At 46.0% G+C, this 139,321-nt stretch overlaps 2 protein-coding genes, 2 non-coding genes and 2 pseudogenes across 4 annotated transcripts; 1 reads left to right on the top strand and 5 right to left on the bottom strand.

The window, feature by feature from the left end:
- Nucleotides 1-2,481: 2,481 nt before the first annotated feature.
- Nucleotides 2,482-4,665, bottom strand: LOC128592145 (kit ligand-like; annotated as a pseudogene).
- Nucleotides 4,666-39,063: 34,398 nt separating this feature from the next.
- Nucleotides 39,064-117,982, bottom strand: RAB7A (RAB7A, member RAS oncogene family). The gene is made up of 6 exons (XM_053599359.1): nt 117,750-117,982; nt 58,192-58,252; nt 55,436-55,562; nt 46,261-46,479; nt 45,250-45,378; nt 39,064-40,528 (listed from the first exon to the last, which is right to left on the bottom strand). The coding sequence occupies exons 2-6, from the start codon at nt 58,242-58,244 to the stop codon at nt 40,433-40,435; spliced, it is 624 nt and encodes a 207-aa protein (XP_053455334.1). The 5' UTR covers nt 58,245-58,252; nt 117,750-117,982; the 3' UTR covers nt 39,064-40,432.
- Nucleotides 62,867-62,973, bottom strand: LOC128592883 (U6 spliceosomal RNA). The gene has a single exon (XR_008382095.1). It is a non-coding gene; the product is annotated as a U6 spliceosomal RNA (small nuclear RNA).
- On the top strand, nt 81,420-81,560 carry LOC128593094 (uncharacterized; annotated as a pseudogene).
- Nucleotides 117,983-134,174: 16,192 nt separating the features above from the next.
- Nucleotides 134,175-134,588, bottom strand: LOC128591687 (60S ribosomal protein L23a-like). The gene has a single exon (XM_053599361.1). The coding sequence runs from the start codon at nt 134,586-134,588 to the stop codon at nt 134,175-134,177; it is 414 nt and encodes a 137-aa protein (XP_053455336.1).
- Nucleotides 134,589-135,104: 516 nt separating this feature from the next.
- On the bottom strand, nt 135,105-135,228 carry LOC128593058 (U4atac minor spliceosomal RNA). The gene has a single exon (XR_008382235.1). It is a non-coding gene; the product is annotated as a U4atac minor spliceosomal RNA (small nuclear RNA).
- Between the last annotated feature and the right edge of the window lie 4,093 nt (nt 135,229-139,321).

Here is a 139,321-nt window from a genome sequence, read left to right as displayed (position 1 = left end):
GCACATTAAACAGCATTTTCATAGGCCCAAGTAATTTGAAACCATTGGTTAAATAATCCAACCGTCAGACTGAGAAGTTGTCTTCTCAATTTACACACGACCTACATACGTCACTCAAATTAATCTACGTCTGTTTGTTTCAAAACAGTCAATGCCGTATACTGAGACAGCCCTTTCAGCAATTAAACAGGTCTCTGGTTTTATTACTAATCAGTTGTACCATGGGATATCAGAGGGACTGAACAAAGTAATGCAGCTTCCCAAAGCACCTGGGTCGTATCTTAGAGAGATGACTAGTGTTTAAGGAACCACAGCACGTTATCTGGGCTCTTTGGTACAAAAAAAGAATAAAGGCCACTTGCTGGAGTTGATTTGGATTATCTTCAACATAAGTTAAAATCCAAGTACTCTAGAAATTCTTGAACTTTTGAAATTAAAGGAAAGCTAGCAGTCGGTTTTTCATGCCCTTTTGTATCAGTTCATTGAAAATGGTCATCTGTGGTTGTAGCGCATGGCAAGGGTATTATCACAAAGATTAAGTTAGAATGGAAAGCTGTGACTTCCTTTAGGTGTACATCACTGACATATGTTAGAAGAACCTTCAAATCCGGGCGGCGCCTATGGCTCAGTGAGCAGGGCGCCGGCCCCATATACTGAGGGTGAGGGGTTCGAACCCGGCCCCGGCCAAACTGCAACCAAAAAATAGCCGGGCGTTGTGGCGGGCGCCTGTAGTCCCAGCTACTCGGGAGGCTGAGGCAGGAGAATCGCCGAAGCCCAGGAGTTGGAGGTTGCTGTGAGCTGTGTAACGCCATGGCACTCTACCGAGGGTGATAAAGAGAAACTCTGTCTCTATAAAAAAAAAAAAAAAAGAACCTTCAAATCAAACCATAAAAAGTCATTTTTTAGTCAGATGTTCCCTTCACTATTAAAAAAATGGCAAGGGGGCAGCGCCTGTGGCTCAATGAGTAGGGCGCCGGTCCCATATGCCGGAGGTGGTGGGTTCAAACCCAGCCCTGGCCAAAAAAAACTTACAAAAAAAATGGCAAGGGATATTCACATAACATCTTATAAGATCTAGTTTAAAAGTACAATGTCCATCTTAGGAATTCCTGCCAAATTTACCCTTAATATGACAAATGCTGTCACACATTTATTTTATTTTTTTAAGTTTAATAATGTTCTTTTTTTTTTAAATCATAGCTGTGTACATTAATGCAATCATGGGGCACCATACACTAGTTTCACAGACTGTTGTCACACATTTTAAACAGCAGACTGACATGCATAACTACATAAAGCTTTCTTTTTATTTTTAATTCACAAACCTTAATAATGTAGAGTGCATGATTTTAAATAAATGGTTCTTTTAAACAGATAATGGTGATTATACTATAAATAACTAAGGTTTCCTGATTCCTTGCGTTCTTGTAAAAAAGCCAAGTAATCTAGTTTTTTTAACATCCTTATTAGCTTGTGGGTGTGGTTTTCTTTTTAATTTTTTTTATTTTTAATTTCAGTGTGCTTGTTCATTCTTCTTTGTTTGAAGTACTCCTTTTTTGTTGATTTTCTTCTTTCTCCTGCAGTGCTGGCTGTTTTTGACGTCGTTAGTAGAGACGGGGTCTTACTCTGGCTCACTGTTGTTACATACTGGTCTCGAACCTCTGAGCTCAGGCAATCCACCCGCCTTGGCCTCCCACAGCGCTGGGACTACAGGCGTGAAGTGGGTGTGGTTTTCTAACCTTAGATACTAAATATCATAATTTATTTTTATTCTCTCCTATGGTAGAAATTGAAAATGGGACCATCTTACATTTAGCATTTTCTCCTAAGTCCCTTTACATAGCTCTGCAATAGTTTTAGAATATAAACATGTCATATTTTGCAAACATGACTTATACACTCTATAGGGGTCAAGGCACAGGGATACCTTCCCAGGGGTGCCAAATGTTCTCCTCAGCACACTGTCCTGCTGGTCAGCGTTCATAGCGTCTTCCTGCCATGACTTTTTGGAGAAGGCATAAATCAGTACTGGCTCCCCCGCATGGATAGAACCGGGCAGCCATGTCCATTTGTCTGGCAGGACATGGGTGAGCATGGTTTACATCAGGAAGAGATCAAGTTCAGACCACATCGTTAATCAGCAACTACAATGCTGTCACTTTGCTAACTCCAATCACTTAGTTCCCACTGCTTTCAATGCCACAGAATGGCTGCTGTTACTGAGTTTTAAAATATTTTTTAGATCTCCTTGAGAAAAATTATTACCCCCCCTTCCCTACTATCCAGGCTGAAATCAACTTGCAGAAACCGAGATAACTACGAACTTCAGGTTGTAGTGAAGAGTAAAAGTTAGGTAGTTTTTCAGCATCTAGACATTTCTGGAGCCATGCAAGAGGTGCGTGCACTCTGAGACACGGTGCTTTCTCCTCCAACATCAGTTGCGTGTTCTACATGATACCACAAATCCCCCAGGTCCTTAAAATAGTCTTGTTCCATGCAAGTTCTTATAGATGATTAATTAAACCAGTTTCACAGTAAGTCACTCTGTTCCAATTTCTGAATCATCCACATAAAGTCATGAGTAGCAAGGACAGATAAAGATGTGGTCTGTCACTCCAGACAGAATACGAATTTGTTTAAAGCTGCTGCTTCTCACATTTATGAAGCAAACATGAACTTTTACCATCCGATGTACGAAAGTAACAGCGTTGATACAAGCCACAGTTACACTTCTTGAAACTTTTTCTTGTAACATACTTATCTCATTATCCTCTTCATTAATCTGTATATTTTCAACTGCCCTGGAAAGATTTGGCTGTTTCTTCTTCCAGTATCAAGCTCCAAAAGCAAAGCCAATTAGGAGAGAGAAGAAAGCTGGCAGGTGCTGTGGCCGCCCATTGTAGGCTCCAGTCTCCAGTGGGATTTAGAGCCTTCCCATTGCTGCTACTGCTGTCATTTCTAAGGGAGCTGGCTGCAACAGGGGGTAACATAATGGTTTTGTGACACTGACTCTGGAATCTTTTTCAGGACTTAATGTTGAAGAAATCACACAATCACTAGTTTCAGATGCCACCATAAAGTCCTTGAAGGCATCAATGGATCTATTAAAAATTCTAAAGAATTCTTCAGGAGTAAAGAGCCTAGGTTTTGGGCTCTTAGATGATTTCTTTACATTCTTAGATGAGTTTTCTTTTTCTTTATTTTTTTTTTTGTAGAGACAGAGTCTCACTTTATGGCCCTCGGTAGAGTGCCATGGCCTCACACAGCTCACAGCAACCTCCAACTCCTGCGCTTAAGCGATTCTCTTGCCTCAGCCTCCTGAGTAGCTGGGGCTACAGGCGCCCGCCACAGCGCCCGGCTATTTTTTGGTTGCAGTTTGGCCCGGGCCAGGTTTGAACCCGCCACCCTCGGTATATGGGGCCGGCGCCTTACTGACTGAGCCACAGGCGCCGCCCTTAGATGAGTTTTCTTTCACGCACTCCATGAGGTCGTCCACTATGCTCACAAGCTTGTCTATGATAGAATAATTACTCAAGCCTTCAGAAATATTGGAAAACTTGTCCAGAAGATCAGTCAAACTGTCTGACAATTGTACTACCATCTCACTTATCCAACAATGACTAGGCAAAACGTCCATCCCGGGAACATATTTGAGGGTAATCATGTAGTCTTTTGGAAGATTTGCCACCAATTTTGTGACGTCTTTTACATTATTAGTCACACGATTCCCGCAGATCCCTTTGGTCTTGACGAGAGGATTAAATAGAAGCAATTGAAGATAAATGCAAGTGATAATCCAAGTTTGTGTCTTCTTCATAAGGAAAGGCAGCGCTGCGATCCAGCCCAGGCAGCGGTGTGGCGACTCGGTTTAGCTGTTCTGGAGCTCCAGCATATTGCACGAGCAGCGGCGGCAGATAGTCCATGCATTGCGTAGCCCGTGCACAGAGCTCTCTCCACTGCCGGCGCTTTCAGGGGCCAGTGGGCAGTCTTTCTCCAAGCCAAAGAATCCTCTACTTGGGAAAGCTAAGACCAGAGCGAGACACTCAGGGAGGAGAAGCCATCTCTAATGATTTTAGGGCACAGGACTGTGTGGTGTTCCATGGAAGGGGTACAGGCAGGGAACAATCTCTTGAGGCCCCAGTATGCCAAAGCCATCGAGGGGTGAGGCAGGACAGGGCGCTGGGTCCTGGGGAGAAGGAAGAGCACATATGCAGGTAGAGCTGGGGCCCCGAAAAGGGGTGCTGAGTGGGCACATGGTGGCCTTGGGCCTAAGCAGGTCCTCTGGGTGAAGCTGGTACTGCCTCCTCTTCACCTCATGCCTGTCAGCGGGACAGACCCCATTTAGTCCTCCTGACAGGTGAGTAAACCCTGGAGATGAGGACATTGAGGCTGAGTGGGAAGGCTGAGTGGATGGAGGGTCTTTTTCTTGGGGAAAAGGGAAGAGGGTGGTGTTTAGGGGCATAGGGCCAGAAAGAAAAGAGTCTGGGCTTCCAGGGCAGTGGGTACAGGAGAGAAGAGGGCAGAGAGATGTCAGCCCAGGTCCCCTTAAAGAAGGATGGTCCCACTCTCAAGAAGAACCCCACACTGAGGGGACTGTCTGCCAAGGGACAGGAAAAAGGAAAACCTTGGGGGCCTAGACCTCAGCCCAGTGATGAAAGACCTGTCCAAATTACCAAAAAGGGAGGTGGAATGGATTTCTGAAAGTATCACTGAGCTGAACCTAGGAGGTAGCCCTGCGGAGCGTGAAGGGTCTTGCAGAAACTTGCTGCTTCCAGGCAGGGCTGCAGGAAGGAGGAGTGGCCAGGTATGGGTGCCGAGGCCCAGTGAGGAGTGTGCCCAAGAACAAGAGCCACCCAAGGATAAGCAGAGGGCACTGGGGAGAGGAATGTGGTGACCATAGTTGGGCTAGACCACAGTGCATAGAGATGGGATGGACAGGGAAACTCAGGAACCTAGGTGGAGGGAGGCAGCTAGGTGATTGGCCAAAAGGGCCTTGAGCTGGGCCAACGTGGAGTAAAGGACAACGCCCCTGAGGGAGCCCAGGCATGGGCAGCAAGCCTGGGCTTCCCTCAGACTAAAATTTGTCCAGCCACTCCAGGGAGTGACATCGCTAGAGATGTAAATGTGGAGCTGGCCGCAGCAGCAGGCTGGGTCAGGGACATACTCCCTAGGGTCACCCATGGAGGGAAAGGGAGGATGTGCTACTGGAAACCAAAGAACGGTCAGAGAGGAGGAACAAGGGGACCCAAGTGTGGCCTGTGTCATGGAAGCTAGAGAGTTTTAACAGAGCTGGGCTGGTCCACCGAGGTAGGATCACTTGAGCCCATGAGTTTGAGGTTGCTGTGAGAGTTATGATGGGGAGACTAAGTCAGACTCCATCTCAAAACAAACAAACATACAAAGCCCCAGGTAATTTCAGAAAAAAATGTAGTCCAGACTTCAGATATTCTTTTAAATGATCTGAAGATGTGGTCTGGGGAGGTAGGGGAGTAGCATCTTGCCCCAGGCCAGGGGCCTCCCAGCACCTGGTCAATTAGGAGGGAAGGTTCTCAAGCCCTGGAGGAGTCTGGTCTTGACTGGGGGAGAATAGAAATCACTGGCACCTATAGGGGGGGAAGGTGTGTCCCAGGCTGTCAAGGAGGAAGTAAGACATGATTCAGATTCCAGGCCAGCCTTGGTGAGCTGGTCCTTGGCCTGTGAGCTGATGAGTGCTTTTCCCCAGAGTAGGGCTGTGGATGGACCATGGCTCAGGAAGACTAATTCTAGGCTTTGAGAGTTAGCAAGGACCACTGGCCTCATTATACAGATGAGGAAACAGACCTGGGGAGGGACGAGCAGGATTCAGGCAGGGGTCCTGCCAGCCTTTAGGGCTTCCTCAAACCCTACACTCCTGGTAGCCCCCTCCCCCATCACCCTGACAAGGAAACCACAAGTGGGCAAAGCCCTATCTAGTCAACGAAAAATGGCAAAATATGAAAAAAGGAACATCTGGAAGTGGCCAGGGCCTAGCAGAGACCAAGGCAGGGCCATGTGCCCACCACCTGAATAGCCCCCATCCCCTAGGCTTGGCTAGTCTGGAGGAAACCCTGGGCCTGTGAGCCCATGAAGTTCCTAGGTGTGAGGTCTGGAAAGGCTCATTGCAGGCCCCTCCCTAGGTGATCCTGTCCAGTCCTGGGGCTCCAAACACCATCCATATGCTGATGGCGCTCGCTCCTCTCTTGGGGGCTAACTCCTGCGCCACCAACACCCTGCCTGGTTTGTGTGTGGCTAACACAGAACCTGCTCCTCCCAGCTCACACAGGGGTCTAGCCAGTGGCAGATGCTGCCCTGATTTCTCCCCCTCCGCCCCCGCCCCCATCCAGCCCATGGCTTCCTATCATCTACCCCCAATGCCTCCACCTCATCCAAGTCCCAGACCCAACCCGCCCATCTTTCCCCTGTGGCCTCTGCTTCTCTCACACAGCTCCTGACACAAGTCTGACCTGGTGAGTCCTGGCTCTGCTAAAAGGCCTCCAACAGCTTCTCCTCAGACTTGGGATGAAGTCTGCACCAGCCCTTGGCAGCCAGCATGGGTAGGCCCTTGACCTGGCTCTCCTGTGCTCTGGTGCTCAGCCACACTGGCCTTTTTGTTCCTCACACATACCCAGAGGGCTCCCACCTCAGGACCTTTGGACTTGCTGTCCTGGCAGCCCTGTTGGACTCCTCCACAGAGTTCCTACTGGAACACCCAGCTTGATTTTCTTCATAGCACTTATCATCATCAGACCCATTTGGCCTGTTGCCACATGTGCTGGGAGCTCTTTAGGAGCTGGTCTGGGGCGGCCTTGTCCTTGGTCTAACACGTCAGCCAAGAGTGGCTCCCAACACAGGCTCACTTGCAGCAGCAGTGACAACAGGGAGGGCTGGGAGTCAGGAGCCCCTGGCTTGCTTGGACAGACCCTGACTCTCCGACACCCTCCATACACCCTGCGCCCAGTGCCCAGTCTGTTTCCAGTTTGTAAAGGGGGCTGGATATGTGGAGTTTGGATGATCCTGCCAGCTTTGACAGTCTGATTCAGCTTTGACAATATGAAAATTTAGCCTGGCTAGGGGAGGAGAGGTGGCCCCAGGTGGTGAATATGAGGACAGGCCTGGGCAGGCAGGATTGAGATCCCAACCCTGGGCTTTGAGTGGGCTCCTGTGCCCCTGGGGCCTCATTGTTATCTGGAAAAGGGGTCTACGCAGAGAGCACCTTGGAGGGTTTCTGAAAGCCTAGGGGGAGCCCAGTGTGGGTGGGGCTGAAAGGTGCAGCCAGTCACGAGCTCCTCTGGGAGCAGGGAGGAGGGGACAGGATTTGGGGGAGTAGGGAGGTCAAGGTTTGGCCTGAGGGTCCCTGATGCAAAAGGACAGTCAGCCTGGGGCCAGGCTGCGGGGGTCAGGTGGGGGGAGGGGAATAACAGGGCCATAGAGTCTGCCTCCCCCAAGGTGTTTTAATCAAGGGGTGAGCTACCTAAATCTATTCTGGGAAGAGAGGGGTGATGCCCAGGTTTGGAACTAAAATGTAAATAGGAGGGCATTAAGTGTTTTTCACCATTTAAGGGGAGACAAAAGGAAATTCACCAGACATAACTATGGAGAAGTTGCCTTTAAGATGCAAATGTGTATTGTGAAGCCCTGAATGAGGGGCATTGTTAGGGGCCAGGCCCCTCTTCCCTACCATGACTGGGCAGTGACCTCTGAGGGGCCCTTGGTCTAAGGAAACCTAGGTGCTCAGGCTGGAGGTCAAAGGATCTGACAAGGATGCTGAGCTAGAGAGGATACAAGATGTGGGACTGAGATAAAACAGTTCCTGGGGGCCACCTTGGAGACAGCCAGATGGCTCCAAGGTGCTTGCGAGAGTTGGAGAGCGACAGGGCCTGGGCCTGGGTCCACAGCAAGGCTGCAGATCTTGTGTGAATGGGACGAGGGGCTCGTCCTCAACTGCCCGCAGCCCAGGCAAAGCAGGAGCCCCCCACAGGATACTGACACACCAAGTGTGCGTGTTTTAAAGAGTGGACTTTAAGTAGCCCTAATGGAAAACCAGACCCCTGCTGGATTTTACACCTGCATTGTTGCAGGCCCTGACAACTATGTTCCGCCTCAAGCTAGGGCTCTACCCCGGGACCCTGAGGACAGTAGGTGCTGAGTAAGAATCCCCAACCTAGGATTGTTTGGCCTGGAAAACTGAGAGGTGTTGGAGACTTGGGGATTTTAACCTGTCACCTGAAGGGACCTCCCTCTGCTGGTTCTCCAGGAGCACGTAGGGGCAGGGCATAGGCTTTGCTGGGCCAGCTGTAAGTCTGGCTTTCTCAGCTTTTAATACAATTCTTTAAAGCATGGTTCCTCTTTTCTTAGTAATTCATGGTATAAAACCTGAATGGTATAGAAATATGAATAGTGAAAACAGAGCCTCCGCCTGGTCCTCCAGCCTGCCTACGTGTACAACCATAGTGCATGGTGGCCTAGCAGCACGAGGCCTGTTGGAAAAGTAGCCTTTATTTCTTCAAGTAGGCTGCTCCACACACCATTCTGCATTGTGCTTCTGTTCACTTAACACATAACTCCAGACATCCAGGCCAGTAAACCCAGATAGAACTTGTTTCATTTGGGAATAGGTGTATAGTGGCCCCTGGTGGGCTTTTCCAAAGTTCATACCATCAGGCCCCCTTTGGTGGCTGGCTGTGCTGTTACATTGGAGCAATGACCTTTGTGAACAAAGTGTAAAAACACCTGCAGGATTCAATCTTAAAAGTCAAGTTTCTCGAGTGGTACCTGTGGCCAAAGGAGTAGGGCACCAGCCCCATATGCCAGAGGTGGTGGGTTCAAACCCAGCCCCCCAGCAAAAACTGCAAAAAAAAAGTGGAGTTTCTCTGTTAAAAGAGAATTTTGCTTCTTGATGGCATATGGACAGACTGCCCTCAAGGCAACTTAGTTTCCTCCCAGTGTCCTTGACCCTTTCACATCAGTCTACTTTTGTCCCCAAGGCCCCAAATCAGTCACTGTCATCAGGATCCAAACTCTCAGTGACCTTCCTACCCCCCAACCTCCCAGTGGGCAGTGGGCTCTGTCCCATTGCAGTGCAGTTTCCACCCAGCTTTGCTGGGACTTAGCAAGGACTGGCATAGTGACCCCGTGCCCCTCACAGCCTGGCTCCTGCTTGTGTTTCTCATCTCACCTCCCATTCTTCATTCCCAACAGAAGTCCCAACCTCTAGCCAGTCTGTTGCCATGCCGAGGGGCTGTCCCGGGCCTGCTGGGCCTTCAAGTTCAGTTGGAGACTGGCCTGCTTCACCACAGGCCTCTGGGCCGTGCACCCGCTCTCAGGGCACTAAGGCCTACCTACCCTGTTGGCCCTCAGCTCAGCTCAGGCTTCTATTTCCTATGTGCTGGCCCCAGCCCAAGTGCTGCCCACAGCCCAGTTTCGGCTTTCAAAAAGTTTTGATCAGGAGTGAGGGGAGAAAAGGCCAAATGAGAAAATGACTTCTGTTGGCCCCTCCAACTCTAGCCTCGACTTATGTCTGCACTAGCAAAGCTGCCCCCTATTTTTACCCTTGGGTGGGAACAGTGACAAGAGAAACTCTTAGAAGATTTCTGTTATGAAGCCATGCTGAGGCCCGGGAAGGCTGAATGAGGACAGGAGGGGCTAGCTTGGGCCAGCTTTGAGACCAAAGCCTTCTCAGGGGTTTTCCTTGTACTATGCGGGCAAGAATCTCCTCAGTAAAAATACTGAGTCTTCCCTCCCAACCCCCACTGATGCCAGTTTTAAACCTGAGAGGGCCCTGTTGGCCCTGCCTGAGCTCCCCAGGGACCTCTCAGAGTTTGTCCCCTCTGGAAGTGCTGGCCCTAGGGAAGAAGCTTTCCCCGAGTGTGGCTTCCACTGTCATTGGCCAAGACCAGTGTTTCTGGCCTCTGACCTGTGGTAGAGCTTGACATCTCTTCTCCAGGAGTCTGGGCATGAGGCCCAGGAAGATGGGATAGGGTTGAAAGACCACAGTGGAAGGGGCTCCGGGCACCAGGGCAAAAACCACAAACAGAGAAACCATCTTCCAGTGTCTGCTTGGGCCCACGTGCAGGCAGGGCATCCTCAGCTTGTTTACCTCCCTTTGTTACCAGCAGCCACCTTTTGGGTGGGACACTCCTCCTGGGAGAAACTGAAAGCCCTGGGGGGCTGGGAGCAGGACTGAGCCTGGACAGGTAACCTGGATGTGGCCCAGAGAGCAAAGTCGGGCAGCGGAGGATTCTAGCTCCACTGTCCAGGTGAAGAAACTGAGGCTTAAGAGAGATTGTGTAACATCCCCCATTGTATGGGCCAAGAAAAGATGGCAGAGCATTTGCTGTTTATCCCATTTACTTTCAAGTAGCCCCTTGCCCGCACCAGACACTTCCCAGTATTTTGCTTTGGACCAGTTATCACTTTGTCTCTCCCAACTAGAGCAAGGATCTTGTCGTGCACCCCTCCCCCCCCAATAGCTATACAGAGCCTGGCACATAGTAGGCCCTCAATAAATATTTGTGGAATGAATGAGGTGGGATTCAATCTGGATGGAGGTCTCACTTGGGAGCATTTGGAGTGCCAGTGCACAGGTTCCCCTCACACAGCCCCTGTCTGGGGCCTCCAGGGCTGCCTGGCCGGGATAGTGGAAAGCCTCTTGCCACTCTTAGCAAGACTCATGGACTTATTTTCTTGTCCAATCTGGAGGATCCTGAACTCCCCAATCTCGATTCCCTAATCGAGAATAGGTTAACAGCTGCCCTAGATAGTTTCCAAATCAGATTCTGCTCCTAATGCCATCGTGGTGAGAGGGAACAGGGCATCATAGTTACATTGGGTGGGGAGTAGCCAAAGAGTTTGCCACTTCAGGTGGCATCAGGAGCCTCTTGCCCACAGCACCATCTTTACTCCCCTGGTCTGTGCCCACCCCTTTCCCCTTTCTGGGCCCAGCCACCTCCCCCTTTTCCCTGCCCACTCCGCTCAGAGGCAGCCAAGGCACCTTTCCCCTGGGAGATGGAGCCTGTTGCTCCTCTGCTCACACCCTAGGCTTCCAGCCCTTGCTGACCTCTTCGACTTTATCTCCCACCCCCCCAGCCTGACCCCCTATCTCCTCCATCACCATTCCTAACCCTGTCATCCTGCTTCCTTCCTTTTCTCAACGTTTTTGCAAGCTAAATCATCTTCTACTTGTTACTATCTGTCCCTCTGCTCCTCACACTTTGTTTTGTACAACATCAAATGATGAAAATCTGGAAACTGGATAATCTAACTCCTGGGCCCTAGTCAGGACTCAGGTTTATATTGTGAAACAGGGGGAAGCAAACTCCTTAATCAGATAATTCTTGGGAGGTGGCCCTCAAGCATGAGCCCAAGCCATCTCAGGGCAAATGGCAGGGGCCTGAGAGCCTGCCGAGCCCACCCGTGTCCCCCACCTCACTTTCCGTGAAGAAGCGGAGGTCCAGAGAAGAGGTGGCTGCGGGCACTTGGATTATACTCCAAGTCTAATTCCCAGTCCAGTGCTCCTGCCCCCACCGGACACCTTCCTCTCCCCAGGGAGTCACATGCCAGGGAAAAACAGATCAAGGAGAGAGACTCCAGGAGGGGTGCAAGGCTGAAACGCGCCATCTGGGTGCAGATGATGGCCATCGCACGGTTGTCTCTCGGGCAACGGGCCCCAGAACCACGCCTGGCGGTTTGCCCAAGAAGCTGGGACCGTTGGGCCTCAAAAAGCACACGAAAGGGACCCCGCACCCTCCTGAAATCTAAACTGGATCCTCCCGCTCTACTCTTTCTGTCCCCTTGTAGGCTGTGAAGCCCCTGGGTATTCCTGTTGCCAGATCTTCAGAGGCCAAGGACGCGCTCAGAGCCCCAGGTGCTTCTTCCCAGCACACTCCAAATAAAATCCAAACCCTTCCCGCCCGGTCATCCTCATTCTTCTCCCCACCCCCACCCCCGCCCCGCAGCCCTTTCCCATCCCGGACAGCCCGCCTGGGCACTGCTGCCCTCTCTCTTTGGACTTTCACAGGCCGTATCTGTCCCTTCTTGCCAATCAAGTTAGTGTCACCTCCTCCGAGAGGCCCTCCCTGAACACCCCATCTGAAGTAGGGCTGCCTCCATCTCCCACCATCTTGTTTCCATGTTTTTCCCTCACAGCACTTATCACTACTTGTTTTTTTTGCATTATATCCTAGTCTCTCTAGCCCGAGGTCAGCGTGTCCGCTTTGTGGGTTACAGAATCGCCTGTACGTGACACACAGTAGATGCTCAATACACTTGTTTGAATGCCGGAACTACAAGGCCCGCAGGGAGCGCACCTGCCCGCTGCCCCTAACGGGCGCACTCTTCAACCCCGGGGCCCCCACGGACCCACGAGGCTGCTGAGTCCACAGCGCTTGTGTCTACAGCTCAGGACGCCCAGGGGCCCAAGAGACAGGAGCGTCCCCCAGGGAAGGCTGGACCCTTCAGAGGATAGACTGTCCCTTAGAAGAAACGACAGCTTCCCAGTGACTGCCTTTTCCAGCAGCCCGAAGCCCTGCCCTCCCAGCCGAATAGAAGCGGACAACCGCGGCATACTCCACAACTTTGGCCACTGGGACGCAGGCGCAGTGGGGCGGCAGTTGGGCGTTGGGCACGCCCCGCCCCCGTACGGCCCCGCCCCCGTACGGCCCCGCCCCGTCTCCGTGGAGACCGAGCCCACCCAACCAGGGCCTCTGCAGCTGCGGCGGCGGGTCCTGCGCCTGCGGCTCCGCCCCGCGCGTGGCGCGTGCGCACCAACAAACACCCGCCACCCGGGCTAGGAAAGCGCGGGAGGCGCTCTCAACGTGCGCGTTCTTGGGCATGGTTCCCTGCAGAGGCTGTCTGTAGGGCTGCGGAGGGGAGGACACCGGGAGCTGGGCCCAATGCTAACTGTCCTGCACGAGGGTCCTCTACAAGCGTCCTAAATGTTTATGTGAGGTGGAACTGAAGCCAGACCCCCTAGACACTGCTGTGAAGCAGGCTCTGAAAAGAGCTTGTTGGAAAAGGAGCTCCCCGCCAAGGCCCAGGGAAGGCATTCCTGCTTTGGGGGCTGCCTCCCTCCCATAGGTCAGGGCCAGGCCATCCGAGAAGCTTGGAGAGGCTGACCACACTTTGCTTTCAGCCTGGGAGGCTGAAAAACATTCCAGAGTCACCTGTGTGGTTCGTTCCTGCCTCGGACTAGGCCACGTCTAAGCCTGCCAGGGAATCAGACTGCTGGTCTCCTCACAGGACCCCTGGCACAGATTTTCATATGTCCAGAGTCCCGAGAAAAGACCCAAAGGGTTAAGAAGTATCTGCATACTGAGGCTGAGGCAAGCCTACATGGACGCTGGCTTCTAGGCTGCCCCCGATACCACCCAGCAGAGCTGGCTCCCAGAGTGACCTTTTAGCTGGTCCCACCGAGCACAGGGTGAAGGCACCAATCCCAATGTGCCTTAAAGGCCTGTGCAGTAGCACTTGCCGGCCTCCATCGGTGGAATCCAAACAGTCCCTGTGTTAATGCTGGGCTCTGTGACTGGAATTTCCTGCTTGAGTGATCACAAAACCATCAGGGGTGTATTGGGTAGAACCACCACACTCCACACCTGCGTCTGGGATGCTTTTCTATTGAAAAGCATTTGTAATTTAACATCTTTCTCCCAGGGTTCACACACTTACAAGCCTACCTGGCAGGGCTGATGATGCAAATGGGTTAGGGGGCATGGGAGGGGCTCGTGCCAAGAGGGTGCTGCCCAGCAGAATGTGGGCCAGGGGCTGCAAGACATTTTGAAGAGAGGCAGGAAATCAACGTTTCTTATGTTATTTATTTACTTTGTGACAGGGCCTCATTCTGTCACCCTGGGAAGAGTGCCATGTTGTTGCAGGAAAATGGCAAATTAAAACTAACAGAGAGGGCGGCGCCTGTGGCTCAGAGGAGTAGGGCACCGGCCCCATATGCCAAAGGTGGTGGGTTCAAGCCCAGCCCTGGCCAAAAAATAAATAAATAAATAAACAAAAAAACTAACAGATGCTTATACCAACAATATAGAGGAAGGAACTTTGAATAGCGGGTGAGAACTCAAATGCCTCAAAGTATAAAATGCTGAGTTCTGGGCAACAGTTTTTTTCCAAACTCTTTCATACCTTTTTTTTCCTTCAGTTCAGTATCGGCTACATAGTTACGGCTATAGATGTTAGAAAACAGGGTATTGTTATTAGTTACAGAGTCTTTTTTTTTTTTAAGGTTATTTTAGCTCAATGTAAAGTTCTTATTTTTGGAGGAGGAGTTCTTCTGCGGCTGTCTGCACTTTCTCCGGATCTATAAGAAGTGTAAGATTTATTTCTCCTTCCTCAGTCCCCCCTTTGAGACACCATCAATCAGGAATGGGGGTCTCATTCATCATTGGTATCCATGGCTACTTGATAATATTGTTGAGCCGTGAACACTTTGCCTGTGTTCTCTTTTATGACAATTGCAGAGACTATGCTTTTGAGAAATTGACAAAGGTAATAGGCAAGGCAAAAGCAAACATTCTCCAATTATAAAAAGAAAACTTATCATCATAGTTTTAAGTCCTCAGTTTAGAAAACCATTCACTGGCTGAGTACAGTGGCTCATGCGTGTAACCCCAACACTCTGGGAAGCTGAGGCAGGTGAATCGCCTGAGCTCACTTCAAGACCAGCCTGAGCCAGAGCAAGACCTCCTCTCTAAAAATAGCTGGGCATCATGGTGGGTAACTGTAGTCCCAGCTACTCGGGAGGCTGAGGAAAGAGAATCTCTTGAGCCCAAGAGTTTGAGGTTGCTATGAGCTATGATGCCACCCCACTCTACTGAGGGTGACAAAGTGAGACTCTGTCTCAAAAAAAAAATTCATAGCCGGGTGTTGTGGCAGGCGCCTGTAGTCCCAGCTACTGGGGAGGCTGAGGCAAGAGAATCGCCTAAACCCAGGAGTTGGAGGTTGCTGTGAGCTGTGACACCACAGCACTCTACAGAGGGTGATAAAGTGAAACTGTCTCTAAAAAACAAACAAACAAAAAAATTAACCGAATAAAGAATCTGTATTAAATTCATTCTTCACTTGTATAGGTACATGAGCTATTTTACTCTTTTTTTTTTTTTTTTTTTTTAGAGACAGAGTCTCACTTCATGGCCCTCAGTAGAGTGCTGTGGCATCACACAGCTCACAGCAACCTCCAACTCCTGGGCTGAAGCGATTCTCTTGCCTCAGCCTCCCGAGCAGCTGGGACCACAGGCGCCCGCCACAACGCCCAGCTATTTTTTTTTTTTTTTTTGGTTTGCAGTTCAGCCGGGGCTGGGTTTGAACCCGCCACCCTCGGTATATGGGGTCGGTGCCTTACCAACTGAGCCACAGGCGCCGCCCACTCTTTTTTTTTTTTTTTTAGATAGAGTCTCACTATGTCACCCTTGGTAGACATATCACTGTACTGAGGACAACATAATGAGACTCTATCTCAAAAAAATAAAAAATACAGGGTGGCATCTGTGGCTCAGTGGGTAGGGCCCAGCCCCATACACTGAGAGTGGCATGTTCAAACCCAGCCCCGGCCAAACTGCAACAAAATAGCTGGGCGTTGTGGCAGGCGCCTGTAGTTCCAGCTACCCCGGAGGCTGAGCAAGAGAATCACCTAAACCCAAGAGCTGGAGGTTGCTGTGAGCTGTGACGTCATAGGACTCTACTGAGGGCGACAATGTGAGACTCTGTCTCAAAAAAAAAAAAAATGTGGACATTTTACCTTTACTTAATTCCAGAGCCCTGGTGAGTGCTATAATTTCTGTCTTTTGGGCAGATGTCCCAGGTGGGAGTCCTTGAGCTTCTATTATTTCATTACTATGACGGAAGAAGACATCTATAAAACTGCTACCATCCACAAATAGAGTTCAATCGATTTTGTCTTAAAATTAGATTGTCAGCTTCTGGTACAAGTAGAGCTCTGGCTGCTAGACCTCTTAGGGCGGCCAGCCTCTACGCACTCCATCTAATTGTTTAGACAAGTATGTAACAGGGGAGCCCAAGACCCCAGGGTCTGTGTTAAAACTCCCACAAAAAACTGGCGTCTTTTTTCTCTCTGATACATACAAAGTGAAAGGTTTTGTCAAGTCCGGGAGGCCAAGTGCTGGTGCATTAGCTTTTCTTTAATGTCTCAGAATGCTTTTTCAGGGGGCAATTAGACTACACTAGGGGTTCCTTATCATTTGTGGCTTCACACAAGGGCTTAGCAAGCACAGCAAAATTCAGGATCCATAGGTGACGGAAGCCGGCTGCCCCTTAAAATTCTTGCAACTTCCGCCTGGCCTTGGAAACAGGCAGGTTACAAATCAACTACTTTCTCTCCAGGCCCGAGCTCCTCTGGCCTTTTGTTGCGGTGAATCCCAGATATTGTTGGCATAACTGTGCCTTTGTTAAGACCAAATTCCACCACTGAGAGATCACCAGATACACATGCAAAAAACAAAGGAGTGACTTTATTCAAGCATGCTCGGGCCGTACCTCTGGCAGAACTCTGCTCAGAGGGGATGACCCCAAGGTAGAAATGATGGTGGGCCGCGGTGCATCTTACAAGGATATATGTGAAACTTAGTAAATGTAGAATGTAAGTGTCTTAGCCCAATAACTGAAAAACGCCAGGAATGCTATGTCAACCAGTGTGATGAAAATGTGTCAAATGGTTTATGAAGCTAGTGTGTGATGCCCCATGATCATATCGATGTACACAGCTATGATTTAATAAAAAAAAAAAGAAAGAAAGAAATGATGGTGGGTTTTATACTCTTTGGCGTGATGCATTTTGGGTTGCAACAAAATGTGGGGGAAATTTCCTGGGAGAAACAGGGACAAAGTTGGGGGGTTGGTGGATGCAGGGACGGAGGTAACTTAGGAGGTTTAGGATTGGCTGGCTCTATCCAGGACTGACCCCGCCCGGAGGCTGTGAGACTCGGGAGGGCGCCCTCCCTGGTTGTGGCTGGGGCACCAGGGCCAACTCTCACCCAGGTGGCGGCCACTGAGAATCTCTCAGCCCCTGGTGAAAGACTGACTCTGCCCCCCACCTTCCTCACCCTGCTAACTAGCCTTTTTAGCTTCTCTCTCTCTTATATCCCCTATGTCTCCCATTGCCCTTAACATCTCTGGGTGGGAGTTAGTTAACACTGCAGTGTTGCAGTCAAAACCCTCTCTTTCCAGCATTAAAGAGTTACTACAAAGTTTGTTAAAAACTATTTTTTCTGGGGTGGCGCCTGTGGCTTAGTGAGTAGGGCGTCGTTCCCATGTACCGAGGGTGGCGGGTTCAAACCCAGCTCAGGCTGAACTGCAACCAAAAAATAGCCGGGCGTTGTGGCGGGCGCCTGTAGTCCCAGCTGTTCAGGAGGCTGAGGCAGGAGAATCGCTGAAGCCCAAGAGCTAGAGGTTGCTGTGAGTCCTGTGATATCATGGCACTCTACTGAAGGCGGTAAAGCACTCTACAAAAACAAACAAACAAAAAAACAACTATTTTGTCTGGCTGCAAACAAAAACAAAAACATAGTGGTTGCTATGTTACAAGTAGTTTTGAGATAAGGTGCGCAGAAGACCCAAGGTCAATTGCTTATTTAGAACTAGAGAAAAAAAAAATGGTCTTTTTAAACTGTAGCCGCTTTCCCCCACCTCTTCTGCCCCACTGCAGGGTTAGGATTCGCCACAGGGCCCTTCACCTTCTTTCTGAAAATTTTATATTTACAGTTCTCTACAAACCAACATATCAGTTCCTTGAGCACATCCTTTCCTAGTCTCATGGCCTAATAGTAAATCGTCCACATATTGAAGTAAGGAACACTCTAACTGTTGTGCAGGAACAGTTGACTGGTCACTGGCCAGTGCTTCCCCAAAGATTATGGGGGAGATTTTGAATCCTTGTGGCAACCGAGTCCAGGTATGTTGACAAACGACTCTGTTTTGGGAAGCTTCCCACTAGAAGACAAACAGGGATGGTGCCTGTGGCTCAAGGAGTAGGGCGCCAGCCCCATATGCTGGAGGTGGCGGGTTCAAACATGTCCCTGGCTAAAAAACTGCAAATAAATAAATAAAACATGAGATTCGAAGATAAACAAGTTCTGACTTACTGGAGCCACTCAGATAGTAAATAAAGCATCTTTCAAATCTAACAAGTGAACCAAGCAACCTCTGCTGCTACCAGGCTAAGAAGGGTTTGGCACTGTTGGGTGCAAAGTTACAGTAGCTTGATTACCTAGTCTCAAGTCCAGCACAGGGACTTGTAAGCCTTGAGGCTGAGAGTTTGAAGTTTAGGGTGAACCAATGTTGGTCTTACGCTTTCTTTGCCCAAGGCTTTCTTCCTCTGTGAAAACTGGAGACCTGAACAGTGAACTTCAGGTACACATAACTGAGTTTTAGCCTTGAAAACTTTGTACCCATAATCAGCGAGAAAGTTTAATAGAGCTTGGGTAGCTTTGTGACATTCCTCTGCTTCTGGCACTTCCAAAAGAATGTCATCTACATACTGAATAAGAGTTGCTGTAGGATATGAAAAATGACTCAAGTCTTTGGCTGGGGCTTGTCCAAACAAGTGAGGGCTGTCCCTAAATCCCTGGGTAGCCCACACTTCTGGGTTAATTTCTGTCTCTAATAAGAAAAGGCATAGTATAGGTTCCTGTCCCATATTCATATAAATGGTTGTTCCCACTTTGGTTGGTATGTCCCTTCCCAAAAGGGGAGCAGGACTTTCAGGCATGATTAGGAAGGCATGAGAGGCCAGTTACCCCAATTGCAGCTTAAAGACTGAGGGAAAAATTTGGTAACTGGCTTTCCAGACACCCCCTGTATAGTTACAGTTTGGGGGGATAAAAGACCAAGGTTAGAGAGGAGAATAAAAAAGGTTGTTCCAGTGTCCGGAAGAAATTCTGTCTCCTGTCCCTCCACTATGAGGCAAACTCAGGGCTCCTGAGGGGTGATGACACAAGCTGGAGCCATGAGAATCTGCCCCGGGCACCCTCAATCCAGTTTGGGTGCTGATGGGATCACTGTCCCAGGAGGTCTTTGCCTCTGAGGACAGGCCACCCTCCAGTGGTCATCCTTACACTCTGGACAGGGGCCAGGTGTCTTACCCAGCCGGTGGTGCTGCTGGGGGCAGTCCTTCCTGAAGTGGCCAGTCTGACCACATTGGAAGCACTTGTTCTCAGCTCCTCTGGCTTCCCTCTGCCCTGAATGGTGCCTGTTTGTTGGAGTGCCATTACTAGAGCTGTCATTCTTTTTTTATCCCTTCTCTCTTTTTCCTTCTCTTCCTCCTGATCTTGATTATAAAAGACCACAGTGGCCGTTTTAAGAAGATTCTCCAGGTTATGATCTGGGCCTAGAGCCAATATCTGGAGTTTTCTTCAAATGTCTGGGGCTGCCTGAGTGATAAATTTATCTTTTAAAATAATTTGGCCCTAAAATAATAATAATAATAATTTGGCCCTCTAAGGGGTCGGGTGTTAACTGGGTGTTTTCTCATCACCTCCCTAAGCCGTTCAAGAAAGGCTGAGGGACTCTCATTCTGTTCCTGGTAAAGGGTAGACAATTTAGAATAGTTCATAGTTTTTTTTCTTGGATCAATGTAAACCATTTAGGATACATGTTAGAAAATGTTTACACCAGGGCCAGAGGGTTGACGTCTGTTAACAACATATTGTCAGAGGTCTACAGGTGCTCTGCCCTGAGGAGAAGACACAGTCGTTACTTCATACTGAGTAAACTGAGTGAATGCTTGAAGATATTCTTCTATCAACTCTGTTCCCCTGTGGCTACTTTCGTCTTTGTGACCTGCTCGGAAACTAGTCACTGTTTAGAAGAAGAGATTTATTACACAGGTGATTGCACTGATATGATAAATATTTCCTTTCAAGTTAAATTTCAGCTGATAGATAATAGATTAAGTGTGTACATGACTGGAAGAGTATAAAACCAAAATTTGGAATAAAGATTTTCGCTACATGCCATTTCAACTCAAAAAAAAAAAAAAAAGAAAAAGAAAATGTTTACGCCACCAGTCACCTTGTTTCTCAGGGTCCCATTCGGGATCCTCAAAGGAAACTGCCTGTCTTCCCGTGGGGTGTCTGTCCCTTTCCTCAGGAGACATACCGCCATCAGTATTGGACAGGAACCACAAATCAGCCCACTTTCTAGCTTCATCTAAGACTTCATTTTTTTTATTTTTAATTTTTTTATAAGACTTCATTTTTCTCATTAAAAGTTAGTTTGATCTTGGGCGGCGCCTGTGGCTCAGTCGGTAGGGCGCCGGCCCCATATACCAAGGGTGGTGGGTTCAAACCTGGCCCCGGCCGAACTGCAACAAAAGATATAGCCGGGCGTTGTGGCGGGCGCCTGTAGTCCCGGCTGCTTGGGAGGCTGAGGCGAGAGAATCGCTTAGGCCCAGGAGTTGGAGGTTGCTGTGAGCTGTGTGATGCCATGGCACTCTACCGAGGGCCATAAAGTGAGACTCTGTCTCTACAAAAAAAAAAAAAAAAAGTTAGTTTGATCTAGTAGTAACATTCCATCTCTCCAAGAGAGGTCATAACTTTATCCTAAGCCCTGGAGAACATCTGTATACATATCTGGGTGATCAGAAAACTTGCCGAAATTAACCTTAATTTGCTTTAAATCTGCCAGAGAAAATGGAGTGTCTACTCACGCACTTCCCCTGTCACCACGCACAGTCTCCACCAAGGGACACAAAGAAGGATATGCCTTCTGGGGGTCCCAGTAGGACCAGAAAAAACTCTGGGGAACAGCCTCTCTCCTGGGGTTTTCTGAACACATGAAGGAAGGTGTGGGAGAAGTAGATGGTGGGTTTGGACTAAATGGTGACAGAGTCTCCCTCAGGAATCCCTGACCACTTGGGGAAGTTACTACAGCCAGGAGAGCTGAATCTATCTGACAGGTTTTACATGGTTGGGGGTTGTCTCTGAGGAAAAAGAAAGCTTGCACATAGGGCATTTCAGACCACTTTCCTTCTTGTTTACAAAAAATATCTAACTGAAAAATGGTGTCATAATTTAGAGTACCCTCTGGGGGCCATTGTTCACCAGTGGAGAGTTGATACTGAGGCCAGGCCTGGGTGCAGAAGAAAACCAGACATTCTTTTTTCAGTATCTGGGGATCTACATGACCCAACATAGCCCAGCGGAGTGTTCCTGCAGCACAGGCCAAAATATCAGGTATCCGGGAGCCTGGTCCCACCTGATAACAGCTCTCTTGGCAAGAGAATGTTACTTGGGTGTTCTCAGAGAGAGAACATTACCCATCTGTGGGAAAGAACAAACGTCCAGCATATTAATCAATCCCACCCTGTAATCCTGGGCTGTCAAAGCATCCTCTGACTAACCCAAGAAGCCTCTGGGCCAAACAAAAGGAAGAGTCCTTCCAATGCTTGGGGAAGAATCCCTGAGGAGAGTGGCCTCCTCAGCCCCTGCACTTGTCTGGAATTAGCCACTCTTACCAGTGTGGCGCTTAGTGCCTGCTGGTTCTCCTGTGCTTGTTACTTGCCAGCAGCACAGCCCAAGAAATCGGGTATCAGGGAGCCTGGTCCCACCTGATGCCCCTTTCTATGCCTGCCCCAGAGTATTAAAGTGGGGATGGCCCCATCCTGGAGAAAACAGCTCTGCAGGGTTTGCACATTAAACATTTCATTATTTCTACAAGCTTCTTCTAAATTCCCAGTAACAAAGGAAAATAGGCTTTTTATCACAAGCAGTTCTTAAATGCTGTGTTTTCAACCTCCCTTTCTTTCCCAAAAAGTTGTAAGGGCAACAATAATTAACTCAGGTTTGAGAGACACTTTAAAATTTGCATTATAACCAGCTACAACTAGGCTAAGTCTTAGAGAAACCCAGAATGACTTTGAACTCTTCCATTTACGCCAATAGACTAGGAAAAAAAATCAAATAGCCGGGGTCACTTTTCCTGCCTTTCTTCATTTTCAGTAGACTGGACCGTAGCTGAGGGTTTAGGGCCAGTCTTGCCTTGGGGAGTTGCCCCCAGGCTTTCATTCATAGGTCCTGGTCACCCAGAGAAGCCATAAAGAGGACTTATTTTGCTCTTTGTTTGGAGCCAGCTTCTTGGCCTCTGTTAACATAATTCAGCTTTTTCTCAAATATACAGGGAGCCAATTGAATTTAATCCTGCAATGAAAGGCAGCAAGACCTTCTGACACACCTACAGCATCCGAAGCACACTTATAACATCTGAAAAATACCAGAAAGAGCCCGTACAAACTTAACTGGTATATAAAGCAATCCTTTACCAACGTTCAAACCAAGCATGTAAACTACAAGGAGAGAGAGAGGCAGAAGAGGTCTATAGAGAGAAATAGGAAAAGTTCGGGACCATGGAAGAGGAGAGAAGACAGAGCTGGGGAGCATGATTTTCCGAAGGCCCTCCCAGGCCGTGGGGTAGGGACCGTTGCTAGGTGCCCCAGGACCTCTGGGAGTTACTTCCATTTGTTCAGCTCTCAAGCCTTCTGACATTCCCTTCCACTCCTTTCTTTTGGAGCCCAGGGGAATTAGAAAGTTCGTTCCCCAACAGCCTCTCACCTGTGACCTGGAGGTCAGCAGTCACACTATGCACATTTACCGACCGACGGGCATCAAAATTATTAGTTTCGGGTGGCGCCTGTGGCTCAAGGAGTAGGGCGCCAGTCCCATATGCCGGAGGTGGTGGGTTCAAACCCAGCCCTGGCCAAAAAAAAAAAAACCAAAACCAAAATTATTAGTTTCCATTATTATAGCTATAGAGAAAAGCAGGATAGAGGTAAGTGGTCCCGTTGCTTACCACAAATATTCAATCTCAGATGACAAGCCCCCAAATATGATACTGGAATGTCTCTTCAGTAGGTCCTTGGTCTCTGGGATTCGAAGAATGAACCCACAGACCACAGATCAGTGGGAAGATAGGATTTTTATTAGAAATTAGAAAAGAATACAGAAGAAGTAAAAAGCACCAGAGCTTCTGGAAGGAGGAAAGAACTGAAGAACTCCCTCGGGAGTCTCCATGTGGGCTCTTTTATCTAGGGGTCTTAAGTCTAGAGGATTATACATGGCTGGCAGTTGGAACTTTATGGTCTTTGTCCCCGAGAAGGAATTAGGGTGTGTGCTCCTACCCAAGGTGGAACCACCCAAAAACCATCACAGGCTGCTTTGTTCGTGATCTTATCAGAGCCCAGAGGGTGTGTGGCAAAGAAGGCAGTCTGCTTGTATCTGGAGATGGGGGTCTGACCTCTGAGCTCACCTGGGCCTACAGAATGGGGGGCTCCCTGTCTAGCCCTGAGTGGTAGATTCCTGTCTCACTAGGATTATAGGTGTGAGCCACCACACTGGCCAACACTTTTACGTTCAATACTGACTGAAGAATCCTCAAAGGTCGCCTGCCCCCCCACCCCCCACAGATAGTCTCCAAATCACTGAAGCTTATTTATCTGCTGAGATCCAGACTCAGGTAGAACAAGTTTCCTTTCCTGCCCTCTCTGTAAGGCCAGGGGTGTGAACAGACTCAAGAAGACGATATTCCCCCTCTCAAACTCATTTAAATTCCAAGAGGGATTTACCTTCTCCATCCATTCTTCCTACCGATGGACTTTTGTGGCCCGTCACTTGCCCCCTCCCATAATCCTTTTTATCTGAAAGGCATGTAAGTATCTAAACCCAGTTTGCAAGTTGAATCTTCACGTTCTGGGGGCACCTGTGTACACATATAAAGTTTAAAAGTGTGGGCGGAACCTGTGGCTCAAGGAGTAGGGCACCGGCCCCAGATACTGGAGGTGGCGGGTTCAAACCCAGCCCTGGCCAAAAACTGCAAAAAGATAAAGATGAAAAAAATAAAGAAACTCGGCCGGTGTCTGTGGCTCAGTGGGCAGGACGCCGGCCCCATATACCGAGGGTGGTGGGTTCAAACCCGACCCCAGCTAAACTGCAACAAAAAAATAGCCGGGTGTTGTGGTGGACACCTGTAGTCCCAGCTACTTAGGAGGCTGAGGCAAGAGAACCACCTAAGCCCAGAAGTTGGAGGTTGCTGTGAGCTGTGTGACGCCACGGCACTCTACTGTTGTGCCCAGATCTCGAAATCTCCCACAAAGACCACCAGGGAGCCAAGTCTGATGCAAAAGCAAAAGGGCCATTTATTGCAAGTTAGAGCTTGGGCTCCCAGGGACTCTGCTACAACGGATCCGAGCCAGGAGCCCTGAGCTCTGGAACAGGGGTATTTTTATAGTATAGCACAGCAAAGTAGGTGTATACAAGTTAAACAAAGGGACTGCTTCTGGATTGCCACTGGTCCTGCCATATGGCCCACTCCAGAAGGCAGTTTCTGATTGGACGCTGATGACTCAAGATGGAAAACCAGCGATTCACAGTGACTCATCAGTTTTGAACAAAATGGCTGAACCCTTAAGATGGCGTTGGTCTGGTTCTCTCACTACCAACAGCGATAAAGAAAGAAAACCACAGGCAAGCTTGGTGCCCGTAGCTCAGTGGTTAGGGTGCTGGCCACATACAAGAGTTGGAGTTTGCTGTGAGCTGTGACACTACTGCACTCTATTGAGGGCGATGGAATTGAGACTCTGTCTCAAAAAAAAAAAGTTAAAAAGTGTAAGATATGGTCACGATTTGTGTGGGTCAGTTTCAAAGTTAATCCAAAGTCACTTCAAGGGGAACAGGTCATGATTATCATTAGTGTAAAGACAAGATTAGGGTCAAAGAGAAGTTTAAGGTCAAGCTGAACACTGACTTTGTTCCACATGCCAGCCTAAGGTTAAGGTCAGTCTCAATGTGAAGTTCAATGTTGCCTTAATCATTACTATGATATTTAGTGTTAAATTCAGGTCAAAGGTCAAGCCCAAAATTAGGACAGCTCATGATAATGAATATGACATTCACAGGGTTAGAGGCTGGATTAGGGTCAAGGTTAGGGTCAGTTTCAAGGCTAAGATCTAAGTTCAAGGTCACTTTAAAGCCAAGGGAAGTCAAGGTTACATTCATAGTGCAAGTTTAGTTTAACTGCAATTAATTTACTTATTTATTTTGAGACAGGGTCTCACTTTTTCGCCCTCGGTAGAGTTCCATGGCATCATGCTCACAGAAACCTCTAACTCTTGGGCTTAAGTGATCCTCTTGCCTCAGCCTCCTGAGTAGCTGGGACTATATGCACCTGCCACAACTACTGGCTATTTTTTTTGTTTTGTCACCAGTTTAACGGCGAATTTAAAAATAGGAGACAAAGTCAGGGTCAAGATGAGGAGTTTCAGGGTCAAGATCACTGGGTCTGGTGGAAGACCATAGTCTAGATCAAATTCAAAGGATGGGACGTGGACAGGACAATGGTTTGGTTTACGAGGGTGGTCAGAATGAGAGTTTCAAGGTCAGGATCAAGATTAATGTTGAGAAAGGATACCTGGGAAGGGTGAGGTCTAGGAGAACAGGTTTTCTCAAGGAGACCACAAGGATACACCTGCACCGTGGTGACTCAGCTCTTGGGAACTTGTAAACTTAACTTCCTAGGACTTGGAAATTTCCATTTCGGTGAAATCCTGTAATTCTGTGGGGGCTGGAATAGCATCTCCCACTTGATTCAAATTGGCCAGTGAAAAGGTACCTGTGGGTTGGAACTTTTTGACTGGAGATAAAAAGGGAAAGACCAAGCCAGTTGGGGAGTGCGGCCATTTGGAATTTTTCTATGCCCTAAACTCCTGGCTGGTGAATAAAGCTCTTTCTCTTTTTTTTTTTTTGCAGTTTTGACCAGGTACCGCCACCTCTGGTATATGGGGCTGGTGCCCTACTCCCTTGAGCCACAGGTGCTGCCCAAGCCCTTCCTCTTATAAAGTTGGTGTTTGAGTGCTCTTTCTTTCCATTGGGCCTCGTTTTCCTGCAACATTTTTGGTTCCCTGACCAGGAAGTAAGACCACCTGAGGATAGAAAGCCAAGATGCACCTGGTAGTTGCCACCAATCCTCTGGACACCCACGTGGGTACTGCTGACTGGCCTGAATGACGTGAACCACTGAGCATGCCAGGGAGGTAGTTTGGCCTCCCTTTGTGGACACCTGGACTGGGCAGAGAAAGGACCCCCTCAGCGGGTCTTCAAGAAGTCAAACACTTGGAGGAACTGGCCTGCAGGAACAGGTACCTACACAGGGACACATCTAAGGCAAGGTATGATCGATCTGGGGTTCCCACCAGTTAGGTAGAAGTGGGGGTCTGATCAACCTCTGGGTGTTAGATCACTGGCAGGTCTGGTAAGAGGTGTATGAGAGTTTGTGGATGTGGTGTGACTGAGAGAACTCCAAACTGGGGTTGGAGCTCCCCTCACAGGGCCTAGGGGAGTGTTGGTCTGCCTCCTGTGGCTAAGTGGCAGCTCGAGTGGGACATTGAGGCTTCCCAGGTTAAGAAATGAGTTGGTACAATGAGACTCTGTCTCTACAAAAAAAAAAAAAAAAAAAGAAATGGGTTGGGATTGTATGCATGTGAGTGCTTAGAGACTGACTAAGATGGGTAACAATAGGTGGGCTTTCTTGCCCCCCACTTCTTCCCTGCTCCAATTTTGCCCCCTGGCTATTCTGAGAGATACTGGAAGTTCCAGATTTTCTTTCTGTCTCAAATACAGATCTGGTCTTTGGCGGCCACATGGCCATGTGAAACTTAGAGGGAAAATGAAAAAACATCAGAAAGGATGACTGTGTTGTGGTATTGTTACTGGAATTTCTTGGGTGAGTCCTTGGTTTCTTTCCGGGATTGGAGAATTGAACCCACAGGCTACAGATCAGTGATAAAATGGGATTTTGTTGGACAGAGGGACATGCAGAGAGTGTGGAGAGCATCAGAGCTACTGGCAGTGGGGAGGAGGCCCAAGTCAGAGGTCTCCTGCATGGGTCCTTTATCTAGAGGTAAAAAATTGGCCCTGAGAGATATTTTGGCCAGGACTTGGTAGATGGAAAAATACCTTTACAAACTGAATAGGTATTCTAGCAAATGAATGAATGCAGTTCCTCACCTTGGGTGAGGTTATTAGGTCTTTTCGTTTTTTTTTTTTTTAATCTGGGGAGGGGATAAAAGTATATGCTCCCTACTCAGGATGGGGCCATTCAAAATATTTTGGGCTGCTTTGTTCATGACCTTGCAAGAGCTCAGAGGGTGTGGCCTGCAATGTGTTTGTCCCTAGAGGTGAAAGTCTGCGTTCTGAGCTCACCTAAGCTTGAAAATTGGGGGTTTCTGGTCTAGCTCTGAGTGGGAAAATCCTGTATCAATGTTATATTTCACAAAATGTCTCATTTGTAAAATGTAATAACTTGGTTGTTTAAATTGCTGGCGAAACTGAGTTTTTGTCAAAGAATAAGATTCTTGCCTTTTAAACCTTCTAATTATCAGTTTAGCCAAGCGAATAATTAACTTCATAGTAAACTGTGATCCTGTTTTGTGAAAAGTTAGTTTTTGAGAGTAATTAGACAGAAAGGAAAATAGCATTGTGTAAGGAAAGAATCTTGTGTGATAAATTTTGTCCTGAAACAGAATGGTTGTTTAAGAAAGTGAAAGATAGGGCAAAAGTTAAAGAAAGTTTAGAATGTTTGTAACTGTGCAGATTAAATGAAGCTCATGAAAGGGAATCTGTGAAGGAGTTTACATGTGATACAGTTGACTATGTATTTCCTTTAAAATCTTTGGCTTGTAATCTTATTTGAACAAATGTTTTAAGCCTTTGATATTTGACAGTTTTCCAAAATCAAAACTCTAAATTTGGGGCTCAGTGACCGTAGCACAGTGGTTGTGGCGCCAGTCACATGCACTGAGGCTGATGGTTTGAACACAGCCTGGGCCAGCTAAACAAAAATGACAACTGCAAAAAAACAACAACAACCCCCCCAAACTCTAAATTTGGTCTTTTTGAAATATTAAGACCACTGAAGTCTGAGGAAAACAAATTAGGCTTATTTGGTTTCTGAAAAATGTATAGGAAACATTGTCAAATATGAAATGGTGATTAATTTTGTGTGGGTTATGGTTATATGTATATCATAATATTATAAAATATTGGTCTGTCTTAATGTATATTGTCAGTAATAATTTTAATTCATCTAAAAAAAGTGTTTGTAACTTTGAATCCAAAGTTTGTCCTAAAAAAGAATTTTTTTTTTTAGAAACAGTCTCACTTTGTTGTCCTTGGTAGAGAGTGCCATGGCATCACAGCACAGAGCTACCTCCAGCTCTGGGGCTTAGGCAATTCTCTTGCCTCAGCCTCCTGAGTAGCTGGGACTACAGGAACCCACCACAAAGCCCGGCTATTTTTTTGTTGCAGTTTGGTCAGGGCTGAGTTTGAAACTGCCACCCTTGGTATATGGGGCTGGTGCCCTACTCACTGAGCCACAGGCTCCACCCAAAAATAATTTTTTTTTTATGAGACAGAGTGTCACTATGTCATCCTTGGTAGAGTGCCATGGCATCACAGCTCACAGCAACCTCCAACTCTTCGGCTTAAGTGATTCTCTTGCCTCAGCCTCCCAAGTAGCTGGGATTATAGGTGCCCACCACAACACCCGGCTATTTTTTGGTTGTAGTTGTCATTTTTGTTTGGCAGGCCTGGGCTAGGTTTGAACCCACCAGTTCTGGTGTCTGTGGCTGGCGCCCTAGCTGCTGAGCTACATGTGCCAAGCCTAAAAAAAAATATTAAGAGAGGCTGACAAATTCTCTTGAATTCAAATTCCTGATGTCTTTGAAAATTAAATACCTTCAGACTAAAAGCAAACTTGTATAACTTTAATTAGAAAGTTAACATGTTTATGAGTTTTGGTAACCTAACTTCAAACAGAACAGAAATCAGTTATGTGGAACTGGGCTGGTTTGTTACAGCTTTTTGTTTGAAATATTGCTGATTCTCTCTGTGTTCTGTTTTCCAGAAGACAAGAAAACCATTTTCTGTCTTTTTAACTATTTGTAGCTTTTCAAGCAATGTATGTACTTATGGGAAGATTTGAAACATGTATTTTTTTCTCTCTCCTTGTTTTCTCTGGAATTTGAAAGCCATTTGTAAATATTCTTAATTTCTGACAATACAGTTATTTGTGTTCAGTAAGAATCTGTTTTGCTCTATAGGACATGATGAAGGCACTGGTTATTTTACCAAGGATTTGACTGGAATAGCATTTCCAGAGGTATCCAGACTGCATTAAGGGATTAAGGTTGACTTAATAAGGCCAATAAGAAACCCCTTTGGAAAAACTAGCCAGATACCTTTCCTGATCTGTGCTAAGCAACGAAGGTCGTTTTTTGACAGGTCTGGAAATCGAAATGTGCTTGGGGACCTCAAGAGAAGAGGAAGTTACCCAATGCATACAGGTATCTAATGGCACAGATGAAACCTGGGCTTGTGGAAGGCTTTCAAGTCTAACCTGAGATTCCTTATAAAATGTTCCAGCAAAGCCAATTTTAAAGGGAAGGAAAGTCTAGATGGCTAATAATTATTCTTGCTGTGTTAGGCCTAGTGGGCCTAGCATAAGACAGAAAGGTGTAAGGCCTAGGCTATAATGGAAAAATGCCAGTTAACTCCTGGCAAATTTCCAGACTGCAAGCTTTCAAAAAAAAAAAAAAGAAGAAGAAGAAGAAGAAGAAGAATTCTAGTTCACTCCCAAGATAGATGGGAAAGTACTAATTCATTTCTTGCTTCTAGTTCACTCCAAGTTTCTTGCTTATCTAACTCCCTGGAGAAATCAAGGAGAGAGAAAAAAATACAGAGAAAAAAACAAAAAGAGACCAGGAGGTACCAACTATTCCTGGACTGACTTTTAAACAATACCAGGTGGGGAAAATACTGAAACTAAGATGTATGGGAAAATATTAAAACAAAGATGTGTGATGTATAACTAGCGCCTGTGGCTCAGTGAGTAGGGCGCTGGCCCCATATGCCGAGGGTGGCGGGTTCAAAGCCAGCCCCGGCCAAACTGCAACAACAACAACAAAAAAAAATAGCCGGGCGTTGTGGCGGGCGCCTGTAGTCCCAGCTACTCGGGAGGCTGAGGCAAGAGAATCGCGTAAGCCCAAGTTAGAGGTTGCTGTGAGCTGTGTGACGCCACGGCACTCTACCGAGGGCGGTACAGTGAGACTCTGTCTCTACAAAAAAAAAAAAACAAAAACAAAAAAAAACAATACCAGGTGGGGAAAATACTGAAACTAAGATGTATGGGAAAATATTAAAACAAAGATGTGTGATGTATAACTAATTAACTGCAAAATTCTGCTTCTGTACAATGCTTGCTACCCTACCCAGATGCACCTGGACAGCCTGCGTGCCAACCAGGATGCAGATCAAGCCTTAAAAACTCGACCCCTTAAGCACTTGGGGCTGCTTTCAGAAACCCCATGTTGGGACACTGAGGCAGTCGCTGGCCAGTTCTTTCTCTTTTTCCATTTAATAAGATTTAATTTCTTGTACATGCTCAAATAAACTGCAAAATTCAGGTAAAAATATTTAATTTTCAAAACAACAGACTGAAAGAGATACTGAAACCCTAGGATTAACCATCTTTTTTTTTTTTGTAGAGACAGAGTCTCACTTTATGGCCCTTGGTAGAGTGCCGTAGCCTCACACAGCTCACAGCAACCTCCAACTCCTGGGCTTAGGCGATTCTCTTGCCTCAGCCTCCCGAGTAGCTGGGACTACAGGCGCCCGCCACAACGCCTGGCTATTTTTTGGTTGCAGTTTGGCCGGGGCCGGGTTTGAACCCGCCACCCTCGGTATATGGGGCCGGCGCCTTACCGACTGAGCCACAGGCGCCGCCCGGATTAACCATCTTTTATGTTGCTCCTGTATTTATTATCATTTGTTTTGTCACTGGACTCTTCCACATTTCTAAGGAAATTTCTGCTCCAATGCTGTGTTACATCATGTTGCAGATGACAAAATAGGGTGGGAGTTGTCCCAACTTGTTTACTTAAATAGCAAAATTCTTATTCTTAAACCTATTAAATAGCAATAAATGTGTGGCCAATGTCATTCATGAGACTAGATCCTGAAGCTAGTAAACTTTTAAAAAGAAATGTGAAAATACCAAAAAGAAGAAGAAGAATATCTATAATAACTACATCTGCAATCATCCCTCTGCTACCTAGAACCTTGACTACCCTTTCCAAAAAGAGGGAAGAATCTTCCTGAGACTTTTACTTGGGCAGAAGCTGCCAGACTTGGCCCTGCTGGCAAGTTTAGCCTGAGCTTGCTCTTCTTCATCTCGCAAAACTTCCTTATACAAGGATGGGAAGAAAGTGGGATCACTTCCAATGACCTTGCAGAAAAACTCCAGGACTTTTTTCTTGCCGGTTTTAGCATGAGCCCTTGGGCCCCACCGGAATTCATAGCTTGGAGGATCACTGTTGGGCACTTGCTGGTACTCTAGGTATTTTTCCTGCACCAAATCTCTGGTGATAAACTTCCTAGGCTCCCCACAGAGGAAATCTTTCTTTTCAGCATACACTCCAATCATATTCAGCACTTCCCATATCTTCTCCTCAAGAGCATGGTTGCCTTCCATGAAGATCATGCCCAGGATAAGAATCAGAAGGTCGGTTTTGGGAATGCCCTGGTCATCACTCAACCTTCCATTGTAGGTGAGATCCAGTATTTTGCCAAGGACATAGGAGTGGCTGATGGGGTCTACTTCCTTCACGTCAATGCCGAAGACCACCTCCATGCATTCACAGGCTTTCATGAAGATCCAAGGGAAGTGGTCCTTGTGCTTTTTGATGACACTCTTCAGCATTTCTGCCTTTGTGAGGGATTCCTTTCTTGTGTACTTGACACTCAGGAACTTCACCAACTCAGCCACATTCTTCTCTAGCATGTTATTGAGTAAGGAATCAGGATTTTGCAGGAACTGTGAGACATCTGGTTTCTTCTTTCCCTGGCTGCTGGAACCCTCTTCAGATTGGCGCATGGAGTGGCTTTGACAGGAGTGGTACTCTTGCAAGTACCTGGTGTTGCAGGAGCAGACACCTTCTCCTAGGTGCCTGGGATCAGAGCAGAGGAGCAGGCTGTGGCTTCCACCTTCTCAAAGGCAGGAACTTATGAACCCACCAGGCCTTGTGCCTTTCCTTGGGCCTCAAGGTCTTGGTCAGTTTTGCAGTGCTCACTCTCTTGGATACAAGGCATCATGACTGGAATCAGAGAAGCCAGCAGAAGCATGGGCAAGAGATGGGTGATGGGGCCAATGGGTCTTAAAATCTGGCAGGGACTGGGACTCTTCCCTCTGTCAGACAGATGCCAGCTGAGCGGACTCCAGCCCCTCAAAGGAAGCGGCACCAAGGGAAGGTCCGGATGAAAACTGAAGCCTCTCAGCCTCTTGCCAGCTCTATAATAAAAGGACTCCTCTTTAAATTTAACTTGTTTGGCAGTGTGATCTTAATGGAACTCCTGGGCACAACAGCTGCACTTTATTCAAATAATCAGACCCAATATACTGAAAGTACAGTTTATTTTGGCAACTAGGTTAGTACTGCCATAATTTATCTTTTTAGTAAAGAGAGAAATTGGAGAGAGAAAAAATAGTTCAAGGAAAAAAGGGGCAGTGGGGGCAGCACCTGTGGCTCAGTGGGTAGGTGCCGACCCATATACTGAGGGTGGAGCAGATTTGAACCCAGCCCTAGCCTGCTAAAACAGCAATGACAATTGCAACAAAAAATAGCCAGGCACTGTGACAGGTGCTTGTAGTCCCAGCTACTTGGGAGGCTGAGGCAAGAGAATCACTTAAGCCCAAGAGTTGAAGGTTGCTGTGAGCTGTGATGCTACAGCACTCTACGAAAGAGAGACAAAGTGAGACTCTGTCTCAACAAAAAAGTGGGGGGGAGGCTGTGGTCCACCCGTATTAAATCCCAGCCTTGTCTGTAATGTCAGCTCATAAAATGAGACATAACTGTTTTACTAAACTGATCTGTTAAATGGGACTAAGAGACTGACTAAAGAGTATAGAATTATATACAGTAGGTATATTTGTTCTGAAGCCTTAAGACTCAACAAAGGTCACCCGTTGGCTACACTGGAAAAATTTGTGCAATATTAAATGTCATCTGCTGTGTCTAAATACCTCAGGAAAAATTAGGACCTGAAGGAGAATTTCCCAGCAAATGGTGTAACTGTAACACTGCACCCTACTGTGCCTAATCCGTACACTCTGCTGAGTCTGCTGCCAGCAGAAGCCAAGTGGCCCACTTGCCTGGACTTAAAAGATGCCTTTTTCAGTATAAGGCTGGCTCTGGGAAGCCAAAGGGTGTTTGCTTTCCAGTGGGAGAGACCAGACAAGGAAACTGCGATCTAGTACACATGGACCAGGTTGCCACAGGGGTTCAAAACACTCACAATTTTTGGAGAAGCACTGGCCCATGATCTCCAGAAATTTCCGACTGAGGAATTAGGGTGTGTGCTGCTCCAGTACATCGATAACCTCTTCTTAGGGCACCCTACCCTGGAGGGCTGCACCCAAGGCACGGACTGTCTTTTACTACATCTAGAGGTATGTGGCTACAAAGTATCAAAATGGAAGGCCCAGATTTGCCAGCGACAAGCACATTATCAAGGATTTGTTATCAAGCACGGGGAGAGGAATCTACGCATGGAACGGAGGCAAGTTACTAATTGCCTCCTCACCCCCAAAAGCCGAAAGCAAGTTCAGAAATTCTTTTTTTTTTTTTAGAGACAGAGTCTCACTTTGTCACCCTCAGTAGAGTGCCATGGCATCACAGCTCATAGCAACCTCCAGTTCTTGGGATTAGGTGTTTCTCTTGCCTCAGCCACCCAAGTAGCTGGGACTACAGGCACTCACCACAATATCTGGCTATTTTTTTGTTGCAGTTTGGCTAGGGCTGGGTTCAAACCCACCACCCTCGGTATATGGGGCTGCTGCCCTACTAACTGAGCCACAGGCGCTGCCCCAAGTTTGGAAATTTTTAGGTGTGATAGGCTTCTGCTGCCTTTGGATTCTCAACTTCGCCGTGTTGGCCAAGCCCTTGTACGAGGCAACTAAAGGAGAGGAGAGAGAGCCCTTAGAATGGGGAGGAGAAAAGGAACGTGCCTTCTCCCAGCTAAAGATGAGGCTGATAAATGCACCTGCACTGGGACTACCAGACTTGGCCAAGCCCTTCACTCTATATGTCTCAGAGAGAGAAAAGATGTCTGTAGGTGTGTTAACCCAGCTTGGTCCTAGCCAAGGCCTGTAGCTTACCTCTCTAAGCAGTTGGATGGAGTGGCATAAAGATGGCCACCCTGCTTACAGGCTCTAGCCACTACTACTGTCCTTGTGCAAGAAGCTGATAAGCTGACTCTAGGGCAGGATCTCAGAGCCAAAGTACCCCACTCTGTGATCACTTTAATGAATACAAAGGGACATTTCTGGCTCTCTAATACAAGATTAACTAAGTACCAAAGCTTAATGTGTGACAATCCATGCATAACAGTAGAAGTATGTAATACCAGGAACCCAGCCACACTCCTTCCAGTCAGTGGAAGAGAGACTGAGCATGACGGAATGGAAGTTATAAATAATGTGTATTCTAACAGACCTGACTGTGTGACCAGCCTTGGACAGATGCAGACCGGGATGTGTATGTTATGTGAGGGCGTAAGATGAGCGGCAGTCTGGGTATGCAGTGGTCGTCTTAACAGAGACTATAGGGGCTAAGCCCCTACCCCAAGGAATGTCGGCTCAGAAGGCTGAGTTAATTGCCTTGACTCGAGCCTTAGAACTAATCAAGGGAAAAGTGCGAATATCTACACAGGCTCTGAGTAAGCTTTTCTGACTCTCCAAGTGCACAGGGCATTGTGCAAGGAAAAGGGACTATTAAATTCAGCAGGAAAGGGCATTAAGTATCAGCAAGAGATACTTTGGTTGCTAGAGGATGTATGGAAACCCTGGAAGGTGACAGTGATGCACTGTTGTGGACATCAAGGAGACACTTTCACCATCACTAAAGGGAGCACTAGGGTCAGTACTGAGGTAAAAAGGGCTGCATCCAAATCGTACCAGGTGTCGCCAGTGGCTCCCCTCATCCCATGGGTTCCAGAGCTCTCACCTATCTACTCCTGGGAAGAGAATGAATGGCTGGCAGTGGAGAAGAGCCAGGAAATGGAGGGAGGATGGACATAAAGATACCAAATGGATGAGTAGAAGTCCCCCAGCTTCTAGGAGCTACGCACCGTGGTTGCAGCCATGCACGAGCACTCATCTGGGACAGGAGTCTTTGGTGAAGTTTCTGGGCCAGTACTTCTACATCTCCCACCTGGAAGCCCTGGTCAAAACCGTTAGTCAATGGTGGGTCACCTGCAGCCATTCGACGAGCACCAAAGACCGACAGTACCCGCAGGAATCCAGTCGTATGGAGCAACGCCCTTTGAGGACTTCCAGGTAGATGTTACTGAAATGCCCAGGTGTAAAGGGAACAAGTGCTTGCTGGTGACAGTCAGCACATACTTGGAATATGTTGAAGAGGGCTCCTGAAGTAATAAAAGTGTTGCTCAGGGAAATGTTTTAGATGGCCACTCTGGTTTAAATTTGACAATGGACTAGCCTTCGCAACAGAAATAGTATAAACAATAGCTAAAGGTTTGGATATCACCAGGAAACTGTATGTGACATATAGGCCTCAAAGCTTGGGGAGCGTAGAGTGCATGAACAGGGCCATAAGATCAGGAGTCTGTAAACTCTGCTAGGAAGCAAAGCTTACTTGGAGACAGGGCTTGCCACTGGTGTTGTTCAAAGAGGCCTCCACCAATCCTCTGCAATTTAGTAGGGACTCCTAAAAGCACTGGGAGAGATTGAATTGAATAGACAAAAACCCTAGAAAGAGTAGCAAGGAAGATCTCCACTGTGGTAATTGACTGTGTTCTGTGTAGTCTTTCATGTCTGTACAGCCTTTCTCTCTGGAGGATCAAGGGGACCATGTCTAGGTCCGGGATCAGAACCTGGTCTCCCTCAAACCAAGGTAATAAGGACTTTATGCCATCATCCTGACCACACGCACGGCAGCGAAGGTGGAAGGAATCCTCACCTGGAGTCATCACAGCTGGTTGAATAGAGCTTCACTGCCCCGTGGGAAGTAAAGGTAACTTTTAAGATGGTCAACACGCCCTGCTCCAGCCACATACTGGGAGCTGGCCGGTCAATGCACGGCTGAAGCCCGAGGAAACTCCTCGAGGGACTTGTCTTAATTGGACTTTGGGAAAAGGGGAGAAGGGATGTGACACAGGGAAATGTGAAAACTTGTATGTAAATTAGCCCACCACCATGGTACAATTAAGGCCTGGGTAGAGAACCCAAGAGGAGTCACGGTCCCTGAAATCTGGGTGCTGATCCAGACCAGGGAAATAGAAAAGCCCAGCCAGGTGGCTGTGAAGTTTGCTGCCTGTAGCGCCATGCAACGGTGCAGCAGAAGGAACTGGGAAAGAAACTATAGATCAGAAATACTTCTGTGCCTTAGATTTTATAGAAAAGTAAAGGTGAATGTGAAAAGTGATTAATATTGGCACCTGCAGAGGCAAGCTGATATTGAGACCCCCAATTAAACTATATATGGAGTCTCGAAGGGGGGAATGAGAGGGGATACCTGAGGAGGGCGAGGTCCAGGAGAACAGGTCTTCTCAAGGAGACCACCAGGATACACCTGCAGGGTCCTCTCCATGGTGACTCAGCTCTTGGGAATTTGTAAAATTAACTTTCTGGAACTTGGAAATTTCCAAGTTCTGTGAAATCCTGTAGTTCTGTAGGGGCTGGAATACCATCTCGTGCTTGATTCAAACTAGCCAACGAGAAGGGTATCTGTGGGGTGGAATTTTTTGACTGTTGATAAAAAGGAAAAGACCAAGTAGTTGGGGAGCGCAGCCATTTGGAATTCTTCTACGCCATAAGCTCCCAGCTGGTGAATAAAGCTTTCCTCTTATAAACGTGGCGTTTGGGTGCTCTTTCTCTCCCTTGTCTCGTCTTCCTGCAGCAATGTGACATCCACGAGTCACGATGAGTAAGAGTCAGGTTCAGAGTCAAGGCTGGTTTTTTTTTTGAGACAGAGCCTCAAGTTGTCACCTTGGGTAGAGTGCTGTGGCATCACAGCTCACAGCAACCTCAAACTCTTGGGCTTAACCAATTCTCCTGTCTCAGCCTCCCAAGTAGCTGGGAGTACAGGCGCCCGCCACAACAGGCAGCTACTTTTTGCTTGCAGTTGTCATTGTAGTTTGGCAGACCCGGGCTGGATTTGAACCCACTAGCTCTGGTGTATGTGGCTGGCACCTTAGCTGCTTGTGGTAGGTGCCGAGCCAAGGTTGGGTTTATGTTCAAGTCAGATAAGGGGCAAAGTCAAGGACCTTTCAGCTGGTCCTTGGCTGAGCATCATGGCCTGGAAGAGTGTAAATGCAGCAATATACCTGCACCTGAAGCTGAAAGAATGAGTCTGATCCATGGTCAGGAAGACGGATACTCCATCAATGCAAGCAAGTTCTCTCAAGTCATTCGATTCATGTAACTCATAAATTGCATGCTACCTTTTTTTTTTTTTTTTGAGACCAAGTCTCACTATGTTACCCTCGGTAGAGTGCCATGGTGTCACAGCTCACAGCAAATTCAAACTTTTGGGCTTAAGCGATTTTCTTCCTTCAGCCTCCCAAGTAGCTGGGACTACAGGTGCCCACCACAATGCCCAGCTATTTTCATTTTTTTTTTTTTGAGACACAGTCTCCTTATGTCACCCTCAGTAGAGTGCTGTGGTGTGAGCCCACAGCAATCTCAAACTTTTGGGTTTAAGTGATTCTCCTGCCTCAGCCTCCAGCGGAACCGGGGGCTACAGGTGCCCGCCACCAGCTATTTTTGTTGTAGTTGTTGTGTACAGATTTGAACCCACCAGCCCCAGGGCATGTGGCCGGTGCCCTAACCACTGAGGAATGGGCACCGAGCCCAAGACACTCTATTAATCCAGATTTCCGTTTCAGTCATTACTTCTTATGATGAACACAGTGTATGATGGTACAATTTAGGGTTATGATTTGGAGGTGGGTCAGATTCAAAGTCATTTAAATGGTGATAATGTTCAAGATGTCCATTAGCTACCAGGTGAGGGTGAATGAAGATCAGGGTCACAGTCAGGTGAAGGTTGAAATTGGGATATAATATGGCAAGGACAAGGGTTGAAATCAGGGTCAATACAAAGATTACATTCATTTCAAGGCAAGCATGTTAGTATCTGGATAATCATCAGTTTTAGGATGAGGGTCCACGTCAACATCACATTCAAGGTGCGGGATCAAAGAACACCATCACTGCAACAGCAGCCTGATTTGCACGGCTGAGTATCACACAGGGGCCCACCAAGCTGGAGAGAACTCTGCTCCTTTGGTGATGTAACCCCAAAGTCCAGCACAGAATATGGACCAGAGAAGACTTAAGCTACACAGCACCAGCCAGGATGGAGCTGTGGCTGATCTCCCACAGTGCAGCCTCTGAGCTTCTACATTAAATGCTATTTTTAACATACAAAGTCTGTCCCAGGCGGAGGTATGAGGATGGAAAGGAACAGGAGCTTGAGAAGTGCAACGCAGGAAAGTGTAGCAAGGTAGAAGTTTTGAGTCAGTGAGGCACTTCTGGGCAGCCTGAACTTTCCTACTGGCTGATTTTCTACTGTTTTATAAAATTGCTTCAAGCTGGCATTCATTCAATTCAGTTCCAGCTGGGGCTCAGGTGTGTTGGACTACACAACCTATCTCCCTCTCCTACAAGCACTGCAGAATTGTATCTAAATGTTAGCAACTAGGTCAACTAGGAGTTTGCAGACGCTTCTCTAAAGAAACAAAACTTTCCCCATTCAGGGTCCCCAACCCTTAACACTATTATTAGAAACAAGCCCTCCTAAACACAGAGAGGTACTACAGAATTACAAGTGAGAGGGCCTTTCAGCCTCAAAGTACCACATGTTTATGGAGGGATTGGCCATAACTAGCTAGTGTGGTCTCCACTGAGCTGAGGCTCTGGAAGAAGTGGAAAAAAAAAAAAAAAAAGACAGGGTGAAGGCAAATGATCTTTGTTCTTGTTAAATTTTATTGGCATCACGTTCATCTCTTTACAGAAGAACTCAGCCCACACCCTAGAATGTGGACTTTTGGAAAAAGGGGAAGTGCTCCAGTAAGCAAGCGACAATGCGGGGCAGATCCTGGGAGGGAGCAGAACCGCTAGGGGTCCAACCAAAGGACAGTTAATGAATGACGGGGACTGTCGGGAGATGGGCAGGGAAAGGAGAAAAAGGTCTCTAACCTAAAGACACCACAACCCTGAAAGGAGCGCCTTCTAGAACAAAGGTAAAAATCACTAGGACAAATCCGTTAGGGTTTTTCTTTCCCTCTTGTAGTAGGATGCTGATCTAATAGGGGAGTTTTGAAATGTGGAGCAGGGAAAAAAGAAAATGAGAATTTTAATTTCTGAAATAACAGCCATTTATCCATTGCACACAGCACTGTATTATGCAAATCAACCTTTTGGAAAATTTAGACACAGAAGGGAACTAGACAGAAATTTCCCCCTGGAGAGATGAAAAGCTTTTTGGCTCTTAAGTCTTTGATAAAAGGCGTACATAATTCTCGTGTCTACTGTACAGAATACTGCCGCTAGCGGGATTTCCAATTCTGGGTTACTAACACTCTGCAATCCAGACAGGGTTCAACCCTCCATCTTACACGCCTGCATTACAGGACTTCAACACATAATCCAAGAATTTCTTACACTAATTTATACATTTTTAATTGGTTGCATATATTAACATGTACTATAAGATTCTTTTCTAAGAAGCATTACATAATACATGGATACTGTAAAAAGATCTGATTAGTTAAAAGTAACAAGCATTAACAGATACATACAAAACTCAGCCTGACCAGACTGGGCGTGAGCCTGTAATGAAGCGTGGGGGCACCAGCCTTCTCAAGGAGCAGCCTTCAATGGGGGGGCTGGGAGAGGGTAAAAAGACCACAAGACCGTTAAAAAAATCAGATAACTAATTAGACACAGATTAACTGTAAACAGTTCTCTCTCTCTCTCTCTCTCCAGTGGACAAAAAGAATAAGCTTCCAATGCCGACTCCACATCAGAACGGTTTCTACAGCAGGCCTGTGCTGCTGCCACACACAGGGCTCATGTAGTGAGTGGGCAGACCCCAAGGAGCCATCACAGGCACAAGCTGGAGTTTGCTTGCGTCAGATGTGTGTGTGTGTGTGTGTGTGTGTTTATGTATGAGAGATGTGTGGGGTGAGACTGTGTTTGGTGGGGTTTCTTTTGGCAGCTGGATGTGAGAGATCACTTTACGTTTTGTTTAAAAGAGGAGAGGGGCTTGTGTTGAAGGCCTAAGTGTGTTCTCTGTTTGGGAAGGACTCTGTGCTCTGCTCTCGCTGCCCCTTCAGCAACTGCAGCTTTCTGCTGAGGCCTTGGCCCGGTCGTTCTTGTCCAGTTTGATAGGTTCAGGGAACTCATTGTACAGCTCCACCTCCGTTTCCTGCACAGGGAGAGAGAAAGGCCGGTTACTCAGGGCACAGTGGGCTTCAGTCTTCCCTTCTGGCTTCTCCAGCCCAGAAGGAGGGCACTTCTGCCTGGGCACAGTGGGCAGGGAGCTGAAAAAGGGGGTGCTCTGGCAGGAGGTGCTTAGACCTGAAGGAGTGAGCAAGGAGGCAGATTTTGTGACAACCCCAGGCCATGTGAGGAGAGGTGGGGCCAGGAGGAGCAGTTGTGACAGAAGCTGACTGGTCATGATCAGATTCCCCAGCTCCCAACTCCTCCTTCTGGACCAGTGATCTACTCTAATTTTTTTTTTTGAGACAGAGCCTCAAGCTGTCACCCTGGGTAGAGTGCCATGGCATCACAGCTCACAGCAACCTCCAACTCCTAGGTTCAAGCGATTCTCCTGTCTCAGCCTCCCAAGTAGCTGGGACTATAGGCGCCCACCACAACGCTTGGCTATTTTTTGGTTGCAGCTGTCATTGTTGTTTAGCGGCCCGGGCTGGAATCGACCCACCAGTTCAGGTATATGTGGCCTTAGCTGCTTGAGCACAGGTGCCAAGCTCTAGTCTGTTTTCTTTTTCTTCCAAAGGTTTAGGCAAGAAACATAGCTGTGGATCAACTTTATCACCACATGTGGTGAGAAATCAGAGTAAATGGCCCAGGGCATTTTGGTGGGACTTTTGCTGTATCATCTTGTTTCCAGTGAGGAACAGCCTTCTACTTTCGGATATAGGAAAACAATTTGTCACTTAAACATAGAGCACCTGTGTGCTAAGAAGTGTTTCTAAGCTTTAAAGGTAAAGGAGAAACTATTTCTATTCATTAAAAGTTATCTAGGAAATATTATTCCATTCACAAAAGCTACAAAAGTATAAAAGCCTCTAGGAATATGTATTTTTTAAAATAGCAGCTTTAGGGCGGCGCCTGTGGCTCAAGGAGTAGGGCGCCAGTCCCATATGCCGGAGGTGGTGGGTTCAAACCCAGCCCCAGCCAAAAAAAAACCACAAAAAAAAAAATAAATAAATAAATAAAAAAAAAATAAAATAGCAGCTTTACTGAGGTTCAACTCACAAACTATTAAGTGCAATTCAGTGTTTTTAGTATATTCGAAGTTGAGCAACCAACACAACCATCTAAGTTTGAGGCATTCTGCTCAGCCCGAGTGAAGCCCGTCCCATTCGTGGCCCTCGCCCCTGCCGTCCACACCCCCAAGCCCCAGTGAGAACGTGTCTGCTTTCTGTCCCCACGGTCTTGCCAATTATTCTGGATGTCTCATTTAAGTGGAATCCCAGAGTATGGGGTCACCTCTCACTGGCTTCTTCCACTTAACCTCCGTGTTGCAGCACGTATTAGTACTTCAATAAACCACCTTTTGTTTGTTACTCATCAGCTGACAGACATTTGGGCTGTTTTACTTCTTGGCTACTATGAATAGTGACATTTTACATTCCCATCAGTACCCAGGAACATGTTAATGAGACCGAGGAGTCAGTTACAAATCAATTATAAAATCTTACCGAAGGATATGATAAAATAAGACCTAAATTGTTATCGTTCCTCCAAAGTCCACATGTTGAAGCCCTAAACCCCAGTGTTGCTGTTTTTGGAGTAAGGTAGCAATTAAGGTTGAATAAAGCCATAAGGGTGGGGCACTGATCTGACAGGGTTAGTGTCCTTATTATAAGACATATCACAGATGTGAGTTCTCTGTGCCACAGAGGAAGGTACGTGAGGACCCGGACAACACCTGGACAAAAGACAGAAGGTTCTAGACCAGCAAGATAGCCCTTATCAGAAGTTAAATTTGCCAATAACTTCATCATGGACTTTTAGCCTCCAGAACTGTGAGAAAATGCCTATTGGCTAAGCCCCGCGGTCTGTGATGTTTCGTTATGGCAGCTTGTGTAGACAAGGTAATAAAATTCCAATAGAAACTTCAGAAGAGTTTATTTGGGGCAGGGATGAGAAAGGTAAAAGGTAAAATTGAAACAAAATTATTACTTACGATAGAAAAGCTCTCATATCTCATATATATATATATTTATATATATATATATATATAAATGTTTTTTTTTTCCTTTTATTGGACACAGAGTCCTGGGTAGAGTGCTGTGGCATCGTCATAACTCACAGTAACTTCCAATTCTTGGGCTCAAGTGATCCTCTTGCCTCAGTTTTTCTACTTTTAGTAGAGACAAGGTCTTAATTTTTGCTCAGGCTGGTCTCAAACTCCTGAGCTCAAGCAATCCACCTGCCTGGCCCCCCAGGGTGCTAGGATTACAGTGTGAGCCACCTCACCTGACCAAAAAGCCCTAAAATACACATTTTACAAAATATTTACAAGATACTCTCTATGTGTTGGGTCCCTCTTTGTAAAATTCTGTAATGCATATTTTGTAAATACAGGTATGTTTATGTACAATTTCCCGCCTTCCCTATATATGGTGACTTTAGGGACACTCTGTAAGTCCAGGTTCCTGGATGAGCAGAACCTGCCATGTCCTTTCCAGCCACTTGCATCACTGAGTACTCCCTGCACTGTCCCAGGCACCCTCAGCCCTCACATGATGGCCTCCAACCTCCTGACCCGTGGCCCCCAACACAGCTGCTGCATCAACACAGCCTTTCAACTTGCACAGGCAAGGCTGTATCTGATCTCAGCAAAGATGAACCAGAACTCCAGGGACTGCATTCCTGGAATTAAGTTTTCCTACATTTTCTTTCTTTCTTTTTTTTTAAAAGACAGAGTCTTGGGCGGTGCCTGTGGCTCAGTGGGTAGGGCGCCGGCCTCACATACGGAGGGGGCAGGTTCAAACTCAGCCCCAGCCAAACTGCAACAAAAAAATAGCTGGGCGTTGTGGTGGGCGCCTGTAGTCCCAGCTACTCGGGAAGCTGAGGCAAGAGAATCGCCTAGGCCCAAGAGCTAAAGGTTGCTGTGAGCTGTGACACCATCGCACTCTACCGAGTGTGACAAAGTAAGATTCTAGTAGTAAGTCTCTACAAAAAAAAAAAAAAAGAGAGAGACAGAGGCCTACTTTGTCACCCTTGGTAGAGTGCCGTGGCATCACAGTTCACAGCAGCAACCTCCAGCTCTTGGGGCTAGGCGATTCTCTTGCCTCAGCCTCCTCAGTAGCTGGGACTACAGGCACCCGCCACAATACCAGGCTATTGTTGGGTTATAGTTGTCATTGGTTTTGGCAGGCCCGGGCTGGATTTGAACCCACCAGCTCTGGAGTATGTGGCTGGCACCCTAACCACTGAGCTACAGGCCCCAGCCTAGAATTTTTTTTTTTTTTTGAGACAGAGTCTCAAGTTGTTGCCCTCAGTAGAGTGCCATGGCGTCAGCTCATAGCACCTCCAAACTCTTGGGCTTAAGTGATTCTCTTGCCTCAGCCTCCCAAGTAGCTGGGACTACAAGTGCCTGGTTACAATACCTGGCTATTTTTAGAGATAGGGTCTCGCCCTAGCTCAGGCTGGTCTCGAACTCATGCGCTCAGGCAACCTACCTGCCTCAGCCTCCCAGAGTGCTAGGATACAGGCCTGAGCCACCAAATTCTTTATGTCACCCTCAGTGGAGTGCCGTGGTGTCACAGCTCACAGTAACCTCAAACTCTTGGGCTTAAGTGATTCTCTTGCCCCAGCCTCCTGAATAGCTGGGACTATAGGTGCCCACCACAATGCCTGGCCATTTTTTTGTTGCTGTTGTTGCAGGTGTTGTTGTTGTTTAGCTGGCCCAGGCTGGGTTTTAACCCACCACCCTTGGTGCACATGGCAGGCGCCGTAACCACTGTGCTACAGGTGCCGAGCCCGAATTTCTAGAATCTTAAGCAAAATATGCAATAACCTTCTCAGATAAACATATAGGTTCCTCTGGCTATACAGAAGAGTCACCCAGGCCAGACTTGTTGCCTCATGCCTGTAATCCTAGCACTCTGGAAGGCCCAGACAGGTGGACTGCCTAAGTTCATAGCTCAAGACAGCCTGAGCAAGAGACAGACCTCATCTCTTCTTTTTTTTTTTTTTTGAGACAGAGTCTCAAGTTGTTGCCCTCAGTAGAGTGCCATGGCGTCAGCTCATAGCACCTCCACACTCTTGGGCTTAAGTGATTCTCTTGCCTCAGCCTCCCAAGTAGCTGGGACTACAAGCGCCTGCCACAACCCCCAGCTATTTTTTGGTTGCAGCTGTCATTGTTGATTAGCAGGTCTGGGCCGGGCTCGAATCCACCAGCCTTGGTGTTATGTGGCCAGTGCCCTACTCACTGAGCTATAGGCGCCGAACTGAGACCTCATCTCTTAAAAAAAACAAAAACCTTGGTGCGTGCCACACCTTCTGGGGGCAAGACATGATTGCAAGAGGGACTTTACCTAACAAATGCAATCAGTGTAACCTGGCTTAAGGTACCCTCAATGAATCCCCAACAATAAAAAAAAAATAAATAAAGAAAAAAAAAAAAAAGCTGGGCTTTGTGGCAGGTGCCTGTAGTCCCACCTACTTGGGCGGCTGAGGCAAGAGGATTGCTTGTGCCCAGGGTTGCTGTGAGCTGTGATGCCATGGCACTCTACCAAGGGTGACAAAGTAACACACTGTCTCAAAAACCAAAAAACCTCCCCCAAACAAAGAGCTACCCAGACACAAAGTTAAGGACAAGAGGCCAGGCAGTGGCAGGGTCACTGGCCAGGTATCACCCGACGGAAGCCAAGACAGCTGCCAGAGACCCACCTGTTTAAGTGCGTTCCGTGCAATTGTCTGAAACGCCTGCTCCACGTTGATGGCCTCCTTGGCACTGGTCTCGAAGTAGGGAATGTTGTTTTTGCTGTAGCACCAGGCCTGTGCCCGTTTTGTGGCCACCTGGAAGAAGCAGGGCACACGTGTGCTCAGAACAGCAACAGCCAGCGGTGACCCCGCCTGCCCAGGAAGGATCACAGCCCTGGCCTACAGGTGGCCCAGCCGGGGAAACAAGGCTCGGAGAAAGGAGGAGACACGCCCAAGGTCACCCTGCTCTCACAGCCATCTCTGCCCATATCCCGTATCTTCTGACGTTTAGCTACACGTGAAGCAGTTTGTGAAGGGAATAAAATGGCAGCCCGCAAAGAAATGAAACCTCTCTCCTGGGCCCTGAGGGCTTGTCTTAGGCCTGCGGCCCCCGTCTCCCCTGCTGCCCCTGTTCTACCTCCTGAGCCTCACACACCAGTGCAACCGTCTGCAGCTTTCACCAACACTCCTGCCACGCGCACATCCTCCTCTCCTTCCCCAGCCCTTGCCCACTTTTAGCAAAGAGTCAAGGATGTAATCACTTAGGAAGGGGAGAAAAAAAGATCAGCGGTCAGAAATATACCTAGCTGTGAGTAATGACAGAGGCTATGCTTCTGATAGGCACACTGAAACTGCACAACGAGTCTACTCAAAGCTCAAAGCAAACTTCTGCACACCTGGAGGCACCGAAGAGCAATGAAAATGAACAAATTTAATTCCCTCCTTCAAAGTACAGAAAGAGAACTGAGGTTCAGAGACCATGGCCTAAAGTCATAGCCTGCTGGGACAGCACAGGGACTTAAACCAGGTCACCTGGGCGCTGGTCTTCAAAGGCAGCTGGTCTGAAAGGCTAGTCCAGGGTAACAAACACACCCACCACACCTCCAGGCCACCCTGAGCTCCGCAGAAAACCCTTCTAATTCACAAGCACCCGAGGAGCAGGTGTCAGCGGTGACTCTCCCCACCTTCAGCACTTACTTGTCTGTTTTCGAGGTCAATCTTGTTTCCCAACACAACAAAGGGAAAGTTTTCAGGATCCCGGGGACTGGCTTGGATCAGAAACTCATCTCTCCAGCTATCCAGGGTTTTGAATGTGTTGGGGGCAGTCACGTCAAATACCAGAACACAGCAGTCTGCCCCTCTGTAGAAGGCCACGCCAAGAGACTGGAACCTTTCTTGTCCTGCTGTGTCCCAGATCTATGAGAGACAAAGTATTTATTCCTTGGGGGATGCTGGGCAGAGCACCAGAAATATGTGTGTGTGTTGGGGTAGGGCGAGGGACGATGCCAGAGGAAATGGGCTGGATTGCAGGGCCACCCACAAAGGTAAGTGACTACAAAATTAGGGAAGCATTTCAGCACCAGAGGACCCAGAACAACCCTGACAGACAGCGTGTGTGTCTATGAGGAAGTGACACTGAGTCCACTCTGTGGGGGTGCTGGAAAGTTTTTATATCTTAATCCAGGTAATGGTCACATGGGTAGACATATATGTAAAATAAAAGCTGCAATATTCTACAACTTCCTGACAGCAACAGAAAGAAGTGATTATTCAATGAATAGTTCAGTCCATGCATTTTAGTATTAGGTAAAGTTCACCTAAACAAAAAGATGAGTACATTTTACTTATAACGTTGACAAAAAGCCAAAACAAATAAAAACCTTAACAGAAAAAGACCAAGAGGAAGATGATAGTCCACACACAATGAAGGTTGAAGCTCACAGACCATCATCCCATCATTCTTGGCCATGTCTGGGGGTTTAAGAGCAAGGCTCGATTCCTCACTGCTCTAGATGCCACGAGCTCACAGATCATTCTAGTCATCTCTGTGGTGGGAGTTTTCTGGAGCTGAAATCTCCTAGCACACACCCCTATCCACGATTGCCCATGTCCCCCTCTTGGTCCCATAAATCACCATGGCATTCTCTCCAGCAGTGATGGAGAGGGGTGACAAAGGCCAGAGTGACCACTGTGGGATTTACTGCTGCCCAGGACACAGAGAAATGAGCTCATGGCTCAGCGCCCATAGCACAGTGGTTACAGCCAGCCACATGCACTGAGGCTGAAGGGTTTGAATTCAGCCCAGGTCAGCTAAACAAGAGTGACAACGAATAGCCGGGTGTTGTGGCGGGCGCCTGTAGTCCCAGCTACCTGGGAGGCTGAGGCAAGAGAATCGCTTAAACCCAGGAGTTTGAGGTTGCTGTGAGCTGCAATGTTAAAGCGCTCTACCGAAAGCAACATCATGAGACTCTGTCTCAAAAAAAAAAAAAATTCTGCCAATTTCCCCTTGTTATAAATAACTCAGCAAGAAACATTAATGCTGAGGGTGCCCCGAAAATGTACACACATTTTAAGAAAGAAAAAAACTGTATCAAAATTGTAACACTCAAGTCACATTTGACTTCTACGATTATAGAGGTGATCAAAGGTGACTTGTGTTCACCTTTTGTTATTGGTATATGCTGAATATTACAATTTTAATAGTCTTTTTCTTTCTTAAAGTATGTATACATTTTGTAGTATACAAAGTATTTTTTGTATTTCTTTTTTTCTGCAGTTTCTGACCAGGGCTGGGTTTGAACCCACCACCTCTGGCATACGGGGCCGGAGCCCTACTCCTTTGAGTCACAGGTGCTGCCCATGTTTTTTGTATTTCAAATGTCTTCTGCATAGTTACTCTAAGGTGGAACCAGATTGTTATACACTAAGGCACCAAAATAATGAATTAGAAAGTTGAAAATTTTCTAGTAAGTTTCCAAAATTAATTTAACTTTGAATTTACAGAAGTACAAACCAAAAAAACATTTCAGGTCCATTCGTGATAATGATTTTTAAAATTTTTTATTATATTCTTATCTATCTATCCAAATATTCTGAGGTGGCAAAAATTAACTCTGCCATTTTATTTATTTATTTATTTAGAGACAGAGTGTCACTTTATCACCCTCGGTAGAGGGCTGTGGTGTCACAGCTCACAGCAACCTCTAACTCCTGGGCTTAGGCAATTCTCCTGCCTCAGCCTCCAGAGTAGCTGGGACTACAGGCACCTGCCACAACGCCTGGCTATTTTTTGTTGCAGTTTGGCCGGGGCTGGGCTCCAACCTGTGGGGCTCCTCCTCCATATACCCTCGGTATATTGGGCTGGTGCCCTACCCACTGAGCTACAGGCACTGCCCAACTCTGCCATTTTAATCAATTTTTTTCCCAATGTTTTTGAGACAAGAGTCTTAACCCTGTTGTCCTGGGGTAGAGTGCTGAGCCGTCATAGCTCACAGCAATATCAGACTCCTGGGTTCCAGAAATCCTCTCACTTTGGCCTCCCAGAGTGCTAGAATTATTTATAAGTGCAAGCCACCACTGCCCACCTGGCCTGAAACTTGATTTTCTGACATCAAGCCATTGGCCACTGAGGTTTCTTCTGAGAGCCACTGCCCACTGGCCTTTTTTCCTTCTTTAAGACACAGTCTAGGCTGAGTATGATGGATCAGCCTTGAAATCCTAGCACTCTGGGAGGTTAGGGAGGAAGGATCCCTTGAGTTCTAAGTTCAAGACCAGTCTGAACAAGAGCCAAGAACCTGTCTCTACTACAAAAAAATTAGCCAGGTGTCATGGTACCTATAGTCCCACCTACTCGGGAGGCTGAGGCAGGAGGAATGCCTGAGCCTAGGAGTTAGAGGTTGCTGTGAGCTAAGAAGATGGCAGTGTACTCCACCCAGGGTGAGAAATGTTGTCTGGGTTACAGTATGGTAGCATCACTGTAGCTCACTGCAATCTCGAAACTCCTGGGCTTGGCTTGGCGTCCGTAGCTTAGTCCTTAGGACGCTGGCCACGTACACCAGGTTCAAACCCAGCCAGGGCCTGCTAAACCACAATGACAACTGCAACAAAAAAAAGGGCTGCACATTGTGGTGGGCGCCTATAGTCCCAGCTAGCAGGGAGGCTGAGGCAACAGAATCGCTTAAGCCCAAGAGTTTGAGGTTGCTGTGATGCCACAGTACTCTACAGAGGGCAACAAAGTGAGACTGTCTCAAAAAACAAAAAGAAACTGGGCTCAAGTGATCCTCCTGTCTCAGCCTCATGAGTTGCTGGGACTATAGACTTGGGCTACCACATCCAGTTAGTATTTTTATTTTTTGTAGTTACTGGATCTCACTATAATGTTTAGGCTGATCCCAAACTTCTGGCTTCAAGTGACCCTATCCCTTGGCTTCCCAAAGTCATAGGATTACAGGTGTAAGCCACTATGATTAGCCTATTATCTTTCATCTATTCTTTCTCTCTCTCTCTTTTTTTTTTTTTGAGAGTGAGTTTCAAGTTGTTGCCCTTGGTAGAGTGCCATGGCGTCACAGCTCACAGCAACCTCCAACTCCTGGGCTTAGGCAATTCGATTGCCTCAGCCTCCCAAGTAGCTGGGGCTATAGGTGCCCGCCACAATGCCCAGCTATTTTTTGTTGCAGTTTGGCCAGGGCCAGGTTCGAACCTGCCACCTTCAGTATATAGGGCCAGCGCCCTAACCACCAAGCCACAGGCGCCACCCACATCTATTCTCTCTTTACTCCTTCTAAGACTGATTAAAAGCAGTCCAAACTTCTAATCAAATCTTTTTTTTTTTGAGTTGTCATTATTGTTTACCAACCAGGCTGGGTTCAAACCCGTCAGCCCGGTGTACATGGCCAGCACCCTAACCCGGGCTATTTTTTTTTTTTTGAAACAGAGCCTGAATCTGTCACCCTGGGTAGAGTGATATAACATCACAGCTCACAGCAACCTCCAACTCCTGGGCTCAAGAGATTCTCCTGCCTCTGCCTCCTAAGTAGCTGGGACTACAGGCACCCATCACAGTGCCCAGCTATTTTTTGGTTCCAGCCGTCATTGTTGTTTGGCAGGCTCAGGCTGGATTCGAACCAGCCAGCTCAGGGGTATGTGGCTGATGCCTTAGCCGCTTGAGTCACAGGCGCTGAGCCTTCTCAACAATTCTTATTTTACCTCTTTCATATTTTCCTGTCATTTTTCTGTCTTCCAGTCCTTTTCTAGTTTAGCCAATCTATTGCTAAAACTATGTCTAAATTTGAAAATTTTGATTATTGTCCTTTATTTTTGTAGGTTCTAATATTTGTTTATTCTCCCCAAATCTATGTTGACTGTTTAGTGCCTTCTCTGCAGATAAAAGACTGTTTTTCTATAAAGCCATTTTTGAGGTATGATTGGTATACGAGAGCTGCACATACTTACTGTCCACAACTTGATGTGTTTGGAAAGTACACACTGTAAATCCACTACTACAATTTAGGCCATAACTCTATTAAAGTTTTTTCCTATCTTCCTTTTTTTGTTTTGGAGACAGAGCCTCAAGCTGTCGCCCTGGGTAGAGTGCCGTGGCATCACAGTTCACAGCAACCTCCAACTCCTGGGCTCAAGCAATTCTCCTGCCTCTGCCTCCCAAGTAGCTGGGACTATAGGCACCCGCCACAATGCCTGGCTATCTTTTGGTTGCGGCTGTCATTGTTGTTTGGTGGGCCAGGGCTGGATTTGAACCCGCCAGCTCAGGTGTATGTGGCTGGCGCCTTAGCTGCTTGAGCCACAGGCGCCAAGCCTTTTTCCTATCTTCTTATTTTTTGTGACAATAACACTTATATATGATTCCTAAAATAAGGATACACTTAAAATAAGATCTTCTTTGCAAATTGTTTTTTTAAACTAGAGATGGGCTCTTGCCATGCTGTCCAGGCTGGCCATAACCTCCTGCCTTCAAGCAATCCATCCACCACAAGCTCCCAAAGTGCTGGGATTCAGATGTGAGCCATCACACCCAGCAGCAAATCGTTAAGTATACAGTACAGTATCGCTAACTACAGCACTGGACTGTACGGTTCTCTAGGGTTTATCTATCTCATATAACTGAAACTCTCTATCCCACTTACTTCTATAAACATAGAAAGCATTCCAGAATTACCAGGGAGGCTTCCCACTAGCTCTTTCTTGTGATGCCTTGTTTTCCTATTTTGGTTTTCTTTCACTGCGAGCTGTTAAAAACTCGTGGGGATTCCTCTACATCTATTTAGAAGATGCCTGCCTCCCAAGGTGATGATTTTTTTTTTAAGAGACAGTCTCACTTTGTTGCCCTCGGTAGTGTACTGAGGTGTCACAGCTCACAGCAACCTCCAGCTCTTGGGCTTAAGCGATTCTCTTGCCTCAGCTTCCCGAGTAGCTGGGACTACAAGCGTCTGCCACAACGCCCGGCTAGTTTTTTGTTGCAGTTTGGCTGGGGTCGGGTTTGAACCTGACACTCTCAGTATATGGGGTCGGTGCCTTACTCACTGAGACATAGGCGCCGCCCTGATTTTCATTTACTTCTATTCTTTGGCTGCAAAGGCACAAGGGCCAGGGTTTTGCTTCCACCTCCTAGGACATTGTCTTTTTCCACTCTTTCTACACTCTGTCTGCTCAATGCCCTGTGGTTCTTGAGACGGGTTTGCCCCAAGCAGTGCATCACTTCACGGCCCGCTTGGTGGTGCATGTGGGGCTGTGTTACAATGGTCTCTGACCCAGCAGGGGCTGGGCACTGACTACTGAATCCCTCAGCCTAAATGGCTATCAAAACCACATTTGAGCCCTAAAGCTCCATTTCTCCTGGAACAGGCCAGTATCTTCAGGTGGGATGGTCCTTTACCCTAAATTCCTGAAGTCATTCCATTCCCTTCTGTAGAGGCCTCGTGAGTCTATCTTTTCTCTCTCGTGGCTGTCACGATTTTGCTTCTTGGTCTTCTGGAATTCTAAGTCTTCTTTCAGGAATGTGACCACTCTGACAGTTTACAGCCTTCTTCAGCTGTGTTCATTCAGTTTATTTCAATGCTATTTTCCACTTCTTCAAGTTGAGTTTTCCACATCCTCATTTTTTACAAAGTCCTTTTCCGCTATGGTTTCTATTCCTTTTCAAAACACCTCTAGTTATTGTGAACATTTCTTCTGGTAAATATTTCCTCACATGACAATGAGCTCATTTTCTCTCCGAGGTTATAAGTGTCCCTATAGAGTGGTCTCATCTTTGTTTTTGTCAGGAGTAACATAACAGTCGCTTATGCGAAACTCTTGACGACAAAGATTTCTGTAGCACAAAGAGTATAAAGTCCACACATGGACAGTGGACTGAGATTCTGCAACACAGAGGGAAGCCCCAAACCTACTCTTCAGACGCAAGCTGCGCCACTTCCTTGGTCTGGGGTTTCCGCCTGTCCTCACCCTCCCCTGGTTCTGGGGGTGTGTATGTTACGCATCAGGGGTCTCAGCTCTGCTTCTCCAACTCTGGGTGATTAGCACAACTCTCTTCTCTGTTATAAACTCCCACTCCCCATGGCAGGAGCCCCTGAACTGACCACAAGCTTCATTTCTGTAATGTGGAAATTTCCTTCTCTCTCAAGCTAGGGCTTTACTTAAACTCTAGTTACATTTGGAAGATCTCTAGGAGCCTTGAAGTGGATAGATCTATAGGTGAGTCAGGGAGGAGAGATCATATTAGCTCTATCCTAGAAGAGTCAATCAATTAAATGTACAGAGTCCTGATGCTTTAGGAAAAGGCCACAGCTTAAGGTCAACATACGTAAAAACTTCCACCTTTAACACGTATCAGTCCCACATTTCAGCAAGCCCTACTATTTGCCAGATGTTCAGTAGGACAACGATGGCCTAAAAATTGTATTTGGCTCTGGAGGCACATAGGAAGAAACTGCCGTGGAGGGACAAATTTCAAAGACAGCATCTGAGCTAAGAGTTGGATTTCAGGATTGTTATAGATACAAAAAAAGGGCCTTGCTGGAAGCAGGTTAAGACAGCTTTGTTAGAGTAACAGGTAATTTGGAAAGTGTGGAAGGACAAAACAGAGTAATAGCTGCTTCCACCATCTTTCCATGCTCTCATAATGATGCCATCAATGGCTTGACTGATACTCAAGACATCAACAACTGGGCTGGGCATGGTGGCTGTAACCCCAGCACTCTGGAAGGCCGAGGCGGGTGGACTGCCTGAGTTCAGGAGTTCAAGATCAGCCTGAGAAGAGTGGGAGGCTGAGACAAGAGAATCACTTGTGTCCAAAAATTTGAGGTTGCTGTGAGCTATGATGACACAGAACTCCACCAAGGGAGACAAATGAGACTGTCTTAAAAAAAAAAAAGGCTTGGGGTGGTGCCTGTGGCTCAAAGGAGTAGGGCACTGGCCCCATATGCCAGAGGTGGTGGGTTTAAACCCAGCCCCGGCCAAAAAAACAAACAAACAAAAAAACAAAAAAGGCATCAACAATGCTGACCATTAGGCCAGGCTCCAGAGTCATGGTCCAGTGTCTACCTATGACCATGAAACACAGTCACACTGGCAAATTTGGAATCACTGATGATCACAGACCTGGGAAAACTACTGTGGACCTCACAAGAGAGTTAAACTTAATTGTGGAGTGATTGATTAGCTTCAGACCGACACATGCAGCTCAGAGATCCAGAAAAGTGACAGAATAGTCTGTTCCCATATCACCTGTTTGGTCTCACTGTGCTGACCTCAGCTAGCCTCTCGGATCCTGAAGAAGCAAGGCAGAAAGCACACAGGAAGAAGATCCTGGGATTCTTTTTTTAGGGATGTAATGAATACATACGAACAAAATGCCTCAGGAAAAAAAGTGAATAATACCTTACAGCTGGAATGTAAAAGCTTTCATCAAAGGGTCATACAAAGGAATCTGTATCTTAACCTAACTGTTGAAAGGGAAACTCTTAAAAGATTAAAGTGATACATGAAAAAAACAGATTGGTTAAATAGAGGCACAGCTTTTGGGGTAATCGATAGGACAGATTAAAAGAAATCAGGAAGCCCGGGTGTGGCAGCTCCTGCCTGTAATCCCAGCACTCCGAGGCCAAGGAGAGTGGATCACTTGAGCTTAGGAGTTTGAGACCAGCCTGAGCAAAAGAAAGACCCCTGTTTCTACTAAAGATAGAAAAACTAGCCAAGTGTTGAGGTAGGTGCCTATAGTACCAGTTACTGGGGAGGCTGAGGCAACAGGATCGCTTTGGCCCAAGAGTTTAAGGTTGCTGTGAGCAATGACACCACAGAACTCTACCCACAGAGACAGAGTGAGACTCTTGTCTCCAAAAAAACAAAAACAAACAGACAAAAAAGGCAGGAAAATAAACTACTTTAACATTAGACTGTTATAAGAATCTTGGTGAGGCTCGGTGCCCGTAGCACAGTGGTTACGGCCCCAGCCACATACACTGAAGGTGGGGGATCTGAACCCGGCCCGGGCCAGCTAACCAACAATGACAAGCGCAACAGAAAATAGCCAGGTATTGAGACAGGCGCCTGTAGTCCCAGCTACTTGGGAGGCTGAGGCAAGAGAATCGCTTAAGCCCAGGAGTTGGAGATTGCTGTGAGCTGTGACACATTGGCACTCTACCCAGGGCGACATAGTGAGACTCTGTCTTAAAAAAAAAAAAAAAAAAAAAAAAAAAAAAAAAATCTAGGTGAGACACAAAGATTTCTGACCTAACATCTGACAACGATGTTAAGATAGATATCTTGGAAACATAAGATAGGGACCTATAGATTGCCAAATTTGGTAAAAACCAAAACCCAAAATAAGTAATCATAAAAATCAGGAGTCCAGTTAAATTTGGATTCCACAAAAACTATGAGAAAAATGTTAATATTCTTTATCATGCAACATGTGAGACATGCTTACACTAAAAAATTATCACTGTGGGCAGCACCTGTGACTCAGTGGGCAGGGCCCCATATACTGAGGGTGGCAGGTTCAAATCCAGCCCCTGTCAAACTGCAACAACACAACAAAAAAAAATAGCTGGGCATTGTGGCGGGCACTTCTATCCCAGCTATTCACGAGGTTGAGGCAGGAGAATTGCCTAAGTCCAGGAATTGGAGGTTACTATGAGCTGCGATGCCACAGCATTCTACCGACGACAAAGTGAGATTCTTGTCTCTTAAAAAAAAATATTATTCACTGTATACCTGAAATTTACATTTAACTGTGCGTCCTGTATTTTACCTGGCAATCCAACCTGTCACCAATTACTCTTGAATATGATAATAGGATTTGAAGACAAAGGCCTAGGCATGGAGGAGGCCTTATCAGCCCTGTTGGGCGCCTGCTTACCTGCATCGTGACTAGTCTGTCATCCACCATCACCTCCTTGGTGAGAAAGTCTGCTCCTATTGTGGCTTTGTACTGATTACTGAATTTCTTGTTGACGTACTGGTTCATGAGCGATGTCTTGCCAACCCTGAAATTTCAGAAAAAACACAAATATAAGTCAAATAGGAAGGCCTAAAACTAGCCCCAGCACCTGCGACTTTACAGGCATACGCCTGACTGGAAAGTGAGCATTGACCTGCCTCCGACTTCCCAGCATCACTCAGGGGGCAGTTTTTGGCTTTTTCTTGGGATAAAAACACAGGGTACACATGTAGGCCACAGGCTGGAAAGCTGCTTATATGTTTGACACAGGGATTTCAGATGGTAGAACCTAGAATTGATTTTTTACCCTACCAGAAGGTTGCCAGCGAACACACTCCTCCTAAAAGAAGGTTCAGTAACAAGATCGCTCCACTATTCCAAAAATATCACAGCAGTCTCGGTGTCTCTCCAGTTAGTGGCGGCTGTTCAGTTTGAAGAAGTAATTCCAGGCAGGAGCCATTGGCTTCAAGTAGACACATGCTGCTTAGTCAACTTGTTGCTTTAAAGTTTAAAATTGGAAGTAAAAAAAGCACCAATATGTCACCAAAGCAGAATCTACCTCAAAGTATGCTCCTCCAGAGACGTTTTCCAGTAAGAAAACTCAACAAGAGACAGTGTGAGATTTTTTTATATGTGATGAGGTTAAGACAATCTAAACAATGCAAAAGCCTTTCTCATACCAGTAACATCACCTTCCTTCCTAAGGTGGTGTTTTCCAACCCAGATCATCAGAACCAAAATTTCAAGGGGAAGGTTGGGGATATCTGTAATCGAAGGAGGCCTGTTCTTTTCAGGCAAGCTTGGGAAGGCAGGCCTGAAGTAGCACCTTTCAATAGAGGGTGGGGGAAGGGTACACACCCAGGCCCTAAAGGCTAGTCTGGGGCTGGGTAAAGCTCAGGTGGAAAGGTTCCTCACACGATTCAAAGAAGCCAGTCAAGACAGAAAAATCACTGGCTTTTTTTTTTTTTAAGACAGAGCCTCAACCTGTCGCACTGGGTAGAGTGCCATGGCATCACAGCTCACAGCAACCTCAAACTCTTGGGCTTAAGTGATTCTCTTGCCTCAGCTTCCCAAGTAGCTCGGACTATAGGCACCTACCACAACAGCCCAGCTATTTTTTGGTTGCAGCCGTCATTTTGGTGGGCCCGGGCTGAATTTGACCCCACCAGCTTTGGTGTATGTGGCTGGTGCCTTAGCCGCTTGAGCTACAGGCACTGAGCCTTTTTTTTTTTTTTTTAAAGACAGAGTCTTACTATGTTGCCCTCACTAGAGTGCCGTAGCATCCCAGCTCACAGCTACCTCAAACTCTTGGACTGAAGCGATTCTCTTGCCTCAGCCTTCCAAGTAGCTGGGACTACAGGTGCCCACCACAATGCCCAGCTATTTTTTTATTGTTGTTGTGGTTGTCATCACTGTTATTTAGCTAGCCCGGGCTGGGTTTGAACCCGACAGCCTCAGTTTATGTGGCTGGCACCGTAACCACTGTGCTTCGAGCGCCAAGCCAATCACTGGCTTTTTAAAGAAAGGTGAGGGAACTTTGGAATAAAGACGTACACACCTGCATTTACTGCTTTTTTTTTAATTGCATTTTTTTGAGACAGTCTCACTTGGTCACCCTCGGTAGAGTGCCGTGGTATCTTAGCTCACAGCAACCTCAAACTCTTGCTTCAGCCTCTCCAGTAGCTGGGATTACAGGTACCTGCCACAATGCCTGGCTATTTTTTAGAGACAGAGTCTTGCCTTGATCAAGACTTGCCTTGGTCTCAAACTCATGAGCTCAGGCAATCTACCCGCCTCAGCCTCCCAGGTGCTGGGATTACAGGTGTGAGCCCCCACACCCGGCTGCATTTACTGTTGTTATTTATTTATTTATTTATTTTTGAGACAGAGTCTCACTTTGTCATTCTTGGTAGAGTGCTGTGGCGTCACAGCTTACAGCAACATCAAACTCTGGGGCTTAAGCGATTCTCTTGCCTCAGCCTCCCAAACTGGGACTACAGGTGCCTGCCACAATACCCAGCTATTTTTTTGTTGCAGCCGTTTAGCTGGCCTGGGTTGGGTTCAAACCTGCCACCCTCAGTGTATGTGGCTGGTGCCGTAACCATTATGCTACGGGCTCCGAGTCTGTTGTTGTTATTTGTAAGAATATTTAAGTCTCCAAAGAGTCAACTTTCATGGGTTACTTCAGATGCCAAGTCTGGAAAGCTCCCTACAAACTCTCCTGAGTTAGCTACTTGGCTGGTGGCAGCTGTTTCACACACAGGCCTGAAAATCAGAACAGCAGGGTACTGTACAGGGCACTCCCAAGTCTCAGCAGCCACATAAGCGGAACTTGGGGCCGTGTACACCGTGGCTACCAGGTGAGACTTGGGAGTACATTGTACAGTATCCTGCTGTGCCAGCTTGCAGAAAAGAGGTGCCATGAACATGACCATCACTAATTCAGTTGAAACAGCCATCTCTTCTCCCTCAAAATCATAATAAAAACCAGGAAATAACAGATTACAAAATGAGAGATGATTTAGATTTCTGCCATGACCCAATTTGCAGGGAGAACCTGAGGGCCCAGGCAGCCACCATGAGAGTGGGAAGTGACAGCGTGGAAGGGGTGGGCTCTGTGTAGGCGAGGCTTAGCGCGGAGATGATCTGTCAGCTCAAATTCACGCAACACTTACCCAGAATCTCCCAGGATGATAACCTTCAGCAATACTTTCTTCCTAGAGGTCATCCTTCAAACTAAAGGAGGAAAGGAGACGTCATGTGAGCGTGACGGAAATACCAAGGCAAAACCCCTTTGGCGCTGCTCTCTAAGCAGCTCCAAGAGCACTGGGACGGGAGCCTTCCTCCTCGTGCTTCCTACCACCCAGGGGCCCTGGACATTATGAACATTATTAGTCATTGTAATTCTGGACCCAAGAGCAAGGCAAGGCGGGACGGTCCTGCCATCCTGCTCTGTGAGGCAGAAAATCACACCTTAGGTGGGAGCTGGATCAGTTTGTGGGATTGGCAATTTGGATTCCTGCTCTAAACTTAACACCTGGGTCCTTGTATCATTCAGGTTGCTCCAACTAAGTATCACTTTCTCACAGAGGGGACTTTTTTTTTTTTTTTGAGACAGAGTTTCACTATGTCGCCCCCAGTAGAGATCTGTGGCATCACAGCTCACAGCAACCTCAAACTCTTGTGCTTAAGCAGTTCCCTTGGCTCAGCCTCCCAAGTAGCTGGGACTACAGGAGGCCATCACAACACCCAGCTATTTTGTTATTGCAGTTGTCATTGTTGTCTTAGCTGGCCCATGCTGGGTTCCAACCCGCCAGCCTTGGTGTATGTAGCCGGCGCCCTACTCACTCAGCTATGAGTGACGCCTCAAGCGATTCTCTTGCCTTAGCCTCCCAGGTAGCTGGGACTACAGATGCCCGCCACAACGCCTGGCTATTTTTGTTGATGTAGTTGTCACTGTTGTTTAGCAGGCCCAGACCAGGTTCAAACCCAGCAGCCCTGGAGTATGTGGCCAACACCCTAAGCACTGAGCTGCTGGTGCTGAGCCAGAGGTGACCACTTTATCTGAAGTAACATACCCTCTATCCTGTTCCTCTGCTTCGTTTGTCTTCACAGCACTCTACTACGTGACATTTTTACATACTGTATTTGTCTATCTTTTCCCTTTTCTAATAATCTCCATCAAGACAGTTTTATTCTCCACTGTATGCCCAGTGCCAATTAAATGTTGCACTAGTGTGTGAATGCCAACCTGACTTTATACCTCTAGCTGATCACCTTCTCCCAGAAAAGCTTTCGGGCAGCCTTCTCTACTCATATCCAAACAATACATAAGGTGCCTAATCTTTGCTCGACTCCCTTCTAGCACTTGCCACACAATGGTCTATTTACTCCACACCATGGTCTATTTCTTATCAAGACTGGGCTGCTGTCTTAATTACCTCTCACTCCTCAAAGCCTGGCTCTGACCTTCAGAAAAACTATTTCATCTTTAGGCACTGAGCTGCTTGGGCGCTAATGCTGACAGTCCTGCCTGCTGTAGGAGTGACTTAAGCATACAGATATGAACCCAGACTACTTGGATTTCTATTTTCACTTTGCACCTTATTAATTAGCTGCATGCTCTCCAGAAAGTCATTCAATTTATCTGCTGGGAAAAGGAGACAGAGATGATAGTTTATATGTCCTCAGAATAAAATGCTCAGGACAGTGACTAGAACACAGTAAGTGGTTAGTAAATGTTGGCTGCTATCATTTTACTGTGTGCCAGGTACAGAGAGGAACAAACAGAACGAGAGCCAGCAGGTGATGAGAGAAGCAGCAAGTCACGGCACCTGGGCAAGGGGATCAAGCTACACCCCCATTTCCAGATACCTGGCTGCCAAGTGCTCTTTCTAAACAGGTGGTCACGGCAGCAAAGACCACAAACTAAAAGGAAATATCAGACCTTACAACTGTCCCACAGGGCACAATTAGACAGTGAGTCTCGTGTTCCTGAAAGTGACTGTCTCCCATGGCTCTAAGGACACTGCCAGAACAGGAGCAGACTAGAGGACAGTTTACTGGGCACATCCCCCCGGCCCCACGACCTGCATCAAGGGTCAAGCTATCTCACTGCCCAAAGCCTCATGCTCATGTTTGGCTGCCCATGAAGACAGTGTATCTCATCCAGCATTCATCTAGAAAGGTCCTACTCGTGCTAGTGAGGGGGCAGTATGAGCTGCATTTCTTTTTTCTTTTCTTTCTTTTTTTTTTTTTTTTTTGTTGCAGTTTGGCCGGGGCCGTGTTTGAACCCGCCACCCTCGGTATAAGGGGCTGGCACCTTCACTGAGCCACAGGCGCCTCCCTATGAGCTGCATTTTTTTTTTTTTTTTTGTAGAGACAGAGTCTCACTGTACCGCCCTGGGTAGAGTGCCGTGGCGTCACACGGCTCACAGCAACCTCTAACTCTTGGGCTTACGCGATTCTCTTGCCTCAGCCTCCCGAGCAGCTGGGACCACAGGCACCCGCCACAACGCCCGGCCATTTTTCTGTTGCAGTTTGGCCGGGGCTGGGTCCGAACCCGCCACCCTCGGCATATGGGGCCAGCGCTCTACTCACTGAGCCACAGGCGCTGCCCTATGAGCTGCATTTCTAAAGGCCTGTTTCCTTCAGTCTCTCAACACATGTAGGATTTTCTTTTTTAAGTCAGCATCAAGGAGAGGTATATCCCCAATCATCCATTACTGCAGCCCCCAGCTCCCGGGGCCATCAACTGGGTACTGGTCCTTGGCCTTCTAGGGACTGCACAACACCACCACCTGAGTTCTGCCTCCTGTCCCCTCTCCCCCAAACCTCCTGCCCCATTCATGCAAGAATTGTCTTCGGTGAAACAGGTTCCTGGTACCAAAAAGGTCCGGGGCCTTGGTGGCCAGTTAGGAAACCAGGCCACACAGCAAGTGGAGCAAGAGAAGCTTCATTTGTATTCACAGCCCTTCCCATTGCACAGCCTACGCTCTTCCTACTGAGCTCTGCCTCCCTGTCCCACTTCCCCCTCCCGTGTCCCCATGGAAAAATTGTATCCCACAAAACCAGTCCCTGGTGCCAAAAAGGCTGGGGCTGCTGAATTCCATCATACAGTAGGGCTCTAGTAGAGCCCCACTATCCCCTACTCAACACCAAGGGAAAGAATTTGGTCTGTAAAATCTGGATTCAGTCAAAAGACCACACTCAAAAGTCCAAAAGCCCACATGTGTCCCCGAGACCACAGGTTTCCCACCATTTAATGTCTGATAACACATTCCAGGCTAGAGAATAGTTTATGACAGTTAGGGCAAGTTTCAAATCCAAAAAAGAGCAAATTAATAAAAGGGACAAAAAGACAATGAAAAGTTTTATAAAGATATTCTTGGAATATATTAAGAAAGTCACTGATTTTGAGAATGGGAAAAGGGAATTTGTTTAACTTGGTTTGTTAATAAATTTCACTGATGTACCAATTTTATTCCCCGTCATAGTAACCTCAGAAACTGCCTAATAACAATGCCCTGAAACCAACTAAATCCCCACCACAGCAGGCGCACATCCTCAGCTTGTATTGTAATTTGGTATTTTGTTCGTCCCACATTATTATTTATCTCTGTCTTAATGTCTAATATTTCTCTGAGTGAATCTAGCATTTAAGTAGCCATTCCTGCCCTTTATTTAATATACAAGAAGGGGAAAGAAATGCTGTAAAGAACATCTCTGAACTTCTATTTGTGAGACTATTTCCTTAATATACAGCAACACCTGTTAGGGGAGAGGGGTGGGAAGATCTCCCTAGATTCCGAGTCACAAGACTACCAGAGGTCACACCTGGCACCAGTCTGCCGAGGAGGACTGAGACAGGACACAGCTGGCAGACAGGGCAGTAGCAGGCGGTCAGCAGCAGGGCTCCTTCAACAGACCACAGAGCAGATGGCTCGAGTACAGGGAGACTGTGGGCTGAAAGCCCTGACTTAGAACCCTCATTCCTGGGGGAGCAACAGCTCTCTGACAGCTCCTTAGGCTGTTTGTACAGACGTATCCAGCAGAGTCACTGTGCTCTGTGAAGTCCAAGCATGGTGGTAATCACAGCCCCTTCCCAAATAGATGGAATTTATTAACCAGGGACATTTCATCATAACAAACACTGCTCAGCAAAAGCAACGTTTATCTCTGGTTCTCGGGGAAAATACCTAGAGAGTTACAGTCAAAATCTCACACAGCAGAAAAGGGTTCTTTCTGCTAACTGCAACCCACAAGTACTGTTTAGGAATAAGGTTATTGAGCCAAAAGCATGAATGTTTTCATGATTTTTGCTAATTCCCAATTTATACAGCAATCTTTTTTTTTTTTTTTTTTGCATTTAAATGTTTATTTCAGCTCAATTCACAATTTTCAAGCCACGGAATCAGTCTAAGTTCCCATCAACCCATGATGGATCAATTAACTGTAATATATGTATATTGTGGAATATTACTCAGCCATAAAAATGGAGACTTTACAGCCTTTTTATTTACCTGGATGGAGTTGAACCACATTCTTCTTAGTAAAGTCTCACAAGAATGGAAAAGCAATTATCCAATGTACGCAATACTAATATGAAGCCACTAGATAAACAATCACATGCCCACATGAGAGAATAATAGAATTATATTCAAGTGTGGAGGAAGGGAAAAGGGAAAGGGGAGAAGGGGTTACCTTTCACCTACTGTGCACAACGTAATGGTATACGGCACACCCCTTGGGTGAAGAGCTCAACTATGACTTGAACTTTACTTGGAAATGCAAACAGTGTAGCTTAATCCTTCATACTCTCATACTAATCTGAAATAAAAATAACTTTTTTTTTTAATGGAACACTTCACGAATTTGCATGTCATCCTTGCACAGGGACCATGCTAATCTTCTCTGTATCGTTCCAATTTTAGTACATGTGCTGCCAAACCGAGCACAGAAAAATAACTTTTTTTAAAAAAAGGAAAATTTTCAACTGAATGAAAACGAAAACACATGAACATATATGTAGTGTAGTTATAGACAATCATTTGAAAAGAAATTTATAATACAAATGCCTTTATCAAAAAAAACCCCCTCAAATGAATAAATTAAACCCCCACCTGAAGAGGCAAGAAAGGGGAAAGCAAACAAAGTAAAACAAGAAGGGATATTATAAATATCAGAGAGTAAATCAATAAAATACAAAACAGACAAAAAATCAGAATATAAATGAGACTAAGAACTGGTTACAACATTCATTACCGATTTTCAAAAACAACAATGTAACTTCTTATATGACTATAAATAAAAGAGAATTTCTTCAACTTGCTTAAGGTTGCCCCTAAAACATTAGAGCTAATGTTTTACTTATGATGAAAGATCAAATAATTTCCTGCTATGATCAAGAATAAAGCTATGGGTGGCGCCTGTGGCTCAAGACGTAGGGTGCCGGTCCCATATGCCGGAGGTGGCGGGTTCAAACCCAGCCCTGGCCAAAAACCACAAAAAAAAAGAATAAAGCTAGAGGGTGGCGCCTGTGGCTCAAAGGAGTAGGGCACCGGCTCCATATGCCAGAGGTGGCGGGTTCAAATCCAGTAGCCCCGGCCAAAAATTGAGAACTTCGGACTTAAGAAGTAATGGTGAGATCCCATTTATTTTTTTCTTTTTTTGCCTTAAATATTACATCCAAACTTGGGGTTGAAGACCTAGTGTCTCAGAAACTCCAATGGACAAGACAGAAGTGTAGTCTTGGGTGGCAGCAGAACAGCAGATCTCCTCAGTGTCACTCACTCCACAGACCCAGGGTTTGTCTACCACAGGGCAAGGGTACATGTGCTATCTCTGAGACAGTTAAAACAAACCTTCAGACAAGAATGCAATCAGCCATCACTTTTTTTTTTGAGACAAAGTCTCACTTTCTTGCCCCCAGTAGAGTGCCGTAGCATCACAGCAACCTCAAACTCAGGCTTAAGTGATTTTCTTGTCTCAAGTCTCCCGTGTAGCTGGTACTACAGGGTGCCTACCACAAGGCCCAGTTGTTTTTTGTTTGTTTGTTTGTTTTTTTTTAATAATAGCCATCTTTATTTGTAAAAATCTAGATATAAAATGTATTCTTTCAGTCTTTCCGGGACCCAGTTTTTTTTTTAGAGAAGGGGTCTCACTCTTGATCAGGCTGGTCTCGAATTCCTGAGCTTAAGCAATCCACCGGCCTCGGCCTCCCAGTGTGCTGGGATTACAGGAGTGAGCCGCTGTGTGTGGCCCACAGCAATCACTATTGCAACGGCCACCACGAGTATAGAACCTAAATAAGGAAAATTATAATTTTACTGAGACAAAAAGTAATTTGGATAAATGAAGAGACAGGGAGTACGGAGCCTTAATGTAAAGATATGAATTCTCCTCTATTTAAACAATTCCAAGGATGGAGGAGAGTTTGATGGAATAATTCCAACTTTATTTATAAAAATGTACAAGAAATCCCGCTACTTCCTCTCCCATCATAATTACAAGGGACTTGTCCTAACAGTCTTAGAAAGAAAGTTTGTCACCAAAACACATGGTTAACAGTGTGGGGGCAGAATAGGACTAACGAGGTCAATGAAAGAGACTCTAGAAATAAGTAATTTTGACAAATAGAGCATCATAAAATTCACTGACAAAAAGATAAACAATTCACTAAATGACAAAAGGCAGAAAAATTTTGATGAGAATTAAGAACCTTTTGTCTTCCAGAGATTCCCAAAGGCATAAAGATTTAAATGCAAAAATGGCTATGCATGAAGTTGTATCTGCTAATACAAATATTAGCAAGTGTTTCTAGATGGCAGGATTACAAATGTTTTGTTTCCTTATACTTACCGTAATTTTTAGAGAAGTATGTTACCTTTACATTCAAGAAGTTACCTCCATTTTGAAGGAAAATATTAATCTGTTGATTTTTTCAAATATATTTTCTGATTACAAAAATCTTCCTTGTTGGCTCAGCGCCCATAGTACAGTGGTCACGGTGCCGCCACATACACCAAGACTGGTGGGTTCGAACCCAGCCTGGGCCAGCTAAACAATAATGACAACTGTAACAACAACAACAAAAATAGCTGGGTGTTGTGGTAGGCACCTGTAGTCCCACCTACTTGGCAGGGGGAAGCAAAAGAATCACTTAAGTCCAAGAGTTGCAGGTTGCTGTGAGCTGTGATGCTACAGCACTCTACCAAGGGTGATAGTGAGACTTTGTCTCAAAAAAAAAAAACAAATAAAAAAAAAAACTTCCTTGTTCATCGTGTAAGATAAGTTACACCCGAATGCAGATTTTCATCTTCACTTTCATTTTTATTTATTATTTATTTTTGTTGTTGTTGCAGTTTTGGCCGGGGCTGGGTTCGAACCCACCACCCTCAGTATATGTGACCGGCGCCTTACTCCCTGACCCACAGGCGCTGCCCACTTTCATTTTTAAAATGCTAGCTAAACATTTACGAGTTATTACAGATGGTGCTCAAACAGCTGTTTGATAGACGTATATAGAACCCTCCATCCCAAAGATAAAGAATATAAATTCTTCTCATCGCCCCATGGAACATTCTCCAAAACTGATCATATTCTAAGACACAAAGCAAACGTCAACAGAATCAAAAGAATTGAAATTTTACTTTGCATCTTCTCAGACCACAAGGCACTAAAAGTGGAACTCAATTCCAACACAAACGTTCAACCTCACAAAGGCATGGAAATTAAACAACCTTATGCTGAATGACAGTGGGTGCGTGAAGAAATAAAAAAGGAAATCATTAACTTTCTTGAGCATAACAACAAAGAAGACACAAGTTACCAAAACCTGTGGGATACAGCAAAAGCAGTCCTGAGATGAAAATTTATCACTTTAGAAGCCTACATTCGAAAAACAGAAAGAGAGCTCGTCAACAAACTCACAAGCCATCTTACAGAATTGGAAAAAGAAGAACAATCTAGGTCTAAACCCAGCAGAAGAAAAGAAATATCCAAAATTAAATCAGAGATAAATAAAATTGAAAACAAAAGAAAAATTCAGAAAATTAATGAAACAAGGAGTTGGTTTTTTGAAAAAAGGCCAAACTAGAAATGAAAAAGTAAAATCTCTCGTAACCTCAATCAGAAATGATAAAGGGGTAATAATAACTGATGCCACAGAGATACAAGAGATTATCTCTGAATACTACCAGACTCTATGCCCAGAAATTTGAATGTGAAGGAAATGGATCAATATTTGGAATCACACCCTCTCCCTAGACTTAGCCCAGATGAAACAGACCTCCTGAACAGACCAATTTCAAGCCCTGAGATCAAAGAAACAAAAAATCTCCCAACAAAAAAATGCCCTAGTCTGGATGGCTTCACACCAGAATTCTATCAAACCTTCAAAGAAGAGCTTATTCCTATATTACAGAAATTATTCCAAAAAATTGAGGAGGAAGGAATCTTCCCCAACATGTTTTATGAAGCAAACATCACCCTGATACCAAAACCAGGAAAAGACCCACCTAAAAAGGAGAATTTCAGACCAATTCACTAATGAATATATATGCAAAAATTCTCAACAAAATCCTAGCCAATAGATTACAGTTTATCATCAAAAAGTCATATATCATGATCAAGTAGGTTTCATCCCAGGGAAGGGTGGTTTAATATATGTAAATCCACAAACGTTATTTCACCACATCAACAGAAGCAAATACAAGGCCTATATGATCCTCTCAATAGATGCAGAAAAAGCATTTGATAAAATCCAGCATCCTTTTCTAATTAGAACACTGAAGAGTATAGGCATAGGTGGCACACAGCTAATATTTTACAGAATGGAGTTAAACTGAAAGCTTTTCCACTTAGAACTAGAACCAGACAAGGTTGTCCTCTGTCACCTTTACTATTCAACATAGTGCTGGAAGTTCTAACCTATAGAATTAGGCAAGACAAGAAAATAAAGGGCATCCAAATGGGAGCAGAGGAGGTCAAACTCTCCCTCTTTGCTGACAATATGATCTTATACTCAGAGAATCCCAAAGACTCAACCACAAGACTCCTGGAAGTCATCAAAAAATACAGTAATGTCTCAGGATACAAAATCAATGTCCTCAAGTCAGTAGCCTTTGTATACGCCAACAAAAGCCAAGATGAGAGGTTAATTAAGGACACAACTCCCTTCACCACAGCCCCAAAGGAAATGAAATACTTAGGAATATACCTAACAAAAGAGGTGAAGGACCTCTATGAAGAAAATTATGAAACTCTAAGAAAAGAAATAGCAGAGGATATCAACAAATGGAAGAGCATACCATGCTCATGGCTGGGAAGAATCAACATTGTTAAAATGTCTATACTTCCCAGAGAATCTACCGATTCAACGCCGTCCCTATTAAAATACCAACATCCTATTTTCAAGACTTGGAAAAAATGATTCTGCATTTTGTATGGAACCAGAAAATACCCTGTATAGCTAAGGCAGTTCTTAGTAATAAAAACAAAGCCAGGGGTATCACCATACCAGATTTTAGGCTGTACTACAAGGCCATAGTGGTCAAGACAGCATGGTACTGGCACAAAAATAGAGACATAGACATGTGGAATCGAATGTTAACCAGGAAAAGAAACCAACAACTTACAACCACCTGATCTTCGATAAACCTAACAAGAATGTCCACTGGGGGAAAGACTCCCTATTCGATAAATGGTGCTGGGAGAACTGGATAAAACTGAAAAAGACTGAAACTGGACCCACATCTTTCTCTACTCACAAAAATTGATTCAAGATGAATAAAGGACTTAAATTTAAGGCATGAAATAATAAAAATCCTCAAAGAAAGCATAGAAAAAATACTGGAAGATATCGGCCTGGGGAAAGACTTTATGAAGAAGATGCCATGGCAATTGCAACAACAGCAATAATAAACAACTGGGATTTAATTAAACCAAAAGCTTCTGTACAGCTAAGGGTTTTTTTTTTTGTGTGGTTTATGGCGGGGGCTGGATTTGAACCTGCCACCTCTGGCATATGGGACCAGAGCCCTACTCCTTGAGCCACAGGCACCGCCCCTAAGGGTTTTTTTTTTTTTTTTTTTTTTTAGAGACAGAGTCTTACTTTGTCACCCTTGGTAGAGTGCCGTGGAGTCACAGCTCACAGCAACCTCCAGCTCTTGGGCTTAGGCGATTCTCTTGCCTCAGACTCCTGAGTTAGCTGGGACCATAGGCACCCACCACAACGCCTGGCTATTTTTTGGTTGTTGTTGCAGCTTGGCGGGGCCTGGGTTCAAACCCGCCACCCCATATGGGGCCAGCACCCTATTCACTGAGCCACAGGTGCCGCCCAGCTAAGGAGGTTTTTAACAACCGAAGAAAATAGACAACCTACCCAATGGGAAAGGATATTTGCATATTTTGAATGAGACAGAAACTTAATAACTAGGATCTATAAAGAACTTAATCCACATGAAAAAAACCAACAACCCATACATCAATGGGGGAGACAGATGAACAGAACTTTCTCTAAAGAAGACAGACAAATGGCTAGCAAACATATGAAAAAATGCTCATCATCCCTAATTATTAGAGAAATGCAAATTAAAACCACCCTGAGAGATCATCTAACCCCAGCAAGAATGGCCCGTATCACAAAATCTCAAAACTGCAGATGCTGGCGTGGATGTAGAGAGAAAGGAGTATTTTTACACTGCTGGTGGGACTGCAAACTAATATAACCTTTCTGGAAGGAAGTATGGAGAAACCTCAAAGCACTCAACCTAGACCTCCCATTTGATCCTGCAATCCCATTACTGGGCATCTAGCCAGAAGGAAAAAAAATTTTTTTATTATAAAGACACTTGTACTAGACTGTTTATTGAAGTTCAGTTTACAATCGCCAAAATGTGGAAACAGCCTAAATGCCTCTCAACCCAGGAATGGACTGGCAAGCTTCCATATGTATACCATGGAATACTATTCAGCCATTAAAAAAAATGGAGATTTTGCAGCATTTGTTATTAACCTGGAGTGGAACACATTATTCTTAGTGAAGCATCAAAGGAATGGAGAAGCACGAATCCTGTGTATTCAACTTTGATATGAGGACAATTAATGACAATTAATGACATGGTGGGGGGTAGGGGAAGGGGAGAGCAGATAGAGAGAGAAAGAGGGAGGGGGGTGGGGGAAAGGAAAAGAAAATAGTGACTAATTCTCACATAAGTTGGATTTAATTTTGACCAAAGTACATTATTTGAACAGTAATTTTTAATTCAACTTGTAATATGTTGTTTAGGATATTGCATCCTCATTTATAAGTGAAATATGTTTGTAATTTCCCTTTAGAATAATATATTTTCCAATTAAAAAAATAAAAATAAAAAAAAGTCTCCTCTGGCAAATGAGGCACATACTTAATTTACAGGTTGTGCCCAATACAAACTTGTCACGATGGCACTAGATATTTTAACAAATGCTAAGGGTTCAATAAAGTAGAGATAGTTAAATCGATTAATGTCCTACCTATAATTCATTAACATGTTTACTTGTTTGGTGTTTCCAGCTACTGACAATTCTACCTCCTGGAAGGAAGCTCTGCTAGTATCAGGGTGTATATATTTATACATTTTCAGTTCCTTCAAATGGTTGAGATTATACTGTACATAATTTTACATCTTGTTTTCCTACCTTAAGTACCACCTTCCCATGTTATAACATTAAGGTTGCATGATATTCAGCATATGGATAATCCCAAACCTTCCTTTGCCATTAAGCATGCTATTGTTTACATTTATGATGAGATGAACCTGTGTAAACTAGTTACTGGTTGTCAAGCTGAACAGCAGTGACTGTTGTTTATAGAGATTGTTGTCAGACTCTTTTTAACTCCCAAACAAAATTAGGGCCTAACTAGCGTAAGAGTGCAGTCCATGAAACAGCAAGAAATAACTACTACTTGTGCCAGGCTTGGTAGTATAGAATATGCTTGTGCCAGGCATGTAGTATAGATTTGACTGAAGCAACTCATTAATCCTCACAATAAAGATTATACAATAGATACTAGAAATTCCCACTTAAGGCGGGCATGGTGGCTCACACCTGTAATCCTAACACTCTGGGAGGCTAAGGAGGGAGGATCCCTTGAGTTCAAGACTCTGAGACCAGCCTGAGCAAGAGTAAGACCCCATCTCTGCTAAAAATAGAAAAATTAGCTGGGTGTGGTGGTGCGCCCCTGTAGAGTCCCAGCTACTTGGGAGGCTAAGGTAGGAATATCGCTTAAACCAGGGAGTTTGAGGTTGCTGCGAGCTACTGATGCCACAGCAATTGAGAGAGAGAGAGAGAGAGAGAGAAAGAGCGCGCTCGCGAGCAAGAGGTAGTTAATAAGTTACTAAATGGAACAACAGACTATCAGTTTATTTACTAAGATGATTACATGAAATTCTTGCAGCACACAAATTATATATTCTCTATGTATTTTAAGTCATATAAATGTCGTCATCGGAGAAGAGAAAAGGGACAACCTTATAGAACTGCATAGGCAGAAATGGAGCTCTGTTACAGGATCGTGACTAAAGAACAGAGTTTCTTTGCGATGGCAGCAGAAGAGGACACAGTCTTGTAGGTGGCCGTCTTTCAGTTCTAGACTGGCTGTGGGCGGTATGGTCAAAAGGAGAGTTCCTAAAGGAGATCTGGCTCTCTCACTTCCTCTACCAAGTCAGCAGGCCAGGACAGGGCATTGTACAGCATCACCTGCCCTAGGCAGTACAGGAGAGTGTCATGGAAACTGGAGAAAGGAAGATTTGAGTTTATCTTGGGCTCTAGGGAGGTCAGAGGAGGCTTCTCAGTGAAGGCAGCATTTGACCTGAAAGGGAGGAGGGAAGAAACTAGCTGCAGACAAACCCAGTGCCCTGGGAACATACAGAACTTAGATGTAAGGTTTTAGGATTATGGACCGAATGAAAGGAAATGAGGAACTGGCCAGTTGCGGGGCGCTCTAGCCAGTCACGTGACTTAAAGGGGAACAGAGCAGTGCAGACAAGCAAAGGCTCGTGAGGAGGTGCAGAGGCCCAATCGCCCGAGTGACTGCTGTGCATTCAGAAGTAGATGTGACCATCCTGACCAACTGCTAAATTTTGCCTTCCATTCTACTCTGAGTTTTCCCCAAATTACTTTTATTCCGCGGAAATGGCCTGCCCAAAGCCACTCATTTCCATCCTTCTTCCTAGTCAGACTGCTGGTCTTTCCACTCCCGCCCCCTCCCCAGAATGAATATTTTAGAAACCACTGACCACCTGAACTTGTTTATTCATTGTTAAATGGGGATTTCTCTCCTCTACTGTCCCCGTCCCCTCCCTCTCCTGAGCTGAGCTCAATTCAAGACCAGCCTAAGCAAGAGTGAGATCCCGTCTCTACTAAAAGTAGAAATACTAGCCAGATGTTGTAGTGGACATTTGTAGTCTGAGATACCCAAGAAGCTGAAGCAGGAGGATTGCTTGAACCCAGTTGGAGGTTGCTAGGAGCTATGACACAATGGCACTCTACCCAGGGAGACAGAGTGAGACTGTCTCAAAAAAAAAAAAAAAAAAAGGCTTGTGGCGGGCGCCTGTAGTCCCAGCTACTTGGGAGGCTGAGGCAAGAGAATCGCTTAAGCCCAGGAGTTGGAGGTTGCTGTGAGCTGTGTGATGCCATGGCACTCTGAGGGCCATAAAGTGAGACTCTGTCTCTACAAAAAAAAAAAAAAGCAACTGGAAGCTTTGAAAAACAAACTCTAGGGATCCAAGGGACAGGTGTAAACACTTTCATTACCATGAAAATACCCAATGAAAGAAGCACATCAAGGAGTTTCACAAATATTCTATGGAAGAATTTTAATTCTGTTCCCTTTTCTACAAAGTCAAGAAACTCTACTATTTGGTTCTGATCATGCCAAGAATAGAACTCTTAAGTCCTTATTAATCTTACTATTAATCTTACTATATTCATGAAACAAGTATCGGAGGTAAAAACAGGCGCTAGACTGAAGAGAAATCACACCAAATGCAAAAAAGTAAAATGCTACTGTGATCAAGACATTGTAAGTGTATTTTAAGGGTAATTAACTGGTTGGGAGCATTATAGAAAGATTCCTCCAGGAAGAACCGACTCAATCTGCATCTGAAGGAGGAAAAAGAGAGCAAAGAATATTACTAGCAAAAAGAACAACACAAAAAACAAAATAAAAAATAAGATTTAAAAAAGGACCAAACATGCACAGGCCTTATTGTAGGGAGAAACAAAAATGTAGATAGACATGCAAAGGCCAGATCACAGAGGACCTTGCAGACTGTGTTGAAGTCCCCAAACCACAGAGCAGTGAGACCACAGTGTGAAAGTTGTTTCTGGCCGTGGCTGGGTTTGAACCCACCACCTCTGGCATATGGGGCCGGCGCCCTACCACTTTGAGCCACAGGCGCCGCCCAAGTTTAAGCAGGAGTACATTCACTCTGTGCAGTGGGGGAAGGGGCCACTCAGGCGGACAGTGAGGCTGCTGCCAACTTCAGGCCAGAGACGACTGTGACAACAGTGGTGTGGGTGGGAGGAATCGGGGGAGCTTTGGGGGCACAGAGTAAAGGCAGCATTTAGTGATGGATGGATTAGGAGAGGGTGTGGGAAGAGTAAGGGTCATGCCAAGGAAGGGGCCAGGTTGTATGTCTCAAGAGACCAAGAGGATTTCTTAAGGTAGGGAACCCATCCTGAAAAAGAGCCAGGTGTGCTTTGGGAGGGTATTATTTGGGAGGGTTTTGTTTTAGACATACTAAGTCTGCAATGACTCTCAACACACAAAGAAGAAATAGTTCTTATTCATTGAGTATTTATTTGGTTAATGCTCGAAATGCCTTTAAGTGTCAAATCACTACTGTATAATGTACAATTGAGGGGAATACAGACATGGACCCAGATACAGGAGTGGTAAAGGATCTGTGCAGCAGTTACCTTTACACTGCAGGAAAAACCTGACAAAAGCAGAGATCTTGTAGGTGGGGATAAGCTACGGCCACCCCAGAGTGGAGTCTGGGAAAAGAGGGTGCTCATTTCAGGACAGAGATGGCTAGAGGCAGTGAGCCGGGTCTGGGAATCACTTGCCTTGCCAAAGCAGTTTATACCACCAGGAAGTTCCAAGAAATGCTTAGTTGGAATTCAGATACTTTAATGCTATAGTTGACAGGGGTTTCTAAGACTTGGAAAAATATCAGCTCCAGTGAGTTTTATCAGAGTCCACTTTCCTCCAGTACCAGAGGGCCCGAGGTGACAGGCTTCACCACTAACTGACGAATGCTGGTTTGTGCTGGGTTCTAAGACAAAGGTCTAGATGTCTGTGCTAACCTAGAGGTCTGCTGCCTGTAGGCCAGATGACATAATTATCAACACTACCAGCAGAAATACTGTATGTTTTCAAAAGCAAGACTACACAGTTGTACATGCAATGCCTAAGGGGGAGCATTCAGTGTGGTAAAAATAACTGGTCAAGACTTTTTTTTTTTTTGTAGAGACAGAGTCTCACTTTATGGCCCTCGGTAGAGTGCCATGGCCTCACACAGCTCACAGCAACCTCCAACTCCTGGGCTTAAGCGATTCTCTTGCCTCAGCCTCCCAAGTAGCTGGGACTACAGGCGCCCGCCACAACGCCCGGCTATTTTTTGGTTGCAGTTTGGCCGGGGCCGGGTTTGAACCTGCCACCCTCGGTATATGGGGCCGGCGCCTTACTGACTGAGCCACAGGCGCCGCCCCTGGTCAAGACTTTTTGCTACCAATCATTTAACAAGATTAAGAGAAGTTCCCAGAAAACACAGTGGAAAATGTTAAAGGTCTAAAACGTGTGAAAGGTCAGGCCAGAGGGCAGCTAGGTCCAATGGGGTGAAGAAGAGTTCTTTGGGGCCAGCCAACGAGACAGCTGGGAGCACAGCCAGAGACATGGATCTGCAAGGCTAGCGGCCCGAGCTGGCACACAAAGTGACCATGTGAGGAGCCATCTCGCCCAACTTTACAACCTTTCTTCACCACGCCTTGTTCCTAGCCCCCAAATGCCTGTCTCCAGTGAGGTCGCCAATCCTCCCACGGGGTCTCACCCCCTTTACTCCCTTTCTACCCAGGAGCCTGCTCAGCTGGAGGGGACAAAGTCTAGGCAGTCTTGAGAGCCTGTCTTCCTGGACTCTACTCCCTGAGCCTCTAGGGCCCAGGCACCTTCTTATCATACTTGAACTGTGATGGCCTATCACCCTCCTGGGGACAGAGCAGGTGGTTGGCAGTAGGGAAAAGAAGCAAGCCTCCTTGAAGGTATTCTTTCCTTCACCCCCAAATCCCCAATTCCAGTTGTGCCCACTGCATGAGGGCTTGGCAAGCTCGGCAGGAACAGTGCTCCTGTCCAGAAGCCAAGGAAGGGACAACAGGGAGTGGCAGTCTCTCTTCATGGACACGCGCATTTTCAGGGTGCTGCCCCGTGAGTGACTTCTTCTAGGCTCAAATGAAGATGCTAAGTTTCTCAGTACAGTCTTATCTCTTATTCGAAAGAAGACTTTAAGCCTCTTGCCCATCACAACACCACACATTTATCAGGGAGCAGAAGACCAGCTGACAATTCTGGCCAGGGAGGATTCTGTGAAGCAGCAGCAGCAGCAGCAGCTGTGTTACCTGCACCCTCATCTGAAAGGGAGAGACATTGTTTCCTTATGTTCTGTGGTAAACAGCTGAAAACAGTAAACACAAATCTGGAAGGACTGTATAAGACATGAAGAATGCCTTGGCACTCTTCTTTCCTCACCAAGTTTCAATAAATTTTGCATCTTACTAGAGCCCACCAAGGACAACAGAGCTTGCTTCCTTCCCTACCTGCTCTGCCCTCAGGTGGGTAGGAGGCTCATACACAGGTAGTCACGATGCAAGGAGGATGAAAAGGTGCCTGGGGTGGCAGGGTGGTGCACGCCTATAATCCCAACACTCTGGGAGGATGAGTTCAGGACCAGCCTGAGCAAGAGCCAGACCCTGTCTCTACTAAAAACAGAAAAATTAGCTGGGTGTTGTGGTGGGTACCGGTAGTCCCAGGTACTCTGAGGCAGGAGGATTGCTTGAGCCCAGGAGGCGGATGTTGCTGTGAGCTAGGTTGACGCCACAGCACTCTATCCAGGGTGGCAGAGTGAGATTCTCTCTTAAAAAAAGAAAATACTCGGGGCGGCGCCTGTGGCTCAGTTGGTAAGGTGCCGGCCCCATATACCGAGGGTGGCGGGTTCAAACCCGGCCCCGGCCAACCTGCAACCAAAAAATAGCCGGGCGTTGTGGCGGGCGCCTGTAGTCCCAGCTGCTCGGGAGGCTGAGGCAAGAGAATCGCTTAAGCCCAGGAGTTGGAGGTTGCTGTGAGCTGTGTGAGGCCACGGCACTCTACCAAGGGTGGTGCAGTGAGACTCTGTCTCTACAAAAAAAAAAAAAAAAAAAAAAAAAAAAGAAAATACTCAATTTTTAAAATAAAATTTAAAAATAAAAGGTGCCAGGCCCCAGATGCTCTGGGGCTTGGAGAGTGGAGTCCAGGAAGACAGGCTCTCAAGACTGTCTAGACCTTGTCCCCTCCAGCTGAGCAGGCTCCTGGGTAGAAAGGGAATAAAGGGGGTGAGACCCCATGGGAGGACTGGAAGCTCCTGGAGACACAGTCACTGCCTTGCTGCAGTTCCTTACCACAGCTAAGCTTCAGGGTCATTGAAGTAGTACCATCCCTCAGTGCTGCCCCTGGGAGCTTCCATGGCACTTTCAGAGAATCATCCTCCAACATTCAAATGTTCACTGGGAGTCAAGTGCTAGGTACCAGGCCACATCCTGGCTGTCCAATTCAAAGAAGATGCTTAAGGCATAGCCGTCACTGAAAAGAGCCAAAAGGAGAGGCTCCCAAATGCTCAGACAGGACTAAATGGTGAGGCTGAGGTGGGGAGAAAAGCCTGTCCTTTATGAGGGAGGTGCTGCAGCTGCGAAACGACCTTGGGCTTTAGGGTCACGCGCCACTTAAATCTCATCTCTGCTTCCATATGAAAAATGCAGACCTTCCACAAATGCGACAACGCAGCAACAGCTCTCAGCACTCCACCAGGCACGTGAGTACTGAGCAAGTGGTTCCATTAGATGAGGGCTTTTCTAATGTGGATGGATAACACGTACATGGCCAACGCCATCTCGCCTTCACATCTCACTAGTGCATTCCCTCATCCTAAGTTCATGGGTTTTGCTGTATCTACATGGCACCTCAGTGCTGTATTTCTAATATATGCCGTGCATTCGCCACGTACCACCTAAAATCATAATGTGATCATCATGTTACATGGTTAAACACGGCAGTGAAGAGTCACATTTAGCGTAAGACCTTCGCCATTTAAGAAGATAAAGAGACCTTCATGAACTCCTAGCTGGCCAATCCCAAGAGAAGCAAATCAAAGCGACATTGAAAATAAGGACACTGGATCCCGAGGTGACTTACTCCCATGCATCAACTTGAATCCGGGCTTCCAGTTCTCCTGTTCCTTAGGGCACTGGCTACTGCTCACAAGATCGTACTTGTCTCAGGCTAAAATAGCCTATGTCCCCAAATCCCTCTTCTAGACCCCACTAATTAGACTTAAACATGTGCAATCATGTGTTCCCATTTCAAATTTAGCAGCAGTCACTGACCATGACCTAAGGAATAAACACACCTAGTTCAGCGGGAACACTTTCTAAGTGCCCATGAAGTGTCAGTTACTGGGCTGCATGTTAGGGATGACCTACAGACTAAACTAAAAAGCACTTTCTCCAAAGAAGGCTGTCTTGATTTTCTATAAACTAATGCATATAACATTCTATTTAGTAGCTTTACAAGTATTAAATTAGAAACCTCAGTGGCCAAATTCAGCTGTTACTCCACAATTCCCTGCTGAGCAAGATGTCTTATTTTACTTTATGTTGCCCTTGGTAGAGTGCTGTGGCATCACAGCTCACAGCAACCTCAAAGTCTTGGGCTTAAGTGATTCTCTTGCTTCAGCTTCCCAAGTAGCTGGGACTATAGGCGCCCACCACAAGGCCCCGCTATTTTTCTATGTATTTAGAAACAGTGAGGCCAGTGGTAGAACAAAATGAAAGCACCTTAAGCTCAACCATACTGCATCCTTAGAAGCCATTTTATGTCAACTCTTACTAAGGAAGGTACTTATTAGCCCACCACCCTGACCCATGGCCTGGTTCTTGCCTGAGCACTTCCAGAGGTGATGAACCATTTCCTATGCAGTGTTCCATCTTCAAACAATCCTAGCTGCAAAATGATTTAGTGGTGAATTCTGTCTCTGTAATTCTCCCCCCTGCCCTACCCTGAGCGGCAGCACAGTACCTATCTCTACCTTCTTTATCGGGAGACACCCAGCCTCTCCATCCCCAGATCAGTATCTTCGTTCTCTCAACACTTCTGCACACAACATGTCCCCCAGGTCCCTTAACGTCCCCCTCCAGCTGATGAGACATAGTAACTCTCTTAAATGTCTGTATCTTGGCTGGGTATGGTGGCTTAAACCTGTAATCCTAGCACTCTGGGAAGCCAAGGCAGGTGGACTGCTTGAGGTCACAAGTTCGAGACCAGCCTGAGCAAAATGCAAGACTCTGTCTCTACTAAAAGTAGAAAAACTTTATGAGGATTAATATATAGTCCTCAAACACCTTAAATCCCAATTTATGGTCATTACTCATTTCATTACTTGACTTGAGGCAAGAGAAGCACTTGAGACTAAGAGTTGGAGGTTGCTGTGAGCTATGACGTTACAGCACTCTACCCAGGGCGACAGCTTGAGACTGTCTCAAAAAAACAAACAAACAAACAGGGCAGTGCCTGTGGCTCAAAGGAGTAGGGCGCCGGCCCCATATGCTGGAGGTGGCGGATTCAAGCCCAGCCCTAGGCAAAAAAAAAACAAAAACAAAAAAACAAAAAAAACGGTCTCTATCTTTGCACAAGTACTATCTGTTACTAAAACAGGGTGATACCTTAAGAATGTCACTGAAGACAAAAAAGGATGACAGAGAATTATACAAATCTCCAGTATCTTCCTTAGCTTTTAAGTCCCACTCATCACAAGTAAGATCAGTCTTTGTCATTATAATGCCCGAAGAAGTATAACATTTGGTTAGGCTTCCCTACGAAGCCCACCCTCAGTCCACCAAGCATTCTTTTTTTTTGGAGACAGAGTGTCACTATATCGCCCTGGGTACAGTGCCGTTGCATCACAGCTCACAGCAACCTCAAACTCTTGGGCTTAAGCGATTCTCTTGCCTCAGCCTCCCAAGCAGCTCGGAGTACAGACACCTGCCACAATGCCCGGCTATTTTTGTTGTTGTTGTTGCAGTTGTCATTGTTGTTTTAGCTGGTTGGGGCTGGGTTTGAACCTGCCACCCTCGGTGCATGTGGCCGGCGCCACAACCACTGTGCTACAGGCACCAAGCCCTACCATGCATTCTTAAAAGGTGTGACATTAACTAAGTTTTTACAGCCTTCTAGTCGCCTCTAGGATATCTGCAGTATTAAAAATTTCACTGGGGCAAGAGAAACAGTAGGGGAGAAAATTGTAGAAAGGCTTAGGGAGCAGAAGAGAAGTGTAATAATAAAAAAAGACTGGGGAAAAACAACAACAAAAAAAAGGCTGGGAAACACAGGTACAGACCTGAGCTGTCCAAAACAATAGATTCTAGCCACAGGGGGCTACTGACGTGAAATTAGGAGAAGTCAAATACAGTTCTTCAGCTGTACTAGCCATGTTTAAAGTGCTCAATAGCTACCAGGGGCTAAAGCTACTACTCTGGACAGCAGATATAGAACATTTCTATTATCACAAAAAATTTTACCGTATAGTGCTCATCTAACAATCCAGGGACACGTTACCAGGGTTACTATACAGCCCTCAAACACCTGAAACCCCGATTCATGGTCATTACTCATTTCATTACTTGATTTATGTACCATTTCTTTTTTTTGAGACAAAGTCTCAAGCTATTGCTCTGGGTAGAGTGCAGTGACATCACAGCTCACAGCAACTTCAAACTCTAAGGCTTACGCGATTCTCTTGCCTCAGCCTCCCAAGTGGCTGGGACTACAGGCGCCTGCCACAACGCCCGGCTATTTTCTAGTTGTAGTTTTCATTGTTGTTTGGCAGGCCGGGGCTGGAATTGAACCTGCCACCTTCAGTGTATGTGGCTGACACCCTGCTGAGCTACAGGCCCTGAGCCTATGCCATCTTCTTTCACTCCTGAAAGCAGAGTAAAGACACTGGCTCTTCAATGGGAAACTTTAGATATTATTTAACATCTGAATTCTTCACTTGGCTGCAACACAACCAAAATATTTGTAGCCACTGCCCTAGCAAACTAGGGGTATCCAAACACTAAACTGAGGTGAGCACCGAAGCAAAGCAACATTCAAACTGTTGAATATGAAGTCAAGCACACGCTGTCAAAATAAGGAGTATCAAGGAATGGAAACTGATCACACTGATGAACTAGAAACAGCTTTTACAGAACCCTTACCTGAGCAATGCCAAAGCATTAAATCTTCAAGTCTTTAAGTCTGTGTAACACCAATTTTTCCCTTGTTAAATGATTAAGTGTGAAAACTTGCTAGCGACAGTTTTGATGTTTTTATCAGACAGGAGAAGGTCCTCATGAATTGTATGTATGCAATCCTGTAAGGCAGTCACAATGTGCTTCACTCTCCAGTAAGGACCAGGGTGGGAACTGTCAACAGCGTCAAGAGACAATTACGCAGAGGGAGGATGTATCTGTAAACCATACATCTGATAAGGGGTCAATACCCTAAATACATAAGGAATTCAAGCTCAGTACCAACAAAACAAATGACCCACGTAAAAAATAAATAAATGACCTGAAGAGGTATTTCTCAGAAGATAAACAAATGGCTAATAGGTATGTGAAAAAACACTCAACTTCACTTATGAAAGAATATAAATTAAAACCACCCTGAAGGCTCGGCTCCCATAGCACAGTGGTTACAGCAGCACCAGCCACATACACTGATGCTGGCAGGTTTGAAACTGGTCCAGTCCATCTAAAACAACAATGACAACTGCAACAAAAAATAGCCAGGCATTGTGGTGGCTCAGGAAAGAGAATCACTTAAGCCCAAGAGTTTGAGGTTGCTGTGGCTGTGACACCATGGCACTCTACCAAGGACAACATAAGACTGTAAGACTGTCTCAAAAAGCCCCCCCAAAACAAACAACAACCTGAGGAATGACTAGAATACTAATAGTCTACAACTAGGCACACCAAGGTCAGAATGCAATGGCTTTCAGGGATGATCCCAACATTCTTCCCTGAAGCAGAGGCAGCCCTGCTCCTTTCTCAGAAGAACTTTGGTTCAGACCAACCTACAACTTAGGACCTCAGGGACTCAGATTTAAATCAGGATTCTGAAATGTAATACAGTATTAGCTATTCAAGTGGATGTTAAGTAATTTGGCCTCCTTGGGCCTTATACTAAATTCCTACATCTGTTAGAGGTGATGATTTAACCTTTGGGTTAAATGGCACTCTACTGCGGACAACATAGTTAGACTCGGTCTCAAAAAAAAAAAAAAATCTTAGCACTCTGGGAAGCCAAGGTGAGTAGATACCAAGAGCTCAGGAGCTTTAGACCTGCCTAAGAGCAAGACCTCCTCTCTACTAAAAACAGAAAAACTAGCCCAGTGTCATGGCGGGTACCGGTAGTCCCAGCTACTCAAAAGGCTGAAACAAAGGGGAGTGCTTGAGCTCAAGAGTTTGAGGTTGCTGTGAGCTATGACGCCATAGCACTCTACCCCAGGGCTATTGAGTGAACCTCTGTCTAAAAAAGAAAATCCAGTGCTATTTCAAAAGATTGTCAGAACATTGGGTTAGGCAAAGGCTTTTTGAGAGACACAGTCTCAAGCCGTCGGCCAGGGTAGAGTGCCATGGCGTCATAGCTACAGCAACCTCCAACTCTTAGGCTGAAGTAATCCTCTTGCCTCAGTTTTTCTATTTTTAGTAGAGACGGTCTCGCTTTTGCTCAGGCTGGTCTTGAACTCATGAGCTCAAGCAATCCACCTGTCTCGACCTCCCAAGAGTGCTAGGACTATAGGTGTGAGTCACCACGCCTGGCCGGGTTAGGCAAAGATTTGTTAGATAGGTTAAACAAAAATTATGGGATACCATGTTTTAGGCTGTACTCCTGCACTGGGCGCCAAGAGATCAGACCCAAACAAAACAGAGTCACTCAGGCTAGAGTCCTACATCACCAAACTGAAACTAGGCTATTTATCTGACCTTTGAAGAAATCGAGAGAGATAATACTCAAACAGTCCAGTTTTAGCTGACATAATAAGGAAGCCTTCGATGTTTCAACTCCCCCATCTCTTCTCAGCCTTTAGGCTAAGATCAAGTGTAGTATCTGTTCTCATCAGTTCAATGGTTCGACCCTTACAAGCCCACTGTTCTGCTGCTGTCCTTTGAGAGCTTTCATTTTATTTTGCAGAATGGAGGCTGACCTGATTCATGAATTGCAAATAAAAGCCAATTAAGATCTTTAAGTCTGTTGGCACCAGCCACATACACAGAGGCTGGAGGGTTCGAACCTGGCCCTGGCCAGCTAAAACAACAAGGACAACTGCAACAAGAAAAAGTTAGCGTTGTGGCGGGCACCTGTAGTCCCAGCTACTTGGGAGGCTGAGGCCAGAGAATTGCTTAAGCCCAGGAGTTTGAGGTTGCTGTGAGTTGTGATGCTATGGCACTCTACCCAGTACAACACCTTGAGACTGTCTCCAAAGGGGAGAAAAAAAAAGATCTTTAAGTCTGTTGTAATTTACAGACATCACACCAAACGAGTGATCCATAGAAGAAATGACAAACTAAACTTCATTGAAATTATAAACCTATGCTCATCAAAAAAAAAAAAAAAAAAAAAAAACACTGGTTAGGCTCAGCGCCTACAGCTCAGTGAGCAGAGCACCAGCTACATACACCGAGGCTGGCGGGTTCAAGCCCAGGCCAGGTCTGCTAAAGAGCAGTGACAACTGAGGCCGACAGTGTGAGACTTTGTCTCAAAACAAACCAACCAACAAAAAAACCACCACTGTTTATAGAATGGAAAGATGATGTAGGGGGACAGAGCATGAGAAAATATTTGCAACTCACATCTGACAAAAAAGACTTATACTCAGAGGGCGGCTCCTGTGGCTCAGTCGGTAAGGCGCCGGCCCCATATACCGAGGGTGGCGGGTTCAAACCCGGCCCCAGCCAAACTGCAACCAAAAAATAACCGGGTGTTGTGGCGGGCGCCAGTGGTCCCAGCTACTCGGGAGGCTGAGGCAAGAGAATTGCTTAAGCCCAGGAGTTGGAGGTTGCTGTGAGCTGTGTGAGGCCACGGCACTCTACCGAGGGCAATAAAGTGAGACTCTACAAAAAAAAAAAAAAAAAAAAAAAAAGACTTATACTCAGAATATGCATATAAAGAACCCTCAAATTCAATAGGAAAAAACCCCAACCCAATAAAGTTAAGTGGACAAAGAACTGGTACTTCACCAAAGAGTTAGCAAGTGAAAGATGTTCAATATTACTATTCATTAGGGAAATGCAAATTAAAAACATAAATGAGATGCTACCACATACCTATCAGAAAAGCGAAAAGCTTTTCAAATGACCATCCCAGGTATCAGCAAGAAAATGGAGCAGTTGCAACTTTTTTTTTTGAAAGTTAATATAAATATTATATTCATTGTTAAGACACAGAATTTCATTAACAGGGCCCAAATATGGTCCTTTAAATGAATGTATAATATTTACTTTCTTTTAATTAAATCATAGCTGTGTACATTAATGCAAATCATGGGGCACCATGCACTGGTTTTATAAACCATTTGAAACATTTTCATCACACCGGATAACATAGCCTTCATGGAATTTTCTTAGTTATTGTGTTAAGACATTTATATTCTACATTTAGTAAATTTCACATGTACCCTTGTAAGATGCACTGTAGGTGTGGTCCCACCAATTACCCTTCCTCCACCCATCCTCCCCCCTCCCCTCCCTCTCCCCTTTCCCCATATTCTTGGGCTATAACTGGTTTATAGCTTTCATATGAAAGCTATAAATTGGTTTCATAGTAGGGCTCAGTTGCAACTTTCATATACTGCTGGTGAGAATGTGAAAAAGTAAAACTATTTGGCCCGGCGCCCATAGCTCACTGAGCAGGGCGCCCGCCACATACACCAAAGCTGGCAGGTTCGAGCCCAGCTGGCACCCGCTAAATAATGTCAACTTCAACTAAAAAATAGCCAGGTGTTGTGCCAGGTGCCTGTAGTCCCAGCTACTTGGAAGGCTGAGGCAAGAGAATCGCTTAAGCCCAAGAATCAGAGGTTGCTGTGAGCTGTAACACCACGGCCCTCGAGGGCGACTTAGTGAGACTCTGTCTCAAAAAAAAAAAAAAAAAAAAAGGAAAACGAAAAAAGAAAAGAAAAGAAAAACTATTTTATTTTTTTATTTAGAGACAAGGGTTTCAACATGTTGCCCAGGTTGGAGGTATCAAATACCAGGGTGCAATCATAGCACTCTATAACTTTAACTCCTAGGCTCAAGTGATCCTTCCACCCCAGCCTCCAGAGTAGTGACCACAGGTGCCTGCCATCATGCCTGGTTTGGTAGAAACAGGGTCTCACTCTACTGCCCAGGCTAGAATGCAGTGGAAGGTCACTGTAACTTAGAACTCCTGGGTTCACTCCTGCCTTGGTCTCCCAAAGTGCTGGAATTAGAGGTGTGAGCCACCACACCAGCCAGAAAACAAAGATCCAGGTTAAGATCATAATTGATGCTAATACCACAGGTGAAAGGTGGGTGGGGAGATAAAGACCAAGTGGCACCAGAATATCACCCCAGGGATCACTTCCTAATCACAGAGGTTGGGGTGGGAGGGAAGAGCATCTTCACAATGCTGTGAACTGGCTGTTACCACCTTAATAGAGAAATCAAACTTACCATCCCTACTAGGGAAGTACCTAGGAGGTATTCTTGTCAAAATATAAACTAAATTTACTCAAGCCTTTAGGCCTCATTTCCATTTCACAAGAAACAGAATAGACAAACACTTTAAACATCAAAATACAGCCAAACTTAGAATGTGGAACACACTGTTACGACAAGTGGCTCTATCTTTTCTTTTTTTTTTTTTTTGTAGAGACAAGAGTCTCACTGTACCGCCCTTGGGTAGAGTGCCGTGGCGTCACACGGCTCACAGCAACCTCTAACTTTTGGGCTTACGCGATTCTCTTGCCTCAGCCTCCCGAGCAGCTGGGACTACAGGCGCCCGCCACAACGCCCGGCTATTTTTTTTTTTTTGTTGTTGTTGTTGCAGTTTGGCCGGGGCTGGGTTTGAACCCGCCACCCTCGGCATATGGGGCCGGCGCCTTACTCACTGAGCCACAGGCGCCGCCCGGCTCTATCTTTTCAAAGTTAAAGGTAATGAGTGACATAAAAATAGGAGTAATACTAGATTAAAAGACTTGAGAGCATTTATGGGTGGAAATACCATCATGTCTACTACCAAAAGAGCAGATAAAGCAAATAATATAAAATGCTAACTGCTGAAATGAAGTAAGGGAATGGGAGAGGGATGGCGGAAGCAGGGGGAGAGAGAGAGTGTTAACATGAGTCTCTTTACTTTCTATAAGTGTGGAGTATTTTCATAATAAAATATTTCAAGAAAAAATGGCTACTCAAAATTGGAGGGGTGGCTTTCTGAACAACAGTTAGGGTAGAAGCTCTTAATTACATCAGAGTCAGGTTAAATAGCTTCTGATACTCACCCCAGACTCCCCCACTGGAACTGGCCTGTTAACACTTGGTCCAGGTAACTCTGACAAGTAGAAATGCCCCGAAACTAACCTTCCAAAGTACTTCAGGTTTGTTTAATCAGTAAGGTACTCACCCCTGCTCCTTACTTCTACAAGAGTACACTCCGTACTCATTCAGACTTAAGCAATCCTTCCTGACTTTACCTAACTCCTTCCTGTTTTTTTTTTCCTTGGAGGGGGGTGGTTGTTGTTGTTTGGGGGGTGGGGTGATAAGACTTTGGGACATTAAGAAAAAATGTGAGGGGTGGTGCCTGTGGCTCAGTCGGTAGGGCACTGGCCCCATATACCGAGGGTGGTGGGTTCAAACCCGGGCCCGGCTGAACTGCAACCAAAAAATAGCCGGGCATTGTGGCGGGTGCCTGTAGTCCCAGCTACTCGGGAGGCTGAGGCAAGAGAATCGCCTAAGCCCAGGAGTTGGAGGTTGCTGTGAGCTGTGTGATGCCATGGCACTCTACCGAGGGGTATAAAGTGAGACTCTGTCTCTACAAAAAAAAAAAAAAAGAAAAAATGTGAGATGGAGAGGTCTATGACAAAGAATGAATAATAGCATAGTTTCTTCCCTTTTAAGCTCCTCCCTCCACAGGGATGAATGCTGATAGATCAATGTTGCCAGGAGACTTTCGCCTTTAGGTTTTCAAACGTATTAGCATGAAGTTAGAGAAAAATATTATAATTGATATATAATTTATTGTAGTAAAGTACACATAAAATTTACCATTTTAACCATTTTAAACTGTATACATCAGTGGCATTGAGTACCATGAAGTTTTTTTTTATTTTTCAATAGATTTAAAATTTCACTTCAAGGTAAATGGCAAAACATAGGCTTAAATATGGTGCCAAGTCCAGGGTCAGAACACGCTCAGACAAGGGCTTTGTCCTGTGTAAGACAAGTGCACCATAACCCAGCCCTGAAGGGGCTCTCACGCCCCAGGCAGGCAGGAACAGACATAAACGAGAATATTAAATGCCCAACTGCTTTTCAGCAATGCCTGAAACAGCCAGAATCTTACCTACATCATTATTTCAATAGACTAATAGAATTTCTGTACAATCAGACTGTCCTTGTAATTTAACTAAAATTCTGATTTTTTTTTAAAACGGGATTTACAGGCAGACAGCTATTCTCTAGAGGAGAAATGCCTGGGTTTTCCGGAAGAGTAATCTGTTGTATAGAACTAAGTCTTTGATTTCTAAATAAAGGACTGCTAACTCAGAAGTCATGCCCATTTGGGGACAGGCCTTGGTACACAGGCCTATTAAGAGGCTGGTGACCTTAAAAGAGATCATTTGGTAAACACCTGCACTGGGCCAACCGCTCGAGCTGCAAGATGACTCAGATATTCTCCCCTACTTCAGCTTGGTTTAAGAAGTTACTAGGTAAGTGGACAGAGAGACAAATACCCTTAACGTGGCCTAGGAATACGGAGGCTTTTTCCTAAGAGTGGGATGTGGGAGTAATAGAGGACTTTGATTATTTACCTTATTTGAAGTTTTAAAATAATGAGCACATATTATTTTGTAGTCAAAAGAAACTCTCAACACAAAATAGGGGCTGGAGGTGACTGGGAGTCTAACTCAACTTTGTGTGCATGCTTAAAGAAAGCTTCTCCAAAGAGAGTATCTACATGCTGAATGGTCAACGAGGAGGTACAGAGACGGTCTTCAGAGTAAAAACAGGCCAGAATTTAAAAGTAGGGCATAGCAACAGGCTAAGAAATCTCAGAACAGTTGTACTTAAATTGTATACACATATGTGAAGGATTTAGGGGCTGAAAAATAAGATTCTTGGGTTTTCTTGTGGTGGGCGCCTGTAGTCCCAGCTACTCGGGAGGCTGAGGCAAGAGAATCGCTTAAGCCCAGGAGTTGGAGGTTGCTGTGAGCTGTGTGAGGCCACGGCACTCTATCGAGGGCCATAAAAGTGAGACTCTGTCTCTAAAAAAAAAAAAAAAAAAAAAAAGATTCTTGGGTTTTCTACTTGAATAGCTTAAGAAATAAATTTCCTTCCTCATCTGTAAGAGAGGCTTCCTGCCCATCTCTTGGGGTCGTAGGGAGGACTTCATAGGCAAACTGGTGAAGAAGCCTGGTCACATGTTACACAGGTGCACACCTGAACTCACATTGCGACAGGACTGGCAGCAGAGAATGACATGGTTTTGCCTAGCTCCTCCTACAAGGAGGATGTGACCAGAAGAGATTTCAAGGTCTCCACCAGTAATTCCTCATTCACCAAAATCCTGTGCTTGTAATTCCTCATTCACCAAAATCCTACCCATCTTTCATTTCTACGTTTTGCCCCTGTGTGGTTGCTTGATGAACTTCCTCACTTTCATGCAAATGCTTAACAATCAAAAAGCCTTTTTTGCCGGAGTATATATATCTGGGTACTTACAAACGAGACATCAGTACTCCAAATGGCATGAAATATTAGTATTTGTAAAACAGAAGTATGAAAAGAATGAATTTAATAAAGATGCCCCCAGGATGGGCAGCACCTGTGGCTCAAAGGAGTAGGGCGTGGCCCCATATGCCAGAGGTGGTGGGTTCAAACCCAGCCCCAGCCAAAAACTGAAAAAAAAAAAAGATACCCCCAGGACAAAAGCTGTCTCTGGTAAAAAGTGACTGTTCATGCCGGATTTATGAGAGTGCTCCAGAGAAACAGAACCAATAGATTGTAACGAGAGATTTACTAGGAACTGGCTCACAAGATTAAGGAGGCTGCACAGCCTCGTGATCCGCAGTTGGAAGATCTGAAACCAGGAGAGCCAATACTGTAAGTTACAGGGGGAGTCCAGAGTCCAAAGGCAGAAAAACAGCTATGTCCCAACCCAGTGACTGCCAGGCAGAGAAAGTGAATTCTCTCTTGCTCAGCCTTTTGCTCTATTCAGCCTCCACTGCATAAGGCCTGCCCACGGTGAGAGCCGTCTGCTTTACTGTCTACTGAGTCAAACACGTATTTCATCCAGAAACAGCCCCACAGACACACACAAATGTTTAGCCAAATCACACATATGAAACCCTAACAGAGCTCACTCACTGGAGGTTTCAGGTGATGTGGAGTGCTACAATGCTCAGGCAAATGCTGATGAGGTCTTCAGGCTGAGGAAGAATGCTAAAGTAGAGAATGTCAAAAGTTTCACAGGCAGCGCCTGTGGCTCAAGGAGTAGGGCGCTGGTCCCATATACTGGCGATGGTGGGTTCAAACCCAGCCCCGGCCAAAAACTGGAAAAAAAAAAAAGTTTCACAACACCCTCGTTTCACAAATAATGCTACTGTAAAGTAGATTTCAAGCTGTGGTCCCCAACCCCCAGGCAGTGGACTGGTCTGTGGCCTGTTAGGAACGGGCAGGCAGCAGCGGTGGCATTAGATCCTCATAGGAAGGTGAACCCTACTGTGAACTGTGCACACACGGGATCTAAGGCTGCGCTCAAGAAAACCTAATAGGGCGGCGCCTGTGGCTCAGTCGGTAGGGCGCCGGCCCCATATACCGAGGGTGGCGGGTTCAAACCCGGCCCCGGCCGAACTGCAACCAAAAAATAGCCGGGCATTGTGGCGGGTGCCTGTGGTCCCAGCTACTTGGGAGGCTGAGGCAGGAGAATCGCTTAAGCCCAGGAGTTGGAGGTTGCTGTGAGCCATGTGACGCCATGCCACTCTACCCGAGGGCCATAAAGTGAGACTCTGTCTCTACAAAAAAAAAAAAAAAAGAAAATCTAATAGCCCCTTACCCCGTCCATGGAAAGATGATCTTCCATGAAACTGGTCCTTGATGCATAAAAGTTGGGAACCACTGGTTTAAAGGGGTTCAAGCTGAAAATCCATCCATTCTCAAACTCTGCCTGCAAGATCCTGGCAAAATAAAGGTTCACCTGGGGCGGTGCCTGTGGCTCAGGTAGTAGGGCGCCAGTCCCATATACCGAGGGCGGCAGGTTCAAAACTGGCTCCAGCCAAAATACTGCAATCAAAATAATAATAAAATAATAAATAAAGGTTCACCTGCCTCATGAGATGATCAATGTACAACCTCCCTCGGACCACTTTCAGGGACATCACTGCTAAATACTGATTCAGGATGACAATGAACCACTCACATTCCCTATCCATCATCTTAGGCTCCTGTGGCTTTTCCAGCAAAACAGTGAATTCCTGATGGTACCATGAGAAACTAATACGTGGTTTAGTTCATTTTATTTGCTTTAGAATGTAATTTCTGAATTTCCTTGTAGCTACTCAATAACCTCAATGTAACTTTGAAACCACAGTTCATGGTCAGACACCAACCAGTTGAGGCAACAGTTTGGCTTTTTTGGAAGAATTTGAAGAGAAGGTACTGATTTTAATCTTAATTCTCTCATTTGTAAAACAAAGGGGCATGTTTAAGATTTCCTTCACTGAACTTCAAGGCAGAAATCAAGATCTGGTTTGTTTACTACTTGACCAAAGCCTGATGTGCATTCAGAAATGGGGAAGATCCCTTAGGACAAACACAGTGGCTCCAGCCCGTAATCTCAGCACTCTGGGAGGCTGAGGCGGGTGGACTGCTTGAGCTCATGAGCTAGAGACCAGCCTGAGCTGGAGCAAGACCCCGCTTCAAAATATAGCTGAGCAATGTGGCGGGCGCCTGAAGTCCCGGCTACTCGGGAGGCTGAGGCAAGAGAATCACTTCAGGCCAGGAGTCTAGAGGTTGCTGTGAGCTGTGACGACAGCACTCTACCGAGGGTGACATGTGAGACTCTGTCTCAAACAAAACAAAACAAAAACAAAGACCCCTTAAAACAATGACCTCAGGATTTTCTTTGTGACAACAGAAATGTATTTCAAATAAATTTCTTTGTTTTGGGACAGAGTCTCACTCTGTCACCCATGCTAGTGTGCAGTGGCATCATCATGGCTCACTGAAACCTCAAACTCCTGACCTCAAGCGATCCTCTTGCCTCAGCCTCCCAAGTAGCTGGAACTACAGGCATATGCTATGATGCCTGGCTAATTTTTCTATTTTTAGTAGGGCTATTAGTTTATAGTTTTCTCATGGTGTCCGTGTCTGGCTTTGGTATGAAAGGTAAAGCTGGCCTCATAAAATGAGTTAGGAAGCACTCCTTTTACTTGAAGTTTCTGGAAAAGTTTAAGAAAGACGGCTTAAGGCCTTCTTTAAACATTTGGTAGAATTTACCGGTGAAGCTCTTTGGTCCAGGACTTTGCTTTATCCATAGTTATTTAATAAGTGATTCCATCTCTTTACTAGCTACAAGTCAGTTCAGATTTTCTATTTCGTTCTGACTCAGTCTTGGTAGATTTGGCTTTCCAGGAATTTGTCCTTAGCAACTAGGTCATCCTATGTGTTGGCGTACAAATGCTCACAGTACACTTTATTATCCTTTTTATTTCTGTAAGTCTCTATCCCAAAACAAAAAAATTCACTTTCATCTATGATACTAGTTTTCTCTTTTTTCTTAGTCAAAGTAATGCATTGTTAATTTTGATAATCTTTTCGATTAACTAACTATTGGATTTGCTGATTTTCCCCTATCTTATTATATTCTAGTCTTGCTTTTGCTGGCTCGGTGCCTGTGGCTCAAGCCACTAAGGCTCCAGCCATATACACCTGAGCTGGTGGGTTCGAATCCAGCCCGGGCCCGCCAAACAACAACAGCTGCAACCAAAAAATAGCCGGACATTTGTAGCAGGTGCCTGTAGTCCCAGCTACTTGGGAGGCTAAGGCAGGAGAATCACTTGAGCCCAGGAGTTGGAGGTTGCTGTGAGCTGTGATGCCACAGCACACTCTACCCAGGGTGACAGCTTGAGGCTCTGTCTCAAAAAAATACATTCTAGTCTTCTTGCTTTTGCTAACTTTGGGTTTATTTTGTTCTTTGTTATCTACTTAGTTAAGGTGTGAGGTTGCTGATTTGAGGTCTCTCCTCCTTTTCAACGTAAGCACTGATAGCTATAAATTTCCTTGTTGGTTCTGCTTCTGCTGTCTCCCATAGGCTTTGCAATATTGGATTTTCTTTTTCTAATTGTGTCTTTGCTTCTCTAATTTCTCTTGTGATTTCTTCTTTGACTCATTCTTTTATTACTGACATCTCTCTTGGTCAGAGATAATAATTCCTATGATATCTTTTAAAATCTACTGAAACTTGATTTGTAGCTGAACATACGTCTCATCCTGACGAAAGTCCTACTTTTATTTGAAAAGAATATGCATTCTCTCACTGGATAGAATGTCTTGATGTCGTTAAGATTCAGCTGGTTTCTCTCTGTTCTAGTTCCTCACTCATCTGTGTGCTTGCTCTTTCCACTATTCAACACAGAATTCAACACTTCTCATTTCAGTTATGTCAGTTTTTGCTTCATATATTTTCAATGGTCCATCAGGTGTGTAAATGTTTAGAAATGTTTTATTGGGCGGCGCCTGTGGCTCAGCGGGTAGGGCGCCGGCCCCATACGCCGAGGGTGGCGGGTTCAAACCCAGCCCCGGCCAAACTGCAACCAAAAAATAGCCGGGCGTTGTGGCGGGCGCCTGTAGTCCCAGCTGCTGGGGAGGCTGAGGCCAGAGAATCGCGTAAGCCCAAGAGTTAAGAGGTTGCTGTGAGCCGTGTGACGCCACGGCACTCTACCTGAGGGCGGTACAGTGAGACTCTGTCTCTACAAAAAAAAAAAAAGAAATGTTTTATCATTTCGTTGTATTAAACCTTTTATTATTACAGTAGAACCTCTGTAAGTTGACCACTCAAGGAACTGTAAAGAATGGGTCAACAATGCCGGAGGTGGCAGGTTCAAACCTAGCCCCGGCCAAAAACCAAAAAAAGAATGGGTCAACGAAGGGAGTAGGGGCTGAGGGAGGTGGTTCATGCCTGTGGTCCTAGCACTTTGGGAGGCTGAAGTGGGTGGACTGCTTGAGCTGAGGAATTCGAGACCAGCCAGATCAAGAGTGAGAACCTGTCTCTAAAAGTGGCCAGACACTGTGGTGGGTGCCTGTCCCAACTTTTCAGGAGGCTGAGGCAGGAAGATCACTTGAGCCCAAGAGTTTGAGGCTGCTATCACACCACGGCGCTTTACTCAGGGCAAGAGAGTGAGACTTAACTAAAACAAAAACCCTGTAAGGGCTGTAATACTAGCATTATGGGAGGCCTAGGTGGGTGGACTGCTTGAACTCATGAATTCGAGACCAGCCTGAGCAAAAAGTAAGACCCCATCTCTCCAAAAAATAGAAATAACTGAGGCTAGAGGATCACTTAAAGCCAAGAGTTGGAGGTTGCTGTAAAGCTATGATGATGTCACGGCACCCTACCCAGGGCAACAGCTTGAGACTGTCTCAAAAAAACAAACAAACAAACAAAAAAAACCAGGCTGAGGCACTCTACCCATGGAAACAGCTTGAGATTCTGTCTCAAAAAAAGAAAAAGAAAATTATGTCAACTTAAGAAGATGGTCAATGTAGGGCGGTGATTAACTACAGAGGTTCTATTATATACAATGTCTTTCTTTGTCTCTTATAAGCTTTTTTCTTTTCTTTTTTTTTTTTGAGACAGAGTCTCACTATGTTGACCTTGGTAGAGTGCCATAGTGTCACAGCTCACAAACTCAAATTCTTGGCCCTTAGCGATTCTCTTGCCTCAGTCTCCCAAGTAACTGGGACTACAGGCGCCCACCACAACACCCGGCCATTTTTTGCTGCAGTTGTTGTCCAGCTGGTCCCAGACGGTTCAAACCCACCACTCTTGGTATATGTGGCTGGCACCGTCACTACTGTGCTACAGGTGCCGAGCCTGTAAGCTTTTTTCATTTAAAATCTATTTTATCTTCCCTCAAAAGATGGCATTAATCAAATGAATCCTAGGTTCACCATGCAACAGTCAAAACGGAGGAAGCACAGCTCTCCTCTGAGGAGTCAAGACCATTTTTAAAGTGGTATTGGTATCTGAAATCTGAGAATGTCATGGAAGTACAAAGACAATGGAGGTGTGAGGATGCAGCAGAACTTCAATGCACCGAACAAGTGCACACACCCACGATAAGTCTGAGACACATGGTGCTGTGTGTGGGGAACAGGTATGGTTGAGGTGCCCCCATATTCCCCTGACTTAACAGCCCTTGAATTCTACCTATGGGGGACCTTAAAGGATGTGGTGCACCAGAGAAAACCGCTAATCTCATGGTACTTCAGGAAGAAATTGAACCAGCATGTGCAGTGATACAAGTGGACATTTTGGTCAGCGTTGCTCAAACAATAGCTTGCCATAACTGGAATTATCTGGACACTGATGGTAACCACTCTGAGTACTTCTTGTAACTGCAGAAGTAAACATGACTTGTATTTATCTTCTGTTATCAGAATATATTGAGTATTACAATTTTAATAGTTTTTTTCTTTCTTAAAATTTGTGTTTTAGAGGCCGAGCGTGGTGGCTCACACCTGTAACTGCAGCACTCTGGGAGGCTGAGGCCAGTGGACTGCCTGAGCGCACGAGTTCAAGACCAGCCTGAGTGAAAGGGAAACGTCATCTCTAAAAACAGCCAGCTCGGGCGGCTCCTGGCTCAATGAGTAGAGCGCCAGCCCCTTATACCGAGGGTGGTGGGTTCAAATCCGGCCCCGGCCAAACTGCAACAAAAAAATAGCCGGGTATGGTGGTGGGCGCCTGTAGTCCCAGCTACTCGGGAGGCTGAGGAAAGAGAATCACCTAAGCCCAAGAGCAGGAGGTTGCTGTGAGCTGTGACACCATGATACTCTACCGTGGGCGAGAAAGTGAGATTCTGCCTCTAAAAAATAAATAAATAAATAAAATAAAAACAGCTGTCTGGCTGGGCACAGTGGCTCACACCTGTAATCCTAGTACTCTGTGAGGCCGAGATGGGAAGATTGCTTGAGCTCACGAGTTTGAGACAAGCCTGAGCAAAAGCGAAATCCCGTCTCTACTACATTAGAAAAAATGAGGCAAGAGGATCACTTGAGCCCAAGAGTTAGAGGTTGCTGTGAGCTGTGACGCCACAGCACTCTATCCAAGGTAACAAAGAATGCTGTATCTGGCACAGCTGTTAAAGACAGAGGAAGAAATGCCTGGATTTAGCCCTTTCATGTTGCTGTAGCAAAATAACTTAAGACTAGGAATTTATAAAGAAAAGAAATGTTTTTCTTATAGTTCTAGAGGCTGAGAAGTCTAGGGTCAAGGTGCCAGCAACTGTGTGTTTGGCGAGGACTTGAGCTCTGCCTTCAAAACGGTGCTGTGTTGCCATGTCCTTACTTGGCTGAAGGAACTAACTTGCACTCCCTGAAGTGTATCCTACCATTAAAATTTTTTATTTTGTTTTATTTTTTTTTTTTTTGTAGAGACAGAGTCTCACTGTACCGCCCTTGGGTAGAGTGCCGTGGCGTCACACGGCTCACAGCAACCTCTTAACTCCTGGGCTTAAGCGATTCTCTGGCTTCAGCCTTCCGAGCAGCTGGGACTACAGGCGCCCACCACAACGCCCAGCTATTTTTTTTGTTGCAGTTTGGCCGGGGCTGGGTTTGAACATGCCACCCTCGGCATAGGGGGCTGGTGCCCTACTCACTGAGCCACAGGCGCCGCCCTATTTTGTTTTATTTTTTTAAAGGGTTAGGGGTGGGTCTCACTGTGTGCCCTGGCAGAACTTGAACTCCTGGGCTCAAGTGATCCTCCTGCCTCAGCCTGCCAAGTTGCTGGGATTATAGGCATGAGCCATTTTGCCTGTCACAAGCCCCTTTATAAAGAAAGGCATTAATCCCATTTATGGAGAATATAAATGTATGTTTTGTACATACAGTGCATAGAGATGTGAATTAGTGTTATTAGTAACTAAAGGGGATAGAGTTGAAGCCTTATAGAAGCAGAGTTTAAGTTACCCCAAGTTAATCTGATAAAATTCACATCAGGGTAGCGTAACTTCATAGAATGTTAAATGTAACCTCAATGGAAACCATGGAGAAACTATAGAATATACACAGAAGGAATTGAAAAGGGAATTAAAATGTTCTCTATAAAGGTCGGGCGCAGTGGCTCACACCTGTAATCCCAGCATTTGGGAGGCTGAGGCTAGTGGATTGCCTGAGCTCACAGCTTTTTTTGTTTGTTTGTTTTTTTAGTTTGGGATATGACCTTTATTTATTTTCTAATTTTTTGTAGAGACAGAGTTTCACTTTATCGCCCACGGTAGAGAGCTGTGGCGTCACAGCTCACAGTAACCTCCAACTCCTGGGCTTAAGCAATTCTCTTGCCTCAGCCTCCCAAATAGCTGGGACTACAGTTGCCCACCACAATGCCCAGCTATTTTTTTGTTGCAGTTTGGCCGGGGCTCAGTTTGAACCCGTCACCCTCTTTATATGGGGCCGGTGCCCTACTCACTGAGCACCTGAGTGAGTAGGTGCCACCTGGGATATGACCTTTGAGAGAAAGTAGAATGAACTTGGAGGGATGGGAAGGATTGTAGCTGTTGGTGGGATCCACTGAAGACGATGGCTTCATAGTGATAACGGAACTCTCCATCTCGAGTTTCCTGTAGCCCAGGATCAGGTATGTGGCCATGGCTTCATGAAATTTCTGGCCCAAAAAGGATTTCTGGATGGTTTTGGAGGTAATTCAGGGCCTTTGTTACATTGATTTCAGAGTACAGTCTGTGGAGGATGGTGGAGTTCTGCTGACCTGTGGATTAAGATATCTTCATAGCCATCCAGTTCCTAGCCAAACACACCAGGCTAGCATCACCTTGGCAAAGCTATCCTGGACAGTGGATCCAGTGAAACTGGTGGACAGCTGAGACAGAGATTATGTGGGGTAGCACTTGTGGCTCAAGGAGTAGGACGCTGGCCCCATATACCGGAGGTGGTGGGTTCAAACCTGGCCTCGGCCAAATAAAAGAAAAAAAAAGAAACCAAGTATGTGAGGCAGTTAAGCAAGCCACGTTTGCCGTGCTTGTGTTTTTATTAATAGGTAAGTCATACCTGGGTGCATTTATGGGGTACAACTGATGTTTCGATATATGCATACAATGAGGAAAGATTAAGGCAAGGTAATGAACATATCAATCACCTCAGAAAGGCAAATTCCATATCACATACATGTGAAATCTAAAAAAGTTAACCTCATACAAGTACCGACCAGAATGATGGCTACCAGAGGCTGAGGCTGAGGAGCAGGTGAGAGATAAGACGGAGGAGGTGGGGTGCTACTACTGAGGAGAGGGTAAAACTTTTCAAAAGGAAATAAAAATGTGTTGTATATTTCAAAATAACTAAGCATAGCTGGGCGGCGCCTGTGGCTCAAAGGAGTAGGGTGACAGCCCCATTTGCCGGAGGTGGCGAGTTCAAACCCAGCCCTAGCCAAAAACTGCAAAAACGGCCAAAAAAAAAAAAAAAAAATCAATCTAAGCATAGCTGGGTGTTGTGGCAGGCACCTGTAGTCCCAGCTACTTGGGAGGCTGAGGCAAAAGGATCACGTCAGCCTAAGAGTCTGAGGTTGCCGTGGGGTACGCCACAGCATTCTACTGAGGGTGACAAAGTGAGACTCTGTCTCAAAAAAACAAACACAACCCCCCAAATAACCAAGCAGATAAATCAATCCCTCTGACTGAGATATGGCAAGATAGGGGCCTTTCAGCCAACCTGAACCCTTCAGGATCCAACGGATCCTTCAGTGGGAAGTGGGGGCTGGGGGTGTTATAGGGAGGACTTAGGCAAGAAATAGCAGCCTGGAGAAACGGAGGGGATGGTGAGAAGAGCAGTTTTTTCAGTAGCTGGTATGTCCTTCTGTATTAGGTAGTGAATCTGTGGTTGCAGACACCCATCACGGAGCGTCCTTGTGGGTTCCTCAGGAGCCTAAGCAATGTCCAGACAGGCCCCTGCTCTTCCTGCTTAGCCGGCAGTCATGGGTTCACAGTCTTTCTAACATGCCCACTAACAATTAATGGTGGCCAGGGAAAGTCCTAGAATCTGATCAGTCTAGTAAGATTACCCTTCACTTGGGCAGCGCCTGTGGCTCAAAGGAGTGAAGCACCGGCCCCATATGTTGGAGGTGGCAGGTTCAAACCCAGCTCAGCCCAAAACTGCAAAAAAAAAAAGATTACCCTTCACCTTAAGAGCAGGACCAGAGCAAGCAAAAGTGACCTGGGAATAGGGGAGGAGTACTATTGTTTCCCAGTGTTGATTTTCTTTATGATTAACAGCCCAACATGTGCTCAGCCAATGCTGCTGTCCTTAGTTTAGAATCCACCCTTGGCTTTCACTCCCATAAAGGCAAGTCCCAGCTCCTTAGTCAACTATCAGGACCTTCATGATCTGTCCGACCCTCCATCCCAGCTGGCCCTTCCCACTACATAAATCGAATGGTCCAGTTTGGCAGATACAATCATCTTGCAGGGTCTCTGAACGTCCTGTTTCCTCTCTAGGAAGCCCCCATGTTGGGCACCTGGCCAAGCTCCACTGGGCTCCCTGGGATGGATCAGGTACAGATACTACCATGAAGACTTTTTTTTCAAATGGAGTCTCATTTCGTCACCCTTGTTAGAGCAACCTCAAGTGATCCTTTTGCCTCAGTCTCCTGAGTAACTGGGAATATACGCGCCCACCACAATACCTGGCTATTTTTATTTTATTTTGTTATTTATTATTTATTTATTTTGAGACAATGCCTCAAGCTGACGCCTGCAGTACAGTGCTGTGGCATCATAGCTCACAGCAACCTCAAACTCTTGGGCTTAAGCGATTCTCTTGCCTCAGCCTCCCATCCAAGTAGCTGGGATGACAGGCACTGGCCACAATGCCTGGCTATTTTTTGTTGTTGCAGTTGTCATTGATGTTTTTAGCGGGCCTGGGCCGGGTTCGAACCCACCAGCTCCGGTGCATGTGGCTGGCGCCCTACCCACTGAACTATGGGCACCGCTGGCCCAGCGATTTTTAGAAACCAGGACAGCTCAGGATGGTCTCCAACTCCTGAGCTTAAGCAATCCACACACCTCGGCCTCCAGAGTGCTAGGATTATAGGCATGAGCCGGCGCACCCAGCCCCACCATGGGACCTTTCTGCCTAGATGGGAAGATGGTAGAGTCACTTGCTCACAGGTACCCATGGAGGACAGGTACGATACTACACATGCTGCTGGAGGGGGCAGGGGCGGGTTCTGAAGGAGGCAGGTCTCAGTGTGAGCTGATGAACAGGTATAACCACAGGAAATGGAGAAGAGGCATTCTGGACAGAAAGAAGCGAGTGATAGGAGCACACAGGACAGAGCTGTTGAATGAGGCTGGGAGTCAGGCTTGGACAACCTCCTACTGACAAATTTTACTATAGGTCTCCGGATTTTTTTGTTGTTTTTAGACAGAGCCTCAAGCTGCCACCCTGGGTAGAGTGTCATGGCATCACAGCTCACAGCAACCTCCAACTCCTGGGCTCAAGCGATTCTACTGCCTCAGCCTCCCAAGTAGCTGGGACTACAGGCTCCTGCCACAACGCCCGGCTATTTTTTGGTTGCAGCCGTCATGGTTGTTTGGCGGGCCGTGGCTGGATTCAAACCCACCAGCTCAGGTGTATGTGGCTGGTGCCTTAGCCGCTTGAGCCACAGGCACCGAGCCGCTTTTTGTTTGTTTTTAAGATGAGGTCTTGCTCTGTCACCCAGTGATGGAGGGCAGTGGTGTCATCATAGTTCACTGTAATCTTTTTTTTTTTTTTTTGAGACAGAGTCTCACTATGCCGCCCTCTGTAGAGTGCCGCAGCATCACACAACCTCTAACTCTTGGGCTTAAGCAATTCTCTTGCCTCAGTCTCCCAAGTAGCTGGGACTACAGGCGCCCGCCACAACACCTGGCTATTTTTTGGTTGCAGTTGTTTAGTTGGCCTGGGCTGGGTTCGAACCCACCACCCTCAGTGTATGTGGCTAATTGTGAAAGCAAGTACCCCAAACCTTTTGTTCTCAGCCACATCACAGTCCTTCCCACCTGGATTCCTGAACAGTGACATACTTGAAAGCACAAAGCCCACTTGCAATCATCCCATTGGTACTGCTTACCAGGCTTGCTTTCTTACTGTAGTCAGCTCATTTTCTCCCTTCACTTTCAAAGCCTATTTATCGTGTCAAATCACTGCCCAACAATGTCCGCTGACCTGGACATCCTGCTTTCAGCTCTGCCATATTAATATATTCCGAAGGTCACATGCCCATTCCTCCTCCCGTCCCCTGTATGCACCCCTTCTCAGCCCAGAAAATCTAAGCAGAGAAAAAGCACCTCACCCCTAGTTCAATTCAAAGACATATCCCAGCTGAGGCAGCCACACTAGGACATTCAGACTAAAAAGGTATACTACATGGTTTTTAAAAGGAGGGTACAGAACAGCTTATATTTTTCATAGCAAAGTCTCATTTTTGTAGATTAAAAAGCATCGATCATACAGGGTTCAGTGTTGACTCTGGGTAGGCACGGATTGATGTAGGACAAAGAACTGTTTCCAAGGTTTCCTTCTATGACAGTGGGATTTATTAAGTGTATCATTACCTATTCACAACAAAGTAAACTGTCCTGAAGCCTACTAGCAAATCCTAAATTTTTTCATAGTATGTCATGCTCTTCTGGTGGTTCTTCACATGCCAAGTAGCCAAGAGGAAAAATTCCTCCAGGGCAGGAAGTGTCTCCGTCCTCTGGCATTTCCCTAGCACAGCAACTGACAACGCATCCCCTGGGTGCCTGCATAGAGTACACTTCACTTCCCCTATTGCTAGGGGTGTTCCCTACCACAGCAGTTGGAAGGAGAAAGACCAACTCACTTCTCAGATCTTGACATTCACTGTTTGCTTTTGGCCTCTAAAAAGGTGAAGTTATTCATTAACTGTACACACCATCTGTCCAGAGATGGGGGTGCATTGCAGGGCTGACCAACACACGTCCCCCTCCCACTCACACACACTCACTAGGGGACTCTAATACTGCTGTATCTCCAAACTTAGCTAACAAAAACCTACGGCTAAGGTTCCACCCTTCGTGGAGACAACCCGCTTCCCCTCCCACAGCAGATCATGGGTGCTCTACAACTTCAGATGACATTCTGGGCTCGTAGAACTACAAGCCACAAAACACAGCCATTTGGCAGAACAGCTGGACAGAAACACGCAGACAGAATTTCCTACAACAGCATATGGAAATAATTTACTATGTCTTTGAAAGGTAAGGAGGGAAAAAGGGAAGATTTGGTTGACTGAGTATACTTTTTCTTATCTAAAAGGTGGTCATTTTTCCAATTCTAACTGTTTTACATTCTTGCAAAAGCCATGAAAATAAACTTATCCAATACTCTTAATCTGTGAAAATTAATTAATCCCCTGTTTATCTATTAAAATCAATAAGGCAGGTAAGAAACATTGTCTTTAAAGACAGAGTCTCACTCTGTTGCCCAGGCTACATGGTGCTGTGGTATCAGCCCAGCTTATAGTAGTCTCCAACTTGTGGTTTCCAGCAATCATCCTGCCTCAGCCTCCCAAGTAGCTGGGAGTACAGGCACATGCTACAATGCCAGGCTAATTTTTCTATTTTTAGTAGAGACAGAGTCTGGCTCTTGCTCAAGCTGGTCTAGACCTCCTGAGCTCGAAGTATTCAAGCTACTCTGCCTAGTTGATAAGAAACTTTTTTTTTTGTAGAGACAGAGTCTCACTTTATCGCCTTTGGTAGAGTGCTGTAGCGTCACAGCTCACAGCAACCTCCAACCCCTGGGCTTAGGCAATTCTCTTGCCTCAGCCTCCCAAGTAGCTGGGACTACAGGCACCTACCACAACACCCGGCTATTTGTTGTTGATGCAGTTTGGCTGGGGCCGGGCTTGAACCTGCCACCCTCGGTATATGGGGCCAGTGCCCTACCCACCGAGCCACATGCGCTGCTTTTTCTTTGAAACAGTATCTCACTCTGATGCCCTAGGTAGAGCAACCTCAGACTCTTGGGCTCAAGTGATCCTCTTGTCTCAGCCTCTCAATACCAGACATAACAACAAACACCTGGCTATTTTTTAGAGGTGTGAACTTGCTCTTGCTCAGGCTGGTCTCAAACTCCTGAACTCAGGTGATCCACCCCCTCAGCCTCCCAGAGTGCTACGATTACAGGCATGAGCTACCAGGCTGGCCCAAGAAACACTTTTAATGAATGCAAAGCCTGGGACATAACTATAGAATCTGCCATTAACAACCCTTCACCAGGAGTGATAAAATCTAATTTGTCAAAGTTAGACAACAGTTAACAGTAAAACTCCATGTAGAATGCAGATTATGAAATAGTTGTGTATGTTCAAATACTGCAAAAAAGAAAAAAAAAAAAAAAAAGACCAGAGAAGGCAAAGCATGAAATGCTTATAAGCTTGATGAACATACATTACAAATCTAATACTTGCTTTCCAAGGTTTTTTACAATCCATTACAAGGCAGTAGGGATAAAAAATTTAAAGGTATATTCAACAGCCTTGCCAAACCCAGGGCTCCTTGGGGGTCAGAAATCAGGTCTTCTAGCATTTGAAGAACTGTATGTGGGCCTTTCTGGATCCTTGAGTGCAGCCTTTTGATGAAATCCAAATTTTATAAAACCATGAAGTTTGGATCTGGTCAAAGGGCTACATTTGGGGATCTGGAGTGACACAAGTGGGGGCCTTGAGGCTGCAGGTCCCCATCCCTGGGGGGAGGGGGAAAAATTGGCTTTTTCACTCTATGAAAGGCTTCCTCTAAATGTCTTGATGAATGACTCTGCCTAACAGACTAAGGGACTAAGGCAAGGGACAGGGAGAATGGAAGCAACATACACAGGAGCCTAACTCGGTACAGTTCTATGCACGACGGGAAATGGCCTCACTTATGAGGCAGATGCAAATAAGACAGTCTACTGTCCCTGAGACAGAGTTTAAAGAAGACATATGTAGGTGGGAAATCAGTGTGTGATAAAAAATTTCTAGTCAGTGAAGAAAGGATGACAATACAAAATAACTGGGACAACTATGCATCTGGAAAAAGATTTCTGACATCAGATCATATACAAAAAATCCACGGAGGCTAAGTACCACAAGAAAATATTGTTTTTATTGCCTGGGGGTGGGTACAGCCTAAGCATAATATAAAACTAAAAAAAACAACAACAAATTCACATAGACAGATGTGACTACAGAAAAGTGTCCATATGGCCAGGCATGGCGGCTCACACTTGTATGTAATCCTAGCACTCTGGGAGGCCAAGGTGGGTGGATGGTCTGAGCTCACCAGTTTAAGACCACCCTGAGCAAGTGTGAGACCTCGCCTCCAAAAAATAGCCAGGCGTTGTGGCCGGCGCCTGTAGTCCCAGCTACTCAGGAGTCTGAGGCCACGAGGATTGCTTGAGCCCACGAGTTTGAGGGTGCTGTGAGCTATGAGGCCACAGCACTCTACTGAGGGTGATAAAGTGAGACTTTGTCTCAAAAAAATAAAATAAAGAGAAAAGAAAAAAGAAAAGGGACCATACTACAAACACCGCCAACCAAACCAAGCCAAGAGAAACAGGCCAAGAACAACATTTGCCACATGAAAAAGGATCAAAATATTGGCCATATACGAAGTTTATAAATGGAAGAGGGGAGGCGTTACTGAGGCTTTAGAGAATAAGAACCATTAACAAAAGAACATAAATGACAATTAAAAAAAAAAAAACAGGTTAATCTGGCTGGGTGAGGTGGCTCACACCTGTAATCCTAGCCCTCTGGGAAGCTGAGGCGGGTGGACTGCTTCAGCTCACCAGTTTGAGACCGGCCTGAGCAAGAGTGACACTCCATCGCTAAAAATAGCTGGGTATTGTGGCCAACACCTGTAGTCACAGCTACTTGAGATGCTGAGGCAGGAGAATCATGTAAGCCCAAGAGTTTGAGATTGCTGTGAACTGTGACGCCACAACACTCTACCGAAGGTGACAAAGTGAGACTCTGTCTCAAGCAAACAAACAAACAAAAAACTTAATCTATCAAAGAAACACAAGACTTAAACAATGAGGTTATCATTCAAATTTTTCCCATTCATTCAACTGGCAAAATTAAAATTGACAATTGGCAACTATATAAACAAATTCTTTTTGGGGGGCGGTGCCTGTGGCTCAAAGGAGTAGGGCACCAGCCCCATTTAAGGGAGGTGGCGGGTTCAAACAGAGCCCCAGCCAAAAACTGCAAAAAAAATAATAAGTATTATTATTATATTATATTAATTATATATAATAATAATTTTTTTTTTGAGGCAGAGTCTCATTCATTTTTGGTAGAGTGCCGTGGCATCATAGCTCACAGCAACCTTAAACTCTTGGGCTAAAGTGATTCTCTTATCTCAGTCTCCTGAGTAGTTGGGAATGCCTGGCTATTTTTTTAGAGATGGGGTCTAGCTCTTGCTCGGGCTGGTCTCCAATTCCTGAGCTCAAGCAATCCACCCACCTCGGCCACCCAGAGTGCTAGGATTACAGGCGAGAGCCACCACTGCAACCGGCCATAAATTAAATTCTTAAATGACAAATGTTAAGTATAACCGTACAACCTTCTTGAAGACTGTGTGGTAATGAAAATCAGATTTTAAATACATATACTCACTATACCCTAAGGAAATTATACAGAAGGATAGAGAATATTACTTTAAGACTTCCACAGTACTTCTGTAATTTAAAAACAAGTTCAATTTTTAAGGAAAAAATCTAACTATCTAGCAGTGAGGTCACCCTTCCCTCTCATAGAGAAATGAATGGGCAAGGCTACATGTAGTAGATAGCTTTTAAAATGGTTATCAGGATCTTTTAAGCTTCTGATGGTGTCAACTTGCCAGTGAGGATATGCAAAAAGCCTATGTCCAAGAGCCAGAGAAATGTCAAAATATCAAAGGATCTTAAGGACTCTCCTTTTTCAGCAGTAGACTAAAGCTTAGTAACACCCTCAAGAGCCATACGCTACCAGAATCCTATAGGTTCTGGCCTACCGATTTTAAACAACATGAACAATTTACAGGCATTTCTTTTTTTCCCTCCAGGCATCAGAACAGATGGATATATATCTATCACAAGCCACCTAGCCCTAGACAAAGAACCCGAGAGAGATATTCCAACTTGGGTCTTCCCCCTTGTCAGAAGCTCTGGTGCTTTTTCTGCTTCTGTATTCCTTTCTGTCTAATAAAATACTATCTTACCACTAAAAAATAAAAAAAGCCACTTGGGATGGCCAGGTGTGGTGGCTCACACCTATAATCTTTAGCACTCTGAGAGACCAAGGCAGGTAGAGTGCATGAGCTCAGGGGTTTGAGACCAGTCTAAGCAAGAGTGAAAGTCTATCTCTACTGGAAAAAAAAAAAGGAAAAACTAGATGGGCATCATGCCAAGTGCCTGCTGCACAGGAGGCTGAGACAGGAGGAACACCTGAGTCCCAGAGTTTGAGGTTGCAGTGAGCTACAAGGATGGCACCACACTCTACCCAGGGCAATGGAGTGAGACTCTTTTCTCAAAAAAAAAAAAAAAAAAAAAAAAAGGTAAGAAAAGAAAAAAAACCCACTTGGGGAATATCCTTTCAGTCCTTTCTTTCTAATGGTTAACCTCTGAGGAAAAATAGATAAATGAGCCTGGGATCTACTCTCAAGGCCCTCTCCTAGAGTAGGAAAGTACATACAAATTCTACAGTTAAGTCACAGGGATTCAATAGGAGAGAATAGTAGGGGCTGAAGTGGTCAGGAAAAGCTTTAAAAATGGAGCTGGTGGCCGGTTGCAGTGGCTCACGACTGTAATCCTAGCACTTTGGGAGCCAAGGCAGGTGGACTGCTTGAGCTCAGGAGCTCAGAGACCAGCCTGAGCAAGAGCAAAACCCCATCTCTACTAAAAAAAACAGCCAGGTGTGGTGACACATGACTGTAGTCGCAGCTACTCAGGAGACTGAGGCAAGAGGATCTCTCCAATTCAAGAGTTTGAGACTACTGTGAGCTATGACACCAATGCACTCCCCAATGCATTCCCCCCATAGCAATGGAGTAAGACTGTCTAAAAAGGAAAAATAGGGTAGGACCTGTGGCTCAGTGAGTAGGGCGCTGGCCCCATACACTGAGGGTGGCAGGTTCAAACCCAGCCCCAGCCAATCTGCAACAAAAAAAATAGCCAGGCATTATGGCAGGTGCCTGTAGTCCCAGCTACTTGGGAGGCTGAGGCAAGAGAATTGCCTAAGCCCAAGAGCTGCAGGTTGCTGTGAGCTGTGACGCCACAGCACTCTACTGAGGGCGACAAAGTGAGACTCTTTCCCAGTTCTAATTTTGCAGAGTGACTCACTGTTTATAGTATGTAAGTTATGTTTCTTGTCTGCTATTAGAAAGCACCACTGGGGCGGCGCCTGTGGCTCAAGGAGTAGGGCGCCGGTCCCATATGCTGGAGGTGGCGGGTTCAAACCCAGCCCCGGCCAAAAAACAAAAACAAAAAAAAAAAGAAAGCACCGCTGGCAGCTGGGGGAGAACGTGAAATAAGAGTCCTGGCTAGGTGTAGGAGCTCACGCCTATAATCCCAGCACTATAGGAGGATCACTTGAAGGCAGGAGTTGTAGTCTGGACAACATAGTGATACACCCCCCCACCCAATCTGTACAAAAATTAAAAAAAAAAAAAAAAAAACTTTGCCAAGCATGGTGATGTGTATCTGTAGTCCCAACTCCTTGAAAGGTTTGAGGCAGGAGACCACTTAGGCCCAACTCAAGGCTGCAATGAGCTGTAATGATCACATCACTGTACTATAGCCTGGGCAGCAAAGCAAGACCCTGTGTCCAAAAAAAAAAAAAAAAAAAAAATGGAGGTTCAGGAAGTTTTAAAAACAGAGCTGATGAGAATCATAAAAATAGTTTATAAAATGCTAGTGTTGTTCAGGGACTGAGATGATTAGTGATGTGCTGAGTGAATTTTTGGTTAAACTGGTATGGAAATGAGACTTAGGGAAACCATTATAATAGGAGGGAATGGTATAAGCAAATGAATGGATGCAGGGTTTGCAGTACCAACAATTTGGAAATGACAGTGTTTATGGGAACTAGATTCTGGTGAGGAGAGCAGGCACTACAATGCCATTGTGAAGTATTTACATTTAACAAGGTCAGCTTCACCCAACAAAACCAGAATAGACAGGGCATGATCCTCTTGTTTGAACCTTGCAACTCTATTAAGGTGTATGGCACCCCAATTATGGATGAGGAAAGACTTTGACGCTGTAATTCGCCTAAAGAAACATTGTCTTAAGTGTTTAGTGGGCCAGGACTGAAGTATTACAAGCGTTGTGCTGGATCTCCAGAGAAGTGCTTCCTCGGCAGTGCTCTCACAGCAGTTAAAAGCTGGTTTGGGGGATGGGATGGAGGAAGAGAACAGTTAGTTTGGTTTTCCTCTTTAGCTAGCCAGCCACCCTGTTGTGGGCTCCTCTTAGGCATTCATGGGCAGCCTCTTTTATAGATTAAATGCCTGAGATAATCTAGGGTTGACATCAAAAGCTTTGAGCTTTTGAAAATAGTTCTTCTGTATTTGTCTGCTTACTGGCTGCTTTCCAGTCTATCTTACTGAGAAGAAAACAGAAAAAAAATTCCCCATCATCCTGGTATTTTATAATACTCTTAACTTGGTTTGGTACCTGGAGGTTTAGAAAGCTTGAGAACAGTGAGAGCACCATATCCAGGAATCTACTGATCAGGAGGCAAAGTCCGCTTAATGAGAACTGCCTTCTAAGCAATGAACTCCTTTGTGAGAACTGCCCTTTTTTTCCCCTTCCTAGCAGGAATGCAGTACTTTGAACAAAGTATTACTATATATAGTATATAAACAAAATCTCTTTATACTTAACAGAGCTTACCTGGTACCTTGTTTAAGTTTCACAAATTTTTGCAGCATTTGATTTGTCACCCTATTTTCTCAGATAAAGAAACAGACTAAAGGGTCTCACTCAGTATCATGGAGCTGTCAAATAATGGGCCTGGGACTGGCATTCAGTATTCCAAGTTGACAGACGTTTCTTTTTCCAAAGCTGCATTTGAACCTGCCACCTCTGGTATATGGGGCCAGTGCCCTACTCCTCTGAGCCACAGGTGCCGCCCGACAGACTTTTCTTTAACCCTCATAACTGTGAGAAGAGTGATAGCACCTTCAGTGGAATAAAAGCCTTTGTAACTTTCACTATTCAGTTGTATTTAATTTTTTTTTTTTTTTTACAGAGGGGTGCTTTGACTATTTTGTTTCTTTTGAAATATAAATTTTCATGTGGTGAGTTTTCAAGCAAGATCAGAATAGGCTAGGTTATGCTGTAGTAGTAACAACCTCGAACAGTCAAAAACAGTATGGGTTTTCTATAGGCAAGGAGCAGCTGCACTATGGAATATTGCTGGCTGTCCTGGCAAAGGGAAAAAGAACTATTGGAAGCTCTTGGCTCCACAGTTAAATGTTCCAGCCCAGAAATGACACATCACTTCCCGTCACTTCTGCTTAAAGTTCATTGGGCAAAATAAGTCACACCACACAAGGAATCCTGCAAACACTACGATCCTCCCATAGATTGGGAAGGCAGAGAGTTAGAAATATTTGGGAAACAGTACTATTATCATACTTGGCTTGTAAAATATGACAGCTATTGGGGAAAAGAACCCCTCATTTGTAGGTTCTTGTACCAGAAAGCTGGTAATTTAAATGCTAAACAGAGCTTAGTTCTGGACGCAAGCTGCCCATTTTCACTCACTAATTCACCTTCCAATCCTAAGAAATCTGTTTCTTTTAAGTAGCAAATGTCATAACTTCAATTCGTATGCCTTGAAGCATCCTGTACACCAAGTAGGCATGAAAGAAATAAAATCGAGTCTGAGCCCTCCCCTGCCTTCCACATTCTCAGGGCTGTAATTCTGCAGACTGACCGAGTTCCTTTTCACTGATTCCCACCACCCTCCTACTCCCCCACCCTTCTTATACAGTGCGGCCAGATGTTCTTATGGAATTCCTTGGGCCCTGTTCTTCCTGTCTTTTATTTTTTTAGAGTGAGGGTTTCACTACATTGCTGAGCTCGAACTCCTGGTTTCAAGCGATCCTCCTGCCTCAGCCTTCCAAGTAGCTGGCACTCTACCCCTGGCACTATGCATGGTCCTTCCCTATCTTCAGAACCCTGTGTTTTTCCATTGCCTTTGGTAGAAATCCTCCATAAACTGTTTCCCCTTTGCCTTCCTGGTTTTGTTGTTCTTTTATTCAAAGGCTGTGTTGCCCTGAGTTGCTCTGCTCACCTTTCCCTTTGTTCCCTGCTCCCTGCATGCTGGTTCCTGCCACTTGCCTTCAGCTCTGTTCCAGCTCCAGTTCTCTTAACTGTTGGCATCCTGTCTGACTCAGGTACCAGCTCCATTTGTTGTTGTTGTTGTTGTTGTTTTTGAGACAGTGTCTCACACTGTCGCCCTGGGGTAGAGCACCGTGGCGTCACACGGCTCACAGCAACCTCAAACTCTTGGGCTCCAGAGATCCTCCTGCCTCAGTCTCCCGAGTGGCTGGGAGTACAGGTGTGCACCACAATGCCTGGCTAGTTTTTTTCTATTTCCTTTTAATAGAGATGGGGTCTTGCTCTTGCTGAGGCTGGTCTCTAATTCCTGAGCTCAAGCAATTCACCTGCCTCAGCTCCCAAAGTGCTAGGATTACAGGTGTTGAGCTACCAAGCCCCCCCCAAGCCCCCAAGCCCCCAAGCCCAGCCTAGAATTGAAAACTTTGTAAACAAAAGTTCAGTAATATGGGCAGTGCCTGTGGCTCAAGGAGTAGGCGCAGGTCCCATATGCCGGAGGTGGCGGGTTCAAGCCCAGCCCTGGCCAAAAAACACAAAAAAATAAAAAAAATAAGAAAATTAACAAGAATAAATGTTTAAAAAAGAAAAAAAAGTTCAGTAATATATCAAGATCCATTCCAGGAGCCATCCCTGCCCTCAAGAGGCTTAAAGTTGGCCAGGTGTGGTGGTTCACATGTTTGAGACCAGTCTGAGCAAAAATCAAGATCCCATCTCTACTAAAAAGGGAAAAGTTGAAGCGAGAGGATTGCTTGAGCCCAAGAGTTGGAGGTTGCTGTGAGCTATGACACTACGGCACTCTACCCAGGGCGACAGCTTAAGACTCAGTCTCAAAGGGCGGCGCCTGTGGCTCAGTGAGTAGGGCGCCAGCCCCATATGCCGAGGGTGGCGGGTTCAAACCCAGCCCCGGCCAAACTGAAACCAAAAAATAGCCGGGCGTTGTGGCGGGCGCCTGTAGTCCCAGCTGCTCGGGAGGCTGAGGCAAGAGAATCGCGTAAGCCCAAGAGTTAGAGGTTGCTGTGAGCCGTGTGACGCCACGGCACTCTACCGGAGGGCGGTACAGTGAGACTCTGTCTCTACAAAAAAAAAAAAAAAAGACTCAGTCTCAAAAAAAAAGGGTTAAAATTGGTGACAAAGACATGTAATGTTATTTCAATCAAACTAAGGTTTAAAGTGAATAGCATATATGGATGGAATCTTTTACTTTGAGGTCTCAAGTGTCTGACCAAAATAAGTTTGAATGCAAGCACTGTCTACCATGGCTACATTTACACCCTACGGATGATTTCTTTGGGCTAATTCCACCACCAGGGATGGGGTCCAGATTATAAATACACACAATTCTACAAGACAACTCTGGAGGACTAACTGCTCTCTCACTGCTAGACTAAAGCCATTCTGATCTCCTAACACCAACAGATTTGAAGTAACCTTTAACAAGAGGCAGTCTCAAACTATGACACACTTTGCTCCAGGAATAACCTCCTCAACCTCCCCCCCCCACCCCCACCCGCGGCGTCCCAACACTAGCCAAGGGGCCATAAAGAAACAGATTCCTACCAGAGTGGCCAAAAATTAGAAAGAAAAGGACAAGTACTAACAAGGATGTCAAATATTTGCGACTCTCATATACTGCTGGTGGACAATAAACTGGTATTAAAAAAAAGCTTTTGAAATCTGGCCCTATCTATTAAATCAGAAGACACTGTTGTGAGCTGAATGTATTCCCCCCAAATTCATACCTTCAAATCCTAACCACCACTACCACCTCAGAATGTGACTCATTTGGAGACAAAGCCTTTAAAAGAGGCAATTAAGGTTCCCACCAGGCACAGTGGCTCTCTCCCCTTTAATCCCTCCTAGCACTTTAAAGGCACCAGCCTGGGCAACACAGCAAAATTTAGATACAGCAAAATTCTGTATCTATAAAAATAAGACCAGGCACAATGGCTCACGCCTGTAATCCCAGCACTTGGGAGGCCGAGGTGGGTGGACTGCCTGAGCTCATGAGTTCAAGACCAACCTGAGCAAGAGCGAGACTCAGTCTCTAAAAAAAATAGCCAGTCACTGTGGCTGGCACCTGTAGTCCCAGCTACTTGGGAGACTGAAGCAAGAGAATCGCTTGAGCCCAAGAGTTTGAGCTTGCTGTGAGCTAAGATGCCACGACACTCTACCAAGGGTGACCAAGTGAGACTCTATCTCAATAAATAAATAAATAGCCAGGTGTGGTGGCTTATGCCTTTACTCCCAACACTCTGGGAGGCCAAGGCAGGTAGACTGCCTGAGCTCCCAGATTCGAGACTTGAGCTCCCAGGTTCAAGACCAGCCTAAATCAGAGAAAGACCTCGTCTCTATAAATAGCCAGGCGTTGTGGCAGGTGCCTGTAGTCCCAGCTAGGTGGGAGGCTGAAGCAAGAGGATCACTTGAACCCAAAAGTTTAAGTTTGCTCCAAGCTAAGACGCCACAGCACTCTACCAAGGGTGACCAAGTAAGACTCTGTCTCAAAAATAAAGAAATATAAATAAAAATATAATTAAAAGCCCAGTGTGGTGGCTCACGCCTGTAATCCCAGAACTTTGGGAGGCTAAGGTGGATAGATTGCTTGAGTTCACAAGTTTGAAACCAGCCTGAGCAAGAGTAAGACCCATCTCTACCAAAAACAGACAAACTAGCCAGGTGTTGTGGCAGGTACCTATACTCCCAGCTACTTGGAAGGCTGAGGCAAGAAGAACTCTTGAACCTAGGAATTTGAAGTTACTGTGAGCTATGACACCACTTCGCTCTATCCAAGGCAACAGAATGAGAATCTGCCTCCAAAAAAAAGAAAAAAAACCTTAAAAGGTTAAATTAGGGTGGGTCATTATATGATTGGTGTCCCACCAGCAAGAGCAAGACAGATATAGAGGAAAGACCAGATAAAAATAAAGATACAGGGAAGAAAGTCAGCATCTATTACCAAGGAAAAAGACTTCAGAAGAAATTACCCTGTTTCCCCAAAAATAAGACAGTGTCTTATTTTAAGGTGTGCTCCCAAAGATGTGCTAGGTCTTATTTTCAGGGGACGTCTTATCTTTCCTTTAAGTAGGTCTTATTTTCAGAGGATGTCTTATTTTCAGGGAAACTGGGTAACCCTGCCAACACCTTGATCTCAAGCTTCTAGACTCCAGAATTGAGAAAATAAATTTGTTGTCTAAGCCACCAGGTGTGTGGTATCTTTCAGGGCAGCCCTTGCAAAGGAACGTAGATACATATCCTAAAACTCAGTCTTCCTACTTAACACTATGAAACATTACAAAATGGAATGTAAGCAATGAAAACGGAGTTACAACTACACACAACTGAGTCTTACCAAAAAAACTGAGTCAAAAAAACCCGACACAGAAGAACACAGGGTGGGAGTACAAATCAGTTACAAATCAGCAGACTCATCACCCAGGGGCAAGGGGATGGTAATGATTTGAAGGAAAAACAAGGGGGCATCTGAATTTGTGAAAGTTCTACAGACTGTTCACTTATTTGTACACTCTTCTGTATCCATATGTTTACTAAAATATAGAAATGACAAATTACTTAGCCGGGCGTTGTGGCGGGCGCCTGTAGTCCCAGCTACTTGAGAGGCTGAGGCAAGAGAATCGCTTAAGCCCAGGAGTTGGAGGTTGCCATGAGCTGTGTGAGGCCACGGCACTCTACCGAGGGCCATAAAGTGAGACTCTGTCTCTACAAAAAAAAAAAAAAAAGAAATGACAAATTACTTGAAAACAAAGGCAATGAGTTACCTATCCAGTGTTACCATGGTAATAAATCTCAACTTGGAGCTGGACAGAGCAGGTTCTTCACCTGTCCACCATTAAGCATTATTAAAAAAACAGCTAATCCCATGATCCCCATCTTCGCATCAATGAGTGTGTCTATTAGGAGAAGCACCACAGGCCAAAGGCAAGAACATCCAGTCTCCTCCACGATTAAATGCACACACCCTCTTAGGAGGGTTCAGTTTCATTATATTAAAAGTATACATTGGGTGGCGCCTGTGGCCCAAAAGAGTAGGGTGCTGATCCCATATGCCGGAGGTAGCAGGTTCAAACCCAGCCCCAGTCAAAAACTGCAAAAAAAAAAAAAAAAAAGTATACATTAAGATGGCTCACATCTGTAATCCTAGCACTCTGAGAGGCTGATGTAGGTGGATTGCTTGAGCTCAGGAGTTCTAGACCAGCCTGAGCAACAGCAAGACCCAGTCTCTACTAAAAATAGAAAAACTAGCTGGGCATGGTGACACAAGCCTGTAGTCCCTGCTGCTTGGGAGGCTGAGGCAAGAGGCATGAACTACCACGCTAAGGCCTTTAGAGCACTCATGTATTACACACAGGCAGCAAAAATCACTGAGCTGAGTTTTAACATATCTAGATTTGCTTTCCAGGTGGGCACGTAAGCACCCAACCTCAGCTAACTCCAAAAGATTCAATGAATAGCTAAGAACACCAAACGAAATCATGTGTAAACTATAAGCACTACACAAATATTAAAAAGTATTTAAAGGAGAATACTGTATAAAGTTCTACAGGCCAGCACGGTGGTTCATGCCTGTAATCCTAAACTATGGAAGGCCGAGGCAAGAGGATGACTTGAGCTCAGGAGTTCAAGACCACCCTAAGCAAGCTTGAGATTCCATCTCTGCTAAAAATACAAAACTTAGCCAGGCACTGTACTAGGCACCTGTAGTCCCAGCTACCTGGAAAGCTAAAATGGCTGGAGGCCAGGAATTCAAGGTTATATAGTGAGCTATGGTCCCACCACTGCACTCCTGCCTGGGTGACAATTAATGCTCTTTTAACAACCATCAACATGGTGCAGGTCAGAGGATTTAACCTGGAGTGATTTCAGGGTTCCCCAGGACTGTAAGTGCACAGAGAATTGTTGGTAGGCTGATGAAATACGGTATGTAATCCCTGATGGTGCAGTGGTTAGGGAAAAAAAAAAAATGTAATACCCTATGTAAGAAGCACTATTTTTCATAAAGTCTATGATGTGTTGTTTAAACTTAATTTCGTAGAAGCTTTGTCAAACTAAAAAGTTTATCAAATGGAAATCAACTTTTTACTACATGTACAAATAAAAATTGAAAATCAATGATTTAACAATCTACTTCACTAAGTAATAATTTTTTTTAGAGACAGAGTTCACTAAGTAATTTTTAAAGGACTACAGAACTGATATGGTGAATGCCCAGAAAGCTAGTGGTAAGAATCAAGCCATCTTTACTTGAAAGGCTGGGGGAGAACAGAGAACCTCCTTCCTTTATCCGGAAGCAGTAATACAAACAAGCAAGACATATAGGCCAAGCAAGGCCGCAGAATTCCTAACACCGCCCAGGTCCCTGGGCTCCCCTTAATATGGTTCTCAGCTTTCTTCTGTCCTAACTGCAGGCAGTCCCAGGCAACCAGGAAATGGACAGCAGAGTCAGGCAGACGGATCTCCACAGCAGTGATGATGTCACCAAAACAGAGACTTGAGTCCCCACACATGAAGTACTACATCTTCAACCAAATAAACAAGGCCAGTACTGTAGGTCACCATTGGAACCAACTGCCAAGTTTTCCTCTTCCTCCAAGGAGACATTCTGCAAATAGCTACTCTTAAATTTGTTATTGAAATCACAGCCTAGAGTATTAAAATTGAAACTGGTCAAAGACACTGCTAAAATGCCTGTTTTGGTTTTGTCCACATCACTTTACCTTTGATTCACAAATCACACTGACCACATATACCACTATTAAGGCAGAGTCTCACTCTGCGGCCCTGGGTAGCCCTGGCTAGAATGATGTGGCATCATAGTTCACAGCAACCACAAACTCTTGGGCTCAAGAGATCTCTGGTCTTAGCCTCCCAAGGAGCTGGGACTTACAGAAGCCCCCCACAAGGCCCAGTTAGGTTTTTTTGTTCTATTTTCAGTAGAGACAGGGTCTCGCTCTTGGCTCAGGCTGGTCTTAAACTCCTGAGTTCAAGGGATCCACCCTCCTTGGCCTCCCAGAGTTCTAGGATTACAGGCATGAGCCACTGTACCTGGCCAGAAACAAAAGCCTTAATACATAAAGACAAACTATTTTTCTGTCTTTAATGCTGTATGTGTGAAGGAAAAACAGAATAGAGCGAAGGTGTGAGAGCAAATAAATGAAGAGATCAACACACTGCAAAACGTTCCTGCGAAGCACAGAGGGATCTACCACATGGTATTAACAGATAAAGGTTTAATAACACAAAGAAATGGATGCCTGAAACACAATGGCAACCTCACATGGGAGACAAGAGTCAGCAGAAAGCCAACAGCCAAGAAATGGAGGAGGGGGAAACAGTTCATTTCCAGACCTTCGGTCCCCTTCAGAAGATGACATCAGTGCCAAGGGGACCACCGTTCAGTCTTTTTTAGTACCCCTTCTCCTTACTCCCCCAGGAAAACCTTGCCTATAAGTTCCCAGTCCAGTATTTGGTCAAACTATCTCATCATATTTGTCCAATTATACGCGTGGAGAGTTAGACAATCTATCATAGGAAAAACAGTAAAATATCTATGTCAAATTCCTAACAGGAACAGTGCCTGTGACAACTGACATGTGTGTGGTCTAGGTCTGCTACATCTTTGCACACAAACTAACACTAAATGTAAAGGCAAAAATCTCATTAGTGCAGATCTCTTTATAGACTTATTAAAAGCTAATCAAATATGGCTGGGTGAGGTGGCTCATGCCTATAATCCCAGCACTCTCAGAGACCGAAGCAGATGGACTGCTTGAGCTCGAAGTTTGAGACTATCCTGAACAAGAGTGAGACCCCCTCTCTACTAAAAACAGAAAAACTAGCCTGTTGTGGCAGGTGCCCGTAGTCCCAGCTACTGGGGAGGCTGAAGCAAGAGGATCATTTGAGAGCCCAAGAGTTTGAGGTTGCTGTGAGCTATGATGACACCAAGGTACTCTACTCAGGGTGACAGAGTGAGACGTCTCAAAACAAAACAAACCTAATCCAATAACCAAAACTTTGTGCTTCACTTGGCATTAGGGTCAAAAACTGATTCAAAGCCATAATCTACCATAAAGCAATGCTCTTTGATCATGGCGTTTGTAAGCTTAGGCGCAGGTGGCACAAAAAAAGAAGAAAAAAAATTGCCCCAGCTGATTGCCAACAACTACCTGGAGGAATATACTAATACAACTATTTTTAGAGTGCATTCTCCCACATCCCGCCCTTCTGTCTGTTTACTCATGCCGTTCTATCCAAATCCCCTTTTAAAGGAGAAAATTCGAAACTTGTGGGAGATGGGGTAGCATCGAGTTTTATTTAGAATGGTACTGGTCCTGGTAGGTGCTATATTAAACTTCTTATCACTGAAGAAAAAAATCCATCATGCCAAATGGAGCTTTGCTCCAAAACACTGCAGTGCAATGCAATGGCAGTAACACGAACACTCTCTTGAATGAACCAAAAAATGCCACTAGAGCAAAAGGAGAAACAAGTTCAGTGCTGAAGGTAACTCTCCCAAAGAAACGATCAATTAGAAACAGTAATATTATCTCCTATACTCTTTCAACAGGCAAATCATGCAAAAGCTGTTGTTAAAATCAACAAAGCCTTCAAGTCAGTCAGACACCCGACTGTGTGGATTACCATGGATTCATGTGCAGAGATGAAAAATCACTCCTCTTTCCAAAAGGCTCAAGTTCTACCAGCCAAGTCACTCCTCAACAGAATTCCTGGCCACGATAAAGCACCATTTCAAAATTCACTGAGGACCAAAACCATGCCCACCTCCCTGAGTCAACAGCCAGTAATGCCTGACACGTGGTAGATACTTGAAATATTTCATGGATGAACGAAAAGGTGCTTATTATTACTCTCCTCTAAAACCCAAACACTGTATATGGCTACAGTATTTATTACACACTTCAATATATTAAGATGGGTAGCAAAGTAAAAAAAAAAACAAAAAAAGTGAGACTACCACAGGGTTGTGAACACTAAGTGTTAGCTTGCAAAGTATCTTCAGGAGTGCTCATACATTGCCCCCCAGTTCTCAGATTCACATCTGAACAAATTCTCCCAAGTTTGACAAGGGAAACACACTAAAAGGACACTATTAATCCCTGGATGAGAAATCATGGGGCTAATCAGCTGCTTAAGTCACAAGGAAGAGACAAGGGGCTGTTCTATTAGAATCCAAAGATGCAGTATTTTCAGTAAGGAAGAGACAAGTGGCTGGACACTCACCAAACAAAGTTGTAAGAAAAGTTCACTTGGCAGGTTTGCCAGCCCCAATTCAACTGACAGAAGATTGAGGTAGCAAAGTTTTTCAAACGGCAATTAAGTACCTTGCTAATATTCAAGAACTCTATACTTACTGTCACCATGCTACGCTACGAAACATGTAATATGTATTGTAAGTAACAACTGCAAACCGAATGTTTTACGGAGGCTTTCAAAATGACATCACCAAAAAGGAGGTGGAGGCAGGCGGTGAGGGACAGATACCAACTAGCCAAAGATAAATCACAAGTTTTAGGTCCACCTACAGTACCACCTACAGAATGAGTACCGTGCTCTAGAGTCCTGACAGCTAAGGCTTGACCCTCTGCTTCCTAACTTTTATTGACCTTGGACAAATGACTTAACCTCTTTGTTCTTCAATTTTCCTATATATAACTGGGCATCGCTTTGGTACTTCAGAGGGTTGTTCAGAGAATTAAACATAATAATCTGTGTAAAGGTCTCGCTATGCTGTCCAGCACACATTAAACGCTCAAATGTTTGCAGCCATTCTCAATAGTCCCATTTTCTGCACCATTAGGGATCAAGCCTGAAATGAATGCAGTTAAGAGGCCACCAACGCGATCAGAATGCAAACCTAGCTCTCCACCCAACCACCGTATTTCCTCCACTAAGTTTGAAAACTTCTTTAAGGATTTATCGCAACATGCTCCTGACAAGAAGCTGCCGGTCAGCCAGAGCCAGAGGCGTCTCTCAGGTACACAAGCGCTTCAGGCGAGCCCAGAGCACGTGACCTGACTCACTGCCTTGACTCAGTTGCCGCCAGGGAACCTCTCCCACTAACAGGGTCAGGCTACTGGAGGTGAGAAGACAGATGGGGACGCTGCCCTCCCAGGCGGCAGCGCCGAAGCCCGCGTCCCCGGAGGCGGCTGCGGTCAGGGGGTGGGCTCCGACCGCCTCTGGCTCGCCGCTCTAAGGAACTCCACTAGCGCGCCCCGCCGCAGCGCAGGGCCGCCCAAGTCAGGAGCCCTCCTCAGGGCTCCGGTATCTATGTCACCAGTAAACACGGCGTCCGCGACAAACAGCCTGAGGTCGACAAGCTGGCCAGAGGTCACACCCGGCGACCTCTGACCTCTCCCTGGCCGGGCGCGGTCTGGGCTTGTTCTCGGTGCCTGAACGACACCTAGTTTCCCCTCGAGGCCTGGGCTGGGCCGAGACCTGCCCAGGACAGGGAGGACACGCGGTCCTGGCGAGCGAGGAGCTGAGGAGGGGGATGGGGCAGGCCGTCGGCCGGGCTGGGCCCGCTGCTCACCACTGCCGCTGCGCTGCGGGCTCCGGCCGGGCGCGTCGCAAAGGCTCCCGCCGAGGAGGAAGCAACGGAGGGCAGAACTGATAAGTCCAAGCTCCGGCTCGAGGGAACTCCTCCGCGATCTCCCAGTCTCCAACGCCGCCGCCGCCGCCGCCTTGGGCTTTATGGCCAAGACTCCAGCCCCGCTCCCACTTCCGCCACCGCCGCCGCCCCGAGCGGAAGTACCTGTCACGAGACGCTGGACGCCAGGAGTGCGGGGGAGAAGCCCCGCCTCCGCCTTGGGTCACGTTCCGGCCGCCGCGGGCCTGGGCCCGGGTCACGTGGTACAAAGATGTCTGCCCCCAGTGGTTGTCGCCATCTTTGAGGCTTGTACAAGGAGCTGGACGGTGCCATGTTGTACCCACAAACCGAATCCTCAGCCATCCCGTTACCCCAGCATAAAGAATGCCAGGGGAACCCATGTGGGAGGCGTCCCACGTGGGCCTTTCCCTTTGCCAGAAGCTCTGGCGCTTTTTAGTCCTTCTGTATTCCTTTCTGTCTAATAAAATCCTATCTTAGCAGTGGAAAAAAAATAAATAAAAGAAGAAGAATGCCAGGGCAGAGAGGCTGGGAGGTAAATGGTTTATTCCAGTAGTATCCCTCTTGGAAAGACACCACTTGTCCTTATTTTAACTACTTAAGCAAAGAATGTAACCATTTTACAAATAAGGAACTGAAATCGGGAACAGACAGTTGCTGGACCTGGCTCACACAGTAAGCGGTAAAGCCGGGATGTGAGCCCAGGTCTCCAGGTCTGTCTGATGACGATAGTTGTAATCCTTCTGTAGACTGCAAATGACTCCACCGGTTGTATGACTTGGTGATAGAGAAGGCAGAGAATTAGACATTACCAGAATACTTTGGTGGAGGAGATAGCCCAAGAAGATGGAAAAAGACACAGAGGCTTTCTGAAGCTTGGAGCTGCCTCCCAAGCCCCAGCCCCATCTGAATACCTCAAGATCCGCTCAGAACATTTATCTCCATCTTCAACAATAATGCTCTTCCCATAGTCTTCTAATATCTTACTTAGTTCATGCAAATGCCATTCTTTCATTGTTACATCCCCAAACCTTGTAACTTAACTCCTGTAATGGGTTGAATAGTGACACCCCCCCACCCCCACCCCAAAAGATATGTTCCATGCTCTGGAACCTGTGAATGTGACCTGATTACCAGAAACTGTCTTTGCAGATTTATATGGAGGTGAAATCATCCTGTATTATGGAGGTGGTTCATAAATTTAATAACAAGTACCCTTATTTATAAGAGACACAGAGAAGTCCATGTGGACATGGAGCCAAAGATTAGAGTAGCCACAAATAATACTGAAGCCCTGGGGGTTGGGGATGCAGCATTTTGTTTTTTTTTAACCTTCTGAGAGCAAACCTACATCTATGGTATAGCCCACAGGTAAAGAATCTTTTCATGTTGCAAGACCATGTTAATTTAGATGTAATCTGAGGAGGCTGTATTCAAGAAACTTCAATTAGATATATTTTAAAATGTACATTATTTTGTAAAGTCTACTATATATTTAATGGGGATGCAGCTTTTTAAAGGACTTCCAGCTTCTAAAAATGTAAAAGAATACATTTCTGTGCTTTAAAGCCACTAATTTGTGATAATTAAAAGCCCTAGAGAACTAATTTAACTCCCCTCTCTATCTCTTGTACCCCTCATCCACAACCTTCAATGTACATCCAGAATGTCACTATTTCTCACTGTCTCTGCCGCTATAGCCTGGTCTGAACTTTTATCATTTCTTCCTTGGATTATTGCACATCCTTGATTTCCTACCTTCATATCCCTGATCCATTCTCAACACAAGAGGAGAGAAATTATACGAAACCCTCAAACCTTGTCATTCTCTTGCTCAAACTTTTCCCATGGAACAGAGTAAAAACTGAAGACTTTGCCATCAGAGTGTTCTACATCTTCTGACTCCCAAATTCCTCTCTGACCTCATCTCCTACTAATGTCTCTTCTGATCAAACTATACCAGTTTAAGAAAATAAAGGGTGCACATCTAAATCAGGACTTTGCAGTTGTATTTCTATCTGTAAAGCTCTTCCTCCACATATCTGCATGGCCACTCCCTCACTTTCCTAAGGTCTTGATTTGTTGTTTTTTTTTCTCTCAGAAGAGTGTCACTTTGTCACCCTCAGTAGAGTACTATAGCATCGCAGCTCACGGCAACCTTAAAACTCTTGGGCTGAAGCCATCCGCTTGCTTCAGCATCCCATGTAGCTGAGACTACAGGCCCCGCCACAATGCACAGCTATTTTTAGAGTTGGGGGGGGGGTCTCTTGCTGAGGCTGGGCTCGAACTCCTGACCTCAAGCACTCCACCCACCTCAGCCTCCCAGAATGCTAGAATTACAACTGTGAGCCACCACCCTTGGTTCTTCAGGTCTTGATTTAAATGTCACCTTTTGGGGCGGTGCCTGTGGCTCAGTGGGCAGGGCGCAGGCCCCATATACCGAGGGTTGTGGGTTCAAACTCGGCCCCGGCCAAACTGCAACCAAAAAATAACTGGGCGTTGTGACGGGTGCCTGTAGTCCCAGATGCTCAGTAGGCTGAGGCAAGAGAATCGCTTGGGCCCAAGAGTTGGAGGTTGCCGTGAGCTGTGTGATGCCACGGCACTCTATCCAAGATGATGAAGTGAGACTCTGTCTCTAGCAAAAAAAAAATTTAAATTAAATTAAATGTCACCTTTTCAGTGAGAATGGCCCTTCTCTATTTAAAACAGAAGTTCCTGTATCACCACTGCACACACAGAAAAGCAACTTGTCTCCCTTGCTCACTTACTTGCTTATTATCTGCTTTCCTCACTAGAACAGCAACTCTGTAAGTGAAAAAATTTTTGTCTATTTCCTTCATTGCTGTATCTCTGATTTCTAAGATGATTTCTAAGTGCTGGGGTACAGTAGGTGCTCAGTGAGTACAATTTACAGGGTATTCGGGACAACATGATTGAAAACAGTTTCAAAGGTTAAGACTTATAAGAAAAAGAAAAAGAAGAAGATTTTTAAAAGAATTATGATAATTCCAACCATTCTGTAGCCATTCAAATTATTAGGTTTGAAAATAAAGGGCGGCGCCTATGGTTCCATCGGTAGGGCGTCAGCCCCACATACCAAGGGTGGCGGGTTCGAACCCAGCCCCGGACAAACGGCAACATAAAAGTAGCCGGGCGTTGTGACGGGTGCCTGCAGTCCCAGCTGCTCAGGAGGCTGAGGCAAGAGAATTGCTTGGGCCCAAGAGTTGAAGGATGCTGTGAGCTGTGACACAAAGCACTCTACCGACGGCTACATAGTGACACTCTGTCTCAATAACAAAAAAAGAAAAAGAAAATAAAGCAACTAGGACTTATGGTCAGTCCACCAGTCCTCTGTATCTTAGGGTTGCTCAAGGCCAACTTTGGGACTCGAGCATTCGTGAATTTTGATACCTATGTGGGTTGTAGAACCAAGGGACAATTATATGAGAAAAGCAAAGCACATCCTCCCAGCTACTTGGGAGGCTGAGGCAAGAGAATCGCTTAACCCCAAGACTTTGAGGTTGCTGTGAGCTGTGATGCCACGGGACTCTACCATGGATGACATAATGAGACTCCGTCTCAAAAAAAAAAAGCAGAGACAAATACAAAAAGAGACCTATTGGTCTCTGCCTAAGAAGCACACTTGGGGCTGTTTTCTATGGAGAAAAAAGAATTACTTAAAAGAAGCCCATAAGCCAGACCCAGTGGCTCACGCCTGTAATCCTGCACTCTGGGAGGCTAAGGTGGATAGATAGCTTGCGCTCGTGAGTTTGAGACCAGCCTGAGCAAAAGCAAGACCCCATCTCTAAAAAATAGCCAGCTTTGTGGCAGGCACCTGTAGTCCCAGCTACTTGGGAGGCTGAGGCAAGTGAATTGTTTGAGCCCAAGAGTTTGGGGTTGCTGTGAGCTATGGTTCCATGGGTAGGGTTCCTGGGTTCCACTCTATCCAGGACAACAAAGTGAGACTCTGTCTCAAAAAAAGCAAGAAGAAACTCATGAGTCAGGAGGGCAGAGTTAGAGCTAGGAGCTGTAAAGAATCACTCTCAGGGAACAAGACTGGACCCCAATCAAGGAACTGGGAACATGTGCCTCACTGGATTTCAGAATTGCTATGGCCCAATGGCCATTATGTCATTCCCTGATTCCCCCTCTTTTTTATTATTATTTTTTATTTTTTTGGAGACCGAGCCTATCTCCCTGGGTAGAGTGCTGTGGCATCACAGCTCACAGCAACCTCAAACTCTTGGGCTTAAGCGATTCTCTTGCCTCAGCCTCCCATGTAGCTGGGAATACAGGTGCCTGCCATAGCACCTGGCCATTTTTTGGTTGTAGTTGTCATTGTTTGGCAGGCCTGGGCCAGATTTGAACCTGCCAGCTCTGGTGTATGTGGCTGGCGCCTTAGCTGCTTGAACTACAGGCGCCAAGCCTCCCCCTCTTTTTTAAATTTCAGATTAATGTCAGGGAACAAACGATCAGGTCACAATATTTGAATTTGTTAGGTAGAGTCCCTCTTTTAGTTGTGTCCTGCACCTAAAAGGTGTGCCATACCCCCCTACATTGTACCTAGTAAGTGGAAGCACCCCAACCCCTCCTCTCCTCCCCCTCCCTGTGCCCTCTCCCCCCAACTTGAATTGAAAAGAGTTTTTCTCCTATGTGAGTATTAATTAGATTGCCTACTGGTTTCATATTAGTATTGAGTACATTGGATACTTGCTTTTCCATTTTTGTGACACTTTACTAAAAAGAGTGTGTTTCAACTCCAGGTTAATACAAAAGATGTAAAATCTCCATCTTTTTATGGCTGAATAATATTCCATGGTATACATACATCACAGTTTGTTAATCCATTCCTGAGTTGATTGGCATTTAGGTTGCTTCCACATCTTGGCCATTGTAAATTGAGCTGGGATAAACAATCTAGTGCAAGCCAGGGGCCAGGGGCAGTGGCTCACTCTGGGAATCCTAGCACCCTGGGAGTCTGAGGCAGGTGGAGTGCCTGAGCTCATGGATTCAAGACCACCCTGAGATAGAGTGAGACCCAGCCTGTAAAAATAGCCAGATGTTGTGGCGGGCACCTGTAGACCCAGATACTCAGAAGGCTGAGGCAAGAGAATTGCTTGAGCCCAAGAGTTTGAGGTTGCTGTGAGCTATGATGCCACAGCATTCTACCAAGAGTGACAAGTGAGACTCTGTCTCAAAAAAAAAAAAATAAAAAAATAGGCTTGGCACCTGTAGCTCAACTGGCTAAGGTGCCAGCCACATACACCAAAGCTGGCGGGTTTGAATCCAGCCCGGACCTGCCAAACAACAATGAGAACTACAACCAAAAAATAGCCAGGCATTGTGGCGGGTGCCTATAGTCCCAGCTACTTGGGAGGCTGAGGCAAGAGAATCACTTAAACCCAGGAGTTGGAGGTTGCTGTGAGCTGTGATGCCATAGCACTCTACCCAGGGCAACAGCTTGAGGCTCTTTCTCAAGAAAAAAAAAAAATCTAGTGCAAATGTCTTTATGATAAAAAAAATTTTTTTTCTTCTGGGTAGATGTCCCTAATAGTGGGGTTGCAAGATCAAATGGGAGGTCTAATTTGAGTTCTTTGAGGATTCTCCATACTTCTTTCCAAAGGGGCTGTAACAGTTTGCAGTCTCACCAACAGTATAAAAGTGTTCCCTTCTCTCCACATCCCACCAGCATTTGCAACTGTGGGACTTTGTGATATGGGCTAATCTCACTGGGGTTAAGGAATACCTTAGGGTGGTTTTGATTCGCATTTCTCTGATGATTAGGGATGATGAGCATTTTTTCATATGTTTGTTAGCCCTTCATCTGTCTTCCTCAGAGAAGGTTCTGTTCATATCTCTTGCCCAGTGATAGATGGGATTATTTGCTCTTTTTTTTATTATTATTAATTTGAGTCCTTCCATCCAAGTACTAACCAGGCCCGACCCTACTTAGCTTCCAAGATCAGATGAGATCAGGCGTGTTCAGGGTAGTATGGCCGTGGACTAATTTGAGTTCTCTATACCTATTTTTCCCCTTTTTGAACAGAAGTATCTACTCTGATTATCTTATGCTTATCAACTCTTTACGCTAGGTCTCTGAGGAGCAGATAATGTATCTCTAGGTTCCAGGTCTCTAAAGAAACAGTATTCAAAGAGTTGTTCTTTTGGAATCATACTTGAGGAGCTTCATCCGCACCTGGACTTGATTTACATGGCAAGATCTATTCTGAGTCTATGATGTATTGAGATGAGACTTTTAGGATCCTTGGAAGGGGATAGGACAACAGGTCCTCAAATAACATCCTTTCATTATAACATTAATGAGGAAAAAAAAATTCTTGATGGGGGCCACAGTCTTGACTGTATAGAGTCTGGCTGTTTTCTCCATGCCTGCGCGGGTTTTCTCCAGATCCTCTGGATTTCTCCCACATTCCAAAGATGCACCTGTTAGGTGAATTGGAACATCTGAATTGTGCTGGTCAGAGAAAGAGAGAGAGAATGTGTGTCCCTGTGGAGGAACAGTGTCCGGTCCAGGGCTGGCTCCTTCTTTGCCCCTTGGGCTGCCTGGGGCCAGTCCCTCGTGACCTGGAACTGGAATAATTGGGTAAATAATTACCATACTCAAAAGTGCGTATAGTTCATATTTCTTTCTTCATTTTTTTAATCAGATAGCACCCCAGAACCAGAATAGGTTCAGAGAGACTCTACTCCAATGATTAATATTAGGAGTGTTTTGATCTTTATTTAGAAGTTTGGCGATGTTTTGTAACCAGAAATATGCTGTAGGAACTTAACTCTTATTAATCAATAAGCCTATGGTAAAATTGGTTTCATTATACATTGTTTTGTTTGAAGTTGCAGTTTCCAGTAAACTATCTACCATGTTAAGTGAGGACTTACTGCATATTTTGCACATGGGAAAAATAGAAACAATTTGTGAGGCGCCAGCATGGTGGCTCGCCCCTGTAATCCTAGCATTCAAGGAGGCCAAGGTGGGAGGATCCCTTGAGCTTAGGAGTTTGAGACCAGCCTGAGCAAGAGTGGGACTCCATTTCTACTAAAACATAGAAAAATTAGCTGGGCACTGTGGTGGGTGCCTGTAGTCCCAGTTACCTGGGAGGCTGAAACAGGAGGATTGCTTGAGTCCAGAAGTCTAGATGGCACATCACTCTAGCAAGGGCAACAGAGTGAGACTCTGTGAAGGAAAGAAGGAAAGGAAGGAAGGAAGGAAGGAAGTGAGGGAGGGAAGGAGAGAGGGAGGAAGGAAGGAGAAGGAAAAGGAAGGAAGGAAGGAAGGAAGGAAGGAAGGAAGGAAGGAAGGAAGGAAGGAAGGAGGGAAGGAAGGAAAAGGAAGGAAGGAAGGAAGGAAGGAAGGAAGGAAGGAAGGAAGGGGAGGGAGGAGAGAGAGAGAATATTAATTTGTGTCCAGAAGGTAGGTTAAAGTTAGGAGCAAATTCTTTGCTCTTCTTTCCCTTGAGCATGGAGTCTATTCCTCCCTTTGAATCTGGGTTGCCTTTAATAACTTGTTTGACCAATAGAATGCAGCAGAAGTGACATCCTATGACTTCCAGGCTAGATCATAAGAAGCTTTACAGCTTCTGCCCAGAGTTCTCGACATGTTTAAGCAATAGAATCTCCTCCTCAGAGCTCAGGCTTCATGCTGTGCGAAGCCCAGACCACTCTTGTCAACAGCCCCAACTGAGCTCCCAGTCAGCAGCCAGCGTCATCTGCTAGCCATATGTGTGTAAATGAGCCATTTGGGACATCCAGCCACGCTACCCTTCAAAGGCCTGCAGCTGTAAGCACAAGCTGACTGCCACCATACCCAAAGCCCCAAGTAAGAACTACCCAATTGAGCCCAGCCAACCTGCAGAACCATGAAACGTTACAACATTTAACTCACTAGGTTTTGGGGTGTTTGTTGCATAACAATAGATAACTAGAATAGGGCCTATACAAAATGAAGGGGAAGAGAAGAGTTGTATAAAAGACCTTTAGTAGAAGAGGTTGAAGCTAAGAAGAGATCTCCTGGAGTTAGTTGTTAGCCAGGGCAATGACATGAACACAGCTGTTTTAAGAGTCCTGTAGTAGGGGTGGGGCCTTGGTGTGTGTCACACTTTATGGGGGCAAGACATGATTGCAAGAGGGACTTTGCCTAACAATTGCAATCAATGTAACCTGGCTTATTGTACCCTCAATGAATCCCCAACAATAAAAAATAAAAATAAAAAAAAAGATTGAGAAAAAAAAAAATGTCCTGTAGTAACTGAGTGTCTTATAAGAGGTGAGGCTGGCGGTTCAGGGATGAGGTGAGAAGGAAGGAAGCTGTATGTGAGGTTGGGTGGGGAGGGAAAGGCAGAGGTTGTGACATATTCATCCATGAATACAGCTCACTCGAGAAACATCATAGCAATGGGGCCCGGATGAGACATTGGTGCAAAAGGACGGAGAAACCAAGAGATTGGAGCTGAGGCTCAGCGCCTGTGGCTCAAGCAGCTAAGGCGCCAGCCACATACACTGGAGGTGGTGGGTTCAAATCCAGCCCGGGCCTGCCAAACAACAAATGATGCTGCAACCAGAAAATAGCCAGGCATTGTGGCGGGTGCCTGTAGTCCCAGCTACTTGGGAGGCTGAGGCAAGAGAATCGCTTGAGCCCAGGAGGTGGAGGTTGCTGTGAGCTGTGATGCCACAGCACTCTATCCAGGGAGACAGCTTGAGGCTCTGTCTCAAAAAAAAAAAAAGAAAAAAAAGAGATTGGAGCTGAAAGAGTAGTGTCTTAGTCCATTTTGTGTTGCTATAAAAGAATATTTGAGGCTGGATAATTTATAAAGAAAAGAGATTTTGGGCGGCACCTGTGGCTCAAGGAGTAGGGCGCCGGTCCCATATGCCGCAGGTGGTGGGTTCAAACCCAGCCCCGGCCAAAAGAAAAAAAAAAAAAAAGAAAAGAGATTTAGCTCACAGTTCTGCGGGCGGTACAAGAAGCGTCATACCCTCATCTGGTCAGTTTTTGATGACCACGGCTTTTGTGCTGCATCAAGTCAAGGGGAAGTGGGCATCCGTGAGGAGGGGCCAATCTCAGTGGGCATCTTGGCTTTATAACAACCCACTTGGGAACTAATCTAGTCTGACAAAACACCGGTCCTGTCTTGCCAGAGCAAGAACTCACTCACTGGGCAGCACCTGTGGCTCAGTGGGTAGGGCACTGGCCCCATATACCAGGGGTGGCAGGTTCGAACCTGGCCCCGGCCAAACTGCAACAAAAAAATAGTCAGGCATTGTGGTAGTCCCAGCTACTTGGGAGTCTGAGGCAAGAGAATCACCTAAGCCCAGGAGCTGGAGGTTGCTGTGAGCTGTGACACCAGGGCACTCTACCAAGGGCAATAAAGTAAGACTCTGTCTCAGAAAAACCCACAAAAAACAAAAAAAGCTCACTCACTACCTCTTAAATGGAGAATGGCACCAAGTCATTCACAAGAGAACCACCCACAGGACCCTCCCACTATGTCCTGCTTCCCAACATTACCCCTTGGGAGCTCAAATTTCAACGTAAGATTTAGTAGGCACAAACAAAACTTATTCAGATCATAGCAGGTAGATCAGAGGAGGTTAGGAGTGAGGAGTTCAGTTCGGGAAACACTGAGACAAGAGCCCACTGTAAGGCAGCCAAGTGGAGACGTGGAGGAGGCAGTTAGATACACTGGGCAGAGGCAGAGATGCGGTGGTTGGGTTTCTGCATCCCTCAGGGTAGCCTGGGCTGAAAATAGAGATTTGAGAGTAGATGGAAACAAAAATAATGGTTGCAAACAAAATTACCCATGGAGAAAATGTAGAAATGTGTCCTTCACTCAACAAGCTACTGAGAATTTATTAGCATGCTAGGCCTTGTTAGGTGTTGTGGACATAAGAGAAACAAGGCCTTTATTGTCAAGATCTTTACCATTTACTGGGTAGACAGCGTATAAGTAAACACACACACATAAACGAGAATTTGACTCAAATTTCCGTCAACAGGAAACTTGTTAAATAAAGTATGGTGCATCTAGTCAATGGAATGCTATGCAGAAATTAAAGAACAAGGTAATTCTCCATATATTAGTATGGAAAAAGAGCTCCAAGATATACATATATGTAAAATTATTATTATTATTATTATTATTATTCTTTTGTGGCTGACACTCATTCTGTTGCCCCACTGGAGTCAGCCCAATTTACAGCAACCTCAAAGTCCTGGATTGCTCAAACCATCCTCTTGCCTCAGCCTCTTGAGTTGTTGGAACTACAAGTGCTCACCATAACGCCTGGCTAATTTTCCAATTTTTTTTAGTAGAGATGGGAGTTGCATCATTCTTGCTCAGGCTGGTCTCAAACTCCTGAGCTCAAGCAAGCCTCCCACTTTGGCCTCCCAGAGTGCTAGGATTACAGGCATAGTCACTGTGCCCAGCCTCCAAGAGATATATATATTTTTTTTTGTAGAGACAGAGTCTCACTTTACCGCCTTCGGTAGAGTGCCATGATGTCACAGGACTCACAGCAACCTCTAGCTCTTGGGCTTCTGCGATTCTCCTGCCTCAGCCTCCTGAGCAGCTAGGACTACAGGCGCCCGCCACAATGCCCGGCTGCCTCCAAGAGATATTACTGCATGATAAGGTCAGATACAGAAAAGCATAAATGTATTGTTATCTTTCTTGTCAAAAAAAGTGGGGGTAAAGGGCGGTGCCTGTGGCTCAGTGACTAGGGCGCTGGTCCCATATACTGAGGGTGTTGGGTTTGAACCTGCCCCCCAGCCAAACTGCAACAAAAAAAAAATAGCGGGCCATTGTGGTGGGTACCTGTAGTCCCAGCTACTCGGAAGATTGAGGCAAGACAATTGCCTAAGCCCAAGAGTTTGAGGTTGCTGTGAGCTGTGACGCCACGACACTCTACCAAGGGTGACAAAGTGAGACTCTGTCTCAAAAAAAAAAAAAAGTGGAGGTAGAATAGCAACATACTTCGGTAACTAATAAAAGTGGTTATCTGGTATATTAGTTACAATTTAATCCGAGAAGTAGAGCCACTATGAGTCCTTAAAATGAAGAATTAATGGTATAGAGTTAGACCATTCCAATTGCAGGAGTTAGTAGAAAGTCTAGGCAGGCTGGCCGGAGCGCAGTGGCTCACACCTGTAATCCTAGCACTCTGGGAAGCTGAGGCAGGTGGATCACCTGAACTTAGGAATTTGAGATAGATAAGAGTGAGACCCCATCTCTACTAAAATTAGAAAAATACTAGCTGAGCATTGTGGCAGGTGCCTGGATTCTGAGCTACTCAGGAAGCTGAGGCAGGAGGATCTCTTGAGCCCAGGAGATTGAGGTTGCTGTGCGCTATGACGCCATAGCAATCCACGAAGGGTGACAGAGTGAGATCCTGCTGGAAGAAAAAAAAAAAAGTCTATGCAGGTTGTTGCTTTTGTGTCCAGTAGTGAGCCTAACATCAATTACTACAGGTCAGTTGGACCAGCAGTCAGGAAGAAAGCTGGGCAGGGACCAGGACAGCCACACAGCAGACACACCCGTGAGGACCAGCTGGGATCCAGTGCCATGGGCAGGTGACCCACAGCAGAGCCTGCCCCTTCCAATAGAGTTGAACACACACTTGGCCCAGGATTCAGAGGAGAGGAAGGAGGAAATCTGTTGTAGTTGTCATTGTTGTTTAGCAGGCCCAAGCCAGGTTCGAACCCGTCTGCCCAGGTGTATGCGGCCAGTGCCTTAACCATTGTGCTACGGGCGCTGAGCCAGGAAGAAGGAAATCTGATGGAGGACAGCAGACTGGGAATGCAGTTCTGGGTTGGCACCATGCAAATAAAACCAGCAGACTAAAAAAAAAAAAAAAACAGCAGACTAGCTCGGGAAGCTGAGGCAAGAGAATCGCGTAAGCCCAAGAGCTGGAGGTTGCTGTGAGCTGTGCAACGTCATGGCACTCTACCGAGGGCGGTACAGTGAGACTCTGTCTCTACAAAAAAAAAAAAAAACAACCCAGCAGACTAGTGACATTATGAGTGAGGGACCCCAGACCCTGGAATGTGGCATGGCCTTCAGAGTATAAACGATTTGACTGCTGTTTCACTTTTGCCTTCCAAATCTTAAAGTGTCTGTTTTGACCACCCCAAATACAGATCCATCTAGAGCAGAGATTTCTGGTAACTGTAGCTCCAGTTTAGCTGATTGTGGGACTATGGTAAGAGCTAGATTTTTCAGTGGCTGTTATTTAAATTATCTTGAAATTTTATGGCTCAGCACCTGTGGCTCAAGCAGCTAAGGTGCCAGCCACATACACCTGAGTTGGTGGGTTCGAATCCAACCCAGGCCTGCCAAACAACAATGACAGCTGCAACCAAAAAATAGCTGGGCGCTGTGGCAGGCACCTGTAATCCCAGCTACTTGGGAGGCAGAGGCAGGAGAATTGCTTGAGCCCAGGAGTTGGAGGTTGCTGTGAGCTGTGATGCCACAGCACTCTACTCAGGGTGACAGCTGGAGGCTCTGTCTCAAAAAAAAAAAAAAAAAATTATCTTGTAATTTTAACCATGGGTATTTACTATCAAATATTCAAATTTTCAAAAAGACATCCACAGGCCAGGCACAGTGGCTCACTCCTGTAATCATAACACTCTGAGAGGGCGAGGCAGTAGATTGCCTGAGCTGAGGAGTTCAAGACTAGCCTGAGCAAGAATAAGAGCCTCTCTCTACTAAAAATAGAAAAATTAGCTGAGCGTGTGGCAGAGACCTGTAGTCACAGCTACTTAGAAGGCTGAAGCAAGAGGATTGCGTAGCTGTGAGCTATGGCACCATGGCACTCCTACCCACGGTGACAGAGTGAGACTTAAAAAAAAAAAAATGGGTGGCGCCTGTGGCTCAGTGGGTAGGGCGCCAGCCCCATATACCGAGGGTGGCGGGTTCAAACCCGGCCCCAGCCAAACTGCAACAAAAAATAGCCAGGCGTTATGGCTGGTGCCTGTAGTCCCAGCTACTCAGGAGACTGAAGCAAGAGAATCACCTATGCCCAGGAGTTGGAGGTTGCTGTGAGCTGTGACACCACAGCACTCTGCCGAGGGTGACAAAGTGAGACTCTTGTCTCAAAATAATAATAATAATAAATAAGAGAAATCCATAAAGTGACAAATGGAATATACACAGTAAAATGGCGTTGTGCAACAGTGGTGGGGGTGGGAGGAGACGAGAGGTATTAGACACAGTTGATCAGAAAAGCCTCTCCGTGGAGGTGCCCGGGAGCAGAGGCCTGCTGGCACACAGGCCCAGCCTGCTGAGAGTGCCTGCGTAGAAAATGGTACAGGTAGACGGAATGGTAAGGGCAAAAGCTTAGTGTCCTGCTCAGGGAGCAACCAGGAGGCCAGTGTGGCTGCACAGAGAGGGAAGATGTGATGTGGAGAAAGGGCCAGAGCCAGGTCTAACGGGGTCTCGCAGTTTGGGGGAGGCCTGGGGAAATTATACCGTGTGTGATGAGAAGTCCCTGGAAGGCTTTAAGCAGGGCCGTGTGCTTGTGTGTGCGTGTGTCTATGTGTGAGATCTGTCCCCCCTTCACTCCTGGACACCACCCTCCCTTCTCTTTTCCCACAGAGAACAGCCCCTAGGCCCTGCCACAGCCACAAGGCACAGCTCCTCTCTGGCTGCTTAGCCATCTGCCCCTCGTCTAAACTGGGGGCTCCTTAAGGGCCAGCACCCGCTCAGATCTGCCTTGAGGTCCCCAGCACCCCACTGGGCACTGACACACCTCGCCGCATGTCTGAACAGTTTAAAACTGAGTGAAATATTGAAGTATTCGCTCTGACACACATTTGAGTGACATATGAAGTTCTCTGGATTTTGCTACTTTGAAATGGCCAATTTTGCTCCAGGGTTCCCTTCTTAGCAGTTTTTACTTTTTAAATTTTTTAATTTATTAACTATGTGATTTATTTATTTTACAGTTTTGGCCGGAGCCAGGCTTGAACCCGCCACCCACAGTATATGGGGCTAGTGCTCTTTTCCTTGAGCCACAGGCACCACCCCTATTTATTAACTTTTTTTCAGACAGTCTAACTCTGTTGCCCAGGCTAGAGTGCGCTGGTGTCACAGCTCACAGCAACCTCAAACTTCTGGGCTCAAAAGATCCTCTTGTCTCAGCCTCCTGAGTAGCTGGAACTACAAGTATCTGCCTAATGCCTGATGAGTTTTTCTATTTTTTTTAGTAGAGACGGGGGTCTCCCTCTTGCTGAGGCTGGTCTCGAACTCAGGCGATCCACCCACCTTGGCTTCCCATTGGCAGTTTTTATTAATCCAGAAGTCACTGGCTGGCTGTCCCCACATATCCCAAGTCCTCCAATCTTGGTTGTTTTCCAGAACCCAGTCTGAGCTCCTGTCTGAGTTCCTATCGGTTAGAGCAATTCACTTGAGCTCCCCAGGCCTCAGTAGCTTCATTTCCCATTTGAAACGGTCAGGAAAGACCCCACCTCTCTGAGTTATTGTGAGAATTGATGGGGAAGTGATTTATAAAGTGCTTCTTGACATTACAAGGGAATAATTGAAATTATATGTTAGTTGGGATAAATCTCAGGTGGTGGCTTAAGGCACTTTTCTAGCAGGTGCTATAAAGAAAACAAAGGTTCATTTGCATGTTCATTCATTCATTCAAAAGCAATCAGTCCCTAACTTCCAGGGCTTGACTGTGGAGCCCAGAGATGAACGAGCCCCACTCTCTGTGCTCCAGGAGCACCAAATTCCGCGAGTGTGTGGCTGGGGGACCAGGCACAGAGCACCCGTGCGTCCCCCTAGCGTGGGTGCACTTACCCCTTCTTCCTCTTCCTTGTGTCACACTAGCCACAGTCACTCAGAGTGACTCTCTTGGGGTAGGGCACTTGACTGTGTTCAGTGCAGTCAGAGCTGGAGAACTCTCAAGTCTGGGTCTTTTATACAGGAGAGGGAGGTAGATCTCTTGGAAGAAAGAAGACTTTTATGCCGTGAAGAGAAACTAGGACATATCTAGATTCTCAGGGGTGGGGCAGTGCCTGTGGCTCAAAGAGCAGGGTGCCAGGCTTATATATATATCAGAGGTGGTGGGTTCAAACCCGGGCCTGGCCAAAAACTGCAAAAAAATAAATAAATAAAATAAAAAGATTTATTTAAACAAAAAATAAAAAAAAAAAAGGGCGGCGCCTGTGGCTCAAGGAGTAGGGCGCCGGTCCCATATGTCGAAGGTGGTGGGTTCAAACCCAGCCCCAGCCAAAAACCACAAAAAAAAAAAAAAAATAGATTCTCTGGGGTGCTTTTTGTCGCCTTGAGAGAATCTGCCTGAGAGTAAAGCTGTCATAGTCCATTTCAGCTGCTATAACAACATATTTTAGACGGGCTAATTTATAAATTGTAGAAACGTATTCGTCACAGTTGTAGAAGTCCAAGATTGAAGTATGGGCAGATTCAGTTGTCTGGTGCTGGCTTGCTCTCTACTTCTAGGGGGCAGCTTCTCGCTGAGTCTTCATGTGGCAGAAGGGGTGGAAGGCAGGGTCAGGCCCCTCAAACCTTCAGGACCTTCTCACCTCCAAAGGATCCACCTCTGGATACCATCACCATGGGGGGATTTGGGAGGCCACAACATTCAGACCGTAGCAAAAGCCAAGTCAAAACAGAAGAAAACCAAAGAAATAGAGTAGCGATAAAATTGTTACCTGGGCAGGAACTCACCTGCCTCCCTTGTTGCTCGCTCATTCCCCACTTCCACTTTCAGACCTTCACCACTCGCTTAACAAAAAGTCACAGCCACACAAAGGGATTCCTTTAGTGGGAGCTGCCGCCACATCAGTGCCCAAGTCCTACCTGAATGGACTCCTGAAGGCTTTGGCTTTCCCTGGACTATGCAGATAAGCCAAGTAGTATAACTCAGAAATGTGGGGGAGGGAACATTCCCACAGGCAAAGATCAGGATTTGGAGAGGTCCTGAGCAGTCACATCTCTCCTTTTTCTCTCCCATTCAACTGTTCTGTGCGGCCTTCCTGGGGACATCTTATGGGACTAGGGTCATCAGAATTAGCAACTACAGATTAGCACATCTGAAATTCAGATGTAACCAGATAGCCTGTATTTGATCAGGCAGCCCTACGTGGGACCCGACCACCATTGCTGAGGCTCTGTGGCCAGCTTGATAACACACCGGCTTGTATATTAGCTTCTCCTCCTTCCCTCTGTCCTTCATTCTCTCCTGTTTCTTTGAATATTTTTTTTTTTTTATGGTGAAAAGTTATATATTTAAAATTGGCCAGCTGGACTTGGTTTAGATGATCCCAATTTTGTTGGCAACATCTAAAGCATCAAAATCAGGAGCCAGTCAAACATATGCCTTCTTCTTACCATCAGGCCTTACCAGGGTGTTGACCTTGGCCACGTCAATGTCACAAAGCTTCTTCACAGCCTGTTTGATCTGGTGCTTGTTGGCTTTGACATCCACAATGAACACAAGTGTGTTGTTGTCCTCTGTCTTCTTCATGGCAGGCTCCGTGGTCAGGGGGAACTTGATGATGGCATAGTGGTCAAGCTTGTTTCTCCTGGGGGCACTCTTCCGAGGATATTTGGGCTGCCCCCGGAGTCTCAGAGTCTTTGGCCGCCGGAAGGTGGGTGATGTACGGATCTTCTTTTTTTTATGGTGGATGCCTTTCAGCACTGCCTTCTTGGCCTTCAATGCCTTTGCTTTGACTTCCGCTTTGGGAGGGGCAGGAGCTTCCTTCTTCGCTTTCGGCGCCATGTTGTGAAAAGCTCTCTCCTGGTTCTTTATTCTTGCTGCTCCAGGATTGGAGGCCACAGCAAAGGGATAGCCTGTTAGGGTTTTGTTTTCAGCCTCTGTTTTCTGGGGTGCCAAACTCAGACTAGCCAATTCAAGTAGTGACTTGCATCCAAAACAATCCTAAAAACAAAAACTTAGCCTCAGCTGGGAATGGGAGCTTAGGCCTATAATCCCTGCACTTTGGAAGGCCAAAGAGGGAAGATGACTTGAGGCCAGGAGTTTGAGACCAGGGTGGGCTGAATAGTGAGACAGTACCAATCTCTAAAAAAATGTGTTTTTTAATTAGCCAGGTGTGGTAGTGTGTGTGCCTGTAGTCCTAGCTACTTGAAGGGCTGAGGCAGGAAGATTGCTTGAGCCCAGGAGGTCAAGGTGACAGTGAGCTAGAATCACTACTGTACTCTAGCCTGGGCAACAGAATGAGATCCTATCTCACAAAAATTTTTTTCTTTTTGTTTTCAGAGAAAAGAGGTTTTTCTATTTTCCAAAAATTGCACCAATGTAAAGCAAAGCTCTAGTTGGGTGGATGTGTTGTGTGGGTATTAGCAGTGTGGCCCTCGCTATGTGGTCATTGGACAGCAGTGCAATCCCAAGAAAGGATGGTTCAAAATGTTTTAAAGCTTAGCCTTGGTGCCCTCTTTCCTGGGATGAGGATGACCATTACTGTCTCATTGACAGCCTTGGATAGACAGGAAGATAAAATGGTCTGAGGCAGGGCAGGGTGATAACACCAGGGCCACTGCAGTCTCCCCAGAAGACAGGAGCTTAAGCCCCAGCACGGCCCCCTGTCACATGGAGCTTTGGAGGCTCGGAGATGGGGTTGCACTCCCCAACATGGCTGTGGTTGCTTCCGTATTCTCTCCCCTGGGCCATGCCCCTGGCTCCACCTCATCAGACCACTGCACCCGCCTGTTTCAAACTTTGCACTTTAGATGAACAAGCGCTGGGGCCTGGGGGCACTGCTTCCACCCAGCCACTCTTTCTAGAGTGTGAACTGAAGCCCTCCTCTGGCTCTGCTCTCACCTGGCAGGGCTCTGGAAGGTCTGTCCTCCTTCACCTAAACGACACTCACTACCTCCACGACTACCTCTCATCCCCTTTGCCCAGAATCACCCTGCCCAATCTGACCTTTGTCCAGCTTTCGTTTATTTATTCATTCAACAAACATAGCTTGAATACTGACTATGTAGCAGGCACTGTTCTAGGTACTGTCTACCAGGAGACATCAGTGAAAAGACCAGGAAAAACAAAAAACAAAACTCCTACCCGTGTGGAACTTATATTCTAGTGGCAGAAAAGAAATAGTGAAAATAAGTGAAATATAGAGTATATTAGGTAGAAAGTGTGATGGAGAAACGTAAGGCAGGCTTGTGCAGTGGGGAGTCACCCCGTCCCCACTAGGCTCTCCCACGTGCCATCCCCCCTGGCTCCAGCTCATCAGACCATCAGTCCATTCCTATCACAGTAGCCTTCCTGCTCTCATACACAGCAAGCTTGTGCCCACCTTGGGCTCCCTGCCCCTCTAGTCTTCTGTCTAGGGCAGTCTCTCTTTCCTTCCCCCGCCCCCCATAAAGATTGTTGCGTGGCTGGATCCTTCCTACCATCACAGTCTCAGCTCAGCTGACACTCCAGGGAGGTCCTCCTGGGTCACCCTGTCCAACGCCATCCCCAGCGTCTCTTTAGCCTACTACCTCGTTACAGTTACATTTTCCACCACACTTGGAAATGAACTCCTGTATTTATGTGTTTACACGTTCAGTGTTTCTGGTATCATTTCAGCCCCACGGAGAAGGACCTTGTCTGTGTGTTCGCTGCTGTCACTCTGACGCCTGGAGTATCGTAGGTACTCAGTGAGTATTTACTGAATCAATCAGACAGTCACTGCTCTTCTGTCCCCTGACCCGTGCACCTCTCCTTTCACCTCAAGTTCTCCTACTTTTCCTTTACAACCCGTCTAGCAAGGAGATGTAAGTAAACACTATGAAAGTGCATTAGGTAAGGCAACACAGGCTGCTGTAACAAATACGACTTCAGGGAATTATGTCTCAAACAGAGACATGTAGAAGCAGGTGGCTTCCCGCCATATTGATCGGGGTGGACATACTGGGCTCTGTCCACCTGTGATAGCAACATCCCCTAGGATCTTGTCACTGGGTAGATACAGCTGACTGCAGGAACAATGACACTGTGGAGATGGCATACCTACTTTTTAAAAGCTTTGGTAAGGGCTGGGGATGGTGGCTCATACCCGTAATCCCAGAACTTTGGGAGGCCAAGGCTGGAGTATCACTTGAAGTCGGGAGTTCAAGCCCAGGTTTAGCAACGTAGCAAGACCCCATCTATATTAAAAAACAAACAAACAAACAGAAAAATTAGGCAGGTGTGGTAGTGTAGGCCTGTAGTCCCAATTGTTGAGGAGGCTGAGGCAGAAGGATTGCTCAAGCCTACGAGTTTGAGGCTATCGTAGCTACAGTGACACCACAGCACTCTAGCCTGAGCCACAGAACAAGACTCTACCTCAAAAAAAACAAACGAAACCCTTGTGTGGAAGTGACATACATCCCTTTGCTCACATTCCTTTGCCAGGAGCTACTTGGATGTCCGCATCTCTTTGGAAAAGGGAGTGGAGAGTGGGGTACCAGTTTGGTAGCTGCTTTCTAGTAACAGCCACATGGTATAGAATAGAGAATACATTTTGGTGACAGCTTTCTGCCTTGGGCACAAATACTGTGTGATAAATGCTCAATAAAGAAAGCAGAGGAGCTAGGGCGACCCTGGAAGAAAGAATAGTCCAGGAGGGTTCCCGGAGACTGGCAGTGCTGGACCGTCCAGGCATTGGTCCAGAAGGTTAAGTGAGAATGTGCTGGGCAGAGGAATAGGAAGCTTATTGATGGCAAAGGGACTGCTGTGTGCAGAGGTTTAGAGGAAAGAGACAGAACAAGTCACAAATCACTCCAGAGACTGCTGACATATTTATTGTCAAGGGAGCAATGTTAGAGGAAAAGAAGCAGGACCACTGAGGTAACCCAAGCAGAAAGATCAGAACACACTAGGTCACGTAAACCTGATGAAGATGTTGAGAGAGACTTTTCCTGTTCTCCTGGTATTGACAGTGGGGATCCAAGGCCAGGTGCAATGGTTCACCTCTGTAATCCCAGCACTCTGGGAGTCTGAGGCAGGTAGGTTGCTTGACCTCATGAGTTCAAGACCAGCCTGAGCTAGAGAAAGACCCCATTTCTACTATAAATAGAAAAACTAGTCAGGTGTAGTGATGAGCACCTGTAGTCCCAGCTACTGGGGAGGCTGAGGCAGGAGGATCGCTTAAGCCCAGGAGTTGGAGGTTGCTGTGAGATGTGACATCATGGCACTCTACCCAGGGTGACAGAGTGAGACTCTGTCTTACAAACAAACAAACAAAAAGAGACAATCAGGACCCAACACTGAGGACAAATAGTGTGGAAGATTTCACAGGTAAGGATGATTTAAGGCAAGACCAGGCCCCAGGTGTGTACAGAGAGGTGACAGAACCGGCCCTACCACAATCACTCATCCTTCCCCACCCTCCACCATGCTCACAGAGGTAGGACGAGGTGAGGGAGGGAGTCCAGGTAACTCAGTGCCCACTGGGGATTATTGGGCTTTTTTTTTCTTCTTCATCATTGACAAAGTGAGGGGGATTCTAAGAGACCCTTAAGGCTTGAAGGGCAGTGCCACAGCAGGGGTGACGTGCGTCGTATTTCCCAGTGGAGCCTCTGATTAGGTGGCAGATGAGTTGATCCTGCACCACTCCCCACCCGTGAGAGGGAAAGGAGAAAGAGGCAGGGAGGAGAGGGTGGGGGGGCTGCCTGCAAATCCCCTTGGGGGAGCCTAACATCTGGGGCTTTCCCAGAGTCCAGGCATTGGTCCAGAAGGGTCCTGAGCTTGAGCCATCGTGTTAGTTACCAACTGCTGCAAAACAAAACACCTCAAAACTTAGTGCCATAAAACAATAGTTATTTATCATCTGGTGGTTTCTGTGGACCGGGAGTTGAAGCAGAGCATGGTGTGGATGACTTGTCTCTACTCCCTGATGTCTGGACCCTCAGTGGAGAGACTCAGGGCTGGGGCCTGGACCCCCCACCCTTCCCCAGCGGCTCACAGAGAGGGCAAACTGGTGCCGACGGCCGGGTTTGTCTCCCCGGAGCTGCTCGGGTATCTTCGTGACATGTCTGCTGACTTCCCCTCAGAGAATTACCCAGAGGACCAAGGAAGAAGTTGTCTGAGATGAGCAAGCCTCAGAAGTCACACATTGTCCCTTCTACAAAATTCTGCTTGTCATACAGGTAAGCTTTGACTCAGGGTGCAAGGAGGCACAGAGGGACATGAACACAGGCGGTGCGGATCACTGGGGCCCACTTGAAGGCTGGAGATCACGTCCAACTTGCTGGCTCTTCACCCAGGAAGACTGGCCCAGGGAGGGGGAGGCCTTGAGAGGAGCGAGGGCACAGGGAGACTTCAAGCCCAAAGCAGATCTCCCTCGTTTGGCTCTGAGCAGTGAGAAGGCCCCATAGGGTTTTCCGGATAGCTGAAAGGTGCCCTGTGTGGGGCAGTGACCATTGAGAGTGGCCAGAGAAGAAGCAGTGATCCCATATCCTCTAGTAAAAAGATCCTGTGGCTGAGCACCCGTCACTCAGTGGTTAGGGTGTCGGCCACATCCT

The sequence above is a fragment of the Nycticebus coucang genome, chromosome 8 (genome assembly GCF_027406575.1).
Source record: "Nycticebus coucang isolate mNycCou1 chromosome 8, mNycCou1.pri, whole genome shotgun sequence".
Lineage (NCBI taxonomy): Eukaryota > Metazoa > Chordata > Mammalia > Primates > Lorisidae > Nycticebus > Nycticebus coucang.
Note: the sequence above shows the minus strand (reverse complement) of the source record. Positions and strands in the feature narration are given on the sequence as shown.

Coding starts and splice junctions, on each gene's coding strand:
- RAB7A (XM_053599359.1), bottom strand. CDS start 58,244: ATGACCTCTAGGAAGAAAGTATTGCTGAAGGTTATCATCCTGGGAGAT. Junction 46,480..55,435: donor ACAGACTAGTCACGATGCAG/GTAAGCAGGCGC, acceptor TGTCTCTCATAG/ATCTGGGACACAGCAGGACA. Junction 45,379..46,260: donor TTGACCTCGAAAACAGACAA/GTAAGTGCTGAA, acceptor TGCTTCTTCCAG/GTGGCCACAAAACGGGCACA.
- LOC128591687 (XM_053599361.1), bottom strand. CDS start 134,588: ATGGCGCCGAAAGCGAAGAAGGAAGCTCCTGCCCCTCCCAAAGCGGAA.